Genomic DNA, 117,696 nt, shown 5'->3' with positions numbered 1-117,696 from the left:
TTCTGGGGGTTAGCCAACTTGACAGCATGTATTTTAAATATGGGAAATAAACTGGACTCTTGAGAGAACAAGTCCCAAGGGGAGAGCAGAGCCAGAAAGTGGGGCCGTGCTGGGCTGGTGCCCTCTGAGCGGAGCTCAGCCCTGACTTCACATTAGGATGCTCAGGCATTTTACAAATACATTTTTTTGTTTGTTTGTTTTTTGAGGCAAAGTTTTGATCTTGTTACCCAGGCTGCAGTGCAATGCTGCGATCTCGGCTCACCGCAACCTCCGCCTCCTGGGTACAAGCAATTCTCTAGCCTCGGCCTCTTGAATGGCTGGGATTACAGGTACATGCCACCATGCCCAGCTAATTTTTTGTGTTTTTAGTAGAGACGGGGTTTCATCATGTTGACCAGGATGGTCTTGAACTCCTGATCTCAGGTGATCCACCCACCTCAGCCTCCCAAAGTGCTGGGATTACAGGCATGAGCCACCGTGCCTGTCCTGCCTGTTTATTTGTTTTTGAGACAGTCTCCCTCTGTTGCCCAGGCTGGTGTACACTGTCATGATCTCAGTTCACTGGCGTTACGTGTGTGAGCCATCATGCCTGGCCTTTCGTTCTGGTTTTTGAGGAGCATCGTAGATGCATTTCTCACTGGCACTGTGACAGTGTTCTTCACATAAACTCCTGACTATCTTCTCTAAGCAATAGTCACCATGTAGACATTGTTTGGGCTGACTGCTTCATATATATGTATTTTTTTATTTGTTTGTTTTTTAACCACCAAAAGATTTGGGAAGTTTAACACATGAGTCTGTTGATTGAACTATTTTTATTCTGACACGAAATTTCCCTCTTATTGCCCAGGCTGGAGTGCAATGGTGAAATCTCCGCTCACTGCAACCTCCACCTTTTGGGTTCAAGTGATTATCTTGCCTCAGCCTCCTGAGTAGCTGGGATTATTAACAGGCACTCACCACCGTGTATGACTTATTTTTTGTCTTTTTAGGAGACGGCTGTTCATAAACTTTGAAGATCACGTTTGGGAAGTTTAAAATACCTCTTGTTCTTTGTGTAGTATTTGCACATTTCAGTATTACCTATTATTTACCGTCTGTACTTATTTGGAAACCTACTGGTCTTTATATTTTTCAGATACCTTTTTAAAATCCATAATGGAGTTCTCAACAGCAGGGCAAGGTAGTACAGGAGAAGGGATCCACACAGGGACATTGGGAAAATGTACAAGTCATCACATTGGAGATTCTTGCTTCCCAGAAGCTGAGAAGGATATTCATGAGTTTGAGTTTCAGAGGCAAGAAGTCAAAGGAAATGGCCATGAAGCACTCATGACAGAACCCAAGGAGTTGACTGGTAGTACAGAGCCATATGATGACGGGTGTGCTGGCAGGAAGCCTATTGGAGATCGGCTTGGGTTAAGCTTCCATTCGCATCTGCCAGAACTGCACGTATTTCAGACCGAAGGGAACATTGATAATCTGGTAGAAGAGTCCTTCAGTGACACTTCCTCAGTTTCCACAGCCCAAAGAATTTCATGTGGGCTCGAAACCTATGTTTCTAATAAGCATGGGAATAATGTCCTCCATTCTTCATTATTCACACAAAAACAGGAAGTACACATGACAGAAAAACCTTTCCATTGTAATGAGTGTGGCAAAGGCTTTCATAATAGTTCACTCTTAAGGAGACATCAGCTAACCCATTCAGGAGAGAAACAAAACAAATGTGATGTATGTGGCAAAGTCTTTCCTAAGAAGCACAACCTTGTAAGTCACCATAGAGTTCATACTGGAGAGAAACCTCACAAGTGTAATGTGTGTGGCAAGACCTTCAGTGAAAAGTCATCTTTTAAATGCCATCATAGACTTCATACTGGAGAGAAAACTTACAAATGCAAGATTTGTGACAAGGTTTTCCAGAGTGCTTCATGCCTTACAAAACATCAAAGAATTCATACAGGAGAGAAACCTCACAAGTGTAATGAGTGCGGCAAGACCTTCAGTGAAAAGTCATCCTTGAAATGCCATCATGGAATTCATAGTGGAGAGAAGCCCTACACATGAAATGAATGTGGCAAGGTTTTTAATAAACAAACGCTCCTTTCACGTCATCATAGACTTCATTCTGGAGAGAAACCTTACAAATGTGAAGAATGCGACAAAGTTTTGAGTCGCAGATGAAACCTTGAACAACATAAAATATTTCACGCTGGAGAAAAACCATAGACACCAAAGGTTTGTGACAAGGCTTTTGGGCATGATTTAGGCCTTGCACAGAGTGGCAAGACCTTCTGTCACTCATTATTCTTTACATAGCATCGTAGACATCGTACTGGAGAGAAACCTTAGAAGTGTAATGAGTGTGGCAAGACCTTCCGTTAGATGTTATCCCTTGTAGTCCATCATAAACATCACACTGGAGAGGATACTTACCAGTGTAATGAGTGTGGCAGGACCTTCAGTCTGATGTCATACCTTGTAATCCATCATAGAATTTATACTGGAGGGAAGCCCTACAAGTGGAATGAGTCTGGCAAAACCTTTAGTGCACAGTTAAAGTTTATTCACCATCAAGCCATTCACGATATAGGGGAAACTTTACTAAAACAATGATTCTCGCAGAGTCTTCAGTAATGCTACCACCATTGCATATCGGTAGAGAATCCACAATAAAGAGATTTTACAAGTGTAATGAATGTGGCGAATTGTTCAGACATCCTTCGTACCTTGCAGTTCATCAGTGAGCTTATACTGGAGAGAAACCTTACAAACACCGTAATTGTGGCAAGGTGCTCAGTCAAGCTTCATTGTAAACGAAACAGGATTCATACAGAAAAAAGAAACTCTCAAGTGTGATGATTGGGCAAAGCCTTTACTTCATGTTCACACCTCACTGGACATCTGAGAATCCATACTGGACAGAAATTTTACAAATGTCTTAAGTGTGCCAAGGTCTTCAGTCCAAGGTATCTCCTTGTAGAAAGTAAGCAAATTCATTTTTGAGATAATTGTTCCAAATACAAAAAGCATAGCAAACCTTCAAGCCTTAATGGACATTAGAGTCCATTCAGCACTGACTTGAGTTTGATTTGACTTAACATTGAGTTCAAGTATTAATTGACATAAAAAGTGTTTATGTTAAAAAGAATGGGCCAGGTGCAGTGGCTCATGTCTGTAATCACAGCACTTGTCCAAGTCAGGTAGATCACTTGAGGTTAACAGTTTGAGACCAGCCTGGCCAACAGACGTTAGTTACTTTACTCAGCCAGTTTTTTTTTTTTTTCTTTTCTTTTTTCCATATGAAGTCTTGCTCCTGTCACCCAGGCTGGAGTGCAATGGTGCAGTCTGGGCTCACTGTAACCTCTGCCTACCATATTCAAGCAATTCTGCTGCAGTCTCCCAAGTACCTGGAATTACAGACGCGTGACACCATATCACGCTAATGTTTTTTCTTTTGTACTTTTTTTTTTTTTTTTTTTTTTTGAGATGGAGTTTCACTCTTGTTACCCAGGCTGGAGTGCAATGGTGCGACATCGGCTCACTGCAACCTCCGCGACATCGGCTCACTGCAACCTCCGCCTCCTGGGTTGAGGCAATTCTCCTGCCTCAGCCTCCCGAGTAGCTGGGACTACAGCTGCGTGCCACCATGCCCAGCTAATTTTTGTATTTTTAGTAGAGACAGGGTTTCACCATGTTGACCAGGATAGTCTTGATCTTTTGACCTCGTGACCCACCCACCTCGGCCTCCCAAAGTGCTGGGATTATAGGCATGAGCCACCGCGCCTGGCCATGCTTTTTCTTTTGAGAAAGTCTTGCTCTGTTGCCAGACTGGAGTGCAGTGGTGCAAACTCAACTAACTGCAGTCTCCACCTCCTGGGTTCAAGTGATTGTCCCACATTAGCCTCCCAAGTAGCTGAGACTACAGGCACATGCCACCACACTCAGCTAGCTTTTGTGTTTTTAGTAAAGACATGGTTTCACTGCCTGGCCAGTTTTTTGTTTTTTTAAACAAAACCTAGGCTGGCACAGTGGCTCACGCCTGTAATTTTAACACTTTGGGAAGCTGAGGTGGGTGGATCACCTGAGGATACAAGTTTGAGATTAGCCTGGCCAAAATGGTGAAACCCCATCTCTCCTAAAAAATTAGCTGGGTGCCGGGCGCGGTGGCTCACGCCTGTAATCTCAGCACTTTGGGAGGCCGAGGCGGGTGGATCACGAGGTCAAGAGATCGAGACCATCCTGGTCAACATGGTGAAACCCTGTCTCTACTAAAAATAAAAAAAATTAGCTGGGCATGGTGGCATGTGCCTGTAATCCCAGCTACTCGGGAGGCTGAGGCAGGAGAATTGCTAGAACCCAGGAGGCGGAGGTTGCGGTGAGCCGAGATCGCGCCATTGCACTCCAGCCTGGGTAACAAGAGCGAAACTCCGTCTAAAAAAAAAAAAAAAAAAATTAGCTGGGTGTGGTGGTGAGTGCCTGTGATCTTAGCTAGTCAAGAGGCCAACAAAGGAGAATCACTTGAGCCTGGAAGGTTAAGGTTGCAGTGAGCCAAGATCACGCCACTTCACTTCAGTCTGTGCTACAGTATTGACACTGTATTAAAAAACGATTGATATATATATATATATGTTTTTTTTTGCAGACAGGGTTTCACCAAGTTTGTCAGGTTGGTCAAACTTCTGACTTCAGGTGATCCACCTGTTCTGCTTCCCAAAGTGCTGGGATTACAGGTGGGAACTACTGGGACCAGCCACTAAGTAAGATTTTTAAAAGTTTGGTGCCGTGGCTCGTGCCTGTAATCCTAGCACGTTAGGAGGCCAAGGTGAACAGATCACCTGAGGTTGGGAGTTCAAGACCAGCCTGACCCATGTGGAGAAACTTCATCTCTACTAAAAATACAAAAAATTAGGCAAGTGTGGTGGTGCATGCCTGTAATCCCAGCTACTCGGGAGGCTGAGGCAGGAGAATTGCTTGAACTCACGAGGTGGAAGTTGCAATGAGCAAAGATCACACCATTGCACTTCAGTCTGGGCAATAAAACTAAACTAAAAAATATATATAATTTTTTAATCAGCATTGTGTTGAATCTAAATCACATTGGCTTGTGTTATCATTTAATATTAATGCTTCCAGTCTATCAAAATGGGTTGTATATCTATTTAGATTTTTTGATCAGTGTGTCTAGATTTCAAGGTACAAGCTTCTCACCTCCTCAAGTTTATTTGTATTTCTTTAAATTCTCTAGCAAATGAAAGTGTGTTTCTAATTTTCTTTTAAAATTATTTATTGTTAGTCCGGGCGTGGTGGCTCACGCCTGTAATCCAAGCACTTTGGAGGCCAAGGTGGGTGGATCACCTGAGGCAGGCTGAAAGTTCAAGACCAGCCTGACAACATGGCGAAACATTGTCTTAAAAAAAAAAAGTATTTATGGTTAATGTATGTAAATTCAACTAATTTTTTTTTTTTTTTTTTTTTAGACAGAGTTTTGCTGTTATTACCCAGACTGGAGTGCAATGGCGCGATCTCGGCTCACCGCAACCTTCGCCTCCTGGGTTCAAGCAATTCTCCTGCCTCAGCCTCCCAAGTATCTGGATTACAGGTGCGTGCCTCCATACCCAGCTAATTTCTGTATTTTTAGTAGAGACAGGGTTTCACCTTGTTGAACAGATGGTCTCGATCTCTTGACGTCGTGATCCACCTGCCTCGGCCTCCCAAAGTGCTGGAATTATAGGCGTGAGCAACCGCGCCCGGCCAATTTAACTAATTTTTTATGCTGGTTTTGTATTCTGCATTTACACTCTATGTGTTTGTTAGTTCTACTAATGTTTTGGTTGATTCTTTGTAATTTTTTTTCGCTTTTTTTTTGTTTGTTTGAAATGAAGTCTGGCTCTTGTTTCCCAGGCTGAAGTGAAATGGCACGATCTCATCTCAGCAAACTTCGCCTCCTGTGTTCAAGTGATTCTTCTTCCTCGGCCTCCCAAAGTGCTGGGATTATAGGCATGAGCCACCCCGCCCAGCCTTAACCGCTTCCTTTGATCCCATTTTGGGGAGGTGCCCGAGGCTTGTCCTTTGTCACAGGTGTTCTTGCCTGTCCAGCTCCAGCCCCTGGAAAATGGGCTTCTCCGGGATGGAGGCGTCTTACTCCAAACTCTCCTGGGATTGTGTGGGCCTAAGGCATCAGGAGAAAGAGAGAGAGAGAAACAGCGGTAGCAAACCTGAGACAGGGAAAAGGGGGATAAGAAAAATCCATAACAGATGGCAAAGTAGGGGATGGGTGAAAGATCTGCCAAGAGACAAAAATGTAGAGAAAAGCTACATATACAGAGAGATGAAGGACAGCAAGGTAGGGAGAGGCCAGCAAAAAGAGCGGCTCATCAGACCGAGGGAGAGGAGGACGCGTTCAGAGCTGGGCAGACAGAGCAGAGTGGTGTAGGTGGCAAGAGAGCCACAGCAAAAAGGACATCTGGAAATCTGGGGTGCCAGAGAGTGGGGCCGGGGTATAACAAAGAAGAGAATTTTACAGGGGGGTAGAGGCACAGAGATAACAGAAGAGGCAGAAATATATGGAGATTGAGGACGATTGAAAGATTGGGGAGAAGGAGAAACCAGAAGTTAAACAATTCAGGCAGATGGAGCAGAAGAGGTGGAAGAGAAGGAATAGAGGGAAGAAGGGATAAACAGCAGGAGAGGCGAGGGATACAAAGTGAGGAGCAGAATCTCAGAAAAAAAGAAACAAGAGCTAGAGAGAGAAGGGGAGAATGAGAGATATGTACAGAATAAGGGAGGGAAGCACAGTACTGAGGAAAGAGGGATTAGGCTCAGTAGCTCACGCGTGTAATCCAAACAATTTAGGAGACTGAGGCAAGGGGATTGCTTCAGTTCAGTAATGCGAGGCCGTCCGGGCAACATAGAGACCCCCATCTCTCGCAAAAAATGAACCGGGTGTGATGGTGCACACCTGTAATCACAGCTACTCTGGAGGCCGAGGCAGGCGAATCCCTTGAGCCCAGGAGGTGCAGACGGCAGTGAGCTGAGATCATGCCACTGCACTCCAACCTGGTCAACTGGCTCGAAAAAAAGGGGTGGCTGGGCATGATGGATCATGCCTGTGATCTTAGCACTTTGGGAGGCCAAGGTGGGCTTAAGTCATCTTAAGTCAGGAGTTCGAGACCAGGCTGGCTAAATGGTGAAACCCCGTCTCTACTAAAAATAAAAAACAAAAAAATTGCCAGGTATAATGGTGGGCACCTGTAATCCCAGTTACTGGAAAGGCTGAGGCAAGAGAATCATTTGAACCCAGGAGGCAGAGGTTGCAGTGAGCTGAGATCACAACATTGCACTCCAGTCTGGGCAAAAAGGGCAAAGCTGTGCTCAAAAAAAAGAAGGGTGGATGAATTTGGGTTCAGGTGAGTGGGTGAGTTTATTGGTTGTCATTAGTGGTGACATATTGACTTCTGTATATATAATCTAATAACTTAAAACTTCTTTAAATTATACAGATGAGGCCGGGCGCGGTGGCTCAAGCCTGTAATCCCAGCACTTTGGGAGGCCGAGGCGGGTGGATCACGAGGTCAACAGATTGAGACCATCCTGATCAACATGGTGAAACCCGGTCTCTACTAAAAATTACAAAAAAAAAATTAGCTGGGCACGGTTGCACGTGCCTGTAATCCCAGCTACTCAGGAGGCTGAGGCAGGAGAATTGCCATCTAGGGGGCGGAGGTTGCGGTGAGCCGAGATTGCGCCATTACACTCCAGCCTGGGTAACAAGAGCGACACTCCGTCTCAAAAAAAAAAAAAAAAATTATACAGATGAGACTGAGAATTTAAAATTTTCTATCTATAGGACATGTGCATTCTATAAATCTTGGCAGAAGAATTTAGCTTCCACGTGGAGTCCCTATTCAGCCAGACAGCAGTGACCTGCTCAGTTGTGAGTCACTCTCTTTTCCCACGGTGGGGTAGGAAATGGAAGAGTGAAGTGAAAATTTAAAAAAAAAAAAAAAAAATTACTTTCTGTTATATAATAGTTTTAATTGTTTTTTTTTTTTTCTTTTTTTTTTTGAGATGAGTGTCGCTCTTGTTACCCAGGCTGGAGTGCAATGGCATGATCTTGGCTCACCGCAACCTCCGCCTTCTGGGTTCAGGCAATTCTCCTGCCTCAACCTCCTGAGTAGCTGGGATTACAGGTACGTGCCACCATACCCAGTTAATTTTTTGTATTTTTAGTAGAGATGGTATTTCACCATGTTGACCAGGATGGTCTCGATCTCTTGACCTCGTGATCCACCCGCCTCGGCCTCCCAAAGTGCTGGGATTACAGGATTGAGCCACCGTGCCCGGCCAATAGTTTTAATTGTTAAAACACGAGCTCTGAATGAAGAGACCCCCAAACGGGCTTTGTGTGAGCAACATGGCTATTTATTTGCCTAATTGCCGGCGGGCTGAGGCCAAAAATGGCATCAGCGAAGGGGGGTGGGATAGGAGTAGGGTTGTATAGGTTTGGGATTAACAGTGGAAAGTTACAGCAGTTACAGTTGGTGGTGTTTTGCAAACTGAGTGGGGGATCATAGGGTGTGGAGTCAGGAGGTTGGGCCAAGGTCAGTTACAAAGTCCAATGGCCTTGTTAATTGAGGCCAGAATAAGAAACAATAGAAGGATGTCTCAGGTTAGTTAGGCACAGCAGGGGTTGATCATTCTTCCTTCCAGCTCCTTCAGGTTTTCCAACTCCGGAAGGCCCTCCAGAGGTGTTCGTGCAGTTCATGGGGTCGCCATGCTGTCCAAAGTGTGGCCAAAGCTTACATTCCTGTCTTTTTATATTACTAACATAAAGGAAACAGAAATGAAGAGTGGGGGCAGCGGAATATCAGGAAGGCCGGCACAGAGGGGTGATGGGCGATGTTTCTCAGGGCTTTTTTGAGCAGGATTGGGGGCAGCACAGAGACCTAAAAATGGAAAGCAATTTAGACTCCTGGGAGATCTCGGGGCAACGGGTGATATTGTGGGGTTGTTAGAAGGAGCATTTGTCGTATTGACTGATTGGTTATTGCTTGTACATGATTTTGAAGAAACAGATTAATCAGAGAAGCACAGAGTCCACATAAGGAGAAAGATAGTAACAGAGGACTGAGGATTGGAAGAAGCTATGACTCCCAGTTAGAGAGTGTCCAGCCAGTCCAGCCAGGTCCGGAATTACCATTACTTGAGCTTAAAGAAGGGATAGTGATTGAGTTGATTCTCCAGTGCTGGCAGAGGAATCATCAGACAGGCTACGGAAGCTGCCTATTGAAGTGGTAAGGCCTGCTATGGCTGTTCCGAGTGCAGTAGTAACTCCTAACCCTACAAGTAAGGGGATGAATGGAATGACGCTCCTGTGCTGTTGGGACCACAGGGGGAACCGGGACGCTTTTGTCCCATTGGCAAACTGAATTTTGGGGGTAAGGAAAACTGTTGTACAAGTGCCTGTCCAGTTGGTAGGAAGGCACATGTAAGAAGAAAAACCACAGAGGGAAAAAAAGTCCTTGGCTTAGACAGAAGTGTAAATGTCAACTGAAAAGGTGAGAAAGTGTGCTGGGGGACCCGAACGCCAAGGGAACCAGCAATGGCTGTCGCTGTTAGCGGGGTTTGGTAGGGTAACCGTGTGGAGGGAGAGCTTTTGTTTTTTTGTTTTTTTTTTTTTATTTTTTATTGGATTATAGGTTTTGGGGTACATGAGCAGAGCATGCAAGACAGTTGCGTAGGTACACACTTGGCAGTGTGCTTTGCTTTTCTTCTCCCCTTCACCCACATTTGGCATTTCTCCCCAGGCTATCCCTCCCCACCTCCCCCTCCCACTGGCCCTCCCCTTTTCCCCCCAATAGACCCCAGTGTTTAGTACTCCCCTTTCTGTGTCCATGTGTTCTCATTTTTCATCACCCACCTATGAGTGAGAATATGTGGTGTTTCATTTTCTGTTCTTGTGTCAGTTTGCTGAGGATGATGTTTTCCAGATTCATCCATGTCCCGTTTGCGAATTCAACGCGGGCTCCAATCCTGGGTTGTTCTCACAGCGCCATCTTGAGTCCCCTCCCCAATCGAGCTTTTGTTTTTATGGTGTATGAGGAATCGTGTGGTATTCATAAGCAATCATTCGCTTTCATTAACAAGATTGGGTATGAGCAGAGAACAGGAGCAGATGAAGAGTGAAAATATTAGCCGGGCGCGGTGACTCCCGCCTGTAATCCCAGTACTTTGGGAGGCTGAGGCTGGGGGATCACCTGAAGTCAGGAGTTCAAGACCAGCCTGACCAACATGGTAAAACCCTGTCTCTAGGAAAAAAAAAAAAAAAAAAAAAGAGTGAAATATTAGCCGTAATTTCCTGGAGGAGAAGTGTAAACTGGTAAAACTGTGTGCAGTGAAAACTCTGCACACTGTTTTCAACTAACTGACAGGCCAACAGCCTCGGTGCTTCTCAGGGCCCTCATGTCTGGGGCCAAGCGGGAGTAATTTCGGGGTTTGATCGCTCAGGGCTTGTGTTGAAGCTCAGCAAAAATAGGGACTGGTTTCTATTTCACCACACATCAGAGCCATAGTCCCCACCTCATATGAAACACGTGATCTTTAGAGAGGCTAAAGGCCTTAGAGTTCATTGTTAGGGCTTTTTTTTTTTTTTTGAGGCGGAGTTTCGCTCTTGTTACCCAGGCTGGAGTGCAATGGTGCGATCTCGGCTCACCGCAACCTCCGCCTCCTGGGTTCAGGCAATTCTCCTGCCTCAGCCTCCCGAGCAGCTGGGATTACAGGCATGCGCCACCGTGCCCAGCTAACTTTTCGTATTTTTAGTAGAGACGGGGTTTCACCATATTGACCAGGGTGGTCTCGATCTCTTGACCTCGTGATCCACCCGCCTCGGCCTCCCAAAGTGCTGGGATTACAGGCTTGAGCCACCGCGCCCGGCCTTTTTTTTTTTTTTTTTTTTTTTTTTTTTTAAGACAGTTTAGCTCTTGTTTCCCAGGCTAGAGTGCAATGGCTTGATCTCAACTTGCCTCATCTCAACCTTTTTTTTCCCCGGGTTCAAGTGATTCTCCCCCCTCACCCTTCTTAGTAGCTGGAATTACAGACATTGGACACCATGCCCGACTACTTTTTGAGTTTCAGTAGAAATGAGATGGCCGGGTGCGGTGGCTCACGCCTATAATCCCAGCACTTTGGGAGGCCGAGGCGGGTGGATCACGAGCTCAACAAATCGAGACCATCCTGGTCAACATGGTAAAACCCCATCTCTACTAAAAATACAAAAATTAGCTGGGCATGGTGGCGCGCGCCTGTAATCCCAGCTACTCAGAAGCCTGAGGCAGGAGAATTGCTTGAACCCAGGAGGTGGAAGTTGCGGTGAGCCGAGATCGCTCCATTGCACTCCAGCCTGGGTAACAAGAACGAAACTCCGTCTCAAAAAAAAAAAAAAAAAAGAGAGGGAGATTCTCCCCCGAGACTCCCCCCAAAAACAGGCTTTGTGTGAGTAACACAGCTATTTATTCACCTGAGTGCAGGGGTACTGAGTCCGAGTATGGAGTCAGTAAAGGGCGGTGGGATAGGAGTTGGTTTTATAGCCTTGGGTGGGCAGTGGAAAGTTACAGGAGTTACAGTTTAGGGTGGTTTTTTCCAAGGAGGTGGAGTCACAAGGTTGACCAAGGTTGGTTACAGAGTTCAACGGTCTTGTCACACGGGGCAGGCATAAGGAACAATAGAGCACATCTCAAAGTTGTAAGCGCCCAGGTGGTGATTATTTCTTCCTCTTTTCAGGATCTTCCAGCTACCTCAGGTTTTCTAATTCAGGAATGCCCTCAGCGGTGTACGTGCGGTTCACAGGTGTTGCCTCGCAGTCCAGGGCAGGCTCAGACCTTCCCAGAAAGGGAGCGGATTTCTTTTCTTTCTTTCTTTTTTGAGACAGAGTCTCGCTCCGTTGCCAGGCGCCAGGCTGGAGTGCAGTGGCGCAATCTCGGCTCACTGCAACCTCCGCCTCCTGGGTTCAAGCAATTCTCCTGCCTCAGCCTCCTGAGTAGCCGGGACTACAGGCGCGCGCCACCATGCCCAGCCAATTTCTGTATTTTTAGTAGAGACGGTACACCATGTTGGCCAGGACGGTCTCGATCTCCTGACCTTGTGATCCGCCGTCCTCGGCCTCCCAAAGTGCTGGGATTACAGGCCGTGAGCCACCGCGCCCGGCCTAGGGAGAGGATTTCTATTCTGTTCTGTGGGCTGTCAGCATGCAATTGTACGTCTCGCTCAGGCACGGCTTTGCATTTTGCATTTCAGTTTGCATTCCTGTCCTAGACAACTTCGAGGCTTTGACAGTTAATTGCTTGAGTTAATTTCGGTAGCAAGAAACTTTCCTGGATTCAGTTACCGCCCCACGTTGACTTCTTAGGGAGGTCTGTTTCTCAGACTGCTGAGCTGCTCCAGCCCCACTGGCGGGTTTCACCTCTACAACCCGGAAAGCAGGCCTGGAAAGCCATTTGCAGGGAAACTCAGGCCCCTTCCCTTTCCCGCCCTGGCGGCCCCCTCACACCCCAGGCCCCTTCTCCCCGACCCCAGGCCCCGGGTCTTTTGCCGCTGCGCTCTCCTCACTCGGGCCCCGCCCACCTCGCGCGCCCTTTCCGCCCTCGCCCAGGCCCCGCCCATCCACTTGGCGGTCCCGCCCAGGCCTGACGTCAGTCCTACGCTTATTGGCACATTCCCGGAAGCCGACGCCGTGGACGGAAGCTCATGCTGTGGTAAGTTAGTTTGACTGCGTTCTGCCTGCGCTTCCCAGGCCTCTGGTGCTAGTATGCCGGGAACGCGGGGCCCGCACAGACCTGGAAATTCCGACCCCTCTTTCTCAACATAGAACTAATTGAAACGTCCGGGTGAGAGTGCGGGAGCCACTTCCTTTTGCGTTTAAAAGTCGCCCTGAAGCTGGTCCCGGCTCCCGTCTTTCCCTGCTGGGGCTGTGCAGGCGTCTCCTATCGCAGAATTTTCCTGCTGAAAACGCTTCCTGATTTGTCCTCCTGCCTCGCGGTGTTTAACCTTTTCACCCCGGAGCTGGATTCCTCCACCCTGCCCGGGCGCCTCCCAGCCTCGCTCTCGTGGGTCGCTGGAGCGCGGCGCCACAGCCCCAGTCTCAGGAAGGCGCGTCGTCTGCCTGGTCCTGGGGTCCTGCAGGCCCCACCCCTGCCCGGGACGCCATCGCCCCGCACCTCTCTCCTCATGCTGGGCCCTGCTGCTCCCAATTCCAACCCGGGAAACGTTTTTCTTCCTTGAGGCACCCCTCTTAATTCATCTTTTCCCTGTTTTACCGGAAGGCAGTGTTTAGTGTGAGATGTCCAGGTTTTGGCTTTTGAAGATAGAATTGGGGAGAAAAAAAAAAAAAAAAACGAAAAAACCTACAAAGTAACAAAGAACTAGACGGCAAAAGCAGGAATTGATTCAATCAAGAACACTTAACGAGGTGCAAGTGGACCCGAGGGAGGGTCTCTGGGGCCCCGCTTACAAAGTTCTGGGGGTTCAAGTCTTTCTTTTGAGGTCCCCATGGGCTACCCCTTTTCTGGATGAAGGAGTTCGGCCCTTGCTGAGGTGAATTGGCCCGAGCCCACAGCAGGTGGGTGCCCTGTGCGGAAGCGGTGGCCGGTGCCTGGCCGTGGCCACTCCTGGGCACTGTGTTTCCTTGGGAGACGTGGTGGAAGGCGGAGAGCTGTAGAAAGAGTAGCCTTTGATCCTTTGTTAGTCCGCGTGGGGAGTGTAAGGTTGGCCAAGAGGAAGGAGAGTAGACCCAAAGTCAGGCGTGGAAGTTTTACTAACCTGCCGGCTGCCCCGTAACCATCACAGGAGGCAGCCCCGAGCTTACAACACGAGGGGTTTACATGGGGTGAGAGGGGCATAAGGGAGTTTCAGGACTGAGACTCTATCGGCTTGCAACAGGCGCAGAGATGGTTTGTTAACTTGTGACAGACTTACAACACATCATCCTGCGACTTTTGTGGAGGCAGTTTTTTAAAAACAGGATCTTTCAGCTGTATGTAAAACAGGAATTTACAAATGGAAACCAACATTTGTTTTCCGTCCTCCCCCGTTGCTTAGTTGTAGCACCTGGATAGGGGTTCAGGAGTGCAGCTGCGAGCAATCACAGTAGGGCTGGTCAGCTGCGCGGAGGGGATTTTCCAAGACAGGTTATCCCCTAACAGAAAGATGGTTTTTTCCCTTTCAGTGTAGTTTTGGAAAGTTCGCATTACCTGGCCTTAGATTCACTGTCCGCAGACCCAGAAACCAGGTGCAACCTCCACCTCCTGGTTTCAGGCAATCGTCCTGCCTCAGCCTCCTGAGTAGCTGGGACTACAGGCGCGGGCCACCATGCCCAGCTAATTTTTTTTTTGTATTTTTAGTAGAGACGGGGTTTTGCCATGTTGACCGGGATGGTCTGGATCTCTTGACACACCCCCCCTCCCCTCCCCCCCCCCCCCCCCCCCCCCCGCCTTGGCCTCCCAAAGTGCTGGGATTATAGGCGTGAGCCATCACGCCCAACCAAATAACTTTTTCTTAAATAAACTTTGGCAGGACCTTCTGAGCTCACGTGGTTTTCCAACTATGATACGTGTTCAAAATTTGTTCTTTGACCCCACATGCCGTTATAAATACATATTTTTTTCCATTTTAAAATTGTTTACCTCTGAAATTTATTGTGTTCAGTGTACCTTAAAAACTGTATGCTTTCTAGTCTATATCATACACTGGAAACATTTTTTTTACTACTTGAGAAATAATTTTAGGTTGTTTCATTGTATACTTACTAAACATATCAAGGACCTTTTTTCTTTCTGCTGACATCAGATTTTGGTTTAAGTAGCCTGTGAGTCCATTTCGTCTTCTCATGGCATCTGATCAAAGGAGGTCATGGTGAGCTCTGAGCTAAGTCAGCAATGCCCTGAAGTTCCTCTGGTCCAGAGTTCTCTGCAGAGGTTACAGGAGCTGGATTGACTTGGGAGCTTGTTTCAACAGGGCCCATGTGTTCATGAAGAAAACGTTTGCCCAGATCTCATTTCTGCCATTGCGTCTCTTTTAGTGTTTTAAAGACTTATAGCTATGTTTTCACAATTGTGTATATTTTGAAGTATTCCTAGGGGGGTGGATCACGAGGTCAAGAGATCGAGACCGTCCTGGTCAAGAAGGTGAAACCCCGTCTCTATTAAAATACAAAAAAATTAGCTGGGCATGGTGGTGCGTGCCTGTAGTCCCAGCTACTCAGGAGGCTGAGGCAGGAGAATTGCCTGAACCCAGGAGGCGGAGGTTGCAGTGAGCCAAGATCGTGCCATTAGACCCCAGTCTGGGTAACAAGAGTGAAACTTTGTCTCATACAAACAAGCAAACAAAAATTAGCTGGGCATGGTGGTACGTATTTGTAGTCCCACCTACTCGGGAGGCTCAGGTAGGAGAATTGCTTGAACCCAGGAGGCGGAGGTTGCGGTGAGCCGAGATCCTGCCATTGCACTCCAGCTTGGGTAACAAGAGCGAAACTCTGCTCAAAACAAATAAACAAAAACAAAAAGTATTCTTGTCATTTTTCTGGGAAAATAATTACATGTTTAGGATTCATGCCATCAGAACCTTAGATGATGTAAGAGACCTTTATTTTGTTCAGGTTTATATAGATGATCCTGGAATTTTTTTGTTGTTGTTTTTCTTGAGACAGTGTCACTCTGTCACCCGTGCTTGAGTGCAGTGACATGATCTTGGTTCACTACCACCTCTGCTCCCAGGCCCAAGTAATCCACCCCAGACAGCCTCCCAAATAACTAAGAACACAGATGCACAGCACCATGACTGGCTAATTTTTTGTACTTTTGGTAGAGATGGGGCTTCATCATGTTTCCCAGGTTGATCTCAAACTCCTGGGCTTAAGTGATCGACCCACTTTAGCCTCCCAAAGTGCTGGGATTACCGGTATGAGCCACCATGCCTGGCCTATCCTGGAATTTTCTAGTGGAAGAAGACCAATGCAACCTGTTGGCCCTTCCAGGCCATCACATGGAAATCAGCCATACCTTTTTCCTACTCACCTGACAGGTTCTCAGGATACCTTGGTGTAATGTATCCTGCTCTGAACCCCAGTGAGCCCACCTGTAATACACAGGTGAATAAGACCAGAAAGCTCAGTCAGAGTGACACTGACCCTGGAAATGTTTAGCCAAATAGAGTGTGGCATTTCCTGTAGGAGAGGGTAATGCTCAGGTGTAATTTGAATTTTAAATGGACTCTCCTCCTCTAAATATGTTAAAAAACACAAGTACCAGAATGGAAAAAAACGGGATTAGACTCAAATCACCTTAAACCTCTTCTTGTCTCTGTCCACACCCTCTTTCCCTCCTTATCACCTCATCTCTCGGCTTTCACCCGGCTGCAGGGCTCCAGGGCTCCGTGTCCCCTGCAGGCCTCTCCCTGAGCTCTGCAATCCTGTGTCCGGTTGGCTCCTCAGCTCGCTGCTAGGACATCACACAGACATCTCCACCCTCACGTTTTCGTCAGTGACTTCCTAAACCCTCCTACACATTCCCTGCAGTCCTGCATGTCTCAAATGAGGGTGAAATGTACTTCTGGGGGTTAGCCAAACTTGACAGCATGTATTTTAAATTTGGGAAATAATTTCATTCTTTGTAAGGGTTGTAATTTTTAATGTAAAGTGTCATGTGTACATGAAAGGAGTGGGAAGATACATCATTTCAAAGATTCTTTTGAGGCATGGGAGAATAATATTTCAAGACCTCATCACTGTGGATCTGCAGTCCCAGGACCTCTCTGACCTCACCACCTGCTGTCCTCACTCCCTCGGCTCCAGCCTCACAGGCTGCTTTGCTTTTTCTGGGGCTGAGGTTTCTCCTTTATATGGGCCTTCACCTGGGCTATCCCTCTGCCTAGGACTCTCTGGCTCCACAACTGCAAGTGACAAGTGCAGGGTCCAGCCCCGCAGGGTCCAGTGAGTGTTCTTTTGTGTGTGCAGGATAGATCATAGCAAAGAAAGACACAAAACACAGAGATAAGAGAAGAATTCAGCTGGGCCTGGTGGACTGCTACCAAGGGCTGGAGTCAAGCAGTGGCCCCAAATACACTGGTATTTATTGTATATGAGGCAGAGGGGCAGGGCTGGAGAGTGACTCGTGCCATCATTGGCAAGGGTCAAGCGAATCACATACTGACAGTACAGGGGGCCGTGTGGGTACAGTGCAGGGGAATCACATGGGTACAGTACAGCGGGCCCCTCCGTCTGACCTAGGCATTTCGAAGAGTGGAGGCACATACATCGGTATCTTTCTGTGCACCTATCAGAGAGATCAAAGACTTTTAGGGTTCCTCTATTCTCACAGCTTCTAAGAATTTACAAGGGAGCATGGGGTGGGAAAGTGGAACATGAAAGTGGACAAGGACGGTGACCGTTGGAGCACAGCACCACTGAGAGGTGTTTAAGCCCCCGGATGTCTGCGGGCCAGCCTGGCTAGTCTCAGACCTTCCTAGAGGGTGGGATAGAGCAGAGTTTTCTCTGAACTCCCCAGTGAAAGGAAAACTCCCCCTCATGGTCTGCTAAGCAGAAGGCACCTTTCCAGGGACTGGTGCTACTGCAGGGCATTTACTCTCACCTCCTAATCACGTCTCACAATGTCCCTTCAGTTCATAATTATATTTCAACGGATTGTCTATACTATAAGACTAGAAACGTTCCTACACAGGCTGGGTGTGGTGGCTCACTTCTGTAATCCAAGCCCTTTGGAGGCCAAGGTGGGCAGATCACGTGAGGTGGGGAGTTCAAGACCAGCCTGACCAACATGGTGAAACCCCAACTTTAAAAAAAAAAAAAGAAATCAGGCCGGGCGCAGTGGCTCACGCCTGTAATCCCAGCACTTTGGGAGGCCAAGGCGGGTGGATCACGAGGTCAATAGATCGAGAACATCCTGGTCAACCTGGTGAAAGCCCGTCTCTACTAAAAATACAAAAAATTAGCTGGGCATGGCAGCACGTGCCTGTAGTCCCAGCTACTCAGGAGGCTGAGGCAGGAGAATTGCCTGAACCCAGGAGGCAGAGGTTGTGGTGAGCCGAGATCGTGCCATTGCACTCCAGCCTTGGTAACGAGCAAAACTCCGACTCAAAAAAAAAAAAAAAAAAAAGTGTTCCTACACAGTAATACCAAAGAAAAGGTTAATAGTATAAAATAATAATAGATTGATTTTGTAATTATGTGATTGTATCTAAGTCTATTTGGTATCATTGCTATAACTAACCATTTATTATGCTATAACTGTAATCAGTAAATATATTGGGTATCATTGCTATATCTAAATAATCAGTTATTTATTATGCTGGGACAGATCGTGCCTTCAGTCTCTTGCTGTTACACCTGGGCAACTTTCTCTCTACAGAGAAGCAGCCTTCCCTAAGTTTTTTTTCTGACATCACTTTCTTTTTTTTTTTTTTTTTTTTCTTTTTAATTTTGGAGACAGAGTCTTACTCTGTTGCACGGCGCCAGGCTAGAGTGCAGTGGCGCGATCTCTGCTCACTGCAATCTCTGTCTCCTGGGTTCAGGCAATTCTGCCTCAGCCTCCCAAGTAGCTGGGACTACAGGCGCATGCCAGCACTCCCAGCTAGTTTTTGTAATTTTTTTTTTGAGAGGGAGTTTCGCTCTTGTTACCCAGGCTGGAGTGCAATGGCACAATCCTGGCCCACCGCAACCTCCGCCTCCTGGGTTCAAGCAATTCTCCTGCCTCAGCCTCCCGAGTAGCTGGGACTACAGCGTCTATCACCATGCCCAGCTAATTTTTGTACTTTTAGTAGAGACGGGGTTTCACCATGTTGACCAGGATGGTCTCCATCTCTTGACCTCGTGATCCACCCGCCTCGGCCTCCCAAAGTGCTCAGATTACAGGTGTGAGCCACAGTACCCGGCCTAGTTTTTGTATTTTTTGGAGAGATGGGGTTTCACCATGTCAGCCAGGATGGTCTCGATCCCTTGACCTCGTGATCCGCCTGCCTCGGCCTCTCAAAGTGCTGAGATTACAGGCATGAGGCACCGAGCCCAGCATTTTCTATTTTTTAATTTTTAAATTTTTTGCCTTTTTTTTTTTAATGACTCGTTTTGTGTTATGTCTTTGTTATTAATCCAAACTGACATCACTTTCTCTATGGAAACCTTTGTGACTTCCCACAGCCCCCCATTTGACTTTACAGCCCACCGTCACCCCACCTCTGGTCCATGTTGCCTGTTCCGTGTGATTCTTTTTGCGCCTTGGTTTTTGGCTGGATCCTGGTGAGAATAAGTCCCCAAAGGGAGCAGTCAGGCTGTGCTGGGCTGGCACCCTCTGAGTGGAGCTCAGCCCTGACTTCACATTAGTGTGCTCAGGCATTTTGCAAATACATGTTTTTCTTCTGTTTCATCAGAGATTGCTATTATCATAGGCTGGGACCCACCCTCTATAATACTTCCACTGGTGTTGGTGATTCTCATCTGTGTCCAGCATTGAACATCAAGGCAGTTTCCTCCATGTTGAGAGCTGAGAGCAGCCTCCCGTCCACAGAGAGTTGATGGGGCTATGCTCTGCATGGGGATTGGTCAGGGCCATGTCTGTGCCCTGAAGATCTGTGCCCTTCTGCAATGTGTGTGTTTACTTTTCGAGGAGGGGAGCAAAATCTAAAAAGGGCACAAAATTACTCTTGTAGGTCTATTTGTAAGACATTTTTGTTTTTTTTGTTTTCTTTTTTTGAGATGGAGTTTCACTCTTGTTACCCAGGCTGGAGTGCAATGGTGCGATCTCGGCTCACCACAACCTCCACCTCCTGGGTTCAGGCAATTCTCCTGCCGCAGCCTCCTGAGTAGCTGGGATTACAGGCAGGTGCCACCATGCCCAGCTAATTTTTTTGTATTTTTAGTAGAGACGAGGTTTCACCATGTTGACCAGGATGGTCTCGATCTCTTGACCTTGTGATCCACCCGCCTCAGCCTCCCAAAGTGCTGGGATTACAGGCATCCGCCACCGCGCCCGGCTGTTTTCTTTTTTTTTTTAAATGGGGTTTCACCATCTTGGCCAGGCAGGTCTCGAACTCCTGACTTCATGATCCACCCACCTTGACCTTCCAAAGTGCTGAGATTACAGGAGTGAGCCATCGCATACAGCTCGGTAAGACATTCTTATCTCTGCATGATCTCTGGTGCGGTGGTCAGCAGAGGACCATTTATCTACAGGGTGAGGTCTCCCCGGTGTGTGTGTGTCCCAGAAAAAAAGGTGAGTAATACTTTCAAAAAAAAGTAATATTTCTAAATATTAAAAAACAGTCTGGCCAGGTGGTTCATCATTGCAATCCCAGCTCTTTGGGGGGCTGAGGTGGGCAGATCACTAGGTCAGAAGATCGAGACCATCCTCACCAGGATGGTGAAATCACATCTCTACTAAAAATACAAAAAACAGCAGGACGTGGCATCATGTGCCTGTAATCACAGCTACTTGGGAGGCCGAGGTGGGAGAATCACTTGAACCCAGGTCGCGGACGTTGCAGTGAGCCGAGAGGCTGCCATTGAACCCCTGCCTGGCAACAGAGCTAGACTCCCTCTCCAAAAAAATAAAAGTAAAAATAAATTTTATATGTTTTTTACATACAGGATTGATTTTAAAAGACTCATGTTACGTGAGGAATTTACCAAGAAAAGCAAGGAAAAGGAGCCCGGGATGCCTGTTGCTCAGGTAAAATGATCGTCCTCAGTGAATTACTCGGTTGTTTTTTGTTTCTGAAATGCCAGGTTTGTAGTAGCCTGTCTTCTGTGAGTCTGAAGCGTCCTGCCTGGCACGTGTGCTCACACTCACTCATGCCTTTTCTCAGTCCCTCCCATCTCCACTTAGATTCCATCTCCTATAACCCAGTGACGTGAGCTTGGGAAGAGGCTGCACTGGGCATGGTCCTGGGAAGGGCTCTCCCCAGACATGGATGGAGACGGCTTATGGGCCTTGTGCTGTCTGTGGTGCTGGGCAGCAGGGAATGTTCAGGGGCCACATCTGGATGCATATGAAGCTCTTTGTGGACCAGATCAGAGAAACTGTATATGAGAGTCATACATTAATGTGCACTGGTATCTGGAGGGGAAAAGGAGACACGTAGAGGAGCTATTTAGTGTCGATTTTGTAACGCATTTGAAGCTACACTAGTGAGTCAATATGTCTCTGACTCCAAACTTTTTATCTTAAAACACAGGGTGTCACTCTGGGGTTCAGTCTGAAGTGCAGTGGCACAATGCTAGTTTACAGCAGCCTCGAACTCCTGGGCTCAGGTCATCCCTACATTAGCCTCCCAAGTGCTAGGGTATCAGGCATGTGTCATCATGGCTGTTAATTTTTTTATCCTGTAGAGATGAGAACTTGCTATGTTGTCCAGGCTGGAGTGACATGGCAGAATCATAGCTCAGTATAGCCTTGAACTCCTGGCCCCAAGTGATCCTCCCACCTGAACCTTGCAAATTGCTGGGATTACAGGTGTGAGACAGCCAGCACAGTGGGACTTTGCACTTCTAATGGCTTGGAATAGAATGGAAAGTGGAGATAGACATCAGTGGTACAGGTGGCTTTATTCCATCATTGACTTTAAATTATGTAATCAATATGAATATCTAACTGCAGAGGATTTTTTCAATCATTTTCAGCACGTTGACCCCGTAGAGACTGTTTTTTCCCCAGGGCTCTGATGTAGCACGCATTTTAGAAAACAATGATTGTAAGTTTGCTCTGACATAAAACCAGAACTTATTTCGTTAGAGACGATGAAGGCATTTTTCTTTTCTTCCCATTATTATGAAATGTATCTTTTGTTTTAAACATCACACAACGTATACATGTGTTGCATAGTAAAACTCCAGAGAAAGATGCACTGTGCATCCCCTTTCCTGTCCAGCCTTCCACTTGTTCCCATGTCGACTCAATGGGGAATCAGTGTTAAGAGTTCTGTGGTGGCTGGGAGTGATGGCTCACACCTGTAATCCCAGCACTATTGTAGGCTGAGTGGGCGGATTTCCCGATCAGGAGTTGGAGACAAGCCTGACCAATATGGTGAAAGCCTGTCTCTACTGAAAATACAAAAGTTAGCTGGGTGTGGTAGTGCATGCCTGTAATCCCAGCTACTTGGGAGGCTGAGGCAGGGCAATCATTTGAACCCAGGAGGTGGGCGTTGCAATGAGATGAGGTCATGTCACTGTACTCCAGCCTAGGTGACGCTGTTACACCTGAGCGAGTAAAGGAATGCACCACACTCTGAGATTGAATTCTGAGTCCTTTATTTTATCCGGTGACCCAGAGGTGGTTAACGCCCAAAATTCTCTCAGCCCCAAAGAAAGAGTTAAGGAGTTTCTTATACCCTAGTTTGAAAAGGGAGGGGGAACCTAGCTGAAGCAATTTTTTCACAGAAGCAGAGTAAGCAAACAGCTAACAGATAAACTAGTACGTGAGAAATAAAGCAGTACCAGGTGCAGGGCTAGAGCTGTCATATAAAGACATACAACTTACAGATATGGGGGCTCTGAGTAATGGACAGCACCTGCATTCCCAGGCCCTAGTGGAACCGCTTAACTCAGCCTCTTACCAGCAAACGCACTCTGGGATGTGCCGGGGGTCATCCTGCCCCAGCTGCACACAGCAGTTACATACTTAATGAGGGGAGTAACTAAAATGAAGAAGCTAACATGAAGCCTGAGCCGCTCTTAGCTAAGAAAGAGTCAGTTTAAGCTAACAAAAAGCAGGTTATCACAACACGGCAAGACTCCATCTCAAACATAAAACAGAAGTGTTCTGTGGCAAATCAGCGTAATCTTTTTTTTTTTTTTTATTGGATTTTAGGTTTTGGGGTACATGAGCAGAGCATGTAAGACAGTTGCGTAGGTACACACATGGCAGTGTGCTTTGCTTTTCTTCTCCCCTTCACCCACATTTGGCATTTCTCCCCAGGCTATCCCTCCCCACCTCCCCCTCCCACTGGCCCTCCCCTTTTTCCCCCCAATAGACCCCAGTGTTTAGTACTCCCCTTTCTGTGTCCATGTGTTCTCATTTTTCATCACCCACCTATGAGTGAGAATATGCGGTGTTTCATTTTCTGTTCTTGTGTCAGTTTGCTGAGGATGATGTTCTCCAGATTCATCCATGTCCCCCTCCGCGGACACAATGAGAGCTCCAATCCTGGGTTGTTCTCACAGCGCCATCTTGAGTCCTCCCCCCAAATCAGCGTAATCTTATAGAAATGTATTCATACATTGTTAGGAGGTTTTTTGTTTTTTTTTAAAGATGTGGTTTCGCCATGATAGCCAGGCTGGTCTTGAACTCCTGACCTCAGGTGATCCACCCACCTCAGCCTCCCAAAGTGCTAGGATTACAGACGTGAGCCACAGCACCTGGCCTCCTTAGGAGGTTTTTAAAAAAATTCTTTGATGATCGGATTTTTTTTTTTTTTTTGAGACAGAGTCTCGGTCTGTTGCCAGGTGCCAGGCTGGAGTGCAGTGGCACAATCTCGTCTCCCTGCAACCTCCACCTCCCGGGTTCAAGCAATTCTCCTGCCTCAGCCTCCCGAGTAGCTGGGATTACAGGCACGTGCCATTATGCCCAGCTAATTTTTTTGTATTTTTAGTAGAGACGGCGTTTCACCATGTTGACCAGGATGGTCTCGATCTCTTGACCTCGAGATCCACCCGCCTCGGCCACCCAAAGTGCTGGGATTACAGGCGTGAGCCACCACACCTGGCCTATCGTATTATTATTAGAGATGGGGTTTTATCATGTTGGCCAGGCTGGTCTTCAACTCTTGGCCTCAAGTGATCCTCACGCCTTGGTCTCCCAAAGTGCTAGAATTTTAGATATGGGCCCCAGGCCCAGCCTGATGAATATTTTGTTATCATGTTTTTATCATGAAACTTTTGAAAATGTCCATGTCTCCAAGGTAGGAAACAAGACAGCTTGTTCTTTTAAGTCCTCCTCAGAATATTCTCTGAATAAAGACACGTGAGTCCTTGATAATTTTGTTTTGTTTCTTTCCTTGTTTTTTGAAGAAGGAGTTTCATTTTTTTCACCCAGGCTGGCCTGCACTGGTGCTATTTCGGCTCACTCCAACCTCTCCCTCCCGGGTTCCAGTATTTTTCTGCTTCTGTCTGCCAAGGAGCTGGAATTACAGGCCTGCATTTCCATGTTCACTTAATTTTGTACTTTTAGTAGAGAAAAGGGTTTACCATGTTGACCAGGCTGGTTTCGAACTCCGGAGCTCAGGTGATCCACCTGCCTCTGCCTCTCCAAGTGCTAAGATTACAGGCATGAGCCACTGCACCCGGCTTGTGTTTTGTTGGTTTTTTTTTTTTTTTTTCACAGAGTCTCTGTACTGCCCAGGCTGAAGGTCAGTGGCATCACTGGGGCTCACTGTAACCTCCACCTCCCAGGTATAAGCAATTCTCATGCCTCAGCCTTTCAAGTAGCTGGAATTACAGGTGTCCGCCACCACGCATAACTAGTTATGTATTTCTACGAAAGATGGGGCTTAACCATGTTGCCCAGGCTGGTCTCAAACTCCTGACTCCACGTGATATCCTTGACAGTTTTTCACTGTTACTGAGAATAACGCACTGGCTACCTGTGAGTGTGGAGACTTCACTGCAAATCGGGCTACTCAAGAACTGATTGCTTCTTCTTGGATTTGCCGTTTCATCTTCTAGATGTGGGAAGATTTCACCCCTACCCCCAGCTGCAGTGGTGCTCTCTCTGCCTGAGAACATGAGAAATTTGCCACTCAGTTAAGCAAAGCTTATTACTGTGGTCTTACTACCATGTTCTTTTTATTTTCGATGAAAAAGAAAGCCCTTTTTATTTATATTTTTTATTCCATGAGAGTCTGTAAATTTCATTAATTGTGGAAATGTATATGTAAAATGAATTTCAATACTTTGCTCAGCATTCTTTTCCTGTGTTTTGAGAGCTACTTTGTATTATTTAGTTTAGTTCTGTTGGGGAAGCAGCAATGTTGGGAGGGTTTACGATGTGCCCACATAAACTGGCTATAAGTAATATATAACATAGACTGATTATAAGTTATGTATAAAAGGAATCAGGAAAATAAACTGCGGAAGGCCGCGGAGGCCTCTGGGGAGGAAGGCCGCAGAGGCCTCTGGGGAGGAAGGCCTCTCTATGCCAGCATGGTCCCAGGAACAGCGTGACCTAAACTCTGATATTCTAAACATAGTGCCAAGGACGTAACCCTCCCTTGAAGCACTGGAATGTAGCCAGACATGAAGGCTCCTTGCTGTGCCCGCTCCCACCAGCTGCATTGTCTATTGACAAGCATTCGCTTTTAGCTCTTGAGAGACTCACGTAAAGCACTGCTGTCAATTTTATGTTTGATGCACAGCCTCCCTTCACCAGTTCACCCTGCCACCTGCTCTATAGATAAACGTGTGGAAACCAGAACTCCGGGCCTTTGCTGCCTCCAGTACAAGTGATGGCCGCTTGTCCCACTTGCTTTTTTTTTTTTTTTTTTTTTAAATATGGGGTTTCACCATGTTGTCCAGGATGGTCTCGATCTTCTGACCTCGTGATTTGCCCACCTCGGCCTCCCAAAGTGCTGGGATTACAGGAGTGAGCCACCGCGCCCGGCCCCACTTTCATTCTTAATCTGTCTTTTTTTTCATTTATTTGTCACACTGAATTCTGGGTACCCGTGGATGGGGTGTGGGGGCTGGCTCCCTACAAATTCTTTATTTTTGCCTTTAAGTTTTTTTCATATTATGAATTTTTTTTTTAAGGGTAAAACAAATGTTTCTTCACATGACCTTTTTATTATTATTATTATTTTTATTTTTTTTTTTGAGACAAGTTTCACTCTTGTTGCCCAGGCTGGAGTGGAAAGGCACCATCTTAACTCTTTGCAACCTCCACCTCCCGGGTTCAAGCACTTCTCCTGCCTCAGCCTCCCAAGTAGCTGGGATTACCGGGACATGCCACCATGCCCAGCAAAGTTTTGTATTTTTAGTAAAGATGGGGTTTCATCATCTTGGCCAGGCTGTTGATGAACTCCTAACCTCACGTATCTACCCGCCTCGGCCTCCCAAAGTGCTGAGATTATACAAGTGAGCCATCTTGCCTAGGCCCGTGCTCTCTATTTGCATTTTCTTGTTTTATTTTGCTTTGTAAGCTTTGCCTCATCGGTGATTATGACGTCCTCTTGTATTTAAATCTAATTTTATTGTTAAAAATTTGATGGCAGCCGGGCTCAGTGGCCAAAGCTTGTAATCTTGACACTTTGACAGGCCAAAGCAGGGTGATTACCTTATGTGAGGTGTTCAAGGCCTGCCTGGTCAACATGGTGGAACCCCGTTTTTACTAAAAGTGCAAAAAATTAGGTGGTATGGGTGGCAAGCAGTTGTAATCCCACTTACTCAAGAAACTGAAGCAAAAGAATTGCTCAAAGCTGAAAGGCAGAGGTTGTAGTGAGCCAAGGTCATGTCATTGCACTCCGGCCTGGGTGACGAGAGTGAAGCTTCATCTCAAAAATATAAATAAAAATAGATTTGGTTTATATTTAATTTTAATTTTTGTGTATTTCTCATAGGTATTTCAGGTAATTAATTTTAAAGATTCAGGTAATGTATGTCAGCAAATTCATATGAAGTCAGCAAACACCTCCCTATTTTTCTTTTCTTTTCTTTTCTTTTTTTTTGAGACGGAGTTTCGCTGTTGTTACCCAGACTGGAGTGCAATGGCACGATGTCGGGTCACTGCAACCTCCGCCTCCTGGGTTCAAGCAATTCTCCTGCCTCAGCCTCCCCAGTAGCTGGGACTACAGGCGCGTACCACCATGCCCAGCTAATTTTTGTATTTTTAGTAGAGTTGGAGTTTCACCTTGTTTACCAGGATAGTCTCGGTCTTTTGACCTCCTGATCCACGCACCTCGGCCTCCCAAAGTGCTGGGATTATAGGTGTGAGCCATCGCGTCCAGCCTCCTGTTTTGCTTTTGAAAATACTTTTGATTTCCCTTAGACAGAACACACTTTATTGAAATTTCACTCTTTTCCCTTTAATGTCTCTTAATGTTTACAACTGTAAAAGTCTGTTTCTTTGTTTTTCATTGCCCCATTTTATCTGAGACAGGTATAGCAATCTTGCTATCAACACTTAATTCAGTATGAATTGGACATGTCAATCTTTGATGATGTGTTTGAGTCGTTTCTTTGTTTGGCTGTAAAGTAGTGTCAGGTATATTCATATTAGTATGCAGTAGTTACAGGACTTTGTCCTGCAAAACTGAAACTCTTATACCGACTAGGAGCTAATTTTTCCATTCAGCACATTCAATCCTTCGGAGCGTAGCTGCAGATGTAGTGGTGACCAACTCCCTCAACTTCTGTTGAACTGAGAAAGACCTAATTTTAAAATATTTTTTAAAGGATCATTTTCTCAGGTATAGCGGTTTTATTGGCGGGTGCGTTTCTTTGAAGCTTTGACTGTTCCATCGTACTCGCTCGCAGACTCTGATGTTTCTACTGAGAAATTTCTTAAGAATATGACAGCAACACCATCTTGGGTGACAGCTCTTCTTTTGGCTATTGTTAGAATTTTCTTTATCTCTGAATTTTGATAATTTTATTATGATGTTGTTTGTTGTAGGTCTCTTAGATTATCCTAGTTGGATACTTTTAAGATGTTGAATTTGTTTCTTTTGCCTTCTGAAATTAGAAAATTTTGAGCATTATGTCTTCCAGTAGGCTTTTCTGTTCCTTTCTGACTCTCACTCTCTTCTGGATTTCTGGAATTTTTTTTTTTTCTTTAGAGGGAATTTTGCTCTGTCGCCCAGGGTAGAGTGCAGTGGTGCAGTCTGGGCTGACTTCAACCTCTGCCTCCTGGGTTGGAGTGATTCTCTCACCTCAGCCTCCCAAGTAGCTGAAATTACAGGTGCGCACCACCACACCTGGCTAATTGTTGTCTGTTTAATCCAGAAGGAATGTTACCATGTTGGCCAGGTCAGTCTTGAACTCCTGACATCAGGTGATTTCCCCCACCCGGTCCTTTCAAAGTGCTGGAATGACAGGCGTGAGCCACCCCGCCCGGCCTGGGGCTTTCATAAGGTGTAGGATGTTGTCCTTGATGGCGTCCTGTTGGTCTGTTTAGACTCCCTTTATTTCCATTCATTCTTTGTTGTTGTTTTCCTCTTCACTAATTTTTGGTTGTTGTTGTTGAGATGGAGCTTTGCTCTTGATACCCAGGCTGCACTGCGGTGGCGTGATCTCGGCTCACTGCAACCTCCGCCTTTCCAGTTCAACTGATTCTCCTGCCTCAGCCTCCCGAGTAGCTGGGACTACAGCTGTGTGCCACCACGCCCAGCTAATTTTTGTATTTTTAGTAGAGTTGAGGTTTCACCATGTTGGCCAGGATGGTCTCTTGATATTTTGATCTTATGATCTGCTCACATCATAAGTGCTAGTATTATAGGCATGAGCCACCATGCCTGGCCAAGCCCATGATTTGTGTATAAACATATCATTTGTGTGTACTCTCCTCTCTCTCTCTCTCTCACTCTGTAATTTGTATTTGTCTGTATGTTTCTGTGTATATATATTTTATTTTTATCTATTTTATTTTTTGTTCTGCAAAAGAGTCTCATTCTGTTACCCAGGCCAGAGTGCAGTGGCGTGAAACCTGCCTTCAGAGTTCAAGCAATCTCCTGCTTCAGCTTCCCAAACAGCTGGGATTACAAGGGCTTTCCCCAACCACACCCAGATAATTTTTTTACTTTTCATTTATTTATTTTGAGACGGAGTTTCGCTCTTGTTACCCAGGCTAGAGTGCAATGGCTCGATCTGGGCTCACCGCAACCGGCGCCTCCTGGGTTCAGGCAATTCTCCTGCCTCAGCCTCCTGAGTAGCTGGGATTACAGGCACGTGCCACCATGCCCAGCTAATTCTTTGTATTTTTAGTAGAGGCGGGGTTTCACCATGTTGACTAGGATGGTCTCGATCTCTTGACCTCGTGATCCACCAGCCTCAGCCTCCCAAAGTGGTGAGATTACGGGCGTGAGCCACCGCGCCTGGCTAGAATTTTTTTTTTCTTTTTGCCAGTCAACGAGAGCTTGTAAGGTTGTTCAGGTTGGCCTTGAACTCATGGCCTCGCGTCTGCAAGCACCACGACATCTGGCCGAAGTCACTGTGGACCCCAATTTTTTTATTTTTAGTAAATACTAGGTTACCCCAGATTGGCTAGGTTTGTCTCAAACTTCTGACTTCAAGTAATCCACTCCCCTCGGTCTCCCAATGTGATGGAATTACAGGTGTGAGCCACTACACCTGGCCTTATTTATATACACACACATATATATCTATATCTATATATATATATATAAAGAGACAGCGTCTAAGTCTAGAGCCCAAGCTGGAGTGCAGTAGTATAATCTTGGCTCATGGTGAAATTCACCTCTGAGACTCAAGCAAATCTCTTCCCTCACCCTCCCAAGTAGCTGGGAGAATAGGTGTGTGCCACCACACCCAGTTAATTTTTCTGTATCTTTGGTAGAGACCGGGTTCTACTGTGTTGCCCTGGGTGGTCTTGAACTCCTGAGCTCAGGTGATCCACCCGCCTCAGCCTCCCAAAGTGCTGGGTTTCCAGTGATGAGACTTTCACTCAGCAATATATTTTTTATATTGTCCATGAAACTGGGACTTCCACAGTGGCTTAGAAGATTTTTAAATCTATCATAGAAAAGTATACTAAAAAGCAACTATATGGCAAAAATGTCCAAAGATACCTTAACGCGGATTTGTCAGAGCACAGTCTGGTATCATAACAATACTTATTTTTTTTTTTCTTATTTCATGTGAAGGTGATAACTTAGTTCTGTATAACGTTTTGTTGAAATGTGTTTTTCATTTTAGGGACGCTTGACTTTCAGGGATGTGGCTGTAGAATTCTCTTTGGCGGAGTGGAAATGCCTGACCCCTGCGCAGAGGGCTGTATACAGGGACGTGATGTTGGAGAACTACAGGAACCTGGAGTCTGTGGGTGAGGAACCCGTCCCTCCAGACACGAGGAATCTGCCCTTGTCCATCTTGGCTCTTCCTGGTATGTATTCTCTGTTGCAATTTTGCCCCATGTATGCTTTTGATGTACATGTCATTGATTTCTGCAGACCCTCCTATGAAGCACGGATAGCTTCTTAGGGACTCTCCTATGAAGTGGCTTTACATAAAAACAGAAAATTCATGAACACTTTGACTAATACAGTAGAACATCATCCTGCTCTAGGCAGAGATGCCCCTGGAAGCCCTGAGCAGAATTGTCTGCATGGTCCAGGATAAGAGATGGAAAGCATGACACTGACTGACAAGTGTTTCCAGCTGTGGTTCTGGGTTTTTTTGGTTGTTTGCTTTTTGTTTTTGAGACAGTGTCTCCCTCTGTTGCCCAGGGTGGAGTACACCATTGTGATTTCAGCTCATTGCATCCTCCACCTCCTGGGTTCAAGCAATTCCATACCTCAGCCTCCCAACCTATCTGGAATTACAGGCACATGCCACCAGACCTGGCTAATGTTCTTATTTTTATTAGAGATAAGGTATCACCATGATGGCCAGGCTTGTCTCAAACTCCTGGTCTCAAGTACTCTGCCAGCTTCAGCCTCTGGCCAAGTATTGGGATTACACATGTGAGCCGTCATGCCCGGCCTTTCTTTCTGGATTTTGAGGAGAATCACAGAAGCATCTCACTGGCACTGTGACTCTGTTCTTCACATAAACTAAAGATTATCTTTTCTAAGCAGCAGTCACTGCTGTAGAAATTCCTCTTGGGGACGACATCATTCAGGTTCCCTGCTTCATATATATAAGGCTCTTGGCATAACTCTTTTTTATGCTGACATGGAATTTTGCTTTTGTCGTTCAGGCTGGAGTGCAATGGTGAAATCTCTACTCACTGCAACCTCTGCCTTTTGGGTTCAAGCAGTTCTGCCTCAACATCCCGAGTAGGTGGGATTTACAGGCACTTACCACCACACCTGGCTAATGTTTGTATTTTTAGTAGAGATGGGTAATCTTAAACTTTCAAGATTACATTTGGGAAGTTTAAAATAACTACTGTTCTTTGTGTAATATTTGCACATTTCAGTCTTAACTGTTATTTAACATCTGTACTTAATTGGAAACCTACTGGTCTTTATATTTTTCAGATAGCTTTTTAAAGTCTATGATGGAGTTCTCATCAACAGGGCAAGGTAGTACAAGAGAAGGGATCCACACAGGGACATTGGGAAAATGTACAAGTCATCACATTGGAGATTCTTGCTTCCCAGAAGCTGAGAAAGATATTCATGAGTTTGAGTTTCAGAGGCAAGAAGTCAAAGGAAATGGCCATGAAGCACTCATGACAGAATCCAAGGAGTTGACTGGTAGTATAGAGCCATGTGATGACGGGTGTGCTGGCAGGAAGCCTATTGGAGATCAGCTTGGGTTAAGCTTCCATTCGCATCTGCCAGATGCCAAATGTTCCGAAGGGAACATTGATAATCAGCTAGAGACGTCTGCCAATGATGATTCCTCAGTTTCAACAGCCCAAAACATTTCTTGTAGGCTCAAAACCCATGTCTCTAACAAGCATGAGAATAATGTCCTCCATTCTTCATTATTCACACAAAAACAGGAAGTACACATGATAGAAAAACCTTTCCATTGTAATGAGTGTGGCAAAGCCTTTCATAATAGTTCACTCTTAAGGAGACATCAGCTAACCCATTCAGGAGAGAAACAAAACAAATGTGATGTATGTGGCAAAGTCTTTCCTAAGAAGCACAACCTTGTATGTCACCATAGAGTTCACACTGGAGAGAAACCTCACAAGTGTAATGAGTGCGGCAAGACCTTTACTCAGAAGTCATCCCTGCAGTGCCATCATAGAATTCACACTGGAGAGAAACCTTACACATGTAATGAATGTGGTGAGAGTTTTAGTAGAAAAGCACGCCTTTCACATCATCAGAGCCTTCACACTGGACAGAAACCTTACAAGTGTAATGAGTGTGGCAAGAGCTTCAGCCGCAAGGCATCCCTGCAGTCCCATCATAAAATTCACACTGGAAAGAAACCTTACACACGTAATGAATGTGGCAAGGCTCTTAATAAACAAGCACTCCTTTCACGTCACTGTGGACTTCATGCTGGAGAGACACCTTATACATGTGAAGAATGCGACGAAGTTTTAAGTCGCAGATCACACCTTGAAAGACATAATGGAATTCATACTGGAGAGAAACCTTACACATGTAATGAATGTGGCGAGGGTTTTAATCAAAAGTTACAGCTTGCATATCATCTTAGACATCATACTGGAGAGAACCCTTACAGGTGTAGTGAGTGTGGCAGGGCCTTCAGTCAGTCATCGTACCTTGTAGTTCATCAAAGAATTCATAAAGGAGTGAAACCTCACAAGTGTGAGTGTGGCAAGACCTTCCATCGGTCATCATCCCTTTTAGTTCATCATAGAATTCATACAGGAGAGAAACCTTACAAGTGTAATGAGTGTGGCAAGACCTTCACTCAGTCATCAACCTTTTTTGTTCATCGTAGAATTCACACTGGAGAGAAACCTTACAAGTGTAATGAGTGTAGCAAGGCCTTCAGTCAGACGTCATCCCTTGTATACCATCGTAGGCTTCACACTGGAGAGAAACCTTATAAATGTAATGACTGTGGCAAGGCCTTCAGTCAGCCATCATTCCTTTTAGTTCATCATAGAATTCATACTGGAGAGAAACCTTACAAGTGTAATGAGTGTGGCAAGACCTTCAGTCAGATGTCATCTCTTACCTACCATCATAGTCTTCATATTGGAGAGAAACCTTACAAGTGTAATGAGTGTAGCAAGACCTTCCATTGGTCATCATCCCTTTTAGTTCATCGTAGAATTCATACAGGAGAGAAACCTTACAAGTGTAATGAGTGTGGCAAGAACTTCAGTCAGTCGTCAACCCTTTTAGGTCATCATAGAATTCATACAGGAGAGAAACCTTACAAGTGTATTGAATGTAGCCAGACCTTCCATTACAGGTCGTCTTTTACCTACCATTGTAGTCTTCATACTGGAGAGAAACCTTATAAGTGTAGTGACTGTGGCAAGACCTTCATTCAGTCATCATCCCTTTTAGTTCATCGTAGAATTCATACTGGAGAGAAACCTTACAAGTGTATTGAATGTAGCCAGACCTTCCGTTATAGGTCATCTTTTACCTACCATTGTAGTCTTCATACTGGAGAGAAACCTTACAAGTGTAATGACTGTGGCAAGACCTTCAGTCAGTCATCATCCCTTTTAGTTCATCGTAGAATTCATACAGGAGAGAAACCTTACAAGTGTAATGAGTGTGGCAAGACCTTCACTCAGTCATCATCCCTTTTAGTTCATTGTAGAATTCATACAGGAGAGAAACCTTACAAGTGTAATGAGTGTGGCAAGACCTTCAGTCAAAAGGCATCCCTTACAAAGCATCGTAGACTTCATACTGCCGAAAAACTTTAGAAATGTAATGAGTGTGGCAAGACCTTCAGGCAGATGTCATCTCTTGTAGTCCATTGTAAACGTCATACTGGAGAGAAACCTTAGAAGTGTAATGAGTGTAGCAAGAGCTTCACTTGAAATTCAGCCCTTGTAATTCATAAGGCAATTCATTCTGGAGATAAACTGACAAGTGTAATTAATGTGGCAAGGTTTATGATTAACAAACACACCTTGCACAACATTAGAGAGTTCATACTGGAGAGAAAGCTTACAAATGTAATGAATGTGGCAAAGCCTTTAGTGTGCAGTCAACACCCACCATCAAGCGATCCCTGGTATAGGGAAACGTAATGATTCTCACAGTGTTTTCAGTAGTTACAACCTGTAGGGCTGAGGGCCCCACAGGGTCGTGGGGTGAGCCTTATGCTGTACTGAGGCACAGGATCCGAGATATAAAGAGATAGGACTCAGAAGTACAAAGAAAATGCAGCTGGGCTCAGGGGGCCATGCCACCTATAAGTGGAGTCAGGTGAGGCTGTGAAAGTCCAGAAGCATGAGTATTGTATATAGGTTAGGGGGCAGGGCAGTGAGTGAAATCATCTTTAAGGATAGTGATAGGGTCGTGAGCAATAAAACATGGGGTTCACCCCATTAGGTCGCCTAGGCCAGGAGGTGGATAGTGCACAGCAAGGGGTCCGTTACCATGAAGGCAAGGGCCATGTGCAGTAAGGGGTCCACCCCCATTAGGTCACCGAGGCTTGAAGGTGGGCCGTGCACAGTGTGCAATACTTCTATCTATGGTCAAACTACCTTTTTTTTTTTTTTTTGAGACGATGTTTCGCTCCTGTTACCCAGGCTGGAGTGCAATGGCACGAGCTTGGCTCACCGCAACCTCTGCCTCCTGGGTTTAGGCAATTCTGCCTCAGACTCCTGAGTAGCTGCGACTACAGGCACGCGCCACCATCCCCAGCTAATTTTTTGTATTTTTAGTAGAGACGAGGTTTCACCATGTTGACCAGGATAATCCTGATCTCTTAACCTCGTGATCCACCCGCCTCAGCCTCCCAAATGCTGAGATTACAGGCGTGAGCCACCGCGCCTGGCCAAACTACTAAGAAGATTTATAGGAGGATGCTTTAAGTCACAGCAGTGACAGAGCTGTCAGGGTTATCGCCACCCTCTGGCAGCTTCCAATGGGTTCTATGGGAAGATGCTTTTCAAGCAGCACAGTAGCAAGAGCTGATAAAGTTCACAGTCACCAAGGTGGATTGCCGGTCTGAGGGCAGCCTTCCACAAGAACTGGAGCAAGGTCCTACAACTCCTTCATCAGGAGGAGTGGCTCTCGCCCCAAGCCTGCCGTACAGCGGGTATCTTTACTATACTGAACACTGCCACCTGGGCCATGGATTCTTGTCCTGGTATAACTGTTTTTCCCTTAAATCGTGCTCTGCACTGCGTCTGCTCTAGGCATTCCTGTGATTATAAGCTGCTTATTTCTTAATTCATGCTCTGTACTGTGTCCGCTCTAGGCATTCCTCTGATTATGAACTAAGATATATGTATATATGTAGGGAAATATTCTTTAGGCACTCAAACTATCAACTATTATATGATTATATATAGAGGATTATATAAAGGGATTCATCAAGCCCTATTTCTATAAACTATTATATGAGCTGGGCGCGGTGGCTCAAGCCTGTAATCCCAGCACTTTGGGAGGCCGAGGCGGGTGGATCGTGAGGTCAAGAGATCGAGACCATCCTGGTCAACACGGTGCAACCCTGTCTCTACTAACAATACAAAAAAATTTAGCTGGGCATGGTGGCGCGTGCCTGTGATCTCAGCTACTCGGGAGGCTGAGGCAGGAGAATTGCCTGAACCCAGGAGGAGGAGGTTGCAGTGAGCCAAGATCATGCCATTGCACTCCAGCCTGGGTAACAGGAGCGAAACTTTGTCTCAAAAGTAAATAAATAAACTATTATATGATTTTGTAAAGGATTATATAAAAGGAAATAGCTGAGTAGTAACACTATAAAGTGAGTGTGCCAGGGTTCTGCTTAGCTCTCATTCCTCAGTGCCTATATAGGGGTTACCCACAACAACCATTGCAAATTATTAGAGAATCCATAATAAAGAGACATCTTACAAGTGTAATAAATGTGACAAGTTTTACCATCATTGTTTATACCTGGCAGTTCATCAGGAAACTCATACTGGAAAGAAACCTTACCAATGTCATGATTGTGGCAAGATCTTCAGTTCAAGCTTCATCTTATGCGAAACACAGGAGAATTCATACAGGAGGGAAACCTCACTAGTGTGATGATTGTGGCAAAGCCTGTACTTCATGTTCACACCACATTAGACATCAGAAAATCCACACTGGGCAGAAATCTTACAAATGTCATAGTGTGGCAAGGTCTTCAGTCCAAAGTCACTCCTTGCAGAACATCAGAATATTCATTTTTTGATATAACTGCTCCAAATGCAATAAGTATAGCAAACCATTAAGCATTAATTGACATTGGAGTCAATTCACTATTGACTTGAGTTTGATTTGACTTAAAATTGAGTTCCAGCATTAATTGACATAAAAAGTGTTTATGTTAAAGAATGGGCTGGGCCCAGCAGTGACTCACACCTGAAATCCCAGCACTTTGAGAAGCCAAGGCAGATCACTTGAGGTCAGCAGTTAATGCAGCCTTTTTTTTTTTTTTTTTTTTCCTTTTGTTGTGATGAAATCTTTCTCTTGTCACCCAGGCTGAAGTGCAATGGTGTGGTCTTGTCTCTGCAGTCTGTTACCTTGCAGTTAAGCAATTCTTGTGCCTCAGCCTCTTGAATAGCTGGAATTACAGATGCATGCCACTACGCCATGCTAATTTTTGTATTTTTATATATATATTTTTTTCTTGAGATGGTGTCTCACTCTGCTGACAGACTGGAGTGCAGTGGTATGGTCTCAGCTAACTGCAACCTCTGCCTCCTGGCTTCAAGTGATTCTTGTACATCAGCCTTGTGAGTAGCTGAGACTACAGGTGCGTACCACAACGCCCAGTTAGTTTTTGTTCTTTTAGTAGAGACATGGTTTCACTGTGTTGGCCAGGATTGTCTCAATACTTGACCTCATGATCCTCCCGCCTTGGCTTCTTAAAGTGCTGGAATCACCAGAGCAAGCCCCCCAACTTGGCTTGTTTCTTATTCCTGTAAACAAAAACTAGGCTGGTGCGGGGCTAATACCTGTAATTCCAAGATTTTGGAAAGCCAAGGTGGGTGGATTACTTGAGTTCTAGATGAGCCTGTCCAATATGGTGAAACTCCATCTCTACTAAAAACAAAAATTAGCTGGGTGTCATGGCAAGCACCTCTAATCTTAACTACTCAAGAGACTGAGGCAAAAAAAAAAAAAAATCACTTGAGCCTGGGAGGTGAAGGTTGCAATGAGCCGTGATTGTTCCACTGTATTTTTGCCTGGGTCACAGGGGTCACCCTGTTTATTTAAAAAAAAAAAAAGCCTGGTGTGGCTCACGCCTGCAATTTCAGCACTTTGGGAGTCTGAGGCGGATGGTTTGCTTGAGGTAAGGAGTTCCAGACCAGCCTGGCCATGGTGGCTCATGCTTGTAATCCTAGCACTTTGGGAGGCTGAGGCAGGCAAATCATGAGGTCAGGAGATCGAGACCATTCTGGCTAACAGGGTGAAATCCCGTGTCTCCTAAAAAAAAAAGTACAAAAAGTTAGGCATAGTCACATGACCTGTGGTCCCAGCTACTTGGGCGGCGGACAGGAGGAGAAGGCTGGAGCTAATACTGCGTCACTGAACTACAGCTTAGGCAGCACAGCGGGTACTTACGTCTAAAATACTTAGGTCCATATAATGTTTCTAAATAGATATAGGTATTGTAGTCGGAGCTGTACCGACAGGTTTAGTGCTGATTTACATAATCCTATATGACTATATAGTAGTTTGTAGTAGGAGGAATGCCTAGAGCAGTTACAAAGCGGAAGCAGTATATGAGGAAACAGCCAGACCAGGACAAGAACCAAAGACCCAGGGGGTGGCATCCCTGCCTGAAAGGGCATACGCTGTATGGCAGTGAATGGAGAATATAAAGGGAGAGGATGTCTATTCTGCTCTGTGGATTGTCAGCATGAAATTGTAGGTTCCGCTCAAGCAGGGCTTTCAATTTCAAATTCTAGTTTGCATTTCTATTCCGGGCAATTCCAAAGCTTTTGAATCGTCCCTCAGCCTTCCTGGCCGGTCTCACCTCCAAACCCAAAAAACGGGCGCTGGGAGCCAGGCTGAGAAACACACAAGTCCCGCCACGGCCTGCCCTCTGCTAGTTCTGAAAGGCAAGGTCTCTCCACCTCGCGCCGCGCCCCTCCCTTGCCCACCCCCTCGTGGGTCCCGCCCAGGCCGGCCTTCAGCGCTGCGCACGCAGATTCGCGCAGACCCGGAAAAAGATCGCGTGGGATGAAGGTCACACCGCGGTGCGTGAGTTTCCCTCTGTCTTGTCTGCGCTTCTCAGGTCCCCGGCGCTTGTGTACCTGGGATGTAGGGTCCCCACAAACCGGGAAATTCTCACCCTGCCCTCCTTCACCTCATGCAAATTGAGACATCCCTGTGAGAGTCCGGGGGTCGCTTACTTTTGGATTTAAAGTTGCCCTGCCGCTGGTCCCCTCTCCGGTCTTTCTACCATAGGGCAATGTGTGCCCTTTTTATTGCATAATTTTTCCGCTCAAAACCTTTTTCTGACTTCTCCCTCCCCGCGGTTTTTGAAGGCCTCACGCGAGAGGTGGATTTCCTCCTTGGGCACCTCCCACCCTCGACTTCGTCGCCCCTCGAAGCCCAGCGCCACGGTCCCAATCCCGGGGAGGCCGCATCCTCTGCCTCGTCCTGGGATCCTGCAGACCCCACCCTTGTCTTAAGGCGCCGTCGCCCCCCAGCTCCTTCCTCGTACCGATCCCTGCTGCACCCCAGGTCTCCCCTCCGCAGTCACCGCTTCCCTGAGCCCGCGTTGGGGAGGTGTCCAGGGCTTGTCCTGTGACAGGAGGCGTTCGTGCCTGCCCAGCTCCAGCCCTTGGAGAACGTGCTTCTCCGGCATGTAGGCGACTATCTCCAAACCCTCCTGTGATTGTGTGGCCAAAGGGATCAGGAGACAGTTAGAGAGCAGTAGAAAACCTGAGACAGAGAAAAGAAAAATGAGAAAGACACGTAACAGATGGCAAAGTAGAGGATGGGTGAGGGATTTGCCATGAGACAGCAAAAGTGGGAAAAAAAAAAGCAGGAGGGGAAAACCAACTGGAGAAATGTAGAGAAAAGCGTGATGTACAGAGAGATGAAGGACAGCAAGGCAGGGATGGGGCAGCAAAGAGGGAGGCTCATGAGTGAGGGAGACGAGGAGGGACTTGGAGCCGGGGCAGACAGAGCGGAGTGGTGCTGGTGGCAAGGAGAACAGAGGGAGCCGCAGCAGGGAGGACACCTGGGGATGTGGGGAGCCAGAGAGTGGGGACAAGAGTATAACAGGGAAGAGAGAATTTAACAGGGAGAGCAGAGGAGGCGCAGAGAGGGGAGAAGAGGTAAAAAGATGCGGAGATTGAGGACAATAGAAAGATTGGGGAGAAGGAGCAACAAGAGCTTAAATAAGTGGCCAGGATGGAGCAGAAGAGGCAGAAAAGAAGGAATAGAGGGGAGAAGGGGATAAACAGCAGGAGAGAAGAGTGGTACAAAATGAGGAGCAGAATTCCAGAAAAAAATGACAAGAAAAGAGCTAGAGGGAGAAGGAGAGCATGAGAGACCAGCTGGGCAACATAGTGAGACCCCCATCTCTGCCCGCCCCACCAAAAAAATTAACTGGGCGTGATGGTGTGCACCTGTAATTCCAGCTACCCTGGAGGCCCAGGCAGGAGAATCGCTTGAGCCCAGGAGGTCCAGGCTGCAGTGAGCCAAGATTATGCCACTGCACTCCAGCCTGCTCAACAGAGCAAGACCCTGTCTCAAAAGAAAAAAAGCTATGGGAGAGCAATGTATTCTCTTTTTTTTTGAGAGAAAGTTTTGCTAATGTTGGGCAGGCCGGAGTGCAATGTTGTGATCTTGACTCACCACAAACTCCACCTCCTGGGTTCAAGTAATTCTCCTGCCTCAGCCTCCCGAGTAGCTGGAATTAAAGGAGACCACCACCATGACCAGGTAATTATTTGTATTTTTAGTAGACATGAGATGTCACCATGTTGGCCAGGCTGGGCTCCAGCTTCTGACCTCAGGTGATTCGCCTGCCTCAGCTTCCCAAAATACTGGGATTACAGGCATAAGCCACCTCGCCCAGCCACCCATGTATTCTTGATTGAAAAAATTTGCTTATGTCTTAGTTCTACAACTGACCTTTTTTCATTGTTTTCAAGGTCAATAGCTGTGTGTTCACCCTTCTGCATTTTATTTTACGTATTTATTTGTTTTTTGAGACGAAGTTCACTCTTGTCGCCCAGGCTGGAGTGCAGAGGCAAGATCTCGGCTCACCACAACTTCTACCTCCCATGTTTAAGCAATTCTCCTGCCTTGGCCTCCCAAGTAGCTGGGATTATAGGCCTGTATCACTGACCCCACCTAATTTTTGTGTTGTTTTTGTTTTTACTTTTTGTTTTTTGATGGAGTTTTCACTCGTTACCCAGGCTGGAGTGCAATGGCGCCATCTCGGCTCACCGCAACCTCCGCCTCCTGGGTTCAGGCAATTCTCCTGCCTCAGCCTCCTGAGTAGCTGGGACTACAGGCACGCGCCACCATGCCTAGCTAATTTTTTGTATTTTTAGTAGAGACAGGGTTTCACCACGTTGACCAGGATGGTCTCGATCTCTTGACCTCGTGATCCACCCGCCTCAGCCTCCCAAAGTGCTGGGATTACAGGCGTGAGCCACCGCCCCCAGCCCAGTTTTTGTGTTTTTAGTAGAGACAGAGTTTCACTATGTTGGTCAGACTGGTGTTGAACTCCTGATCTCAGGTGATCTACCCACTTTGGCCTCCCAAAGTGCTGGCATTATAAGTGTGAGCCACTGCACCCAGCCTCACACTTCTGCATTTTATAAATGTTGCTGTGACTTTCTTAGAAAGAAGAATTAAATGTAGGGAATTAATGGCATCAGAACCTTGCAAAAGAAGTTTCTTTAGCCCAGGTATGTAATGGATGGTTCTCTAATTTTTAATGATTGGGGTGATAAAGACCAACCCTTCCCATTAGCCCTTCCAGGCCACCATGTGAGAATTCAGGCACACCTTCTCACTCATCTCAGACTTTTTCAGAGTAACGTGGTGTGAATGTCTCCCTCTCTGAGCGTCAGTGACTCTCCCTACAACTTGGAGATGAGAGGCTAGACCAGAAAAGCTCAACCTGAGTGACCCTGGCCCTGGAAATTTTTGGCAAAATAGAGTGCGTGTTTGGGTGTGGCTTTTCTTCTGGGACAGGGGAGTGACCAGTTGTAATTAGAATTTTCAATGTCATGCAATACCCCAAAAATTAAAAAAAAAAAAAAGAAGAAGAAGAATGGAAGAAACATAGGTGTAGACTCAGAGATCATCTTCCATGGCCCTTCTCTGTATTAGGATATCACAGCTCAATCTAAAGCAGGTCATGTCGGTCCCTGGTAGGGAACCCTCTACCGGCTTCCTGCGTTCCCCAGGACAAAAGCCTGACTCCTCCGTGTGGCTCCACAGCCCTGTGTCCAGGGCCCTGGCCCATGTCCAGCCTCCTCCTGGGAGCCTGCCCTCATCTCATGACTCCCTCTGCCCCAGTCACAGTTGCTTATCAGTCAGTCTCTATCACGTGACTCATGTTTTATTATCTCTTCATCAATCACATAAAAATGCTCTTTTTTTTTCTTTTCTATTTTTGTTTTTGTTTTTTGGAACAGAGTTTCACTTTATTGTCCAAGCTGTGAGTGTAGTTTCATGATCTTGGCTCACTGTAACCTCTGTCTTCTGGGTTCAAGCCATTCTTGTGCCTCAACCTCCCAAGTAACTGGGATTACAGTTGTGTGCCACCACACCCAGCTAATTTTTGTATTTGTATTTTATTTTTTATATTTTTGAAATGGATGGCCAGGCACTGTGGCTCACACCTATAATCCCAGCACTTTGGGAGGCCAAGGCGGGTGGATCACAAGGTCAAGAGATCGAGACCATCCTGGTCAACATGATGAAACCCCATCTCTACTAAAAATACAAAAATTAGCTGGGCACGGTGGTGCGCACCTCTAGTCCCAGCTACTCGGGAGGCTGAGGCAGGAGAATTGCTTGAACCCAGAAGGCGGAGGTTGCGGTGAGCCGAGATCGTGCCATTGCACTCCAGTCTGGGTAACAACAGTGAAACTCCTCAAAAAAAGAGAAATGGAGTTTGGCTCCTGTTGCTCTGGCTGGACTGCAATGGTGCGATCTCAGCTCACCACAACCTCTGTGTCCTGAGTTCAGGCGATTCTCCTACCTCAGCGTTTTGAGTAGCTGGAATTAATGGCATATGCAACCATGCCCAGCTAATTTTTTGTATTTTTAGTAGAGACAGGGTTTCCCCACATTGGCCAGGCTGGTTTCAAACTCCTGATCTCAAGTGATTAACCCACCTCAGTCTCCCAAAGTTCTGGGATTACAGGCATGAGCCACTACGCCCGGCTGAAATTCATTATTTTATAAAATTCTTTGTTGTCATGGGAGAAAAATGTTTGAAGACTTGGTCCCTGCCTGATCTGGGTTCCCAGGACCTCTCTGACCTCATCTCCTGCCTGTGTCCTCCTCACTCCCTCTGCTCCAGCCACACAGGCCTCTTTCCTGTTCCTGGGGCCAAGGTTGCTCCTACCTCAAGGCCCTCACGTGGGCCGTGTCTCTGCTGGAACTCACTGGCCCCGCAAGTGCAGGCACAGGCACACCTCCTTCCCCGGTGTCTGTTCTGATATCACCTCTCAGTGGGGACTTCTGTGACCCACCTCCCAGTGAGCACTGCAGCCACACCCTCACCCCACCTCTGGTCCATATTGGCTGTTCTGCATGCTTCTTTTTTATTCTTCACCTTCCACCGCCTCGGTACTGATGATCCAAGGCCCCAGGGGGAGAGCAGAGCCTAATCGGGGCTGCGCTGGGCTCGCCTCCTCCTCCTCCGAGTGGATCTCAACTGTGGCTTCACAGTAGAGTGCTGGGGAATTTACACGATATCTTTTATGCTCCAGAGATTCTCCTTCACACACTCAGGGTAGGTCTGAGTTGGTTTTTGTTTGTTTGTTTTTAATGGCAATTTTATGAGTTTTTTTTTTTTTTATTGAGACAAAGTTTCACTCCTGTATCCCAGGTTGAAAGGTTGAAGTACAATAGCACAATCTCAGCTCCCTGCAACCTCTGCCTCCCTGGTTCAAGTGATTCTCCTGCCTCAGCCTTCCAAGAATCTGGGATTACAGGCATGTGCCACAACACCCAGCTAATTTTTTTTTTTTAGTAGAGATGTTGTTTATCCATATTGGTCAGGCTGGTCTGGAACTCCTGACCTCAGGTGATGCACCCGCCTCTGCTTCTTAAACTGCTGGAATTACAGGCATGAGCAACTGTGTCCTACCTTAACTTTATGTTTACGATGATGAGTGATTGGTTCTCATCCACAGTGCCGGCCTGTAGGTTTCTGAAAGTGATAACATGTACCCAGGTAACCACAGCGTAGAGCTTATTTGGTGAGTCTTCATCCTCATTACATTGTCTGGACAACCACACGTGGACATGGTGTGGGACAGTTTTGTTGAGCCTGGTATCAATGCACACACCTGGAGTTTTCATCTCCTTCATGGCAAGTTTATGAATCTCTTCTTGAAGCCCACACCATGGATGCGCTTGTGAGTGTCGATGGTGCACTCTCGGGTCACCGCCTCATTGATGGCAGAACGGCTCTTTTTTTTTTGCCACCCTTCTTTGTGGGGTGAAAAGTTTCTTCCAGGTCTAACATGAAAAGTTGACCTGAGTTCTAATAATATTTAAAGTTGACTCTGTGGCCATCATTGAGCAGCAAGTTTTTTTTTTGTTTCGAGTTGGAGTCCTGCTCTGCTGCCCAGGCTTGAGTGCAATGGCAGGATCCTGGCTCACATCAACCTCCTGCTCCTGGGTTCAAGTGATTCTCCTGCCTCAGCCTCGCGAGTAGCTGGGATTACAGGCATCCACCACCATGACTGGCTATTTTTTGTATTTTTAGTAGGGATGGGTTTTCCCCATACTTGCTAAGCTGATCTCTGAGCCAGGCTGGCCTCAAACTTCTGACCTCGTGGTTCACCTGCCTTGGCCTCCCAAAGTGCTGGGATTACAGGCATGAGCCATCATACCCGGCCTTTATTTATTTATTTTTTAAAGATAGAGTCTCACTCTTATCACCCAGGCTGGAGTGCACTTGTCCAATCTTGGCTCATTGCACTCTTTGCCCTTTAGGCTCAAGTGATCCTCCCACCTCAATCAGCCTCCTATGTAGCTGAGACCACAGACACACAGACATGTACCACCATGCCTAAGTTTTTATGCTGTTTGCAGAGATGGGGTTTCACCATGTTGCCCAGGCTGGTCTCAAACTCCTGACCTCAAGCAATCCACCTGCCTTGGCCTCTTAGAGTGCTGGGATTACAGGTGCCACTGCACCCAGCATCTGCATGGGGTTTGCTGAGGGCTGGGTCTGTGCCCTGAAGGGGAGCTCATTCCAGCCCAGCTCCTCACTGCTGCAGCATGTGTGTGGGGGCTTCTCCAGAAGGGGAGCAGATTCTGAAGAAAGGGGTCTAAACTTCACTGAGTTTTCCTGTAGGAGTTTATTATCCTGATGTAGTGGGCAGCAGAGGGGACTGTATTTCCTCAGGGTGAGGTCTTATTGTATGTGTTGGGGTACATACACAGAGAGGGGGTGTGTTGATTCTGAGCAATAAACAACATATTTTTAACATTCAGGACTGTCTTCTAAAGACTCTTGATACGTGAGGAAGAACCCCGGAAGAAAAAGAGGAAAGCAAAGGAGTCAGGGATGGCTCTTCCTCAGGTGAGATGATCTTCTCGGTGGATTGTTCTTCTTCCTTTCAGAAATGCTGGGCCTTGGAATTGGGAATCTTCTCTGAGTCTGAAGCGTCCTGCCTGCCAGGTTTGCTGGCACTCACCCATGCCTTCCCTCACTCCCTCTCATGTCAACTAGATTCCATCCCTGGTGCCCCAGTGACAGGAGCATGGGAAGAGGCTGCACTGGGCATGGTCCTGGGAAGGGCTCACCCCAGATATGGATGGAGACGGGGTGTGGGCCCCATGGTGTCAGGGCTGCTGGGCAGCAGGGATTGTTCAGGGGCCACATCTGATGCACCATCAGCTCTCTGTAGACCAGGAGCAGAGCAGCTGCCCGTGGACACTACATATTAATGTGCACAAAGTACGTGGGAAATTCTAGGAAAGGAGACCAATAAGGGGAAGTCTTTTCTGCCAGATTCTGTGCTACACGTTGAGGTAATTGAGTGAGTTTCTGTGTTTCTGACTCCAAACATCTCACTGATTAGAATGGAGCATTAATACACAGACATGAATGATACAAGGTGTTTTATTCCATTAGTTTAAGTATGAGAAACCAACCTAAATAATAGCAGGAGATTCATTAAAATATTCTTTTTTTTTTTTTGAGACAGAGTTTCGCTCTCGTTACCCAGGCTGGAGTGCAATGGCGCGATCTCGGCTCACTGCAACCTCCGCCTCCTGGGTTCAAGCAATTCTCCTGCCTCAGCCTCCTGAGTAGCTGGGATTACAGGTGCGCACCACCACGCCCAGCTAATTTTTGTATTTTTAGTAGAGATGGGGTTTCACCATGTTGACCAGGATGGTCTCGATCTCTTGACCTTGTGGTACACCTGCCTCGGCCTCCCAAAGTGCTGGGAATATAGGCTTGAGCCACTGCGGTTGGCCTCATTAAACTATTCTTAGTGCATTAAGCTCATGGAGACTGTGGTGTTGCTGTGGAAAGGCTTTGAAACAGGCCTTTTCAGTAAAAATGGTTCTAATGTCCTTAAATATGGAAGTAGGACTTCATTTTTATTCTAAAGGATGGAGCCATATTCTCATTCTACCTATTATTAATATTATTCTTTTAGAGAAACCGTTGCTTTGTCATTCAGGCGGGAGTGCAGTGGTGTGATCTCGGCTCACTGCAACCTCTGCCTCCCTGGTTCATGTGATTCTCCCGCTTCAGTCTCCCAAATAGCTGCCATTATAGGCCCCTGCCACCACAGCCAGCTAATTCTTCCGTGTTTTTAGTAGAGATGGGCTTTCACCACGTTGGTCACGCTGGACTCAAACTCCTGACCTCAGATGATGCCCTTGACTTAGCCTCCCAGAGTGCTGGGATTACAGGTGTGGCCACTGTGCCCAGCCCCACCAATTATTATTGAATAAACGTTTTTGTATTTAAACACCATTGTTTTGTGTAAAGCTCCAGGCCCTTGGCCATAAAGCTCCTCCTTCCTCTGTCACGTCCTCCACCCTCCTTCCAGCCTCACCGGGGACCCACTACTGTCAGTTCTGTGTCAGGTGTCAGGGGAAGTCTTATAATCGTGTATTTCTGCATCTGTATGAGACTTTTAGAAAAAATCTGCAATGATAAAAAAATTTTTTTTTATATTTATGTTTTAACTTTAGACTACGTGTGAAGGTTTGTCACATAGGTAGGCTCGTGTCATCGGGGCTTGTTGTACAGATCATTTCATCACTTCAGTATTAAGCACTTACCTAATAGTTATTTTTTATTTACCTTTTTTTTGGGGGGATGGGAGTCTCGCTTGTCACCCAGGCTAAAGTGCAGTGGCAGAATCTTGGCTGACTGCATCCTCCACCTCCCGGGTTCAAGCAAGTCTCTGCCTCAGGCTTTCAAGCACCTGGAATTGTAGGTGCCCGCCACACCGCCCGGCTAATTTTTGTATTTTTAGTAGAGATGGTGTTTTACCCTCTTGGCCAGGCTGGTCTCAAACTCCTGACCTCAAGATTTGCCGACTTTGACCTCCCAAAGTGCTGGAATTACAGGCATGACCAACTGCACCTGGCTGTTTACCTTTTTTTTTTTTGAGACTGAGTTTTTTCTTTGTCACGGAGGCTGGAGTATAATGGCATAATCTTGACTCACTGCAACCTTCACCTCCTGGGTTCAAGTGATTCTCAGGCCTCAGCCTCCTGAGTAGCTGGTGTTACAGGTGCCCACCACTATGCCTGGCTAATTTTTGTTTTGTTTTTGTTTTTTGAGACAGAGTCTTGCTCTGTTTCTCAGGCTGGAGTGCAGTGGAATGATCTTGGCTCACTGCAACCTCTACTTCCCAGGTTCAAGCAATTCTCCTGCCTCAGCCTCCTGAGTAGCTGGGATTACAGGTATGTGACACCATGCCCAATTAATTTTTGTATTTTTAGTAGAGACAGGGTTTCACCATATTGGTGAGGCTGGTCTCAAACCTCTGACCTCGTGATCTGCCCACTTTGGCCTCCCAAAGTGCTTGGATTACAGACATGAGCCACTGTGACAGGACAATTTTTGTATTTTAGTAGGGACAGGGTTTCACCATGTTCACCACACCGGTCTTATACTGCTGAGCTCAGGTGATCCACCCACCATGGCCTTCCAAAGTGCTGGGATTGCAGCCATGGCCGTCACGCCCAATTGAATTTTAGTTTCCGATTTTTCACTGTGGACATTGTCATTTCTGAAAACATCATTCATGTTCTGTCTCATGTAGATACAAAATGTTACTTGGTGTGTCGGTAAAATTTTCAAACATTTCTTTAGTGAGAACGCTATGTAGATTTTTTGGTTTGTGTTTTTTTTTTTTTTTTTTTTGAACATATTTAATAGCTGTTGTGTGTATTTCTTGTATTATCAACAAACACAAGAAATCCATACCAAGAGGGCATCATGACCTTTTTAAAAAGTATAATAAACACAACTGGGAAGACATAATGTGGTGAAAAATCCCTTTCTTCATTTGTCAGAACATTCCCTACAATTAAATCCGTGCTTTTACCTCTGTCCTCTTATCATTCTCTGTAGAGATCAGAACTCCTCCCGTAACCATGTGGTTAAAATGTGTTTTCATTTCAGGGTCTATTGACATTCAGGGATGTGACCATAGAATTCTCTCAGGAGGAGTGGAGATGCCTGGACCCGGCTCAGAGGACTTTATACAGGGACGTGATGCTGGAGAACTACAGGAACCTGGTCTCCCTGGGTGAGGATAACTTCCCTCCGGAAGCGGGGATGTGCGCTTGGGTATTTAGATGTTGCTCGTTCTTCATGATACCTCATTGGGGGTTCCAGATCTAAAGTAGGCAAAAACCTGATGGTGGGCCAGGTGCACTAACTCACACCTGTGATCCAAGCACTGTGGGAGGCTGAGGCTAGTGGATCGCTTCAGGTCAGGAGTTCAAGACCAGCCTGGCCAACATGGAAAAACCCCGTCTCTACGAAAAATGCAAAAATTAGCCAGGCATGGTTGTGACCTCCAGTAATTCTAGATACCAGAAAGGCTGAGGAAGCAGAATCGCTTGAACCTGGGAGGTAGAGGTTGCAGTGAGACGAGATCATGTCACTGCACTCCAGCATGAGCTAAAGAGCAAGACTGTATCTCAAGAAAACAAAAGCAAAACCTTCTGGCAGACTTGAAAGATATCAGTTCCCTGTTTGTTACTCCTGTGCTGTTTACTCAGTAGTTCCTAGAAAGAAGCGTGATTTCCACATATTACAAGGCTCTCTAAGCGTTCCGAAGGAGGCAGTCAGTGGAGCAGTGTGAAATGTTTTCCTCCATACATCTGGAATGCCTTCTTTCCAACTGGGACACTAGAAAAGCTCCAGCACAGAGGCAGGAGAATTCCCTGAACCCAGGAGGTGGAGGCTGCAGTGAGCCGAGATTGCGCCATTGCTCTCCAGCCTGGGTAACAAGAGAAAAAAAACCCGTCTCAAAAAAAAAAAGAAAGAAAAAGAAAGAAAAGCTCCAGCACATCACATTTCTTTCTTTTTACAAGCAGGAGCCTCTTTCTGACCTGTTGTCTCCATGATGAAGCCAGGGAAAGAGCCCTGGACTGTGGAGAGTCAAGTAAAAATAGCAGAAAAATCTAGATGGGTGGGAATGTACTACAGCTGTAATCACAAGTGGGAGCTACGATGGGCAGAGTAGAAACTGCACCTTCAAATAGTGTGTGGGGATGTGTGGCCAAAAAAAACGATGAGCTTATGTCCTTTGCAGCCACCTGGATAAAGCTGGAGACCATCATTTTCAGCAAAATGGCACAAGAACAGAAAATCAAACACTGCATGTGCTCTTTCATAATTGAGTGTTGGACAGTGAGAACACATGGACACACGGAGGGAAACATCACACACTAGGGGAGGGATGGCAGGGGTGGGGACTAGGGGAGGGAGAGCATTAGGAGAAATACCTAATGCAGATGACGGGGTGATGGATGCAGCAAAGCACCATGGCACGTGGATACCTTTGTAACAAACCTGCTTGTTCTGCTCGTGTACCCCAGAACTTAAAGTATAATAATAATAAATAAATACAGTAAATACATAAAGAAGTAAATAGTGAGTGAGGAAACTGCAAGCGGGAGGATTCTTCGGAAAAAGGAAAGCTTAAATTCTGAGATCTCTGAATGGACACCTTTCTTTGTCCCCACTTGTCCTTCGTTTGCTATTTATTTATTTTTGAGATGACGTCTTGCTCTTTTGCCTAGGCTGGAGTGCAGTGGCACATAGTTCACTGCAACCTCTGCCGCCTGGGTTCAACATGATTCTCCTGCCCAAGCCTTTCAGGTAGCTGGGACTTCAGGTGTGCACCACCATCAGACCTAGCTAATTTTTGTATTTTTAGCAGAGACAACGTTTCACTGTGTTGGCCAGGCTGGTCTTGAACTCCTGATTTCAGGTGATCCACCCCCCTCAGCCTTCCACAGTGCTGGGATTAAAGGTGTGAGCCACTGCACCTGGCCTGTCTGCTCTCCAGATGTGCAGGAGTTTGATCTTTGGGTGTTCTAGCGGTGCTGCAGCTCAGAGACAAAAGCAGAGTCTTCTCTTCATTGATATGACAGTATATATATATATATATATATATATATATATATATATATATATATATTTTTTTTTTTTTTTTTTTTTTTGAGATGGAGTTTCTCTGTTGTTACTCAGGCTGGAGTGCAATGGCATGATCGCGGCTCACTATAACCTCTGCCTTCTGGGTTCAGACAATTCTCCTGCCTCATGATCCCGAGTACCTGGGACTACAGGCACATGCCACCATGCCCAGCTAATTTTTTGTATTTTTAGTAGAGATGGGGTTTCACCATGTTGACCAGGATGGTCTTGATCTTTTGACCTCATTATCCACTCGCCTTGGCCTCCCAAAGTGCTGGGATTACAGGCGAGAGCCACTGCGCCCGGCTGGACAGTATATATTTTTTTCAGGCCAGTCGCGGTGGCTCATGCCGGTAATCCAAGCACTTTGGAGGCCAAGGCTGGTGGATCACCTGAGGTCAGGAGTTAAAGACCAGCCTGACCAACATGGTGAAACCCTGACTTTATTAAAAAAAAAAAAAAAAAGAAATGTATTTTTTGCAAAGTATTATACACTTTAGGGTCACTGTGGAAAAATACTCCTTTCTTTAGGCTTACACGTGCTTGTCCTCTGTCAGTGTTTTGTTGTGATACTGGAAATAGGCTTCAGTAGACATGGCTTGAAGTCCATGTAATCACCGTTTATTTATTGAACAGTCTCACTTCTTTTGTGTTCCTTTTTGTGTGTCATATTCATACATTTTAGTATTATTTACTATTTGTACTTAATTGGAAACCTATTTGTGTTTATATTTTGTAGATATCTCTTCCAAATACAAGATGAAGGGGCTCTTGTCAACAGCACAAGGCGATACAGACGGGTTCCACACAGGGATATTAGATAGACATGAAAGTCATCACATGGGAGATTTCTGCTTCCAGGAAATTGACAGAGATATTCATGATTTTGAGTGTAGAAATAGCCATGAGGCGCTCATGAGAAAAGTTGAAAAGCTTCCTTGTGGTACAGACCAAGATGACGAAACGCACGCTGGCAACAAGCCTGTTACGGATCAGCTGGGATTAAGCTTTCATTCGCATTTGCCTGAACTGCACATATTTCGGACGGAAGGGAAATTCGGTAATCAAGTTGAGAAATCTATCAATGATGTTTTCTCAGTTTCAGCGCCAGAAATCATTTCTTGTAGGCCGCAAACCCATATTTCTAATAAGTATGACAACTTCCCCCATTCTTCATTACTCACACAAAACCCGAAAGTTCATGTGAGAGAAGTATCTTTCCAATGTCATGAGAAAGAAGCCTCTAACTGTAGCTCTCTCTTGAGGAAACATCAGATAATCCATTTAGGAGAGAAACAATATGAATGTGATGTGTGTGGAAAGGCCTTTAATCAGAAGCCATACCTTGAAGGCCATTGTAGATGTCACACTCGTGAGAAATCTTACACGTGTAATGAGTGTGGCAAGAGCTTCAGTCAGAAGTCAACCCTTACACGCCACTCTAGACTTCACACTGGAGAAAAACCTTACAAATGTAAGGAGTGTGGCAAAGCCTTTTGTCAGAAATCATCTTTTGTATACCATTGTAGACTTCATACTGGAGAGAAACTTTACAAATGTGAAGAATGTGACAAAGTTTTTAGTCGCAAATCAGACCTTGAAAAACATAAAATAATTCATACCGGAGAGAAACCATACAAATGTAAGGTGTGTGATAAGGCTTTTGGGCGTGGTTCACACCTGATGCAACATTCTAGAATTCACACTGGAGAGAAACCTTACAAGTGTAAGGAGTGTGGCAAAGCCTTTCGAGGGCAGTCAACACTTACTTATCATCAGTCCACCCATGGTATAGGGAAACTTTACAAGTGTAATGATTGTCATCACGTCTTCAGTAACGCTACAACCATTGCAAGGCATTGGAGAATCCATAATAAAGAAAGATCTTACAAGTGTAATAAATGTGGCAAGTTTTTCAGACATCGTTCATACCTTACAGTTCATCGGCGAACTCACACTGGAGAGAAACCTTACAAATGTGAAGAATGTGATGCAGTTTTCAGCTGCAAATCAAACTTTGAAAGACATAGAAGAATTCATACTGGAGAGAAACCTTACAGGTGTAAGGAGTGTGGCAAGACCTTCAGTCAGATGTCATCCCTTACATATCATCATAGAATTCATACAGGAGAGAAACCTTACAGATGTCATGAGTGTGGCAAGACCTTCCATCAGAAGTCATCCCTTACATGCCACCATAGACTTCGTATTGGAGAGAAACCTTACAGGTGTAACGAGTGTGGCAAGACCTTCCGACATAATTCAGCCCTTGTAATTCATAAGGCAATTCACACTGGAGAAAAACCTTACAAGTGTAATGATTGTGGCAAGGTTTTTAATCAACAAGCAAACCTTGCCTGTCATCGTAGAATTCACACGGGAGAGAAACCTTACAAGTGTAATGAGTGTGGCAAGACCTTCAGTCAGAAGTCATCTCTTATATGCCACCATAGACTTCATACTGGAGAGAAACCTTACGAGTGTAATGAGTGTGGAAAGACCTTCCGTCACAATTCAGCCCTTATAATTCATAAGGCAATTCATACTGGAGAGAAACCTTACAAGTGTAATGAATGTGGCAAGGTTTTTAATCAACAAGCAAACCTTGCACGTCATCATAGGCTTCATACTGGAGAGAAACCTTATATGTGTAATGATTGTGGCAAGGTTTTTAATCAACAAGCACACCTTGCACGTCATCATAGGCTTCATACTGGAGAGAAACCTTACAAATGTGAAGAATGTGACAAAGTTTACAGTCGCAAATCAAGTCTTAAAAGACATAGGAGAATTCATACTGGAGAGGAACCTTACAAATGTGAAGAATGTGACAAAGCTTTCAGTCGCAAATCAAACCTTGAAAGACATAGAAAAATTCATACTGGAGTGAAACCTTACAAATGTAAGATTTGTGACAAGGCTTTTGGGCGTGATTCACACCTGGCAGAACATACTAAAATTCACACTGGAGAGAAACCTTACAGGTTTAATGAGTGTGGCAGAACCTTTAGTGTGCAGTCAACACTTAACACCATGAAGCAATCCATGGTATAGGGAAACTTTTCTAATGTAATGATTGTCACCCAGTCTTCAATAACGCTACAACCAATGTGCATTCTCCAATGCAAATCATTGGAGAATCCATAATGAATGGATTCTTGCAAGTGTAATCAATTTCACAAATGTTTTAGACATTGTTCATACCTTTCAGTTCATTGGCGAACTCATACTCGAGATGCCCCTTACAAATGTCATAACTGTGGCAAGGTCTTCAGTCAATTTTCATCTTATGCAAAACAGAAAAATTCATACAGAAGAGAAACCTCACAAATGTGATTATTGTGGCAAAGTCTTCACTGCACGTTCACACCATATTAGATATTAGAGAATCCATACTGGCAGAAATCTTACAAATGTCATAAGTGTCACAAGGTCTTCAGGCACAGGTCACTGCTTGCAGAACATTGGAAAATTCATTTTTGGCCGGGCGTGGTGGCTCTCGCCTGTAATCCCAGCACTTTGGGAGGTCGAGGTGGGTGGATCACGAGGTGAAGACATCAAGACCATCCTGGTCAACATGAAACCCCGTCTCTACTAAACATACAAAAAATTAGCTGGGCATCATGGTGCGTGCCTGTAATCCCAGTTACTTAGGGGACTGCGGCAGGAGAATTGCCTGAACCCAGGAGGTGGAGGTTGCAGTGAGCCGAGATCATGCCATTGCACTCCAGCCTGGGTAACAAGAGCGAAACTCCGTCTCAAAAAGAAAAAAAGAATTCGTTTTTGAGATAATGTTCTTAGATGCAATGAGTCTAGCAAATCATCAAACATTAATTGACATTAGAGTCAATTCAGCATTGACTTGAGTTTGAGTTGACTTAACATTGAGAGTCAGCATTAATTGATATGAAAGTGTGTATGTTAAGAGGATTGGACTGGGTGGGGTGGCTCACATCTGTATTCTTAGCACTTTGGGAGGCAAAGACAGGTACATCCTGTGTGTTTAGTTTGAGACCAGCCTGGGCAACAGATGGAAGCCACTTTTCCCAGCCTGTGTTTTGTTTCTTTAGAAATCTGATAGAGGTTTTTGTGGGTATTCTGTTGAATCCAGATCACATTGGGTTTTACAGTCATTCAATAATGTTTCTCCGATTCATCAATATGGGTTGTATCTCTATATATGTCTTTAATCATTTTGATGAATGTTTGTAGATTTCATGGTTCAAACTTCTCACCTTCTACATTTACTCCTAAGTATTTCTTTAAGTTCTCTAGCAAATAGAACTGTGTTTTTAATTTCTTTTAAAATTGTTTACTGTTTTATTTAAATTCAGCAAATTTGAAGTGCTAAATTTGTTACACTAATATTTAGTGCAATTACACTAAATATGTTTATTTTACCAATAATATTTTGGTTGATTCTTTGAGATTTTCTTTTCTTGCTTTTCTTTTCTTTCTTTTTTTTTTTTTTTTTTTTGAGAGGCAGTGTCAGTCTTGCTGCTCGAGCTGGAGTGCAATGGTGTGAGCTTGGCTCACTGCAGCCACCGCCTCCTGAGTTAAGTGTTTCTCCTACCTCAGCCTCCTGAGTAACTGGAACTATGGGTACCCCCTACCACGCCTGCTCCTTTTTTTGTATTTTAAGTAGAGATGCGGTTTTACCATGTTGACCATGTTGGTTTTGAACTTCTTTTTTTTTTTTTGCCAATCAGTTTGAGCTTATGAGGTTGCTCAGGTTAGCCTTGAACTGATGACCTTGCCTTCGTGAGCACCATGACCTCCGGCGGGAGCCACTTTGGACCCCGGTTTTAAACTTCTAACTTCAGGTGATTTTCCCGTTTTAGCCTCCCATAATGCTGGGATCACCGGTATAAGCCACTGTGCCCAGCGAGTGATTTTCTACATAGAAAGTCATGTCATCTGCAACCACGCACACAGGCACACGCACACACACACACACACACTTTTTTTCTTTTTTTAATTGACACAGAGTTTCGATGTTGTTACCCAGACTGGAGTGCAATGGCAAGATATCGGCTCACTGCAACCTCCGCATTCTGGGTTCAGGCAATTCTCCTGCCTCAGCCTCCTGAGTAGCTGGGATTACAGGCACATGCCACCATGCCCAGCTAATTTTTTATATTTTTAGTAGAGACGGGGTTTCACCATGTTTAACAGGATGGTCTCGATTTCTTGACCTCGTGATCCATCCACCTTGGCCTCCCAAAGTGCTGGGAGTACAGGCGTGAGCCACCGTGCCCAGCCGATGTTTCTTGATCTTTTGAGATGGTGCGGTTTTTATCTGTCATTCTGTGCAAATGGTATATCACATGGATTTGAGTACATTGAACCATCCTTGCAGCCCATGAATAAGTAGAACTTGAATATGTACAATTCCTTTTTGTATTCCCTTGAATACAGTTTGCTAGTACAAGGATCTTCAAGAAGTTCATGGAAAAATACATAATTATGAACAATTTGTGCATGAATTTCACACTGGTTGCACCAAAACAGACCAGAAAAAACTTGTTATAACATGTCTGAACAGGCTATAATTTGAGGCACTCAGAAGGATAAGACCAGAGTTTGAAAAGAGCCTGTATGAGGGGAATACAAATTATGCTAAAATTGAAGCAAGGAGTAACATTAAGTATATGATACAATCAGATGCAGTGGCTCAGGCCTGAAATTCCAGTGCTGTCAGAGGCTGAGGAAGGTGGTTTCCATTAGCCTAGGGTTTCAAGACTAGCCTGGGCGACAGGGGGACCTCCTCTCTGCTAAAAATTTACAAAAAATTGGCCAAGTGTGGTGGTGCACACCTGTGGTCCCAGCTACTCAGGTTGCTCAAGTGGGAGGATGGCTTGAACCAGGGAATTCGACGCTGCAGTGATTCCTGATTTCCGCACTGTACTCCAGCTTGGGTGACAGAGCTGGACCCTGTCTCAAGCAAATAAATGAGAGGCATAATTTCTCCTTTGAAATTAAAGGAAAAAGTTTTCTTTTGTCGCTTTTCTTAGGATATTTATTAACAACCTTTGTAAATGCATTTTCTCTGTCTTCTGAAGTGGTACTTTTCAGACACTAAACGTTTTTTCAGTTTACAAAGGTGATCTGAGGATGTCTTCTTAAAGGACTTAGGAGTTCTGTCTTTGAAATGCAAACAACAAGAAACATAGTACCTCGCAGGGTGTGGTGGCTCATGCCTATAATCCTTGCTTTTTGGGAGGCCGAGGCGGGTGGATCACTAGGTCAAGAGATGGAGACCATCCTGGTCATGGTGAAACCCCATCTCTACTAAAAATACAACAAAATTATCTGGGCGTGGTGGTGCAGCCTGTAGTCCCAGCTGCTCGGGAGGCTGCGGCAGGAGAATTGCTTGAACGCAGGAGGCAGAGGTTGCGGTGAGCCGAGATCGCGCCATTGCACTCCAGCCTGGGTAATAAGAGTGAAACTCCATATGAAAAAAAAAAAAAAACCAAAAACATAGTACCTCTATCTCAGTGGTAAATTAAGTAATTCAAAATTAGGTTGGGTGTGGTGGCTCACGCCTATAATTTCAGTTCTTTGGGAGGCTGAGGTACGGGGATCACCTGAGGTCAGGGGTTCGAGACCAGTGTGACCAACAGAATGAAAGCCCATGTCTACTAGATACAAAACATTAGCCTGGTGTGGTGGCGCATGCGTGTTTTTCCAGTGACTTTGGAGGCTGAGGCAGGAGTATTGCTTGAACCCAGGAGGCAGATGTTGCATTGAGTGGAGATTGTGCCATTGCACTCTAGCCTGGGTAACAAGAGTGAAATTCCATCTTAAAAAAAAGAACACAGCTGGGCACGGTGGTGCAAGCCTGTAATCCTAGCACTTTGGGAGGCCGAGGTGGGTGAATCACGAGGTCAAGACATCGAGACCATCCTGGTCAACATGGTGAAACCCCATCTCTACTAAAAATACAAAAATGAGCTGGGCATGGGGGTTCCCGCCTGTAATCCCAGCTACTCGGGAGGCTGAGGCAGGAGAATTGCCTGAACCCAGGAGGCAAAGGTTGTGGTGAGCCGACATCGCAACATTGCACTCCAGTCTGGGTAACAACAGCGAAACTGCATCTCAAAAATAAAAAAAAGAGGCATGGCCCTCCTTTTTCAACAGTGAAGAGTTCTAGGCCTTTGTTGTTTGCAGGGTGACTGCCACTGAACCGTCTAATTGGTTTTGGAGGTGAGTTATAGAGTCTGCTGTTTCTTCTAGTGATGATTGGAAGTCTCAGGAGAGTGACAGGAAATGTGCTAATGAGGTTTCTAGGCTTCCTGCTTCTAACCTGACTAGTTGTGACTCCGAGGGCTGCTAATAAGGGGATGGACTGCATTGCTCGTTCTGGGCGGATTTGTAGTGCAGCAGGGACAGGGAGTTCCTCTTGGTTCAGAGCGACAAGGTTAATGTTGGGGGTAAAATCGACCAGGGTGTAAGCACCTGTCCAGTGGGTTGTGGGTCCACAGAGGAAGAAGATGCCTGCGGTGTTAATGCAGACAGATGAGCGGATTGAGAATAGGTGTTGGGACGTGTAGTTCCTCGTTTGGAGGGACTCGGTTCAGCTTCAGAAACCCAGAGTGAGGAGGAGAGAGACCCCTTTGAGACCTGCTGTCTGGGGAAGAGGTTTCCATGTTTGAGAGGCAGAAGGGGAGGTAATGCGGAGGGGCTGGGTAAAGAGGCCGTTGGCCTCAGGGGTCACTGAATAATTTACTCAGAGTGAGGTGTGGGAAGAGGGATGACAGATGGTCTGAGTTGAGCCACAGGCAGAAGGAGGGATGGTGCCTACGTGTGTGTGTTGATTCCAAGAGGTGACACATAAGGGGTCCTGGCCAAGTTTCGAGGTGTGGAGGGTGAAGAACTTTGGATGCAGGGGAGGGAGTTTTCCCGGGTTGTAGTTTACAGTGTATGTGGAGTTCGGTTGCTCTGTTAGCAGGGCAGTGGATAGTTTGCAGTGAGAGTGAGGGCTCTGTCTACAAAAGCACAGGCTTTTTGGATGGTGTATAAAAAAGTGAACAGGAGTATGGTAGGAGTATGTTCCCAGGGCTGAGAAACTGAGAGAGCTGAGCAGGCAGTAGAGGAAAGGGACACGCAGGTCCAGCAACGGGAAGCAAATGTAGAGCTGGGGCGCAATACCAAGGAGTGAGTGATCCAGAGAGCGTGGGACCCTCAGTAACAGGGAGTGAGTGATCCAGAGAGCGTGGGACCCTCAGTAACAGGGAGTCAGTGATCCAGAGAGCGTGGGAGCCTCAGTAACAGGGAGTCAGTGATCCAGAGAGCGTGGGAGCCTCAGTAACAGGGACTGAGTGATCTAGAGAGCATGGGAGCCTCAGTAATAAGGACTGAGTGATCCAGAGAGCATGGGAGCCTCAGTAACAAGGACTGAGTGATCCAGAGAGCGTGGGAGCCTCAGTACCAAGGAGTGAGTGATCCAGAGAGTGTGGGAGCCTCAGTAACAAGGAGTGAGAGATCCAGAGAGCGTGGGAGCCTCAGTACCAAGGAGTGAGTGATCCAGAGAGCATGGGAGCCTCAGTAACAAGGAGTGAGTGATCCAGAGAGTGTGGGAGCCTCATTAGCAGGGAGTGAGTGATCCAGAGAGCGTGGGAGCCTCAATAACAAAAAGTGAGAGATGCAGAGAGCATGGGAGCCTCAGTACCAAGGAGTGAGTGATCCAGAGAGCGTCGGAGCCTCAGTACCAAGGAGTGAGTGATTCAGAGAGTGTGGAAGCCTCAGTAACAAGGAGTGAGTGATCCAGAGAGCGTCGGAGCCTCAGTACCAAGGAGTGAGTGATCCAGAGAGTGTGGAAGCCTCAGTAACAAGGAGTGAGTGATCCAGAGAGCGTGGGAGCCTCAGTAACAAGTGTGAGAGATCCAGAGAGTGTGGGAGCCTCAGTACCAAGCAGTGAGTGATCCAGAGAGTGTGGAAGCCTCAGTACCAAGGAGTGAGTGATCCAGAGAGTGTGGAAGCCTCAGTAACAAGGAGTGAGTGATCCAGAGAGTGTGGGAGCCTCAGTACCAAGCAGTGAGTGATCCAGAGAGTGTGGGAGCATCAGTAACAAGGAGTGAGTGATCCAGAGAGCGTTAGAGTCTTGTAGAAGTCATAAGGGAGTCTCAGGGGTCAGAGGCAGTGGGGCTGACTGTTAAAAGAGTTAGGAACTTGAGGAAGAATTGGAGTTTGTATTTGGGGGAAGGAGCTGAGGGGTTGTATGGGGAGGTGGTCTCCTGTAGCAGTGAGGCTTTTTCAGTGGGGAAATATTGGGGCTGGGTGGTGGGGGTAACCAGGAGGAGCTGGGCAGGGTCAGAAGGAAGGGAGGCTTCTTTTGCTGCTTCATTGACCTTTCTGTTTCCTCTTGAGATGTCATCTGACCCTGTGTGGTGCCCTCCACAGTGTGTAACTCCTGTTTTAGCCAGGAGGCATGCAGTCTGGAGGAGTTGGTAAAGGGGGTTCCTTTGGCAATAAGAAATCCTCTCTCTTGCCAGACGGAGAATGTGATAGGCATATTTGGACTTGGTAAAAATGTTGACTTTGCCTTTGGAGAGGGTTAGGGCCCTGGTGAGAGCTGTAAGTTCTGTGTTTTGGGAGGAGGTCCCTGGGGGCAGGGGTCTGGCTTTAGTTAAAGGCGATGACTGCATCCCCAGGGATTTTATGGAGCTGACTGACTTGGAAGAGAAGCCATCTAAAATAACTGGTTGTCAGGACTGGGGAGAGGTTTAGGGGAGCTCTTAGAAAATTAGGCTGTAGGTGATCAAGGATTTGTGGGAGAAAAGGAAGATACTGGGAGTAGAGATGGAGGATTGAGGGAGCACTTTTGGAGGAGTGGAACTCAGTTTTTAAGAAACGGCATGGAGTGGTTGGATTGGGGAATAAGAAAGTGTGCTCAGTGCTCGGGAGGAGAGGAGGCTTTGCAGATGATGTGGCTGTGCACTGTGGTGTTTTGACCGAATGATTTTTGCTCTCTAAGGCTAGGGTGGCAGCTGCTGCTGGGGCTTGGAGGCAGGTCATCCGCCTTCCGGCGGTGGTGTCTAGCTGTTTACGGAGGTGATCTATAGGTGTGAAGGGAGGAGGACTTTTTTGTTAGCCAAAGACACCAAGGGCTATTCCCTGGTTTTTCACAGTGTGGAGAATGAAGGGCTGAGAGATGTCAGGCACAGACAGAAGAAGCAGTTTAAGTTTGTGGAAGCTAGGGATTATATTTCATGATGGAAGTAGATGCTTAATTAGAGGGCCTCTAGCCCCTCCACAGAGTGGGCAGGTGAGGAGAGCAAAATTGGGAATTCATATTCTGAAGAAGCTTGCTAGTCCTAGGAAAGAAAGAATTTCAACCCCGTCTTAAAAAAATAAAAAAGGCTGGGTGTGGTGGCTCATGCCTGTAATCCAAGCTCTTCAGGGGCCAAGGCAGGCGGATCACCTGAGGTCGGGCGTTCAAGACCAGCCTGACCAACATGATGAAACCCCGTCTGAAAAAAATAAAGGATTTCACCTTTAGAAGTGGGTGGGGGTAGGCTGTCTGTCAGTGCTGCTCGTGCTGGAGTCGTGGTTTGGGCCCTGGTGGAGAGCTGCACTCCTGAGTACATCACTGTTGGAGTGAAGAGTTGGGCTTTGGAGGGGGAAACCCTATATCCTTCACTAGCAAGAAAGTTTACAAGGGTAATAGTCTGAGTCTGAGAGTCCTCTAAAGTAGAGCTACAGGGGAGGAGGTTGTCCAGGTACTGGAGGAGCCAGCCAGGAGAGAGGTCTAGGGAGGTGAGATCTTGAGCCCGAGCTTGTCTGAAGAAATGGGGGCTCTCTCTAAAGCCTTGGGAGAAGACTGTCAAAGTAAACTGTGAGTGGAGAAGAACAAGATCTGAAAATAGAAAAAAACTACCCTTAATAGGGCTTCCTGTAAGACATTCTTATCTCTGCATAATATCTGCTGCAGCGGGCCGAGGACCATCTTTCCACAAGGTGAGGTGTCCCCTGTGTGTGTGTTTTGTCACAGAAAAAGAGTGAGTGGTTTCTAAACGTTAAATAATGATCGGGCACGATGGTTCATGACTATAATCCCAGCTCTTTGGGAGGCTGGAGTGAGCAGGTCAGGAGATTGTGACCATCCTGGCCAAGACGGTGAAACCCCGTCTCTCTTAAAAATACAAAAAGTAGCTGGGTTTGTGCTTGTGATCCCAGCTCCTGGGGAGGCTGAGGCAGGAGTATCACTTGAACCTGGGAGGCTGAGGTTACAGTGAGCTGAGATGCTGCCACTGAACCCAAGCTTGGCAACAGAGTTAGACTTTGTCTCTAAATAAGTAAATAAATAAATTTCATATTTTTTTCACATACAGGATTGATTTCCAAAGACTCATGTTGCGAGAGGCAGCCTCCAGGAAGAGCAAAAACAAAAGAGGAGCCCGGGATGCCTCCTCCTCAGGTAAAGTCATTGTCCTCTGTGGATCATTCTTTTTTGTTGTTGTTTCTGAAATGCCAGGTTTGTAGTAGCCGGTCTTCTGTGAGTCTGAAGCGTCCTGCCTGGCACGTGTGCTCACACTCACTCATGCCTTTTCTCAGTGCCTCTCATCTCCACTTAGATTCCATCTCCTATAACCCAGTGACGTGAGCTTGGGAAGAGGCTGCACTGGGCATGGTCCTGGGAAGGGCTCTCCCCAGACATGGATGGAGACGGCGTGTGGGCCTTGTGCTGTCTGTGGTGCTGGGCAGCAGGGAATGTTCAGGGGCCACATCTGGATGCACATGAAGCTCTTTGTGGGCCAGATCGGAGAAACTCTCTATGACAGTCATACATTAATGTGCACTGGTATCTGGAGGGGAAAAGGAGACACGTTAGAGGAGCTATTTAGTGTCTGATTTCGTAACGCATTTGAAGCTACACTAGTGAGTCAATATGTCTCTGACTCCAAATTTTTCTTTCTTATTTGAGATGGCGTTTCGCTCTTGTTACCCAGGCTGGAGTGCAATGGCGTGATCTCGGCTCACCGCAACCTCCGCCTCCTGGGTTCAGGCAATTCTCCTGCCTCAGCCTCCTGAGTAGCTGGGACTACAGGCACGTGCTACCATGCCCAGCTAATTTTTTTTGTATTTTTAGTAGAGACTGGATTTCACCATGTTCACCAGGATGGTCTCTATTTCTTGACCTCGTGATTCTCCCGCCTCGGCCTCCCAAAGTGCTGGGATTACAGGCATCCTCCACAGCACCCAGCTATTTTTTTGTATTTTTAGTAGGGATGGGTTTTCCTTATATTTGCTAAGCTGATCTTTGAGCCAGGCTGGCCTCAAACTTCTGACCTCGTGGTCCACCTGCCTTGAACTCCCAAAGTGCTGGGATTACAGGCATGAGCCATCATCCTCGGCCTTTATTTATTTATTTTTTAAAGATAGAGTCTCACTCTTATGACCCAGGCTAGAGTGCACTTGTCCAATCTTGGCTCATTGCACTCTTTGCCCTTTAGGCTCAAGTGATCCTCCCACCTCAATCAGCCTCCTATGTAGCTGAGACCACAGACACACAGACATGTACCACCATGCCTAAGTTTTTATGCTGTTTGCAGAGATGGGGTTTCACCATGTTGCCCAGACTGGTCTCAAACTCCTGACCTCAAGCAATCCACCTGCCTTGGCCTCTTAGAGTGCTGGGATTACAGGTGCCACTGCACCCAGCATCTGCATGGGGTTTGCTGAGGGCTGGGTCTGTGCCCTGAAGGGGAGCTCATTCCAGCCCAGCTCCTCACTGCTGCAGCATGTGTGTGTGGGCTTCTCCAGAAGGGGAGCAGATTCTGAAGAAAGGGGTCAAAACTTCACTGAGTTTTCCTGTAGGAGTTTATTATCCTGATGTAGTGGGCAGCAGAGGGGACTGTATTTCCTCAGGGTGAGGTCTTATTGTATGTGTTGGGGTACATACACAGAGAGGGGGTGTGTTGATTCTGAGCAATAAACAACATATTTTTAACATTCAGGACTGACTTCTAAAGACTCTTGATACATGAGGAAGAACCCCGGAAGAAAAAGAGGAAAAGCAAAGGAGTCAGGGATGGCTCTTCCTCAGGTGAGATGATCTTCTCGGTGGATTGTTCTGTCTCCTTCCTTTCAGAAATGCTGGGCCTTAGAGTTGGGAATCTTCTCTGAGTCTGAAGCGTCCTGCCTGCCAGGTTTGCTGGCACTCACCCATGCCTTCCCTCAGTCCCTCTCATGTCAACTAGATTCCATCCCTGGTGCCCCAGTGACAGGAGCATGGGAAGAGGCTGCACTGGGCATGGTCCTGGGAAGGGCTCACCCCAGATGTGGATGAAGACGGGGTGTGGGCCCCGTGGTGTCAGGGCTGCTGGGCAGCAGGGATTGTTCAGGGGCCACATCTGATGCACCATCAGCTCTCTGTAGACCAGGAGCAGAGCAGCTGCCCGTGGACACTACATATTAATGTGCACAAAGTACGTGGGAAATTCTAGGAAAGGAGACCAATAAGGGGAGGTCTTTTCTGCCTGATTTTGTGCTACATGTTGAGGTAATTGAGTCAGTTTCTGTGTTTCTGACTCCAAACATCTCACTGATTATAATGGAGCGTTAATACACAGACATGAATGATACAAGGTGTTTTATTCCATTAGTTTAAGTAAGTGAAACCAACCCAAATCATAGCAGGAGATTCATTAAACATTCTTTTTTATTTATTTTTGTTTTTGCCAATCAGTTTGAGCTTATGAGGTTGCTCAGGTTAGCCTTGAACTGATGACGTCGCCTTCGTGAGCACCATGACCTCCCGCGGGAGCCACTTTGGACCCCTAAGCATTCTTTTTTTTATCCCAAGATACACAAAGACTCAAAGAGATGGAGAAAGATTTACCAACCAAATGGAGAGCAAAAATAAATAAACAAACAAACAAATAAATAAATAAATAAAAAGCAGGAGTTGCAATTCTCGCATCTGAAAAAATAGATTTCAAAGCAACAAACATATAGTGGTAAAAGGATCAGTGCAACAATAAGAGCTAACAATACCAACACCCAGATACTAAGACTCATAAAGAGATTTAGACTCAACGAGACAGAAAATTAATAAGGACATCCAGGACTTGAACTCAGATCCAGAACAAGTAAACTTAATAAATATTTATTGAGCTCTCCACTTTGAATACACAAAACATATATTCTCCACCTTAAATACACAAAATATTGATCAGCCATTATTAATATAATACCAATTTTTAGAATAAAGCAACATTCTCGTTCTCTCTCCGTTTCTTCCTCTTTCTTCCTTTTCCTTCCTCTCCTTTACTCTCTTTTTTTTACTTTCTTTAAAAAAAAAACACATTCTTTTTTCTTTTGAGACAAACTTTCGCTCTCGTTACCCAGACTGGAGTGCAATGGCGCAATCTCGGCTCACCACAACCTCCGCCTCCTGGGTTCAGGCAATTCTCCTGCCTCAGCCTCCTGAGTAGCTGGGATTACAGGCACGCGCAACCATACCGACCTAATTTTTGGAATTTTAGTAGAGACAGGCTTTCACCATGTTGACCAGGATGGTCTTGATCTTTTGACCTCGTGATCCACCTGCCTCTGCCTCCCAAAGTGCTGGGATTACAGGCGTGAGCCACCACGCCTGGCTTTGTTTTCTTTATTTCTTGAGATGGAGTCTCAGTCAGGCACGGTGGATCATGCCTGTAATCCCAACACTTTGGGAGGCCAAGGCAGGGGGATCATGACGTCAGGATTTCGAGACCAGCCTGGCCAAGACAGTGAAACCTTGTCTCTACTAAAAATACAAAAATTAAAAACAACAACAACAAAAAATACAAAATTTAGCCAGGTGCTGTGGCGGGCGTTTGTAATTCCAGCTATTTGGGAGGATGAGGCAGCAGAATCTCTTGACACTGGGAGATGGAGATTGTAGTGAGCCGAGATCGTGCCATTGCACTCCAGCCTGGGAGAGAGACTGAGATTCCGTCTCAATAAAAATAGAGATGGAGTCTCACTTTTTCACCCAGGCGGAAGTACACTGGTGCAGTCTTGATTCACTGAAACCTTTGCCTTCTACGTTCAAGTGATCCTTGTGCTTCAGCCTCTTGAGTTGCTGGGACTATAGGTGTGGGCCACCAGGCCTGGCAAATGTTTGTAATCATTTCATATCTTCTCAGTGCTATGATTGTTTGACAATACAAAATTTTTGGCTGGGTGTGGTGGCTCAAGCCTATAATCCCGGCACGTTGGGATGCCAAGGTGGGTGGATCATGAGGTCAAGAGATCGAGACCATCTTGGTGAACATAGTGAAACCCCGTCTCTACGAAAAATACAAAAATTAGCTGGGCATGATGGCTTGTGCCTGTAGTCCCAGCTACCCAGGAGGCTGAGGCAGGAGAATTGCCTGAACCCAGGAGGCAGAGGTTGCGGTGAGCCGAGATGACGCCATTGCACTCCAGCCTGGGTAACAAGAGCAAAACTCCGTCTCAAAAAGAGAAAGAAAGTTTTAAGCTTTTAACCAGTCTGGTTTCGTTTAAATTGTGAGGTCCATCTCCAGCCAATAGAGGCAGTGATAGAAGCACAATGCATTAGGATAAAAGGCCCTCCTCTCCTTGTTCAGTGTGCTCCCCTGGCAATTAGGTTTAGAGGCAGCACCTTTCTACACAGGTAAAATTGCCTTGCTGAGAACTTCTTGGAGTGATTGTTTCCTTTGAGACTTCATACTTTTTCTACTAACAAACCTTAACATCTCTATTTTGAAACACTGATCCCATTCATTTGGAGTTGATGCTTCCAGGTGGCTATCTTCAAGCTTCATGTTCATGTAAACTCTATACTTAATTATTGGTTCTAAACTTTATTATTTACTTCTAACATCAGTTTCTGTCAGAATGTAGGAGTCTTACCAGAGAGGGCACCTATTGCCATGTTGTGAAACTCACATTTCTCAAAAAGAAAAAAATTGGTTTGGATTTTTCCCTTTCCCTCTGGATGAAGCCAATGAGCTGACACAGACGGTCACCTCCATTACCAAGTAGAGCCAGGATGAACATGTGTGACCAGGGGTGTTAAGTCCTCTTACCTGAGGACTTATTAGTGTTTATCTGCATAACATGTACTTAATGGGTTGTGTAGAACAGTGAAGTTTCTTTCCCTCTTTTCAGTCTCTTAGCTCTTTGCCTCTATTACCCATCACATTATGGTCTAAGGCTTATCTATTAGTAAAATGTTTTTTTTATTATATCTATTGTTGCGGAGATGATTTCTCATTTTGGGGAAGATATTTTTGTTTTCAATTATATTGTCTCAACATTCAAAAAGTGAAGTAAAGAGTATTTCTTGGATCAGGCGTGGTGGCTCACGCCTGTAATCCCAGCACTTTACGAGTCTGACCAGGCAGATCACTTGAAGTCAGGAATTCTAGACCAGCTGGGCCAACGTGGTGAAACCTCGTCTTTACCAAAAGTACACAAATTAGGCATGGTGGTACGCGCCTGTAATGCCAGCTACTCCAAAAGCTGAGGTAGGAAAATGGCTTCAAGCAGGGAGGAAGAAGTTACAGTGAGCCAAGATCGTGCCATTTCACTCCAGCCTGGGCAACAGAGTGAGACTCCATCTCAGAAAAATAGAAAAGAAAAAAGTAAATTTCAAAAAGAGAAGAGGGCCGGGCGCGGTGGCTCAAGCCTGTAATCCCAGCACTTTGGGAGGCCGGGGCAGGTGGATCATGAGGTCAAGAGATCGAGACCATCCTGGTCAACATGGTGAAACCCTGTCTCTACTAAAAATACAACAAATTAGCTGGGCATGGTGGTGCGTGCCTGTAATCCCAGCTACTCAGCAGGCTGAGGCAGGAGAATTGCCTGAACCTAGGAGGCAGAGGTTGCGGTGAGCCGAGATCACGCCATTGCACTCCAGCCTGGGTAACAAGAGCGAAACTCCATCTCAAAAAAAAAAAAAGATTTGTTTACACAGGTAAGAAAGAAAAAAAGAAGTAAAAGATCTCTTCCACAAATTTGCTGAGACAACACGGAAAAAAATAATGTTGAATCCTTGTATCACACGATTAAACATTTTATTTTTAAAATTCAAAACATAATGAGAGAGAGAAGAGAAATAGAGTGAGGCGGAAGGGGATGTTACTGTGTCGCCCAGGTTTGTCTGGACACCCAGGCTGTGCGTTTCTCCTGAGTAGCTGAGTAGTCTCTCCTGGACATCTCAGGCTGAGCGACACTTCCTGAGTAGCTGAGACCTCCCGCCCTTGCTCCCGTATCCCCGCTGTGTTCAAGCAGCAGGTGGAGACCCCACTACTCCCGGGCCTGAGCATTCCTCCTGCATCCAGGCGGTGGCGTTAGGGAAGTCTCTGAAGCTGAGCACAGGGTGGACTCTACCTCTTGAGCGATTGGGGAATAGAAAGGGTGAGGATTTCTATTCTGTTCTGTGGGCTGTCAGCATGAACTTGTACCTTCCGCTTAGGCAGAGCTTTGCATTTCACATTGTAGTTTGCATCCCCGTTGCAGAGAATACCAGGGCTTTTGAATGATCCCTCGGGCTTCCTGGCAAATCTGGCCTCCCAAACTTGAAAAACGGAGGCGCTGAGAGCGAGGCTGCGAAACTCACAGGTGTCGGCCGGCCCCGCCCTCTCCCAGTTTTGAATAACAAGTTCTCTCCTCCACGAGCCCCGCCCCTACCTCGCCCAGGCCACGCCCACCTCTTGTCGGGGTCTCCAGGCCCCGCCCCTACCTCGCACAGGCCCCGCCTAGCCCCCCCTCGAGCCGCCCAAGCACCGCCCACATCCCTTCGGGGCCTCTCAGGCCCCGCCCCTACATCACTCAGGCCCCGCCCGCCCCACCTCGGGCCGCCGAGGACCCGCCTACCTTCCTTCGGGGCCGCCCAGGCCCCGCCCCTACCTCACACAGGCCCTACCGGCCCCCGTAGAGCCGCCCAGGCCTGGCTTCCGTCATGCGCACTCAGGTTCGTGCAAACTTGGAAGCGGATCCCGTGGAGGGAACGTCCCACCGTTTGCTCGTGAGTTTCACCCTGTCTTGAATTGAGTCTCCGTTTCCCAAGTCCCAGGCGCTTCTATACGTGGGTCGTCGGGTCCCCACAGACCTGGAAATTCTCGCCCATCTTTCTTCACCCGGAGGAAATTGAGACGTTTCCACGAGAGTCCCGGGGTCGCTTCCTTTTGGGTTTAAAGTCGCTCTCAGGCTGGTCCCGTCCCCAGTTTTTCCTGTTATACGGCACTGTATACATTTCCTATGGCGTAGTTCTGCTCAGAACCTTTTTCTGACTCCTCCCGCCCCGCGCTTCTTTTTGAAGTCCTCCCCTGAGGACTGGATTCCCGTCCTGGGCGCCTCCCACCCTCGCCTTCCTCGGCCCCGGTCCCGGGGAGGCCGCGTGCTCTGCCTGGTCCTGGGATCCTGCAGACCCCACCGTTTCCTGAGGCGCCGTCCCCACACCTCCCTCCTCGTGAGGGTGTTAAAACGCGCGCTTTGAATGAAGAGAGCCCCAGAACAGGCTTTGTGTGGGAAACATGGCTGTTTATTCACCTGGGGGCAGTTGGGCTAAAGCCGAAAAGGCCCTTAATGAAGAGCAATGGGATAGGAGTTGGTTTTACAGGTTGAGGCAAATCTTTTAGGGAGGGGACGGCGTCCTACGGAGTAAGATCAGTTACAGTGGTGGGGGAAGGGGCAAGGAATATACATTACTGTAAGTTCAGTTACAATGGCGGTGGAGTAAGGCGGAAGAGTAGTTAAGATGGCGGGGCGGGGTGAGGAGTAGTCACATTATCACAATAAGAGTTAAGATGACAGGGTAGGGTGAGCCATCTTAACGGGGGAAGCTCCGCTGGGCTATCAGGGATAATGGCGAAGCCAGGCGGGGAATTGGGGGTGATCAGCCAAGGCAGGCAGGATTTCAGACCTTCTGGGTCCGGGCTTGCACATGGAGGTTTGACAGAGGGCCCTACTGCTCCCCGGTCTCCCCTCCGGAGTCACCTCTTACCCTGAGCCCGCTTTGGGGAGATGCCTGGGGCCTGTCCTGTGGCATGGGATGTTCTTGCCTGCCCAGCTCCAGCCCCTGTAAAAAGGCACTTCTCCAGAGGCAGGCGTCTTACTCCAAACCCTCCTGTGATTGTGTAGGCCAAAGACATCAGGAGACAGAGCAGCAGAAAACCTGAGATCGAGAAACAAGGATGAGGAAGACCCATAACAGATGGCAAAGTAGAGGATGGGTGAAGGATTTGCCAACAGACAGCAGAAGTGAAAAAAACAAAAGAGCAGGAGGGGAAAAGAACTGGAGAAATGTAGAGAAAAGGGAGATGTACAGAGAGATGAAGGACAGCAAGGCAGGGATGGGGCAGCAAAGAGGGAGGCTCATGAGTGAGGGAGAAGAGGAGGGACTTGGAGCCGGGGCAGACAGAGCAGAGTGGTGCTGGTGGCAAGGAGAACAGAGGGAGCCGCAGCAGGGAGGACACCTGGGGATGTGGGGAGCCAGAGAGTGGGGACAAGAGTGTAACAGGGAAGAGAGAATTTAACAGGGAGAGCAGAGGAGGCACAGAGAGGGGAGAAGAGGCAGAAATAGATAGAGATTAAGACCGATTAAAAGATTGGAGAGAAGGAGCAACAAGAGGTTAAGTAAGTTGTGAGGATGGAGAAGAGGTGGAAGAGAAGGAATAGAGGGGAGAAGGGGATCAACAGCAGGGGAGGAGAGGGGTGCAAAGTGAGGAGCAGAACCCCTGGGAAAAAAAGAAAACAAGAGGTAGAGGCCGGGCGTGGTGGATCACACCTGTAATCCCAGCACTTTGGGAGGCCAAGGCGGGTGGATCACCTGAGGTTGAGAGTTCAAGACCAGCCTGACCAACATGGAGAAACCTGTCTCTACTAAAAATACAAAATTAGCTGGCTGTGGTGGCTCATGCTACTACAGAGGCTGAGGCAGGAAAATTGCTTGAACCTGGGAGGCAGAGGTTGCAAAGAAAAAAAAGCTAAAGAGAGAAGGGGAAAATAAAGAGATGTACAGAGTTAAGGAGGGAAGCAGAGTAATGAAGAAAGAGGGGCTGGGTGCAGTGACTCCTGCCTGCAATCCCCGCACTTTAGGAGACTGAGGCAAGGGGATCACTTTGAGTGCAGGAGTTGGAGACCAGCCTGGGCAACACAGTGAGACCCCCATCTCTGACACACACACTGGGCATGGTGGTGCACATTTGTATTCCCAGCTTCTCTGGAGGCCGAGGCAGGAGAATCACTTGAGCCCAGGAGGTCCAGGCTGCAGTGAGCTGAGATCATGCCACTGCACTCCAGCCTGGTCAACAGACTTAGAGCCTGTCTCAGAAGAAAAGGGGTGGGGGTGGAGGATTTGGGGTTCAGGTGAGTGGATGAATTCATTGGATATAATTAGTTGTGACATGTTGACTTCATAAGTTATACTATCTAATAACTTAGAACTTTAGAGGTTATACAGATGAGATTGAGAATGTATAAATTCCTATCTCTAAGACATGTACATTCTATAAATCTTGGCGTCACAGGTCAGTTAGCTTCCAGTTGGAATGTGTATTTAGCCAGAGGACAGTGACTTACTCTGTTGTGAGTCGTTCTCTTCTCTTTTCCCAGGGTGAGGTAGGAAGTGGGGCAGTGAAGTGTGAAGAAAAAAAATCACTTTTTGGGGTAGACACCTGTCTCATGCTTGTAATCCCAGCACTTTGGGAGGCCGAGGCGGGTGGGTCACCTGAGGTCCAGAGTTCAAAAGCAGCCTGACCAACATGGAGAAAACCTGTTTCTACTAAAAATGCACAATTTCCCGGGCATGGTAGCACATGCCTATAATTCCAGCTGCCTGGGAGGCTGAGGCAGGAGAATCGGTTGAACCTGGGAAGGGGAGGTTTTGGTGAGCCGAGGTCACACCATTGCACTCCAGGCTGGGCAACAAGAGTGAAACTTTCTCTCAACAAACAAAACAAAAGAAAACAAAAATTACTTTCTGTGATTATATAATACTTCTAATTTAATTAATTCATATTTTGCGTCGGGGTGTGGTTCTGTGGCTCAGGCTGGAGTCCAGTGGGGTGGTCTCTTCTAACTGCAGCCCCAACCTGGTAGGCTCAAGTGATCCTCCTAAGTCAGCTTCCCGAGTAGGTGAAACCGCAGGCATGAGCCACCAAGCCTGACTAGTTTGTGTGTGTGTGTGTGTGTTGTTTTTTTTTTCCGAAATGGGGTATCACTGTTTCCCAGGCTGGTCTCAATATTTTGAGCTGAAAGCATCCTCCTGTCTTGGCCTCTCAAAGTACTTGGATTGCAGTTGGGATTACAGGGATGAGCCACCGCACCTGGCCTATATAGTTTTTTTTTTTTTTGAGATGGAGATTTGCTCCTGTTGCCCAGGGTGGACTGCGGTGGCACGATCTCGACTCACCGCAGCCTTCACCTCCTGGGTTCAGGCAGTTCTCCTGCCTCAGCCTCCCGAGTATCTGAGACCACAGGCACGCACCACCACACCCAGCTAATTTTTGTATTTTTAGTAGAGACAGGGTTTCACCATGTTGACCAGGATGGTCTCGATCTCTTGACCTCGTGATCCACCCGCCTTGGCCTCCCAAAGTGCTGGGATTACAGGCGTGAGCCACTGCGCCCGGCCCTAAAAATTTCTTTTTTACTACATAATCACTTCTGAAAGACGCCTTTGTGGCTTCCTGTAAACAAATCACATCCTTTACTTCTGTACGTTTATGTTCCAGTTATTTTCCTGTTGACCCCAGAATTAGCTGGTTAACTAGTTAGTTCGTTTACTTTTTTAAACAGAGTCTTGCTTGGTCACCCAGGCTGGAGTGCAGTGGCACAACCTCCTATTACTGCAGCCTCCACCTCCCGGGTTCAAGCTGTTCTGTCTCATTCGTCTAAGTAGCTGGGATTATTGGCACAAACCACCATGCCTGGCTAATTTTTATATTTTTAGGTTTCACCATGTGGGCAAGACTAGTCTCAAACTCGTGATCTGCCCACCTCGGCCTCCCAAAGTGCTGCGATTACAGGCATTAGCCACTGTGCCCATCCTTAATTTTTTTTTTTTTGAGATGGAGTTTCGCTCTTGTTACCCAGACTGGAGTGCAATGGCGTGATCTCGGCTCACCGCAACCTCCGCCTCCTCGGTTCAGGCAATTCTCCTGCCTCAGCCTCCTGAGTAGCTGGGATTACAGGCACACGCCACCATGCCCAGCTAATTTTTTGTATTTTTAGTAGAGACGGGGTTTCACCATGTTGACCAGGATGGTATTGATCTCTTGACCTCGTGATCCACCTGCCTCCGCCTCCCAAACTGCTAAGATTACAGGCTTAAGCCACCGTACCCGGCCTAGATATTTTGAAAAACAATTTAGGCCAGGCGCGGTGGCTCACACCTGTAATCCCAGCACTTTGGGAGGCTGATGGGGGTGGTTACTTGACGACAGGAGTTTTGAGACCTGTCTGACCAACATGGTGAAACCCCATCTCAAAAAAAACTTAAAAAAAAATTAAAAATAGTTTCTAACCCATGCTGTGGTTTATGCCTGTAATCCCAACACTTTGGGGGGCTAAGGCGTGTGGATCAGGAGGTCAGGAGTTCGAGACCAGCCTTGCCAACATGGTGAAACCGCGTCTCTACTAAAAATACAAAATTAGCTCAGCATGGTGGGGGGTGCCTATAATCCCAGTTACTCAGGAGGCTGAGGCAGGAGAATTGCATGAACCAGGATTCAAGAGGCAGAGGTTGCAGTGAGCCAAGATCGAGCCACTACACTCCAGCCTAGGCTACAGAGCCAGACTCCATCTGCAAAAAAAAAAAATTTCTGTTTGAAGGTAGTTGTGTCTGGTTTAGATCAAGGTCTGCATGCTTTCTGGTCTTTATCATTTATTGGAAACCTTTGGTACCTAATACTTAAGTTTGATTGTTTCAGTGTGTACTTGGTAAAGATGTCAGTGACCTTTGACCTTAACATCAAAGCCTGGTTTAGCTAGTCTATTTTTCAGTTTTCTTTTATTTTTTATTTATTTTTTTTGGGGGCGGGGGGAGGAAGGCAGGAAGGGAGGGAAGGAGGACAGTAGGGAGGAAGGCAGGGATGAAGGAAGGAAGGAAGGAAGGAAGAGGGGAGGGACGGAGGGAGGGAGGGAGGGAAGGGAAGGAAGGAAATAAAGAATGAGAGAGACATTGCCAACCTGGATCTAGAGGTTTACATGTTGATTTCTTTTTTTTTTTTGAGAGAAGGAAAGAAAAAAAAAATAAGTAAAGGAGAGGAAGAAAGAGGAAGAGAAAGAGGGAGAGTAAATGGAAATATTGCTTTACTCTGAAAAAAATTGGGTGTTAATAATGGCCAATCAATGTTTCATTTAAACCTATGGGTAGGTGTGATGTGGTATTGACAAGAATGTATATTTTGTGTATTTGAAGTGGAGAGCTCTATAAATATTTATTAAGTTTACTTGTTCTGGATCTGAGTTCCAGTCCTTGATATCCTTATTAATTTTCTGTCTCATTGAATCTAAGTCTCTTTTTTTTTTTTGGTTATTATTTATTTATTTTTTGAGATGGAGTTTCACTCTTATTACCCAGGCTGGAGTGCAATGGCATGATCTCGGCTCACCGCATCCTGGTGTTCAGGCAATTCTCCTGCCTCAGCCTCCTGAGTAGCTGGGATTACAGGCACGCGCCACCGTGCCCAGCTAATGTTTTGTATTTTTAGTAGAGACGGGGGTTTCACCATGTTGACCAGGATGGTCTTGATCTCTTGACCTCGTGATCCACCCGCCTTGGCCTCCCAAAGTGCTGGGATTACAGGCGTGAGCCACCGCGCCCGGCCAAATCTAAGTCTCTATGTATCTGGGTGTTAGGATTATTAGCTCTTGTTGTTGCATTGATCCTTTTACCACTATATCTTTGTTGCTTTAAAATCTATTTTATCCGATACGAGAAGTGCAACTCCTGCTTTTTATTTATTTATTATTTATTTTTGCTCTCCATTTGGTTGGTAAATCTTTCTCCATTTCTTTGAGTCTTTGTGTATCCTTGCATGTGAAACAGGTCTGGATGTAACCTGCCGTTGGGTTTTGGCTGTGTCTTTTGATTGGGGGATTTAGTCAATTTAAATTTAGGGTTACTGCCATTTGATGTTAACTGGCTGTTTTATCCATTCGTTGGTGTAAATTCTTCTTTATGTTGGTGCTCTTTACTTTTTGGTGTATTTTTAGAAAGGCTAATATTAGTTGTTTCTTTCTGTGTGTAATGCTTCTTTCAGAAGCTCTTGTAAAGCAGGCCTGGTGGTAATAAAATCTCTGAGTTCTTGCTTGTTCGTAAAAGATTTTATTTTTTCTTCAGTTGTGAAGCTTATTTTGGCTGGATATGAAATTCTGGGCTGAAGGTTCTGTTCTTTGAGGATGTTGAATATTGGCCCCCACTCTCTTCTGGCTTGTAGAGTTTCTGCTGAGAGATCTGCTGTAAGTCTGATAGGCTTGCCTTTGTGGGTAACATGACCTTTCTCTCTGGCTGCCCTTAGTATTTTCTCCTTCGTTTCAACCCTGGTGAATCTAACAATTATGTGCCTTGGGGTTGCTCTTCTTGAAGATATCTTTGTGGTGTTCTCTGTATTACCTGGGGTTGAATGTTGACCTGCTTTGCTAGTTTAGGAAAATTTTCCTGAATAATATCCTGAAGGGTATTTTCCAGCTTGGTTTCATTCTCTCCGTCGCATTCAGGTACACCTATCAAACGTAAATTTGGTCTTTTCACATAGTCCCACATTTCTTGGAGACTTTGCTCATTCCTTTTTATCCTTTTTTCTCCAATCCTTTCTTCACGTTTTATTTCATTAAGTTGGACTTTGACCTCTGATATCCCTTCTTCTGCTTGAACAATTCGAGTATTTAAACCTGTGCATACTTCTCGGAGTTCCTGTATTGTATTCTTCAGTTCCATTAATTCACTCATACTCCTCTCTAAGTTGTCTATTCTCAATAGGATTTCATCAAACCTTTTTTCAAAGTTCCTAGTATGTTTACGTTGGGCTACAACGTGTTCTTTTAACTCACCGAAGTTTGTTATTATCCATTCCTTGAAGAGTGATTCTGTCATCAGGATGTGCTCGTTCTCCATCAAGCCTTGTTCCATTGTTGATGTGGAACTGTGATCATCTTTAGAGGGAGAGGCGTTCTGACTTTGAGTATTCTCAGCTTTTTTACGCTGGTTTCTTCCCGTCATTGTAAATTTATCCTCCTGCTGTCTTTGAATTTACCAACTTTCAGATTAGGTCTCTTGAGTTGACGTCCAGGTTGTTAGTTCCCCGGGCCAGAGCAGCGGCGTTAAAACTGATGGTGCTTTTCTGCCCAGGATTCTCCTGTCGGGCTTCGTTCTTGTGTCCGTAGTAGGCGACTCTGCCTTCCCGGGGCTCCAAACCTCGGTCAGAAGGGAAACCGGTCCCGTTTACTCTGTGTCGAGCGCTGCCGCGACGAGGTGCTGTCACAGCCACTGCGCCGGGCTCTGGTGTCCTGCTGGGGACCCGTGCGGGTCCTCCGAACCTGTTTACTCTGCTCCGAGAGCTGCCGCGCCGAGGTGCCCGCGGAACTGCTGCGCCAGCCATGAGAGTCGCGCTGGCGACCCGTGTGTTTCCTCCACTGGGGGATATTCTGCTCCGTGAGCGACCAGAATTTGTCTGAAAGTGTGGCGTCCTCTAGTTCTCCCTGCCTTCACTGAGAGCTGCAGTCCCGGGATGTTAGCGATCGGCCATCTTGCATCCATTCTCCAGTTTTCTTTTCTTAGGTCATTCATTAAAATCTTGAGCTGTGAGCTCTTAAGTTCATGTTTCCCTCAAGGCCCTCTGGTTCATTCTGGAGATATGTTGGAAGATTCTTTGTTGTCGTAGGAGAAAAATGTTTGAAGACTCGGTCCCTGCCTGATCTGGGTTCCCAGGACCTCTCTGACCTCATCTCCTGCCTGTGTCCTCCTCGCTCCCTCTGCTCCAGCCACACAGGCCTCTTTCCTGTTCCTGGGGCCGAGGTTGCTCCTGCCTCAAGGCCCTCAGGTGGCCTGTGTCTCTGCTGGAACTCGCTGGTGTTGCATTGAACTTAGCACAGAAAGTCAACACCAGAACAAAAGTATGCCAAATTGCAGGGTTTATTGCCGGCGACCACGGAGGACTCACGTCTCTCCAACCCGTGGCCCCGTAAAAGAGGGTGACAAGACCTTTTATACCCGTAAAATCGCCTCGGGGGTGAGGGGAGAGGATGGGGTGAGGGGCTTCAGACATTCCGAGGGCCAGTGGATTCAAATCAGCTTCTGGGCGGAGATGAGGGTGAGGGGGTTCTGGACATTTCGAGGGCCAGAGGACTATTCTGATTGTCATTTAAGGAGTTCACAGATGCTAAGATTAGCATTCGTTTACACATCGTCTGGGTAGGGGTGGGATCCATAGATTTTCAGTTGCTTGGCGCCAGGATGGAATGATCTTGGGGTGCCTACTCTGGGAAACAAAGGCCAGCAATTCTGATAGATAAAAGGAGGTATGCAGCTTTACCTCTCTTTGCATCCTGCAAATGATCTAGCAATTTACAAAAGCCAAGGTTAGCAGTCATTGTGAGAATGGAAACAGCACTGTTCTTTTAAAAAAATGGCATTATACAGGTTCTAATTCTAGGCCAGCTATATCACATTCCCCCCTGTTCTTATAATCATGTATTAAATCTTTAATAGGTGTCTTCTTCTTGACACAGGGGCCCATAGTTAGATCTTAGAACCATTAATTTTACCGAATCTATTCTTTCTTGGATAAACTTGCGGAGCATGTTTAAAAGGCATGGTCCAAATGTCAACCCTAGGATCACTAACATTAAAGGACCTGCTAAGCCAGTGAGCAAGGATGTCAGCCAGGGGGACCAAGAGAACAGTTTTTGGTACCAATTTCCTGAGGCCTCTCTGAGGTGTTTTCTTGTTTCTAAGTTTTTCCTAACCATAGCAAGGCTGTCTCGGATAACTCCAGAGTTATTTGCATAGAAGCAACATTGCTCACCGAGAGCCGCACACAGTCCCCCTTCCTTCAAGAACAACAAGTCTAACCCCCTTCTATTTTGTAATACCATTTCAGCCAAGGAATCCACTTGTTCAGCTAATTTGGTGATGGAATTTTCCAGATGGGTAATATCTGCATCTATTTGGTGTGAAAGAGCTTTGAAATTTTGGTCCCCAGTGACTAAGGCAGAGATTCCTATAGCGGTGGATCCTGCTATTCCAAGTCCCACTAATAGGGGTACAATTATGGGGGCCCGTTTCCAACGTCTGTCTGTATCAGGTGCTATGAGAATTTCACCTTGGGGCCCACTGTAAACATTTACCCGGGGTAATATATACACGGGGGTACAAAGAATGGGTTTTGAGGAGTTGTTGAACTGGTAGGTGGAAATACAGCTCGTGAGGCCAAAAGTACAGGCAAACCAGACCGAGTCTGGGGCAGCGTAGTAAAAACTTGTTTGACTATAACTTAAAATGAGGGTATTTTTGCAAAAACGTCGGTAGGGGGAGCTGGTGAGATTATAATTAGGGGAGTGGTAACATCTGCCTTCTCCCTCTAGATCACCTAGTGTTATGTGGAACTGCCTTTCAGTACAAGAGGTGTTTGAGGGGGCTATGTCGGGTTGGGCTGCTAGACCTATGTAAAACGGTGGCTGTGGATTTAAGCATAGCCAGCAATCTTTTCCTAGATCTGGGTTTGTCTGGTTGAGCAGGTGGTGTGTGGAGGACAACATGTTTAGAAGGTTCAAGCCTTCTATGTCTGGGGGGGCTTCTGTGAACAGGTTTGGAATGGATATAGCAGAGCTAGGAGTGGGGGATAGATTGGGAGTAACAGGGCTAGGACTGGGGGCTATCTGGACCTTGGAGATGATTTCCGGGGGCCTTAGGACCTCGGCAATGGGTCCCACTGGGCGGTCAGTTCTGGGCAATGGTATACGCTGGATGGTAAAGATGTTTCCCTTATCCCATCCACTCATATATACCCTAAGACCCCAGGTTCGCCCTGTTGCCCATCTCCCATCTGGATACAGGACCGTTATTTTGAGTGGGTTACAAGAACCGGTGTGGCAAGGGCTCGGGGGAGAGTCTCGGGTGAACGAGATGAAAGTGTCTCTGTTTGTAGTATATCCTGTTATAGTGGAGATAGACTCACAGCCCCAATAGGGGCAGAAGAACTCATCTAAGTTTCCACAATTCCATCTCTTATCTGGTGTGGACCCTGGGCATAGATATAGCCCTATTGTCTGAAGCTGCTTTTCGGCCCCCACATTTCCACACCCGGGTTTTGTTACATCTAGGGCTGTTACTCTGCCTCCCCAAGCGAAGCCTGCCCTTTTTCTCCTGACACCTGTTTCCCCCTGGTTGAGAGTAGCTCCCAAGAGGGCACAAAGGTCCAAGGAAAAGGTTATGGGGTTTCTGGGAATGTATTCCAGGGTTACATTTATAAGGGTGGATCCCCTTTCAGTTTTAGAACTAACATATCCACCAGTGGCCCCTTCAGTAAGGATCCATCGGTAATAGGTGGGTGTCAAGGGGGGTCCTCTCCGAAGGGCTACACCATGAATCAGGGGGGCAAGGAAGGTTACTGTGAGGAGCGCGAAAGTCTTAGCTTTAGGTGGTCTGCTGAAGCTGAGGTCACTTTCCATTGTGCATCCGGCGGGGCCGTCTTGACATGTGAGTGGTGAATCCAGGCAGTTAGTCCGTTCACCTTGACAGCCGTGGGGGTGACCAGAATCACGGTGTAGGGTCCCTTCCATCGAGGAGTCAGGCCGGAGGTGGTGAATCTCTTTATCAGGACTTCGTCGCCCGGCTGGAAGGGGTGTACCGGCTGGTCAGTGAGTTCCCCTGAGGTAGGTTGAGCTCCCCTGATGAGTGTGTGCACCTGGGACTGGACAGACTGGAGTGCCTGCAAGGACTTAAGGAGTGTATGGTTATGGATTTCTGCCTGTATGGTGTCTGCAAGTTTGGGGAGTAAGGGAGGGGGCCTACCAAACATGATTTCAAAAGGAGTAAAGCCTTTCTTATAGGGAGTACATCGGGTACGGAGGAGAACAAAAGGAAGCAGGTTGACCCAGTTTTCACCGGTCTCTAGGATAAATTTTGTTAAAGTCTCTTTGATGGTCCGGTTCATCCTTTCAACCTGCCCAGAACTCTGGGGGCGATAGGCACAGTGTAGCTTCCAGGATATGCCCAGGGCCTTCGCCAGGCCCTGGGAAACTTGTGCCGTAAAGGCGGGGCCATTATCTGATCCCAGTGTCAGGGGCAAGCCGAACCGAGGAACCAGGTCCTGTAGCAATCTCTTTGTTACTACCAGTGCGGTTTCTGACCTACTAGGAAAAGCCTCGACCCATCCAGAGAAAGTGTCTACAAACACAAGGAGGTATTTATAGCCACAAGCTGGGGGCTTTATTTCTGTAAAATCTACTTCCCAGTGTTCCCCTGGGCTAGTACCCCTAAGTCTTATCCCTGTCTGACTAGACCTACTGGCCCCTGGATTTACTCTGGCACAGACGTCACAACGAGTAGAAGTTTCCTTAACAATCTCATATAAGTGTGGAATGTAGTATCTGGCCCTCAGCAGCTCAGTTAGTTTTGTTTGCCCTAAGTGGGTAGCCTGATGTATGTCCTTAGCTAGTACCCTTCCTAGGGCCTCGGGGAGCACAATCCTTGTGTCTGGTAGAATCCACCATCCTGTGGAATCTTGCCGTCCCCCCTGTTCTTTAGCAAAGTTTTCTTCCTCAGGCGAGTATATCGGGGTAGGAGGCAGGTTTGGGGCCGGCAGAGTCACAAGAAGAGTCAGAGGTTTTACCGGCCCCAAGGCAGCCTGTCTGGCTTGCAGGTCCGCTGCCCTATTTCCCCTTGCATCTGGTGAATCTCCTTTCTGGTGTCCCTTGCAGTGTATTAATGCCACTGCCTTAGGTTTCCATATAGCTTCTAGTAAGGCTAGGATTTCCTCTTTGTTTTTTATGATTTTTCCCTCTGAGGTAAGCAGCCCTCTTTCTTTATAAATGGCTCCATGTACATGGGCTGTAGCAAAGGCATATCGACTATCCGTGTAGATATTGACAGTTTTTCCCTCTGCCCAGTTCAAGGCCTTTATTAGAGCTATGAGTTCTGCCTTCTGGGCTGAGGTCCCGTGTGGGAGAGCCTGGGCCCAGATAACCCGCTCTAGGGTAACCACAGCTGCCCCGGCGTACCTGACTCCATTGACCATGAAGCTGCTTCCATCTGTATACAGTACCTCTTCCGGGTTCTGCAGGGGGACGTCAGTGAGATCCGGTCTCGCAGCGTGGAGGACGTCTATTGTCTGTTGGCAGTCATGTAAGGGCTCCTCTGGCTTGCTGTCAGGTAGCAATGTAGCAGGGTTTAAAACTGTGGTTTTTAAGAACTTTATGCGGGGCTGATCCAAGAGTAAGGCCTGATATTGAACTATGCGGGCGTTTGACATCCATTTTCCCGGGGCTCCACGGAGTAGCGACTCCACTGCATGGGGAGCTACTAAGTTTAACTCCTGCCCCAAAGTCAGCTTGTCCGCCTCCTTGACTAATAAGGCTGTGGCCGCTACTGCTCTTAGGCAAGCTGGCCATCCGGAGGCTACGGGGTCAAGTTTTTTTGAGAGGTAGGCGACTGGCCGGGACCAGGGTCCCAGAGTTTGGGTGAGCACCCCCTTAGCGACTCCCTGTTTTTCATGCACAAACAACTGGAAAGGTTTAGAGATGTCTGGCAAGGCCAGGGCAGGGGCCGCAGTCAGGGCAGTCTTGAGCTTGTCAAAAGCCCGTTGCTCTACCTCTGTCCATGTCAAGGGCTGATTTCCTCCAGTGCAGGCATACAGGGGCTTGGCTATCTCAGCAAATCCCAAAATCCATAGTCTGCAGTATCCTACTGCCCCAAGGAATTCTCGAACTTGACGTTTCGTAGTGGGGGTGGGTATTTGCAGCACTGCTTGGATTCGGCTGGGTGCCAATGCCCGGTTGCCATTCTCTATAATATAGCCCAGGTAAGTAACTCTCGGCTGGCAGAGTTGGGCCTTTTTAGCTGAGACCCGGTACCCTAAAGTCTGCAGGGTTTTTAATAATGACTGAGTGGTCTCTTTACAAGCCTCCTGGATTTTTGTAGCCAAGAGTAAGTCATCCACGTATTGGAGCAGGGTACATTCTGGGAACTCAGCTCGGAAAGCTGCAAGGTCTTGGCTCAATGCCTCATCAAACAGCGTAGGGGAATTTTTGAAACCCTGGGGCAGTCTCGTCCAAGTGAGTTGCCCAGAAACCCCCGTGTCTGGGTCAGTCCATTCAAAAGCAAATAAGGGCTGGCTGACTGGAGCCAGCGGTATACAGAAGAATGCGTCTTTTAGGTCCAGGACCGTGTAGTGGAGGTGGTCCGGGGGCAAAAGACTCAGGAGGGTGTATGGGTTCGGAACTGTAGGATGAACAGTTTCCACTCGTTTGTTTACTTCCCTCAAGTCCTGAACAGGTCGATAATCCTTTGTGCCTGGTTTTAAGACGGGGAGTAAGGGAGTATTCCAGGGGGACTTACAGGTAGTAAGGATTCCTCCTTGTAGAAGTCTGGTTATATGTGGAGCAATTCCCCGTCTAGCTTCCTGGCTCATGGGATATTGTCGTACCTGGACTGGAGTTGCCGTTGCCAATAGCTGGACCATGACCGGGGTACGGTGACTTGCCAAGCCAGGGGGATTTGTCTCAGCCCATACTCCAGGTACCTTTTCTTGAAACTGGCGGAGGAGGTCCGATGTTGGCGGTTGGTCTGCTTCTGAGGATAAAGCTTCCTGCAAGAGATACTCGTCTGATAGAGCACAGGTGATGAGGATTTGCTGAGGTGGCCCTGATGTCAAGGGGGGAGGAATTGAGAGGCAAGCCTGACTCTCGCAAAAAGAAATACTTGCTTGAAGTTTGTGGAGTAAATCCCGTCCTAGGAGTGGATATGGACACTCTGGGATAACTAAAAAGGAGTGGGTGACAGTACCATTGCCCAGATCAACGAGTCGGTTGGTGGTCCAAGGGCTTGATGTGGTTTTTCCTGTAGCTCCCTGAATAATTGTTTTTCTGTTGGACAGAGGTCCCAACGGCTGAGTAAGGACCGAGTGGGCCGCGCCAGTATCGACCAAGAAACTGACAGGTGTGCCCCCAACTTTCAAAGTGACCCTGGGCTCCTGGGGGCTTAGTTGATAAGAGCCCGGGGTCTGTCAGTCCTGGGTTTCCAAGCTGAAAATGGCCCTTGGCTGTCTCTCCTGTATTACCCCTCGACTCCTTCTTTCTGGACATTCCTTCCTCCAGTGTCCCTCTCTTTGGCAGAATGCGCATTGGTTAGGACCCAACTGGGGCCTCTGTCTCCTAGGGCCTCTTTGCTGAATTTCTGGTCCCCTTGATATAACTCGGTTTTCCTGACCTCCAGTGGAGGTGTAGGTTTCCTGGAGAGCTGCTATTACTGCCCTAGTAACTCTCTTTTCTTGTTTGGCTTCTAAGGTGTCTCTATTGTTAAAAACTTTTTGGGCGATCTCTAACAACTGAGTTAGATTCATTCCCTGGAACCCCTCTAATTTTTGTAACTTTCTTTTGATGTCTGGGGCTGACTGGGAAACAAAAGCCAGATTGATGGCCCTTTGATTCTCCGGGGCCTCAGGGTCAATAGGGGTGTAGGTGCGGTAGGCATCCTGTAGGCGCTCAAGGAAAGCGGCAGGAGGCTCCTGTGGACCCTGGGTCACGGTCCCTACCTTGGAGAGGTTGGTGGGTTTTCGGGCTGCCCCCTTAATTCCCTCTAATAAGTACCGGTGAAAATTGTTCAAAGCCTGCATGCCCCCTGGGGTGTTTGGGTCCCACTGGGGCCTGGTGGAAGGAAAAAGTTCATTAATTTGTTCCTGGCGGTCTTGTACTGACCCTCCCCCTGTCCCAAGTATTGCTTTATGGGCTTCTTGTCTAATTCTACTTCTTTCCTCCGTGGTAAACAACACCAGGAGCAGCTGCTGACAATCATCCCAGGTTGGACGGTGGGTTTGTAAAACTGACTCCAGGAGCCCTGTGAGTGCCTGGGGTTTTTCAGAAAATGGAGGGTGTTGAGCCTTCCAGTTATACAAGTCACTAGAGGAAAAGGGGATATGAACAAAGAAAGGGCGGCCCCGGCTGCTGCCATCTGCGGGAGGTGCCTCCCGGAGGGGCAACAGCTCTGGCGGGTGTGGGGCCCCGCTTCGAGTGTGGAGAGGAGACAAGGGCTGGTCATTAGTACTGTCCGGGGAGGGGTGTCGGGACCCCACCCCTGAAGGCCGAGAATATGGTGGAGGCAACTCTTGGTCCTCTGCAGGGCCTGGAAGCACAGCCGGCGCTGAGGGGCCCTTCTTTGGGCCTGCTAGCATAACCTGAAGTCCAGCACGCTTTATACATTTTTCAAGCCAAGGAGGGGGGTGCTGGTTCAGCCTCAACCATTGATCAATGTATGGAAATTGATCAGGGTGGCCTGGGGACCCTGACACGATGTTCCAGACAGCCTGAGTTATCTTGGGGTCATATGTCCCCGTATCTGGCCAGCCTACTCCAAAGGCTGGCCACTCTAACTCACAGAGGGTTTGAAGCCTCTGTGGGGTTAGTTTAACACCATACTGGCCAGAGAATCCTAATTTAAAGTTTTCCATCATGCATCGGAGCGGGGTGCATGGTCGGGACTGAGATGAGCCCATTTCGTCCCTCTTTTTTCTCTCAGTTTTAAATTTTTTTTTCTTGGGAAATTTTACTAATTAAGACTGGCTTTATTTAGGACTTAAACTAACAATTTTGTAGCTTGTGGCCCCCCCCTAATTTTAATTGCTGTGCTAACAAATAATTTGCACTGCTAAGAGTTAGAAAAAGCTTTTCTTAAAGCCGGTTCTTTAGATGCAAATGCTACACTCTGAGGCAGTGTGTCCTGCCTGAAAGCCGGGTGTGGCTGGCAGCTGGCAGAGGAGAAAAAGAAAAAAATGCTTTTTGTGTCAGTTTAAACTGAGCTCCAAGCCGCTGCTGGGCTGACTGTGAGTTCCCCGCCCGCAACCTTTTTTTTTTTTTTTTTTTCTCACCTTTACGCAGGGACCCTGAAAAGCATTTAATTCCTGTCTCCCTCTCTCTCCCTATTTCCTCTCACTTGTTTTTTTTTCCTTTCCTTTGCAACTCTTGCTTACTACTCGTGTCTTTCTTTTTCTGTGGTATAGCCAATTTTGGAAAACCTCCAACTCAAATTTTGCTCTCTCTAAAGCAGGTTTTAGTAAGGCCTCCGCAGCCAGGTCCTGCAAGGACCAGACAATTGAATTGGTGGGTCTGTCTCTAGTCCTATCCAAAGGAACAGGGGATAAGGGCCAGGGTACGGTGGCGGTCTCTTTCTCCCCAAACCACAGCTGGCGAGAATAAGCTCTATGGAGGTTTACTGCTGCTTGGGCATAATTCTCCCGATTATAGGCTCTCCTATCCAAAGCCCGTGGAAAAGTGGGGATATGGCAAAAGAGATGAACTAACAGGTCAACTGGGTGTGTATTTTGTACCCACCACAATTCATACAGTGAGCAAAAGAGTTGCCAATCTGTCTTTAGTGGTTTATGGCACCCAAATTCCCAACAATTGGGATGATGCCAGTATGCCTCCCTGTGATACACCACCGGGCACTGCCCATAACAACATTGGACACTTTTCTGGCAGAATAGGCAGTTACCAGTTTTCCATCCCAATCTGACAAAGAGCTCTCGTAGACCCTGGTCTAGGACTTTGTTTCCTACAACTCCAAAGAAACTGCTTCCGAGGTGCCGAGGGCACAACTGCCTTCCTGACATGGACTCAGACCCAGCAGGGGCAAAAGTACTCCTTTCCCGGTGGAGGTGGCTGGGAGAATTTACAGGCCACAATGATCATAACAAGGAAGAGAATAAAAACAACTAAAGTTAAGACTATCTGCCACATGGCGGAGAAAGAAAGAATGAGGCCTCAGTGATAGAAGAAGAAGATGAGAAAGAAGGAGAAGAGAGTAATCTCTGCAGGGGTATAATCAATGAAAGTTCCCTGCATCCAGTGGTTCGTCAACCACTGTAATATATCTCCTACCTCAAGGGAAGATGGTCTGAACCAGTGTATGTCCGCTAGCAAAAGTCTAATAAAACTAACAAATTTACAAGCGAGACAGAACCACATGAAGGAGTGACGAACAAGGGATGGGAGCCTCCCAGAGGAGACCACTCAGTTGCCTGCCCGGCCACGCCCCCGGAGGGGTATTTCAGGAACGTCTTGACTAAGGTGTACTCGTATAATCCCCGAGCCTGGTCACCTCAGGATGGAAGTCCGAGTAGGACAGCTCTGAGGTGAATCACCGTTATGCCTTATGACGTTCCCGTGGAACCGCGGGTGGAGGCCCACTCAAATCCCGTAGCTTTTCAGCCGTGGGACTACATAGATACTCACACACTCTCTCACTCACACAGAGGCTACGGAAAACAATCTAATGTTGACACCCACTATGCCAACTACCAGAAGCTGATATCTACTATACCAGCTGCTCGACGCTGGTACCCACTGTACCAGCTACCAGAAGGCTGCCACCCACTATGACAGCCACCAAAAGGCTGGCACCCACTATGCCAGCCACCAGAAGCCTCAAGCGACGTCTCGGTGAGGCTTGCCAGGTCAGAGTTGCAGTGACTCGTCAGTCCCCCGACACAGGCCCTTTCCCTTGAACCGGTTCCCAGATTCCAAACCAACCTACCTCCGGAGGCTTTTAGGACCCTGGAGAATTTTGGGCGAATGTCGGCCGGGTGGGCGCTCCTCCGCAGTGGCCCTCCGGGGCCCTGAGACAGCTCAGGGGGCGCCTCCCCTAGAGGCTTCCGAGGTGGGAGCAGCCACCCAGGCGAGACTCTGAAATGGCTTTTGTCTGGTGATGAAAAATAATATCTCGCTGGGGCCTCCAAAATGTTGCATTGAACTTAGCACAGAAAGTCAACACCAGAACAAAAGTATGCCAAATTGCAGGGTTTATTGCCGGCGACCACGGAGGACTCACGTCTCTCCAACCCGTGGCCCCGTAAAAGAGGGTGACAAGACCTTTTATACCCGTAAAATCGCCTCGGGGGTGAGGGGAGAGGATGGGGTGAGGGGCTTCAGACATTCCGAGGGCCAGTGGATTCAAATCAGCTTCTGGGCGGAGATGAGGGTGAGGGGGTTCTGGACATTTCGAGGGCCAGAGGACTATTCTGATTGTCATTTAAGGAGTTCACAGATGCTAAGATTAGCATTCGTTTACACATCGTCTGGGTAGGGGTGGGATCCATAGATTTTCAGTTGCTTGGCGCCAGGATGGAATGATCTTGGGGTGCCTACTCTGGGAAACAAAGGCCAGCAATTCTGATAGATAAAAGGAGGTATGCAGCTTTACCTCTCTTTGCATCCTGCAAATGATCTAGCAATTTACAAAAGCCAAGGTTAGCAGTCATTGTGAGAATGGAAACAGCACTGTTCTTTTAAAAAAATGGCATTATACAGGTTCTAATTCTAGGCCAGCTATATCACACTGGCCCCACAGCTGCAGGGGCAGGCACACCTCCTTCCCCGGTGTCTGTTCTGATATCACCTCCCAGTGGGAACTTCTGTGACCCACCTCCCAATGAGCACTGCAGCCACACCCTCACCCCACCTCTGGTCCATATTGGCTGTTCTGCATGCTTCTTTTTGTATTCTTCACCTTCCACCGCCTCGGTACTGGTGATCCAAGGCCCCAGGGGGAGAGCAGAGCCTAATAGGGGCTGCGCTGGGCTCGCCTCCTCCTCCTCCGAGTGGATCTCAACTGTGGCTTCACAGGAGAATGCCGGGGAATTTACACGATATCTTTTATGCTCCAGAGATTCTCCTTCACACACTCAGGGTAGGCCTGCGTTGTTTCTTTCTTTTCTGTTTTATTATTATTATTATTAACTTATTTTTTTGAGACGGAGTTTCGCTGTTGTTACCCAGACTGGAGTACAATGGTGCGATCTCGGCTCACCACAATCTCCGCCTCCTGGGTTCAGGCAATTCTCCTGCCTCAGTCTCCTGAGTAGCTGGGACTACAGCCATGGGCCACCATCCCCAGCTAATTTTTTTGTATTTTTAGTAGAGACGGGGTTTAACCATGTTTACCAAGATGGTCTTGATCTCTTGACCTCATGATCCACCTGCCTCAGCCTCCCAAAGTGCTGGGATTACAGGCATGAGCCACCGCGCCCGGCCCTATTATTGTTTTTTTTGAGACAAAGTTGCACTCTTGTTGCCCAGCCTGGAGTTCAATGGTGCACCACCATGCCCAGCTAATTTTGTCTTTTTAGTAGACATGGGGTTTTTCTATGTTGGTCAGCCTTGTCTGGAACTCCCGAGCTCAGGTGATCTGCCTTCCTTGGCCTCCCAAAGTGCTGGGATTACAGGCATGAGCCACCACGACCAGCCTTAACTTGATTTGGTGTTTTTGACAATCAGTGATTTGTTCTCATCCGCAGTGCCGGCCTGTAGGTTTCTGAAAGTGGTAACAGGTACCCAGGTAAACACAGTATAGAGCTTATTTGGTGACTCTTCATCCTCATTACATTGTCTGGACAACCGCACGTGGACGTGGTGTGGGACATTCCTTATTCCTTTGGCCGGGACAGCTTTGTTGAGCCTGGAGTCAGTGCACGCACCTGGACTTCCCATCTCCTTCATGGGAAATTTATGAATGTTGTTGAGCGCCCGAGGGGCACGCTTGAAGCCCACCCCGTGGATGCGCTTGTGAATGCTGATGGTGCAGTCTCGGGTCACCGCCTCATTGGGGGCAGAACGGGTTTTTCTTCTCCCCACACCTGTTTGCGGGAGCCATTCTGCCGGGTCCAAGTTGGAAAGCTTGCTGACTTTGAATAATGTTTAAGGTTTGCTCTGTGTCCATCATTGAGCAGCAAGGTTTTTTTTTGGTTGTTTTTTGTTTCTTGCTGGAGTGTAGCTGTGGGATCCTGGCTCACTGCAACCTCCTTTTCCTGGGATTAAGGAATTCTCCTGCCTGAGGCTCCAGAGTAGGTGGGATTAGAGACACCCACCGCCACGCATGGCTAAGTTTTGTATTTTTAGTAGAGATGGGGTTTTAGCATATTGGCCAGCCTGATCTCTTGGCCAGGTGTTCTCCTTCTCCTGACCTTGTGATCTGCCTGCCCCAGCTGCCCAAAGTTCTGGTATTACAGGCTGAGCCACCACCCTGGACTTTTTTTTTTTTCTTTTTTTTCTTTTTAAAAGAGTCTCACTCTTGTCACCCAGGCTGGACTGTAGTGGTGCAATCTTAACTCATTGCAACCTTTACCCCCTGGGCTTAAGTGATCCTCCCACCTCAGCCTCATGATAAGCTGGGAGCACAGACACAGAGATGTGTACCAGCATGCTTGGCTAAGTGTTTGTATTTTTCATAGAGATGGCCTTTCACCATGTTGCCCAGGCTGGTCTCCAACTCCTTGATCAAGGCATCCACCTCTCTTGGCTTTCCAGAATGCTGGGATTAAAGTTCTGAGCCACCACACTCAGCATCTGCGTGGGCTTTGGTAAGGGCTAGGTCTGTGCCCTGCAGGGGAGCTCATTCCATCCCAGCTCTCCACTGATACAGTGTGTCTGGGGGCTTCTCCAGGAGGGGAGCGGGTTCAGAAGAGAGGGATGAAAAAATCACTTAGTTTTCTTCTAGGAGTTTATCATCCCTGGTGCAGTGGGCAGCAGAGGGAACTGTATTTCCTCAGGGTGAGGTCTCCTTTGTATGTGTCATTGTGTTCCAGGGAGGGGGTTAATTCTAAGCAGTAAACCACATATTTTTAACATTCAGGATTGACTTCTAATGACTCTTGATACGTGAGGAAGAGCTCCGGAAGAGGAAGAGGAAAGCAAAGGAGTCAGGGATGGCTCTTCCTCAGGTGAGATGATCTTCTTGGTGGATTGTTCTGTCTCCTTTTTTTCAGAAATGCTGGGCCTTGGAGTTGGGAATCTTCTCTGAGTCTGAAGCATCCTGCCTGCCAGGTTTGCTGGCACACACGCATGCCTTCCCTCAGTCCCTCTCATGTCAACTAGATTCCATCTCTGGTGACCCAGTGACAGGAGCATGGGAAGAGGCTGCACTGGGCATGGTCCTGGGAAGGGCTCACCCCAGACTCAGATGGAGATGGGGTGTGGGTCCCATGGTGTCAGGGCTGCTGGGCAGCAGGGATTGTTCAGGGGCCACATCTGATGCACCGTCAGCTCTCTGTAGACAAGGAGTAGAGCAGCTGCTAGTAAAAGTCATGTATTAATGTGCACAAAGTACGTGGTAAATTCCAGAAACGGAGTCCAATAAGGGGAAGTCTTTTCTGCCTGATTTTATGGTACATGTTGAGGTAATTGTGTGAATTTCTGTGTTTCTGATGCCAACCATCTCACTCATTAGAATGGAGCGTTAATACACAGACATGAATGATACAAGGTGTTTTATTCCATTAGTTTAAGTATGTGAAACTAACCTAAATCGTAGCAGGAGATTCATGAAAACTTTTTTTCTTTTTTTTTTTTTTTTTTTTTGAGAAGGAGTTTCCCTCTTGTTACCCAGGCTGGAGTGCAATGGCTCACCGCAACCTCCGCCTCCTGGGTTCAGGCAATTCTCCTGCCTCAGCCTCCTGAGTAGCTGGGATTACACGCGCACACCACCATGCCGAGCTAATTTTTTGTGTTTTTAGTAGAGACGGTGTTTCACCTTGTCTAGGATGGTCTCGACCTCTTAACCCCGTGATCCCAAAGTGCTGGGATTATAGGCATCAGCCACTGCGGCTGGCCTCATTAAACCATTCTTAGTGCATTAAGCTCATGGAGACTGTGGTGTTGCTGTGGAAAGGCTTTGAAACAGGCCTTTTCAGTAAAAATGGTTCTAATGTTCCTAAATATGGGAGCACAACTTCATTTTTATCCTAAAGGATGGAGCCAAATTCTCATTCTACCTGTTATTGTTATTATTTTAGAGAAAGCGTTGCTCTGTCATTCAGGCGGGAGTGCAGTGGTGTGATCTCGGCTCACTGCAACCTCTGCCTCCCTGGTTCATGTGATTCTCCCGCTTCAGTCTCCCAAATAGCTGCCATTATAGGCCCCTGCCACCACACCCAGCTAATTCTTCCGTGTTTTTAGTAGAGATGGGCTTTCACCACATTGGTCACGCTGGACTCAAACTCCTGACCTCAGGTGATGCACTTGACTTAGCCTCCCAGAGTGCTGGGATTACAGGTGTGGCCACTGTGCCCAGCCCCACCAATTATTATTGAATAAACGTTTTTGTATTTAAACACCACGTGATGTACGTATTTGTTTTGTGTAAAGCTCCAGGCCCTTGGCCATAAAGCTCCTCCTTCCTCTGTCACGTCCTCCACCCTCCTTCCAGCCTCACCGGGACCCACTACTGTCAGTTCTGTGTCAGGTGTCAGGGGAAGTCTTATAATCGTGTATTTCTGCATCTTTATGAGACTTTTAGAAAAAATTTTGCAATGATAAAAAAATTTCCTTATAGATTTATGTTTTAACTGTAGGCTACGTGTGAAGGTTTGTCACATAGGTAGGCTCGTGTCATTGGGGCTGGTTGTACAGATCATTTCATCACCTTATCCAATAGTTCTTTTTTATTTAGGTTTTTTTTTTTGGGACGGGAGTCTCGCTTGTCACCCAGGCTAAAGTGCTGTGGCAGAATCTTGGCTGACTGCATTCTCCACCTCCTGGGTTCAAGCAAGTCTCTGCCTCAGGCTTTCAAGCAGCTGGAATTGTAGGTGCCCGCCACACTGCCGGGCTAATTTTTGTATTTTTAGTAGAGATGGGGTTTTACCCTCTTGGCCAGGCTGGTCTCAAACTGCTGATCTGAAGATCTGCAGACTTTGACCTCCCAAAGTGCTAGAATTACAGGCATGACCAACTGCACCTGGCTGTTTACCCTTTTTTTTTTTTTTTGAGACTGAGTTTTTCCTTTGTCACCGAGGCTGGAGTATAACTTGACTCACTGCAACCTTCACCTCCTGGGTTCAAGGGATTCTCCTGCCTCAGCCTCCTGAGTAGCTGGGATTACAGGTATGTGTCACCATGCCCGACTAATTTTTATATTTTTAGTAGAGATAGGGTTTCACCATGTTGGTGAGGCTGGTCTCAAACCTCTGACCTCGTGATCTGCCCACTTTGGCCTCCCAAAGTGCTTGCATTACAGACATGAGCCACTGTGACTGGACAATTTTTGTATTTTAGTAGGGACAGGGTTTTATCATGTTCACCACACTGGTCTTATACTCCTGAGCTCAGGTGATCCACCCACCATGGCCTTCCAAAGTGCTGGGATTACAGCCATTGCCGTCACGCCCAATTGAATTTTAGTTTTTGATTTTTCACTGTGGACATTGTCATTTCTGAAAACATCATTCATGTTCTGTCTCATGTAGATACAAAATGTTACTTGGTGTGTTGGTAAAATTTTCAAACAGTTCTTTAGTGAGAACGCTGCGTTTTTTAATTTGTGTTTTTCTTTTTTTTTTTCATTGAACACATTTAATAGCCGCTGTGTGTATTTCTTGCATTATCCACTAACACAAGAAATCCATACCAAGACGGCATCGTGACCTTTTCACAAAGTATATTAAACACAACTGGGAAGACATAATGTGGTGAAAAATCCCTTTCTCCATTTGTCAGAATATTGCCTAAAATTAAATCTGTATTTTCGGCCGGGTGCGGTGACTCAGGCCTGTAATCCCAGCACTTTGGGAGGCTGAGGTGGGTGGATCACGAGGTCAAGAGATTGAGACCATCCTGGTCAACATGGTGAAACCCCATCTCTACTAAAAATACAAAACATTAGCTGGGCATGGTGGCGCGTGCCTGTAATCCCAGCTACTGAGGAGGCTGAGGCAGGAGAATTGTCTGAACCCAGGAGGTGGAGGTTGTGGTGAGCTGAGATCACACCATTGCACTCCAGCCTGAGTAAGAAGAGGGAAACTTTGTCTCAAAAAAAAAAAAAATAAAATAACTCTGTGCTTTCACCTCTGTTCTCTTGTCATTCTCTGTAAAGATCAGAACTCCTCCCGTAACCATGTGGTTAAAATGTGTTTTCATTTCAGGGTCTACTGACATTCAGGGATGTGACCATAGAATTCTCTCAGGAGGAGTGGAGATGCCTGGACCCTGCTCAGAGGATTTTATACTGGAACGTGATGTTGGAGAACTACAGGAACCTGGTCTCCCTGGGTGAGTCCAGCTTCCCCCGGAAGTGGGGACGTGCCCTTGCGTATGTTTTCTCTTGCTGCCTCCTGGGAGCAACATCCTGGCTTGCCTAAAATGGAAGCCGTATTGGTTTCGAAATGAAAAGCTTCTGGATTTTACCTGTCTGTTTTGTTTAGATGTTGTATATTCTTCATGATACCTCACAGGGGTTTCCCGAAGTAAAGGAGGCAAAAACCTGGTGGCAGGCCAGGTGCAGTGACTCAGGCCTGTGATCCCAGCACTGTGGGAGGCTGAGGCTTGTGGGTCGCTTCAGGTCAGGAGTTCAAGACCAGCCTAGCCAACATGGAGAAACCCTGTTCCTACCAAAAATGCAAAAATTAGCCAGGCATGGTTGTGCCCTCCAGTAATTCTAGATACTAGAAAGGCTGAGGAAGCAGAATCGCTTGAACCTGGGAGGCAAAGGTTGCGGTGAGACGAGATCACGCCGCTGCACTCCAGCACAAGCTACAGAGCAAGACTCTGTCTTAAAAAAACAAAAGCAAAACCTTCTGGCAGACTTTAAAGATATCAGTTCCCTGTTTGTTACTCCTGTGCTGTTTACTCAGTAGTTCCTAGAAAGAAGCGTGATTTCCACATACTACAAGGCTCTCTAAGCATTCCGAAGGAGGCAGGCAGTGGAGCAGTGTGAAATATTTTCCTCCATCCATCTGGAATGTTTGTTTTCCAACTGAAACGTAGGGCTGGGGCACTAGAAAAGCTCCAGCACATCACGTTTCTTTGTTTTTACAAGCAGGAGCCACTTTCTGACCTGTTGTCTCCATGATGAAGCCAGGGAAAGAGCCCTGGACTGTGGAGAGTCAAGTAAAAATAGCAGAAAAATCTAGATGGGTGGGAATGTACTACAGCTGTAATCACAAGTGGGAGCTACGATGGGCAGAGTAGAAACTGCACCTTCAAATAGTGTGTGGGGATGTGTGGCCAAAAAAAACGATGAGCTTATGTCCTTTGCAGGGACCTGGATAAAGCTGGAGACCATCATTTTCAGCAAAATGGCACAAGAACAGAAAATCAAACACTGCATGTGCTCTTTCATAATTGAGTGTTGGACAGTGAGAACACATGGACACAGGGAGGGAAACATCACACACTAGGGGAGGGATGGCAGGGGTGGGGACTAGGGGAGGGAGAGCATTAGGAGAAATACCTAATGCAGATAACGGGGTGATGGATGCAGCAAAGCACCATGGCACATGGATACCTTTGTAACTAACCTGCTTGTTCTGCACATGTACCCCAGAACTTAAAGTATAATAATAATAAATAAATACAGTAAATACATAAAGAAGTAAATAGTGAGTGAGGAAACTCTGCAAGCGGGAGAATTCTGTGGAAAAAGGAAAGCTTAAATTCTGAGATCTCTGAATGGACACCTTTCTTTGTCCCCACTTGTCCTTCGTTTGCTATTTATTTATTTTTGAGATGACGTCTTGCTCTTTTGCCTAGGCTGGAGTGCCGTGGCACATAGTTCACTGCAACCTCTGCCGCCTGGGTTCAACATGATTCTCCTGCCCAAGCCTTTCAGGTAGCTGGGACTTCAGGTGTGCACCACCATCAGACCTAGCTAATTTTTGTATTTTTAGCAGAGACAACGTTTCACTGTGTTGGCCAGGCTGGTCTTGAACTCCTGATTTCAGGTGATCCACCCCCCTCAGCCTTCCACAGTGCTGGGATTAAAGGTGTGAGCCACTGCACCTGGCCTGTCTGCTCTCCAGATGTGCAGGAGTTTGATCTTTGGGCGTTCTGGCGGTGCTGCAGCTCAGAGACAAAGGCAGAGTCTTTCTCCTGTTGGCAACACCCTGTCATCTGGCTTCTGTGACCTCTTTGGTTTCTTGCCTCTGTGGCTCAGGGAGGGCTGTCAAAGGGTGTGTTCCCCCTGCGGTCTCCTTTGTACTTGATTCCATGTGATGCTCCGTTCTCTGTCCCTGTAGCTCAGAACTGAGGCCTCCGTACACCTGCCCCTTGACCTATTCAGGTTCCATCCCATTTTCTGTACTCGCAACACCTAATCAGGAGATGGGAAATACGGGCTGTTCCTTTTTTGCATCTGGGGCCCGTAACAATGCCCAGAGCTTTCTCTGCTTGTTTAAATAGTCTACTTCTCTATTTGGGTGGGGGGGGGGGGGAATGCCACATAGGGTGGCTCACACCTGTCATCCCTGAACTTTGAGAGGCTGAGGAAGGCGGATCACTTTAGGTCAGGAGTTTGAGACCAGCCTGGCAACATGGTGAAGCCCCATCCCGACTGAAAATGCAAAAAGTAGCTGGGTGTGATGGTGTGTGCCTTTAATTCCAGCTACTTGGGAGACTGAGGCTTGAACCTGAGAGCCGGAGGTTGCAGTGAGCTAAAATTTCATCCCTGCACTCCAGCCTGGGTGACAGAGCAAGACTCTGTCCTCCCACAAAAAAAAAAAAAATCAGAAATGCTTTTCCTACTCTCACATGCCACCTTGCACTGAACGCCTCAGTTCTGATGACGAGAAGTGGATTTCTTCCCAACCACATCCAAATCTTGAACGGACACAAACTGAATTTCTTGTAGTTTAATTCAGTTCTGACACTTTCTACCCAGAGTTAGAGTCAGATCTTACAGGTGAAGGGTTGAGTTCCCAGGCCAGCAAGGGCGGCCCCGGACCTCATAGAGCAGTTGCAAGTGTAGATTGTCACATGTTCCTCTGACCAACCAGCTGTAAGTTGGGTTCCCTCAACCCCTTTCTTTGGTTTGATTGCTTTGCTAGGGTGGCTCACAAAACTCAGTGAAACACCTTCTTAGGTTCATGAAAAAGAATGTTTCACAGGACACAGAGGGACAGCCAGATGAGAAGATTCACAGAGTGAGGCACTAAATTGTAAACGAATAGTCATTCTCTGATATAACAGTTCCACACATTATTGATTTGAAAAAAAGAACACAAAGACTATCATAAAAAATAGGAAAATGAGCCGTACTCAGTGGCTCATGCTTGTAATCCCAGCATATTGGGAGGCCAGGTGAATCATGAGGTCAGGGGTTCGAGACCAGCCTGGCCAGCAGCGTGAAATTCTGTCTCTACTAAAAATACAAAAATTGGCTGGGCATGATGCCACACACCTGTAGTCCCAGCTACTCTGGAGGCTGAGGTGGGAGAATCAATTGAACCTGGGAGGTGAAGGTTGCAGTGAGCCAACATCACGTCACTGCACTCCAGCCTGGTGACAGAGGAAAACTCCGTCTCAAAAAAAAAAATAGAAAAATGATTATTAAATTAATAAAATCCAAGATCATTTGTAATATATAAAAATTTACTGGATGGCCAGGCACGGTGGCTCACGCCTATAATCCCTGCACTTTTGGAGGCCGAGGTGGGTGAATTATGAGGTCAAGAGATTGACACCATCCTGGTCAACAAGGTGAAACCCCGTCTCTACTAAAAATACAAAAAATAGCTGGGCATGGTGGCATGCGCCTATAATCTCAGCTACTTGGGAGGCTGAGGCAGGAGAATGGCTTGAACCCAAGAGGCAGAGGTTGTGGTGAGCCGAGATCATGCCATTGCACTCCAGTTTGGGTAACAACAGTGAAACTTCGTCTCAAAAAGAAAAACAAAAAAAGAAAAAAAAATGTACTGGATGAACATAGAAGTAGCTTAAACAAATATCAGTGCACATAAAACCCGAGGGGTCTTTGCAGTGAGCTGTGCTCCACACAAGGACCATGGGAAGATTACGGGTGTGACATGCTCCAGGCTCCTGCGTGTGTTCGGCATTTGGAATCTCTCGTATCCCCCACAGTTTAGGGATTTGCATGGAGGCTTCACCACGTAGTCATGATTGGTATTAACTCAGTCTCCAGCCTCTCTCCCCTTCCTGGAGGATGGTGGATGGCAGTGACTTTTCCATGCTTCTAAGCCTGGCCTGGTCTTGCTGGTGATCAGTCCCATCCAGGAGACCTCAGAGGTTTCCTCATAAGGACAAATGGCCCTCCCATCACCCGGGACATCTCACGGTCTTCGGAGCTCTGTGTCAGGAACCGGGAAAGAGACCAATATATGCATCTCTTCTTATGTCACAGGGTTCCTCAGCCATTCTCCGGTTATGCTTCACCCACACTAGTAGTGTGTGTCACAGAGGAGTGGGTAGATTTTTCTGAGATGGTTACTCAGCTGAGTGGGAAAGACAGTCAACAGGAAGGCCGTATGTTGCATCCTGAGGTCCTCTTGGAAGTACGGCTCACAGGGAAGACGCCTCTGGTTTGAAGTTCACTGTTACGTGTTTAAGCCGCTGCTACTTTCATCTGATACATTTCTACATATTACACACGATTCTAGATTTTATCGATTTATAATCAGTTTCTTTTTTGTGTGTGTGACGGAGTCTCGTTCAGTCACTCAGACTGGCGTGCAGTGGTGCAATCTCAGCTCACTGTAGCCACTGCCCACTGGGTTCAAGTGATTGTCCTGCCTCAGCCTCCTGAGTAAGTGCGATTACAGGTGTGTACCAGCACGCCCAGCTAATTTTTGTATTTTTAGTAGAGATGGAGTTTTACTCTGGTGGCCAGGCTAGTCTCAAAAACTACTGTCCTGAAGTGATCTACAAGCTTAAGCCTCCCACAGTGCTGGGAATACAGCGTGAGCCACGCGCCCGGCCTCCCACAGTGCCAGGATTACAGCGTGAGCCACGTGCCCGGCCTCCCACAGTGCCAGGATTACAGCGTGAGCCACGCGCCCGGCCTCCCACAGTGCCAGGATTACAGCGTGAGCCACGCGCCCGGCCTCCCTCTCCACTTTTATTGGTCAGGTTTCCTGTTTTTTCCGTTATTGAAAGTCTTATGTTGAAAATCATCTAGTATTACGGTGGAGCGATTCATTTGATTCTGTAAACATTGGCTTTAAATATGGAGCTCTGATATTCATACATATGTATGTCTAGTTGTTGTATATTAATGGTGAATTGACCCTGTTATCATGATATAATGTCCTTTCTTGTCCCCAATAAAATAGTTTTGAGTTAAAACGTATTTTAGTATTGCCAGCTCTCGTCTCTCTGGATGACAGTTGCTTGGGATATTATGTTTTATCTTTTGTGTTATTTTCTATTAAAAAATTTTTGAGATACAGTGTCTTGCTCTGTCACCCAGGGTGGAGTGCAATGGTGTCATCATGGCTCCCTGCAACCTTGAATTCCAGTGATTGTCCCACCTCAGCCTCCCTGGATAGCTGGTACAGGTGCATGCCACCATGGCGGGCCAATGTTTTAGGTTGTTTTTTTTTTAGATACAGTGTCTTGCTGTGTTGTTGAACTTGGTCTTGAGATCTTCCTCAGCCTCCTGCATACCTGAGATGACATGCCTCAACCCTCATATTAACTGTTGGCTTTTATTTTTTAAATTGTAGCATATGTGTGTCCTTAGGGCTAATACGAGTCTTCTGTGGACAACACGTAGTTGGCTCCTGTTGATTCAGCCAGTCTTTTTCTTCTGAGTGCAGAGTTAAGTATTTACATTTGAAGTATTACTGATGGAGAAGACCTTACCGTTGCCTTTCTGTTACCTGTTATCTGTCATTCTTGTAGGTTCTTTTTGTTCTTCCTGGTATGCTGCATTTTGTGTTTCGTTGCTTTTTTGTGTAGACATGCTTCGACTCCCTTCTCATTTATGTTTTTTTAAGTTTTATTTATTTATCTTTGAGATGGAGTCTCGCTCTGTCACTCAGGCTAAGTGCAGTGGCGCAGTCATGGCTAACCACAGCCTCCGCCTGCCAGGCTCCAATGGTTCTTATGCCCCAGCTTCCTGAGTAGCTGAAACTACAGGCGCCCCCTCCCCCCTCCAGCTAATTTTTGTGTTTTTAGTAGAGTTGAGGTTATACCATGTTGGTGAGGCTGGACTCGAACTCCTGATCTCAAGTGACCCATCTTGCTCAGATTCCCAAAGTGCTGGGATTACAGGCATGAGCCTCCGTGCCCAGCCATTGTTATGATTTTTTTTTTTTTTTTTTTTTTTTGAGGGTAAAAGAGAAAAAGAGGGAAAAAGGAATATTACTTCATTCCTAAAATGGGTTTCAATAATGGCCGATCAATATTTTGAGTGTTTAAAGTGGTTAATGCATATTTTATGTGTTTAAAATAGAGACCTCTATTGTGTTTGTTTGTTCTGGCTCTGAGTTCAAGTCCTGGATATCGTTATCAATTTGTTGTCTCGTTGAATCTAAATCTCATTATGGGTCTTATGTATCTGGGTGTTAAGATCTCTTATTGTTGCATGAATCCTTTTACCCTTGCATCCTTGTAGCTTTGAAATCTATTAAGTGTGAGAATTGCAACTCCTGCTTTTTATTTATTTATTTTTGCTCTCCATTTGGTTGGTGAGTTTTTTTCCATCCCCTTGTTTTGAGTCTTTGTATATCTTTAGATATATCGTTAGATTTTGTGGATAATGTATATTTTGTGTGTTTAAAATGGAGAGCTCTATTGAGTTTATTTGTTCTGGATCTTAGTTCCAGTCCCGGGTATCGTTATCAATTTTCTGTCTCGTTGAATCTAAATCTCATTATGGGTCTTATGTATCTGGGTGTTAAGATCTCTTATTATTACATTAATCCTTTTACCCTTGTATCCTTGTAGCTTTGAAATCTATTTTGTCAAATGTGAAAATTGCAACTCCTGCTTTTTATTTATTTATTTTTGCTCTCCATTTGGTTGGTACGTTTTTTTTTTCCAACCATTTATTTTGAGTCTATGTATATCTTTGGATATACCGTTAGATTTTTTCTGTATCTTTTGATTGGGAGATTTGGTCGATTTAAATTTAGGGTTGCTGCCATTTGATATTAACTGGCTATTTTGTCCTTTCGTTGATAAAAATTCTTCTTTATGTTAATGCTCTTTACTTTTTGGTGTATTTTTAGAAAGGGTCATACTGGTTGTTCCTTTCTGTGTATATAATGCTTCTTTTAGAAGTTCTTGTAAAGCAGGCCTGGTGGTAATAAAATCTCTGAGTACTTGCTTGTTCCTAAAAGATTTTATTTTTCCTTCAAATGTAAAGCTTAAATTGGCAGGATATGAAACTCTGGGCTGAAAGTTCTGTTGATGAAGTATATTGAATATTGGCCCCCACTCCCTTCTAGCTTGTAGGGTTTCCGCCGAGAGATCTGCTGTAAGCCTAATAGGCTTACCTTTATGGGTAACTTGATCTTTCCCTCTGGCTGCCCTTAATATTTTCTCCTTCGTTTCGATCTTGGTGAATCTAACAATTATGTGCCTTGGGGTTGGTCTTCTTGAGGAATATCTTTGTGGTGTTGTCTGTATTGCCTGGGGTTGAATAGTGTCCTGCTTTGCTAACTTAGGAAAATTTTCCTGGATAATGTCCTGGAGAGTATTTTCCAGCTTGAATTCATTCTCTCCGTCACATTCAGGTACACCAATCAAGCGTATATTAGGTCTTTTCACATAGTCCCATATTGCTTGGCGACTTTGCTCATTCCTTTTTATCCTTTTTTCTCTATTCTTGTCTTGTCGTTTTGTTTCATTAAGTCGGTCTTCCACCTTTCTTCTGCTTGATCCTTTCGGCTGTTTAAGCTTGTACATATTTCACTAAGTTCTCGTGTTGTATTTTTCAACTCCATAAGTTCATTTGTATTCCTCTCTATATTGTCTATTCTTTTCAACATTTCATCTAACCTTTTTTCCAAGTTCTTAGTTTCTTTACATTGGGTTAGAACAAGTTCCTTTAACTCCCAGAAGTTTCTTATCATCCACCTTTTAAAGCCTACTTCAGATAATGGATCACAGTCCTTTTCCATCAGGGCTTGTTCCGTTACTGATGAGTCTTTTTCCGTTACTGATGAGTCTTTTTCCATCAGGGCTTGTTCGGTTGCTGATGAGTCCTTTTCCATCAGGGCTTGTTCCGTTGCTGATGGGTTCTGATTTTGAGTATACTCGGCCTTCTTAGGCTGTTTTTTTTCCCTTCATTGTAGATGAACCGCCTTTCTAATTAGTTTTCTGAGTCGACGTCCGACTTATTGATTCCCAGTGCTGGGATCCGAGCAACCCACTGTGGCAGCCTAAATAGCAGCGATAAGACTGATGGTGCTCTTCTGTCCGGGAATCTCTGGTCTGGCTTCCCTCTTGAGTCCCCAACAAGCGGCTCTGACTTCCCGGAGCTCCAAACTCCGATCAGTAGGGGAAGCAGTCCCGTTGGCTCTGCATGAAGAGCTGCTGAGCCGAGACGCCGGCAAAACCGCTGCGGCGGCCACAAGAGTCGCGCTGGCGACCCGTGGGGCTCCTTTACTGGGAATCGGCTGATCTGTGAGTGACGAAAATTCGTCTAAAAGTGTGGCGTCCTCTCGTTCTCTGAGCTTTCACTGGGAGCTACAATCCTGAGCTGTTAGTGGTCAGCCATCTTGGATCGATCTCTCAGAAAGTGATTCCATTGTTAGGATTTAAAATCGTTTGTCTTTTAGGTTTTAGTAAACACGTAAGTGGTTTAAGCATGATTTTAATGTGAATATAACAATCACATTAGTGTGTGTTTCTTTCAGTATGAAGAACTGAAGTGTGTTGGATAGATATTTTGGGGAAGTTGTAGTATAATAATGAAACTTAAAATTTCCATAACCTGGCCTGGTGGAGTTGCTCATGCCTATAATCTCAGCACTTTGGGAGGCCGAGGCGGGCCGATCACCTGAGGTCAGGAGTTCAGAACTAGCCTGGCTAACATGATGAAACTCTGTCTCTACTAAAAATGCAAAAATTAGCTGGGCGTGGTTGTGCGCGCCTGTAGTTTCAGGTACTCGGGAGGCCGAGGCAGGAGAATTGCTTGAACCAGAAGGCAGAGGATTTGGTGAGCCAAGATCGTGCCATCGCACTCCAGTCTGGGTAACAACAGTGAATCTCCGTCTCAAAAAAAAAAAAAAAATAGCTGCTCATCGTGGCATGTGCCTGTCGTCCCAGCTACTCAGGAGGCTGAGGCAGGAGAATTTCCTGAACCCAGGAGGCGGAGGTTGCGGTGAGCCGAGATCACGCCATTGCACTCCAGCCTGGGTAACAAGAGTGAAACTTTGTCAAAAAAAAGAAAAAAAAAAAATATATATATATATATATATATATATTCTCTTTATTGATGTGACAGTATATATTTTTTGCAGGCGGTCGCCGAGGCTCATGCCTGTAATCCAGGCACTTTGGAGGCCAAGGCTGGCGGATCACCTGAGGTCAGGAGTTCAAGACCAGCCTCCCCAACATTTTGAAACTCTTTATTTATTTAAAAAAAAAAAAAAAGAAAGATTTTTTTTGCGAAGTTTTATTCACTTTAAGGTCATTGTGGAAAAATACTTTTTTTTTTAGGCTTACATGTGCTTGTCCCCTGTGAATGTTTTGTTGTGATACTGGAAATAGGCTTCAGTAGACATGGCTTGAAGTCCATGTAATCACTCTTTGTTCATTGAAGAGTCTCACTTCTTTTGTGTTCCTTTTTGTCTGTCATATTTATAGTTTAGTATTATACACCATTTGTACTTAATTGGAAACCTATTTGTGTTTATATTTTGTAGATATCTCTTCCAAATACAAGATGAAGGGGCTCTTGTCAACAGCACAAGGCGATACAGACGGGTTCCACACAGGGATATTAGATAGACATGAAAGTCATCACATTGGAGATTTCTGCTTCCAGGAAATTGACAGAGATATTCATGATTTAGAGTGTAGAAATAGCCATGAGGCGCTCATGAGAAAAGTTGAAAAGCTTCCTTGTGGTACAGACCAAGATGACGAAAGGCACGCTGGCAACAAGCCTGTTACGGATCAGCTGGGATTAAGCTTTCATTCGCATTTGCCTGAACTGCACATATTTCGGACGGAAGGGAAATTCGGTAATCAAGTTGAGAAATCTATCAATGATGTTTTCTCAGTTTCAGCAACCAAAATCATTTCTTGTAGGCCCCAAACCCATATTTCTAATAAGTATGACAACTTCCCCCATTCTTCATTACTCACACAAAAACCGAAAGTACACGTGAGAGAAGTACCTTTCCAATGTCATGAGAAAGAAACCTCTAACTGTAGCTCTCTCTTGAGGAAACATCAGATAATCCATTTAGGAGAGAAACAATATGAATGTGATGTGTGTGGAAAGGCCTTTCATCAGAAGCCATACCTTGAACGCCATTGTAGTTGTCACACTGAAGAGAAACGTTACAAGTGTAAGGAGTGTGGCAAGACCTTCAGTCGGATGTCATACCTTACATGCCATCATAGAATTCATACTGGAGAGAAACCTTACAGGTGTAATGAGTGTGGGAAGACTTTCCGTCAGAGGTCATCCCTTACACGCCATAATACCATTCATACTGGAGAGCAACGTTACAAGTGTAATGAATGTGGCAAGGTTTTTAATCAACGAGCAAACCTTTCACATCATCATAGAGTTCACACTGGAGAGAAACCTTATAAGTGTAGTGAGTGTGGGAAGACCTTCAGTCAGATGTCATCCCTCACATGTCATCATAGAATTCATACTGGAGAGAAACCTTACAAGTGTAATGAGTGTGGGAAGACCTTCCATGAGCAGTCATCTTTTACATATCATCGTAGAATTCATACTGGAGAGAAACCTTACAGATGTCAGGAGTGTGGCAAGACCTTCCGTGACAATTCATCCTTTACCCGCCATCATAGAATTCATACTGGAGAGCAACCTTACAAGTGTAATGAATGTAGCAGGGTTTTTAATCAACGAACACACCTTTCACTTCATCATAGACTTCATACAAGAGAGAAACCTTACAAGTGTAATGAGTGTGGCAAGGGTTTTAATCAACAAGCATACCTTGCACGTCATCATAGACTTCATACTGGAGAGAAACCTTACAAATGTGAAAAATGCCACAAAGTTTATAGTAGCAAATCAAGTCTTAAAAGACATAGGAGAATTCGCACTGGAGAGAAACCTTACAAGTGTAATGAGTGTGGCAAGAGCTTTAGTGAGATGTCATCTCTCATAGTCCATCATAGACTTCACACTGGAGAGAACCCTTACAGATGTCATGAGTGTGGCAAGACCTTCCGTCACAAGTCATCCCTTAAACGCCATCATAGAATTCATACTTGAGAGCAACCTTACAAGTGTAATGAGTGTGGCAAGGTTTTTAATCAACGAACACACCTTTCACATCATCATAGACTTCATACTGGAGAGAAACCTTACAAATGTGAAAAATGCCACAAAGTTTACAGTAGCAAATCAAGTCTTAAAAGACATAGGAGAATTCATACTAGAGAGAAACCTTACAAGCGTAATGAGTGTGGCAAGAGCTTCCGTCAGAAGTCATCCCTTACATGCCATTATAGAATTCATACTGGAGAGAAACCTTACAAGTGAAATGAATGTGGCAAGGTTTTTAATCGACAAGCACACCTTGCACGTCATCATCGGCTTCATACTGGAGAGAAACCTTACAAATGTGAAGAATGTGACAAAGCTTTCAGTCGCAAATCAAACCTTGAAAGACATAGAAAAATTCATACTGGAGTGAAACCTTACAAATGTAAGATTTGTGACAAGGCTTTTGGGCGTGATTCACACCTGGCAGAACATACTAAAATTCACACTGGAGAGAAACCTTACAGGTTTAATGAGTGTGGCAGAACCTTTAGTGCGCAGTCAACACTTAACACCATGAAGCAATCCATGGTATAGGGAAACTTTTCTAATGTAATGATTGTCACCCAGTCTTCAGTAATGCTACAACCAATGTGCGTCCTCCAATGCAAATCATTGGAGAATCCATAATGAATGGATTCTTGCAAGTGTAATCAATTTCACAAATGTTTTAGACATTGTTCATACCTTTCAGTTCATTGGCGAACTCATACTCGAGATGCCCCTTACAAATGTCATAACTGTGGCAAGGTCTTCAGTCAATTTTCATCTTATGCAAAACAGAAAAATTCATACAAAAGAGAAACCTCACAAAAGTGATTGTTGCGGCAAAGCCTTCACTGCACGTTCACACCATATTAGATGTTAGAGAATCCATACTGGCAGAAATCTTACAAATGTCATAAGTGTCACAAGGTCTTCAGGCAGAGGTCACTGCTTGCAGAACATTGGAAAATTCATTTTTGGCCGGGCGTGGTGGCACTCACCTGTAATCCCAGCACTTTGGGAGGCCGAGGTGAGTGGATCACGAGGTGAAGACATCGAGACCATCCTGGTCAACATGGTGAAACCCCGTCTCTACTAAAAATACAAAAAATTACCTTGGCATCATGTTGTGTGCCTGTATTCCCAGCTACTCGGGAGGCTGAGGAAGAAGAATTGCCTGAACCCAGGAGGTGGAGGTTGTGGGGAGCTGAGATCGCGCCATTTCACTCCAGCCTGGGTAACAAGGGTGAAACTCCGTCTCAAAAAAAAAAAGAAAAATCCATTTTTGAGATAATGTTCTTAGATGCAATGAGTCTAGCAAACCATCAAACATTAATTGACATTAGAGTCAATTCAGCATTGACTTGAGTCTGAGTTGACTTAACATTGACTTCCAACATTAATTGATATGTAAGTGTTAAGAGGATTGGACTGGATGGGGTGGCTCACATCTGTATTCTTAGCACTTTGGGAGGCAAAGACAGGTACATCCTGTGAGTTTAGTTTGAGACCAGCCTGGGCAACAGATGGAAGCCACTTTTCCCAGCCTGTGTTTTGTTTCTTTAGAAATCTGATAGAGGTTTTTGTGGGTATTGTGTTGAATCCAGATCACATTGGGTTTTACAGTCATTCAATAATGTTTCTCCGATCCATCAATATGGGTTGGATCTCTGTATATTTCTATAATCATTTTAATAAATGTTTGTAGATTTCATGGTACAAACATCTCACCTTTTACATTTACTTTTAAGTATTTAAGTTCTCTAGCAAATAGATGTGTGTTTTTAATTTGTTTTCAAATTGTTTATTGTTTTATGAAAATTCACCTAATTTTAAGTGCTAACTTTGTATTCTGCAGTTACACTAAATACGTTTATGGTACTAATATTTTCATTGATTCTTTGAGATTTTCTTTTCTTTTCTTTTCTTTTTTTTTTTTTGAGAGGCAGTGTCCAGTGTCAGTCTTGCTGCTCGAGCTGAAGTGCAATGATGTGAGCTTGGCTCACTGCAGCCTCCGCCTCCTGAGTTAAGTGTTTCTCCTACCTCAACCTCCTGAGCAAGTGGAATGATAGGTACCCCCCACCACGCCTGCTACTTTTTTTTTATTTCTAGTAGAGATGGGGTTTTACCGTGTTGACCATGTTGGTTTTGAACTTCTAACTTCAGGTGATCCTCCCATTTTAGCCTCCCATAATGCTGGGATTACAAGTGTAAGCCACTGTGCCGGGCGAATGATGTTCTACATAGAAAGTCATGTCATGTGCAAACACACACATTTTTTTTTCTTGACACGGAGTTTGACTGTTGTTACCCAGACAGGAGTGCAATGGCACAATCTCGGCTCGTTACAAACTCCGCCTCCTGGGTTCAAGCAATTTTCCTGCCTCAGCCTCCTGAGTAGCTGGGACTTCAGGTGCACACCACCATGCCCAGCTAATTTTTGCATTTTTAGTAGAGATGAGGTTTTACCTTGTTTACCAGGATGGTCTCCATCTCTTGACCTCGTGATCCACCCGCCTCAGCCTCCGAAAGTGCTGGGATTATAGGCGTGAGCCCCGGTGCCCGGCTACATTTTTTTTTTTAGACAGAGTCATTCTGTTGCCAGCCTGGAGTGCCATGGCACAATTTCTGCTCACTGCATCCTCCGCCTCCTGTGTCCAAGCAGTTCTCCTGTTTCAGCCTCCTGAGTAGCTGGGACTGAAGGCTTGCACCACCACACACAACTGATTTTGTTGTTTTGTTTTTCTTTTTTGTATTTCAGTAGAGACAGGATTTCACCATGTTGGCAGGATGGTCTTCAATTTCCTAACCTTGTGGTCCACCTGCCTCAGCCTCCCAAGTGCTGAGATTACGGTGTGAGTCACCTCGTCTGGACCTGACAAATATAACTTTACTTCTTTCTGATTTGGATGAGTTTCATTTTTTGCTATTTAATTGCTCTGGCGAGGACAGCCAGTACTTCTTGAATAGAAGGGATGAGAGCATTCTTGCATCATGTGAGATTCAACAGGAAAAGCATTTCATTTTCGCTTGTTGGTTATTTCACTCTGGTCATTGTATGGATAGTCTTTATATTTTTGAAGTAAATTTCTTTTTTTTTTTTTTTTTTTTTTTTAACGGAGTTTTTCACTTCTGTTACCCAGGCTGGAGTGCAATGGCGCAATCTCGGCTCACCGCAACCTCCGCCTCCTGGGTTCAGGCAATTCTCCTGCCTCAGCCTCCCGAGTAGCTGGGATTACAGGCATGCGCCACTTTGCCCAGCAAATTTTTTGTATTTTTAGTAGAGACGGGGTTTCACCATGTTGACCAGGATGGTCTCGATCTGTTGACCTCGTGATTCACCCGCCTCGGCCTCCCAAAGTGCTGGGATTACAGGCTTGAGCCACCGCGCCCAGTGGGAGCTCTTTTTAATCGGGAAAGACGGTGTCAAGAGACAGGTCCTGAGAGTCTGGCTGTGGTGGGGGTTATAAGAATAACTTGAAAAGGGCCTTCCCACTTTGGTTTAAGGCTTGCTGGGTTAAGAGTTTTTAGGAAGACATGCTCTCCTGGTAGTTGAGTGTGGTTGGTGGGATTTTGGCAGGGCCTGGTCTGCTTGTTCACGGAGGAGATGGCAGATGAGGATAAATGCTGGGAGGTACTCTCCTAGCTGACTTAGAAGGGGCCTGTTTTGCAGGAGGAAAGGGAGTCCATACATTAAGTGAAATGAGCCGAGGAAGGAGGGTGCTTTTGGGCTGGCTCTGATATGGGCTAGGGCTATGGACAGAAGGGAGGGCCGGGGTTGCTGGACGTCAGGAGTGAGTTTGTGACTGAGTCTTGTTTTTGATAAACTTTGACTACCCAGCTCCCTTGGAAGGAGGCCCCTTGTAGCAGGGAAGATTCTTCAGTGGGGGAACATTGGGGGTGGATTGCGGGGATAATGAAGAGGAAAGGAGCAGGCGCAGAAGAAATGGAGGCTGTTTTGGCTGCCTCCCCAGCCTTTCTGTTTCCTCTTGTCATCTGACCCTGTTTGATGTCCCCGACACTGCGTAACTCCTGCCTTAGCTGGGAGGTGTGCAGCTTGGAGAAGTTGGTAAATAAGGGGCCACTAGTGACGGGGGTTCCTTTGACGGTAAGGAATCCTCTCTTGCCAGGTGGCGGCGTTAAGAATGGAGAATGTGACAGGCATATTTAAACTGGGTACAAATGTTGACTCTTGCCTTTGCAGAGGTTCGGGCCCTGGTGAGAGCTGTAAGTTCCCCCTTGGGGAGGAGGTCCCTGGGGTGGGGGTTTGGCTTCAATTACTTGGTCAAGGGACGACTGCATGCCTGGCATTTGCTGACTTGGAGGAGGAGCCGTCTATGAATAACTGGTCCTCAGGATCATGAGGAGGGAGATCGGAGGGAATGGTGCTGTAGGATGTCAGTACAGGAGCGGGTGGGAGGGGAGGAAAACACTGAAGTAGGGACACAGGACTGAGGGGAGCACTTTGGAGAGGCGGCTCTCAGGGTGTTCAAGGAAGAGGGCGTGGGGTAGTTGGATCCACGGAGAAAGTGTGCTCAGTGCTCGGGAGGGGAGGAGACCCTGTGGATTGTGTGGGCTGTGGACTGCGGTGTCTCAGTGGACTGGTAGTTTCGTGCTTTCTAAGGCTCGGATGGTGGCTGCTGCTGCGGCTCTGAGGCAGGTGGGCCACGGTTCGGCAGTGTAGTCTAGTTGTTCAGATAGGTAAGCTATGGGAGAGAGGAAAGGGGACTTCCTTTTCTTTCAACACCAAGGGCTATTCCATGGTTTTGGGCTGTGTAGAGAATGAAAGGCTGAGAAATGTCAGGCAAAGGCAGAGCAGGAGCAGTTACAAGGGTGGCTATAACTGTGTGGAAGCTAGGGACTATGTCGTGTGAAGGATTTCGGGGCTCATCGAGAGGGCCTTTAGCTGCTTCACAGAGGGTGTGGGCTAGGAGGGAATAACTGGGAATCCATATTCTGAAGATTTCACTTTTAGAGGTGAGTGGGGGCAGGCTGTGTATCAGTCAGTGCTGCCCGTGCTGGGGTCGTGGCTTGGGCCCCGTGGGAGAGCTGAACTCCTAAGCATGTCGGTGTTGGAGCTGAGAGTTGGGCTTTGGAGGGGGAAACCCTACATCCTTTACTAGCAAGAAAGTTTACGAGGGTAATAGTGTGAGTCTGAGATCCTCTCGCCTCGGCCTCCCAAAGTGCTGGGATTACAGGCTTGAGCCACCACGGCCTTGTTTAGGATTTCTATGATGACAGCTATCCTTCCGCTTCCTGAGTAGCTGGGACCTCAGTCTCCCGCCCTCACGCTCTCAGGTCTGCCCTGTTCAAGCAGCAGTTGGTGACCTCGCTCCTCCCTGGCCTGAGCACTTAGTCCCGAATCCCAGCCGGGGGCGTCCGGGAAGTCTCTGCAGTTGAGCACAGGCTGGACTGTCCTTCCCGAGTAAATGGAGAGTAGAAAGGGAGAGAATCTCTATTCTGTTCTGTGGGCGTCAGCATGAAATCGTTCTGTGCTGCTCTGGCAGGGCTTTGCATTTCACATTCTGGTTTGCATCCCCGTTCCAGACAATTCCAGGGCTTTTAACTCAAGTCTCAGCCTTCCTGGCTGCTCTTGCCTCCAAAACCCAATAAACAGACTCTGGGAGCGAAGCTGAGAGACGCTCAGGTGCAGGCCCGCCCCTCCCTCTGCTGGTTCTGAAGGGCAAGGTCTCTCCGCCCAGCGCCCCGCCTCCACCTCGCCCAGGCCGCGCCCACCTCCACGCGGGTCCCGCCCACCTCCACGCGGGTCCCGCCCAAAACTGGCTTCCGTCCTGCGCGCGCAGGCTCGCGCAAACCCGGAAGCGGATCGCGTCGAGTTCAGGTCCCTTAGCGTCGCGTGAGTTTCGCACTGTCTTGTATTAAGTCTGCGCGTCGCAGGTCCCTGGCGCTTCTGTACCTGGGACGTGGGGTCCCCACAGACCGGGAAATTCTCGCCCGTCTTCCTTCACACAGAGCCAATTGGGACGTCCTCCTGGGATTCTCCGGGGGTCGCTTCCTTTTCGGTTTAAAGTCTCCCTGAGGCTGGTCCTGTCCTGGTTATTCTGCTGTAGGACAAAATACACACTTCCTATGGGTTAGTGTTTCAACCCAAAACCTTTTTCTGACTCCTCCCGCCCCTCGCCTTTTGAAGTCCTCACCCGAGAGGTGGATTCCTGCCCTAGGCGCCTCCTACCCTCGTCGGCCCCCCTGAGCACAGCGCCGCAGCCCCGGTCCCGGAGAGGCCGCGTCCTCTGTCTGGTCGTGGGATCCTGCAGACACCGCCTTTGTCTTAACGCACCGTCACCCCCCATCTCCCTCGTTTTTGTGCCAGGCCCTGATGCTTCCCAGGTCTCCCTTCGGCAGTCACTGCTTCTCCTGACCTCGCGTTGAGAAGGTGCCTGGGGCCTGTCCTGTGACAGGAGGTGTTCTCGCCTGCCCACCTTCAGTCCCTGGAAAATGCTCTCTTCTGGGATGCAGGCGTGTTACTTCCAACCCTCCTGTGATTGTGTGGGCCAAAGGGATCAGGAGACAGAACAATGGAAAACCTAAGAGACAAAAGAAAGAAAGACCCCCTAACAGATGGCAAAGTAGAGAATGGGTGAGGGATTTGCAAGAGACAGTAAAAGTGGGGAGAAATGAAAGGATAAAGCAGGAGGAGAAAAGCAACTGAAGAAATGTAAAAAAAGGCTCGAGGTACAGAGAGATGAAGGACAGCAAGGCAGGGATGGGGCAGCAAAGAGGGAGGCTCATGAGAGTGAGGGAGAGGAGGAGGGATTTGGAGGCGGGGCAGACAGAGCAGAGTGGTGCTGGTGGCCAGGAGAACAGAAGGAGCCACAGCAGGGAAGATACCTGGGAATGTGGGGTGCCGGAGAGTGGGGACAGGAGGGTATATCAGTGAAGAGAGAATTTAACAGGGATAGCAGAGAAGGCACAGAGATGGGAGATGAGGCTGACCTACGTGGAGATTGAGGACGATCGAAAGATTGGAGAGAAGGAGAAACAAGAGGTTAAATTGTGAGGATGAGCAGAAGAGGTGGAAGAGAAGGAATAGAGGGGAGAAGTGGATAAACAGCAGGAGAGGAGAGGGGAGCGAAGCGAGGAGCAGAATCCCAGGGAAAAAGAAAACAGCTTTGTCTAGGGGCAAAAAAAAAAAAAAAAGAATGACTAAGAACAGACGGCAAGGTATAGAACAAAGAGGGATATCCAGAAAGTACGAGTGAAAGAAGCACCCCAGAAAATATCAGGAGGAAAGCAACTCAGAGTTTGAAAAGGAGTTACTCTGCTGTCTTTCATCTTCAGAGAGATGGGACCTCTGCCTCCTATGGTCAAGCGATTCTCCTGACTCAGCCTCCCAAGTAGGTGGGATTATAGCCGTGAACCACCATGCCCAGCTAATTTTTGCATTTTTAGTAGAGATGGGGTTTCTCCATCTTGGCCAGGCTCGTCTCGAATTCCTGGCCTCAAGTGATCTGCCCATCTTGGCCTGCCAGAGTGCTGATTTAACAGGTGTGAGTCACTTTGCCCAGCCAGATTTTTCTTTCTTTTTTTTTCTTTTTTTTAAGAGAACCGCTTTTACCATATTGTCCAGGCTGGTCTTGAACTCCTGGGCTCAGACCTCCCAAAGTGATGAGATTACAGGCATGAGCCACCACTCACAGCCTGTTTTTTAATTTAAAAAAAAATTACTTCTGAAATAAGTTTTGTTAGAATATTGTTTTGATAGTCTTTACCTGTCGCCCAGGCTGAAGTGCAGTGATGTGATCTCAGCTCACTGCAATCTCTGCCTCCCAGGTTAAAGAATTTCTCCTGCCTTAGCCTCCCAAATAGCTGGGATTACAGGCAGCGGCCACCATGCCTGGCTGATTTTTCTATTTTTGTTAGAGATGAAGTTGCATCATATTGGTGGGCTGGTCTTAAACTCTGAACACCATGATTCACCAACCTTGGTCTCCTAAATTGCTGGGATTATAGGCATCAGGCATGAGCCAACAGGTTGGGCACTTTTTTTTTAAAGGTAGAGTCTCACTCTTGTCACCCAGGCTGGAGCACAATGGTGCAGTCTTGGCTCACTGCAACCTCTGTCCCCTGAACTCAAGTGATCCTCCCACCTCAGCCTCCTAAGTAGCAGGGACCACAGACACCCTACAGATGTCCACCAGCATGCTTGGCTACGTTTTTGTATTTTTAGGAGAGATCAGGTTTCACCATGTTGCCCAGGCTGGTCCCAAACTCCAGAGTTCAAGCCATGCACATGCCTCGGCCTCTCAGAGTGCTGAGATTACAGGTGTGAGTCACTGCACCCGGCCTCTGCATGGGGTTAGGCAAGGGCTGCATCTGTGCCCTGAAGGGGAGCTCATTCCAGCCCAGCTCCTTACTGCTGCAGTGTGTATGGGGGGCTTCGTCAGGAGGAAAGTGGGTTCTGAAGAAAGGAGTCAAAAATTATTTAGTTTTCCTGTAGGAGTTTGTCTTCCCTGGTGTAGTGGGCAGCAGAGGGAACCGTATTTCCTCAGGGTGAGGTTTTCTTTGTATGTGTCGTTGTGTTACAGGGAGGAGGTGTGTTGATTCTGAGCAATGAACAACATATTTATAACATTCAGGATTGACTTCTAAAGACTCTTGATACGTGAGGAAGGACCCCGGAAGAAAAAGAGGAAAGCAAAGGAGTCAGGGATGGCTCTTCCTCAGGTGAGATGATCTTGGTGGATTGTTCTGTCTCCTTCCTTTCAGAAATGCTGGGCCTTGGAGTTGGGAATCTTCTCTGAGTCTGAAGCGTCCTGCCTGCCAGGTTTGCTGGTACTCACCCATGCCTTCCCTCAGTCCCTCTCATGTCAACTAGATTCCATCTCTGGTGACCCAGTGACAGGAGCTTGGGAAGAGGCTACACTGGGCATGGTCCTGGGAAGGGCTGACCCCAGACGTGGATGGAGACGGGGTGTGGGCCCCATGGTGTCAGGGCTCCTGGGCAGCAGGGATTGTTCAGGGGCCACATCTGGATGCACCATCAGCTCTCTGTAGACCAGGAGTAGAGCAGCTGCCAATAAAAGTCATGTATTAATGTGTATGAAATACATGGTAAATTCTAGAAAGGGAGTCCAATAATGGCCAAGTGTGGTAGATCAGGCCTGTAATCCCAGCACTGTGGAAGACCGAGGTGGGTGGATCACTTGAAATCAGGAGTTTGAGACCAGCCTGGCCAACATGGTGAAATCCTGTCTCCACTAAAATTACAAAAATCAGCTGGGCGTGGTGGCATGTGCCTGTAGTCCCAGCTACTTGGGAGGCTGCGGCAGGAGAATCGCATAACCCCGGGAGTCAGAGGTTGCAGGGAGCTGAGATTGCAACACCGCACTCCAGTCTGGTGACAGAACCAGACCCTGTCTCAAAAAGCAAAAACAAACAAATACAAAAAATTAGCCAGGCGTGGTGGCACGTGCCTGTAGTCCCAGCTACGCGGGAGGCTGAGGCAGGAAAATTGCTTGAACCGGGTGGTGGAGGTTGTAGTGAGCTGAGAATCCGCCAGTGCACTCCAGTCTGGAAAGCAGACGGAGACTCCATCTCAAAAAACAGAAAAAGTCTTGATTGAGGTGAAGAGTTACGCTGTAACATACCTCATTGATTCCCTCGGCCCTTTTGCGTCTGTTGTACCATAGCCACTGTTTTTTTGGTTATGCTAGTATTTGTGAAAAGAGGTCTTATATTTCCTGCATCAGAACGACAGCAGTTCTACTTTGCCTCGTTTAATTACATATGAATAAAACAACCAAATTTCCTTTTTTTTTTTTTTTGTTTTTTTTGAGACGGAGTTTCGCTCTTGCCACCCAGGCTGGAGTGCAATGGCGCGATCTCGGCTCACCGCAACCTCCGCCTCCTGGGTTCAGGCAATTCTCCTGCCTCAGCCTCCTGAGTAGCTGGGATTACAGGCACACACCACCATGCCCAGCTAATTTTTTGTATTTTTAGTAGAGATGGGGTTTCACCATGTTGACCAGGATGGTCTCGATCTTTTGACCACGTGATCCACCCGCCTCGGCCTCCCAGAGTGCTGGGATTACAGGCTTGAGCCACTGCGCCTGGCCCACATTTCCTTTAAAAAAAAAAAAAAAATGAAAAATTTTTTTCTGCCTGATTTTATACCTTTTTAGGTAATTAGTGAGCTTTTGTGTTTCTGACTCCAAAATTCTTACTCATTAGAATGGAAAGTTCACACACGGACATGAATAATACAAGGTGTTTTATTCCATCATTATTTTGAGAATATGAAAGCAACCTAAATAATAGCAGGAGATTCATGAAACCATTCTCAACACATTAAGCTCATGGAGACTGTGGTGTTACTCTCGAGAGGCTTGTGAAACAGGCGTTTTTGGTAGAAATGGTTATGATTTTTCTCAAATATGGGAGCAGTACTTCTTTTTTACCCTTGTAGGATGGAGGCATATTTTTATTCCAATTATTATTATCTTTTCAGGTGAAGCCTCTCTCTGTTGTTCAGGCTGGAGTGCAGTGGCATGAGCCCAGCTCACTGCAACCACCGCCTTCCAGGTTCCCAGAATGGAGTGCAATGGTGTGATCATGGCTCACTGCAACCTCGAATTCCTGGGCTCAAGTGATCGTCCCACTTCAGCTTCCAACGGTAGCTGGTACAGGTGCATGCCATCAGGCAGGCCTAATGTTTTAGTTTTTTTTTTTTGAGGGAAAAAGAAGGGGAAAAAAAGAAAAAGAGGGAAAAAGGAATATTACTTCATTCCTAAAATGGGTTTCAATAATGGCCGATCAATATTTTGAGTGTTTAAAGTGGTTAATGCATATTTTATGTGTTTAAAATGGAGACCTCTATTGTGTTTGTTCTGGCTCTGAGTTCAAGTCCTGGATATCGTTATCAATTTGTTGTCTCGTTGAATCTAAATCTCATTATGTGTCTTATGTATCTGGGTGTTAAGATCTCTTATTGTTGCATTAATCCTTTTACCCTTGCATCCTTGTAGCTTTGAAATCTATTTTATTAAGTGTGAGAATTGCAACTCCTGCTTTTTATTTATTTATTTTTGCTCTCCATTTGGTTGGTGAGTTTTTTCCCATCCCCTTGTTTTGAGTCTTTGTATATCTTTAGATATATCGTTAGATTTTGTGGATAATATATATTTTGTGTGTTTAAAATGGAGAGCTCTATTGAGTTTATTTGTTCTGGATCTTAGTTCCAGTCCCGGATATCGTTATCAATTTTCTGTCTCGTTGAATCTAAATCTCACTATGGGTCTTATGTATCTGGGTGTTAAGATCTCTTATTATTACATTAATCCTTTTATCCTTGTATCCTTGTAGCCCTGAAATCTATTTTGTCAAATGTGAAAATTGCAACTCCTGCTTTTTATTTATTTATTTTTGCTCTCCATTTGGTTGGTATTTTTTTTTTCCAACCCTTTATTTTGAGTCTATGTATATCTTTGGATATACCGTTAGATTTTTTCTGTATCTTTTGATTGGGAGATTTGGTCGATTTAAATTTAGGGTTGCTGCCATTTGATATTAACTGGCTATTTTGTCCTTTCGTTGATAAAAATTCTTCTTTATGTTAATGCTCTTTACTTTTTGGTGTATTTTTAGAAAGGGTCATACTGGTTGTTCCTTTCTGTGTATAATGCTTCTTTTAGAAGTTCTTGTAAAGCAGGCCTGGTGGTAATAAAATCTCTGAGTACTTGCTTGTTCCTAAAAGATTTTATTTTTCCTTCAAATGTAAAGCTTAAATTGGCAGGATATGAAATTCTGGGCTGAAAGTTCTGTTGATGAAGTATATTGAATATTGGCCCCCACTCTCTTCTAGCTTGTAGGGTTTCCGTTGAGTGATCTGCTGTAAGCCTAATAGGCTTATCTTTATGGGTAACTTGATCTTTCTCTCTGGCTGCCCTTAATATTTTCTCCTTCGTTTCGATCTTGGTGAATCTAACGATTATGTGCCTTGGGGTTGGTCTTCTTGAGGGATATCTTTGTGGTGTTCTCTGTATTGCCTGGGGTTGAATAGTGTCCTGCTTTGCTAACTTAGGAAAATTTTCCTGGATAATGTCCTGGAGAGTATTTTCCAGCTTGAATTCATTCTCTCCGTCACATTCAGGTACACCAATCAAGCGTATATTAGGTCTTTTCACATAGTCCCATATTGCTTGGAGACTTTGCTCATTCCTTTTTATCCTTTTTTCTCTATTCTTGTCTTGTCGTTTTGTTTCATTAAGTTGGTCTTCGACCTCTGATACCCTTTCTTCTGCTTGATCCATTCAGCTGTTTAAGCTTGTAGATAATTCACTAAGTTCTCGTGTTGTATTTTTCAACTCCATAAGTTCATTTGTATTCCTCTCTATATTGTCTATTCTTTTCAACATTTCATCTAACCTTTTTTCCAAGTTCTTAGTTTCTTTACATTGGGTTAGAACAAGTTCCTTTAACTCCCAGAAGTTTCTTATCATCCACCTTTTAAAGCCTACTTCAGATAATGGAACACAGTCCTTTTCCATTAGGGCTTGTTCCGTTACTGATGAGTCCTTTTCCATCAGGGCTTGTTCGGTTGCTGATGAGTCCTTTTCCATCAGGGCTTGTTCCGTTGCTGATGGGTTCTGATTTTGAGTATACTCGGCCTTCTTAGGCTGTTTTTTTCCCTTCATTGTAGATGAACCGCCTTCCTAATTAGTTTTCTGAGTCAACGTCCGACTTATTGATTCCCAGTGCTGGGATCCGAGCAACCCACTGTGGCAGCCTAAATAGCAGCAGTAAGACTGATGGTGCTCTTCTGCCCGGGAATCTCTGGTCTGGCTTCCCTCTTGAGTCCGCAACAAGCGGCTCTGACTTCCCGGAGCTCCAAACTCCGATCAGTAGGGGAAGCAGTCCTGTTGGCTCTGCGTGAAGAGCTGCTGCGCCGAGACGCCGGCAAAACCGCTGCGGCGGCCACGAGAGTCGCGCTGGCGACCCGTGGGGCTCCTCCACTGGGAATCGGCTGATCGGTGAGTGACGAAAATTCGACTAAAAGTGTGGCGTCGTCTCGTTCTCTGAGCTTTCACTGGGAGCTACAATCCTGAGCTGTTAGTGGTCGGCCATCTTGGATCGATCTCTAGTTTTTTTTTGTTTTTTTTTTTTAGAGACAGGGTCGTGCTGTGTTGTTGAAGTTGGTCTTGATCTCTTGGGCTCAAGAGATCCTCCTCGGTCTCTCAAGGAGCTGAGATAACAGGTCCCAACCCCCATACCTAATTATTGGTTTTTAATTTAATTTTTTAAAATTATTTATTTATTTATTTATTTTTGAGACAGAGTCTTACTCTGTTACCAGGCTAGAGTGGCACGATCTCGGCTCACTGCAACCTCTGCCTCCCAGGTTCAAGTGATTCCCCTGCCTCAGCTTTCTGAGTGGCTTGGACTACAGGTGCATACCACCACACCTGGCTAGTTTTTTGTATTTTAGTAGAGACAGGGTTTTACCATGTTGGTTATGATGATCTTGATCTCCTGACCTTGTGATCCACCTGCCTTGGACTCCCAAAGTCCTGGGATTACAGGCATGAGCCACCGCGCCTGGCCTATTTATTTATTTGTGATGGAGTCTCACTCTGTCGCCCAGGCTACAGTGCAGTGTCGTCATCTTTTCTAACGCAGACTCCATCTCCTGGGCTCAAACGATTCTTGTGCCCCAGCTTTCCGAGTAGCTGGGACTGCTGGTGCCCACCGCCATGGCCAGCTAATTTATGTGGTTTTAGTAAAGATGAAGTTTCCCCATGTTGGCCAGACTGGTCTCAAGTGATCCGCCTGCCTTGGCCTCCAAAGTGCTTGGATTACAGGTGTGAGCCACCACGCCTGGCCCTCTTTCTTTTTTATTCAAGTTGTTGGAATGTAAAAAAGTTACTCTTTAACCTTCTTTTTTTTTTCTTCTTTTGAGACAGAGTCTTGGTCTGTCGCTCAGACTGGAGGGCAGTAGTGCGATCCCAGCTCAATTCAACTTCTACTTCCTGGGCTCAAGTGATTCTCCTGCCTCAGCCTCCCAAGAAGCTGGGACTACAGGCATGCCACCACGCCTGGCTAATTTTTTCTATTCTTTTAGTAGAGATATGGTTTCACTGTGTTAGTCAGGATGGTCCTGATCTCCTGACCTCGTGATCCTCCTGCCTCAGCCTCTTAAAGTGTTGGGATTACAGGGATGCCCTGTAATCCCTGGCCTGCTCAAAGTGATTAAAACATGTTAATTCTGTTAGATGGCTTCAAGTACTGCAAGTTTTGTAGTGCAGACTCTAAACTTCCTTTGTTTCATAAGATCTGTCAGCCTTCAGTGATGTTGATGATGAGTAGATGATTTTCCTGTCTTAGTCATTTCTCTCTCCTGTCAGAAATAGCTTAGACTGGCCGGCTGTGGTGGTTTACGCCGCTGATCCCAGCACTTTGGGAGGCCATGGGGGGTGGATCACTTGCGGTCAGGAGTTTGAGATCTGTCTAGCCAACGTGGTAAAACCTTGAATCTACTGAATACAAAAAATTGGCCAGGCGCGGTGGCTCACATCTGTAATCCCAGCACTTTGAGAGGCTGAGACAGGCAGATAACCTGTGGTCAGGAGTTCAAGGTTGGCTAACATGGTGAAACCCCTTCTACTAAAAATACAAAAATTAGCTGGATGTGGTGATGGTTATCCCAGGTACACAGGAG

The 117,696-nt window shown here is 46.5% G+C and overlaps 2 protein-coding genes and 2 long non-coding RNA genes across 17 annotated transcripts; 2 read left to right on the top strand and 2 right to left on the bottom strand.

Annotated features, from left to right (window-relative positions):
- The first annotated feature begins 12,706 nt into the window (after positions 1 to 12,706).
- LOC103790708 (uncharacterized) lies at positions 12,707 to 63,889 on the top strand. 13 transcript variants are annotated; one of them, XM_078361152.1, is made up of 8 exons: positions 12,707 to 12,752; positions 20,648 to 20,729; positions 24,719 to 24,795; positions 29,921 to 30,107; positions 31,207 to 38,012; positions 60,991 to 61,076; positions 62,617 to 62,705; positions 63,348 to 63,889. In XM_078361152.1, the coding sequence occupies exons 4-5, from the start codon at positions 30,014 to 30,016 to the stop codon at positions 33,546 to 33,548; spliced, it is 2,436 nt and encodes an 811-aa protein (XP_078217278.1). In that variant the 5' UTR covers positions 12,707 to 12,752; positions 20,648 to 20,729; positions 24,719 to 24,795; positions 29,921 to 30,013; the 3' UTR covers positions 33,549 to 38,012; positions 60,991 to 61,076; positions 62,617 to 62,705; positions 63,348 to 63,889. The 13 variants fall into 13 exon arrangements, with proteins under 13 accessions (XP_078217278.1, XP_078217275.1, XP_078217279.1 ...); XM_078361149.1 differs by lacking the exon at positions 24,719 to 24,795 and adding an exon at positions 20,080 to 20,168; XM_078361154.1 differs by lacking the exons at positions 12,707 to 12,752; positions 20,648 to 20,729; positions 24,719 to 24,795; positions 31,207 to 38,012 and adding exons at positions 44,467 to 44,554; positions 46,788 to 46,905; positions 47,630 to 47,756; positions 50,397 to 60,616 and having other exon boundaries at positions 29,970 to 30,107.
- A 3,669-nt stretch (positions 63,890 to 67,558) lies between these two features.
- Positions 67,559 to 104,745, top strand: LOC100405247 (uncharacterized). 2 transcript variants are annotated; one of them, XM_054249276.2, is made up of 4 exons: positions 67,579 to 67,640; positions 88,461 to 88,548; positions 91,744 to 91,870; positions 101,428 to 104,745. In XM_054249276.2, exons 2-4 carry the CDS (start codon positions 88,534 to 88,536, stop codon positions 102,984 to 102,986), a joined length of 1,701 nt encoding a protein of 566 aa, XP_054105251.2. In that variant the 5' UTR covers positions 67,579 to 67,640; positions 88,461 to 88,533; the 3' UTR covers positions 102,987 to 104,745. The 2 variants fall into 2 exon arrangements, with proteins under 2 accessions (XP_078217357.1, XP_054105251.2); XM_078361231.1 differs by lacking the exon at positions 88,461 to 88,548 and having other exon boundaries at positions 67,559 to 67,640.
- Positions 75,735 to 86,033, bottom strand: LOC144580891 (uncharacterized). The gene is made up of 2 exons (XR_013531195.1): positions 85,368 to 86,033; positions 75,735 to 78,558 (listed from the first exon to the last, which is right to left on the bottom strand). It is a non-coding gene; the product is annotated as an uncharacterized LOC144580891 (long non-coding RNA).
- On the bottom strand, positions 101,940 to 109,778 carry LOC128930408 (uncharacterized). Its single transcript, XR_008478428.2, has 2 exons — positions 109,181 to 109,778; positions 101,940 to 109,087 (listed from the first exon to the last, which is right to left on the bottom strand). It is a non-coding gene; the product is annotated as an uncharacterized LOC128930408 (long non-coding RNA).
- Between the last annotated feature and the right edge of the window lie 7,918 nt (positions 109,779 to 117,696).

This window comes from Callithrix jacchus, chromosome 22 (assembly GCF_049354715.1).
Source record: "Callithrix jacchus isolate 240 chromosome 22, calJac240_pri, whole genome shotgun sequence".
Lineage (NCBI taxonomy): Eukaryota > Metazoa > Chordata > Mammalia > Primates > Cebidae > Callithrix > Callithrix jacchus.
The sequence above is the reverse complement of the archived record's forward strand: the minus strand, read 5'-3'. Positions and strand labels throughout refer to the sequence as shown.

What these genes read in the sequence shown, in the direction of transcription:
- LOC100405247 (XM_078361231.1), top strand. Translation starts at nt 67,575, where the DNA reads ATGCGCACTCAGGTTCGTGCAAACTTGGAAGCGGATCCCGTGGAGGGA. An exon ending in GAACGTCCCACCGTTTGCTC is followed by an intron (nt 67,641 to 91,743) that starts GTGAGTTTCACC and finishes TTTTCATTTCAG; the next exon opens with GGTCTACTGACATTCAGGGA. An exon ending in CAGGAACCTGGTCTCCCTGG is followed by an intron (nt 91,871 to 101,427) that starts GTGAGTCCAGCT and finishes TATATTTTGTAG; the next exon opens with ATATCTCTTCCAAATACAAG.
- LOC103790708 (XM_078361149.1), top strand. Translation starts at nt 20,667, where the DNA reads ATGTTACGTGAGGAATTTACCAAGAAAAGCAAGGAAAAGGAGCCCGGG. An exon ending in CCGGGATGCCTGTTGCTCAG is followed by an intron (nt 20,730 to 29,920) that starts GTAAAATGATCG and finishes TTTTCATTTTAG; the next exon opens with GGACGCTTGACTTTCAGGGA. An exon ending in GTCCATCTTGGCTCTTCCTG is followed by an intron (nt 30,108 to 31,206) that starts GTATGTATTCTC and finishes TATATTTTTCAG; the next exon opens with ATAGCTTTTTAAAGTCTATG.